This window comes from Phaethon aethereus, assembly GCF_964289735.1.
Source record: "Phaethon aethereus genome assembly, chromosome: Z".
In the NCBI taxonomy this organism is placed as follows: Eukaryota; Metazoa; Chordata; class Aves; order Phaethontiformes; family Phaethontidae; genus Phaethon; species Phaethon aethereus.
The window spans coordinates 50,818,180-50,962,358 of record NC_138577.1 but is presented as its reverse complement, the minus strand read 5'-3'; the positions used below and the strand labels follow the sequence as shown (position 1 = coordinate 50,962,358).

Sequence of the window (144,179 nt, the reverse complement as noted above, 5' to 3'; positions counted from 1 at the left end):
GGAGGGCAAACTGATTTTCAGTGACAGCTTTTAGCTTTGTAGCTGCATGTTTTTTCAGACTCTATTTTCCCTCCTGTAAATGCTTAATGTATATTAATTGGGTTTTTTTGTAGTTTTGATTCATTGCTTACTGGTTTCTCCCCCTCTGATTCATAGCTGTTGTGTTACCTGCCTCTGTGTTTTCAGTTTCATACCTCATTTTATCTGTACCCTTATTTAGAAGCATTACATTTGAAAGTAAGAGAAATGCTGGTACTTGGGAGAATTACAGCTTGCATGTACTCTTCTAATTTCTTTTGGTTTAATTTTAAGACAGTGTTAAGGCACACCTTTATAAACTTTGGGTTATAAGAAGTAATGGATTTTAAGCCATTGTTTAAAGTCTTCACCTGTCAGTTCGTCACTTACAGGCACTTGACATCAGCCAACCCAGATCCATATGGCTAATTGAAACACATTTTTTTCCCCACATGAATTCCTAAATCATGTGGGCTCATTATATAACCTGACACTAACAGGCTGTGATAGAATAAATCACTACCATTAGAGGCTTTTTACTTGTTTTATCCTGTTACTTCTTTTGTACAAAGGGTTTCTTTCATTGCTCGTTTCTGAAGCTTTGGACATTCTTTCATCTGTTTTGCTCTTCTCGGGGAAAACCGGGCTGAAAGTATTTTGCTCTTTTGAGTTGACCCTCACATTATGGTAGCTGTGATTGCTATTTGTAGTTAGTGTGGTTGATAAAACATCACCATTCAGAAACAATGTTGATCTGAATATAAATCGATTTCAGTTTTTAAATGTGTTGCACAAATTCATGGAATGCCACCACAAGTTCAACCTCCCTCACCATATGTTCCTTTGTGCAAGGAACCTTCTCCTTCTGGTAAGTGTTTTGCAACTTACTGTTATGTCTATTTTTTATTAGGGAAGAGCTCTGTGGTATCACAAATGTCTTGGAAGAAGTGGATTATCTCATTTTTTGAGACCTTTGTCTCATATTCAAATGTCAAGTTTTCAAGCATATGAATAAAAGACCACTAAATGTGACAACTTGGGAGGAGGGGAGTGAACTGTCCTTCCTTGGGAGACATTTTGTGCTACCTCAAGTGGTGTAATGTTGAACTTAAACTGATGGCATGTGTGAAAGAGTGCTATTCAGTGGAAAATTGTAATGGAAAGCTTTTAGTTTGTTGGGTTTTTTTTACGAAGGTTTTCACCTCTTCTTTCAGTGCAAGATCTTTTTTTGCTGTTAAGTTTGCTGTTGAGAAGCAGTGCTACCTGCAGAAGTTCAAGTCCTTGTTGACTGTACAACTATCACCTTTTGTTCTGCAGTTGAATATGTAAAGAAAAGACTAACAATGGTTTCATTATGTGATGGCTCCTGAATGTGCTGTTGCCTGATGGGCAAAGAAGCGTCAGCTTTAATTATGGACAGTCTGTTAGTACAGTTCGTTCATTTGAACTGTGCTGGCAGGCCCATTGCTCAGTGATACACTAACCTACAGGAATGTTTAGTGCTCTGCCTTGGAAACTTTTCAGACTGGTGTACGAATTGCAACATCAGAAATCCGCTGGTAGGCAGAAAAGTTAGTAACTGATTTATCTACTCTGAAGATCCACTTTTGAGTGACACGCTTAGTACCCACCTCAATCAATGTAGTGACTGTAATGCTTTCTTTATGGGAACCCCTGGTGGTGTACGTTTATAGTGGGGTAGACATATCTTTTGAAGCAAAATATCACATATCCCTTACTCAGGGGTGCATAGCGTGAAAAGCAAAGGTTAATGAACTGCCCGTGTGTGAAGGTCTTAGTTGTACGTTAACTTATTCATTGGCAGCTCTAAGCTTTCCTGACTCATATCTTTGATAGAAAGCAACACTTTCTGTCTGCTGCAGCTGTCATGGCTATACCGCGTGTCTTGGTCAGTCCGTCACTGTTCATTGATCTGGAGAGTGCAGCCATTAAGTACTCATTTCACTACCTGTTACTCTAGCAATTTTGCATTTAGGATCTTCTGATGAGAATACCAGTCTAACTTTGATAGAGTGAGATAAACTAATGTTTAATCAAATATTTGTAGTTCAAATTAGTTTATTTAAAATTGTTTCTTCAAAGCACCGTGTCTTTCAGATTGATTTTTTTTGTTTGTTTGTTTTGTTTTGTTCTTGCAGTCTTCACTTGCTCCTTCAAATTGCATCAAGGTGAGGGCTGTGAGACATGCATAACTATAATGCAGATAGTATGTGTTTGCCATAGCAATTGCTTTGCTTCTGTAAATGATCCTTTAAGATACATTCTTAGCCTTCAACATGTGGCAAGGAAAGTTAAAATATGTGAACAGTGCTTGTTCATAATTATTTTGTGATATCCAAGTAGTGAAACCAACCTGTGGTAGAAATTGTACTTACTAAGCTTGTGGTTCAGGGGTTTATCTACTTCATCTCACAGCACTCAAACGGCTTTTGGCATTCTGAAGTCAGTGAAGTTGGAAGACAAAAGTAAACAAACAGGCTTCTGCACAGGTGACTTGTCCTTCTCTCTTTCTCCTCCTTTTTGGGTCCTGCTGCTGTCCATTTTGAAGCATTCTGTCCCAGCCACAGGCTGCTAGCTTTCAACAGCATGGGAACTGAAGAGTGCTGTGGGAGAGCTGCCGTTGCGTGATTTTTGTAATCCTCTGTGAGCAGCTCATGTCGAGCCTGGGGGTGGGAGTGAAGTAACAGAGGCTGGGCATCCGCCTGCGCTGCTGCAGATACAGGCTTTGGAGGCAGCAGAAGCCCACACTGTCTGCCCACTTAAGGGACTGAAACAAGGTCTGAGATGCGAATAGAGCACAGGCAGTGTGATCTGCATTAAGTTCTGCTGTTCTGAACTTCAGATTTTCCACTTTTTAGTGCATCTGTGTTACAGGCTTTCCCATATTGTTGGTTCTGTTGCAGATCAGAAGCCTTTAGCTGTGGGTGGTGAGTGTGTTTCAGCGATGCTCAGGTTGGTGTTTTTGAAGTGCACTCCTACCCGTGTGTCACAGAAGCACAGCTCGTGCATTTGCACTTGTGTTTATTCAGACCTCTGGCGTGGTCCAGCCTTTCTGCATGCTTCTCACCTTCACTGGAGCTCAAACACAAGTTTACACAGAGTTCAAATAAAGTAGGTTAGTGTTTGGCAGCGCTTTCTCACTAGGTTAGCAGGAGTGCCCTAGGAACTGATTAACCCCGTGTGTGCTGTGAGTCAAAGAGGCGTGCTTCAGAGTTCATGTCAAGTCTCTGGTGCAAGTGCCAGAAGGAAAATTACATGCAAGAGACTCAAAAGATACCCTCATGCAAGTACAAATTAAGGAGACAGGTGGATCAGTGGAAACCTCAACTTGTGAGGAACGCATTAAAGATGCTTTCTTCCATGGCAGCAACTGGTCTGGTAGCTTCCAGTCTATTTTCCCTGGTTGGCAGAATGTCAGTCAAAAACTTAATCCTTTCTGAAACTGCAGTTCTGTGCAGTGAGAGAGATGGAGTATATTCTTTTTGAAAACCTTGCTTTTACTTGTTTCCCTTCACTAGTATTAAAACTTGTCTGGCTGTAGAATGAGCTACATTCAGAAACTGATCTGGCTGAAAAGTGACATGTCACAACCTCCCTTTCTCCCCATAAAAGCAAATGGCTTAGTTTTCAGCTGGATAAGTTTCTTGAACTAACATAAGCTTTAAATTTAATATTTTTCTAAGTACAAGGGAAAAAAAACCTGTGCACATGTAGCTTTCTGCATATATCGTACTAGCATGTAAGTTAAGTGTTTTCTGCTGTTGAAGTGTTATTCCAGGTGCTGTCAGCTTGGTGGTTGTATAAAGTCTCCTGTGATATTTTTTTTGTGCTGGTGTGCCTGGTCCTGTTCTTCTGGTCCACTGGGTGATGACATTCTGTCCTTGGCTGTGGAGGTGGAGAGGAGATCGTGTCTGCTGCTGGCAAGTCTCTGCATCTCCATTAATGCTCTGCTAATATTTGTTCAAATTCTCTTCCCTCCTGCTCGACACACTTCAAACAAGAGAGCTCTGGGGCTTTTATGACTGAGCAAACTTCAAGCAGTTGGTAGTTTACAGTCTCTTTAATCCTTGATAAATAACACTGATCAGACACCAGACAACAAGGGGGAGAAAGTTTGCAGGTGCAGCTGTGATTCTAGCACTAGCCTGGAAAATATGTTTTTGCTTAACTTGTTTTTATATATCCCAGAAGGATATTCTGGAGAATGTCAGGTCTGAGAAGTACTAAAACAAGTAGCAGTACGGGTACCTGCCTTAATCCTTTTAGCTAGGATCTCTGGTTAAAACGGAGGTGTGTTTGGGGGAGCACTCTTTCTCTTTTTGCTGTTTTGGTGGAGAAAGCCAGCTTTCTCCCCATGTAGCCTAGGCTGGTACAGTATGCGCCACCAGATGATGCTGGGAATTTCCCTTGCATGCGAGAAGAAGAAAAAGCGTTGGATGAAGGCACTGCTTGAGCAGTAATTTGTGAAGTAGCCACTGACTACCAAGCACAGGCTCCGGTGCCACCTTTGTTGGGAAGATCTTCTGCTTCCCTTTTGCACAGTGATGGGAGAGGTGGTTTTGACTGTCTTTTTTCTGGCCTGAAACCAGGAGTGTTGGGAGACTTTCACAGAAGTGGAGGGCACAGTGTGCTGGATGCATTCACAGTGCTGGTGTCCAGATGATTTGCAGCAAGGCCCACCCTGCCATCAGTCTGCCAGATGTGCCTTACCGCACAGAGAGCGAGGCTGAAGTAGGTCAGTTAGTAAAGCTTTTGCCATCAGGACACAATTTCTCAGGCCAGTGCAGAGGAGAAGAGGTGTGTGTTTCCGTGTTTTAAACCAGTGGGTGTAGCAAACACCCTGCTTAGACCATTTCCATCTGAATTACGGGGTGGTTTTGCTTCCTAGAACAGGAAATGCTGTGTGTCTTCAACACCTGTGGCACCCTGTTGGGGCTTCTGCTTTGGTTTTCATGAACCTCATGTTTCAGTCACTTAACACATGCAGAATGAGGAAATGGCACCGTTTGCAATGGGACAACTGGCTTCTCATAGAAGTTGAGTTTTGGGCTTATAAAGTCACTTTGGTAGCTTTGGCCTAGATGGGGAGCTGTCCCTATCAGCCACATAGTATTGCAGATGAGTTAGCTATGCCCATGACAGTAGCAGCATGCTGGTTTAGGAGAATCGGGGGCGGGGGGCAGAACCTATGTCTTTGTCACTGCAGTACCATTTCTACTTCTGCTTCTCCCTGCTTTAAAATCCAAAAATGACAGCCTTGCATTCCTTGTTCCATGAATGTGAAAAGGCCAAATTTGAAGGCACACTTTTTAATGAATACAAGTCAAGGACTGATTTTTATTAGAGAGAAATCTGTGAGGTAAAAATGTAAATCTAGATAACTTTTTGTTTTTCTTCATGCTACAAGAGGCGCGGCTCTGTGAAGAAGCAGCTATTTGACAAAATGTTCTGAAGTGCGAGCACAGAACTGGGATTTTGTCCTCAGTGCTGCAAGAGCAGAGCAACTATTCACGCTCAAGTTTTGGTGTGGAATTTTGCTGAATTTTTTTATAGCAGCTTTACTCTGATTTTTGCCTGTCCTGTGCTATGGCCATAACTCTCTGGGGCACCAGATGATTACTGAAATTTGAATATGTAGTCTTAGTATGTTGGATGTGACTCCTACTGAGAAACTACGCCTTCTGAAAACTGCCATAAAAAACATTTGGAAGTGAGATTCTTCTCCCTTTCTTGTCCCTTGCTCCCCAAAAAGTCTTTTCGTACAAAGAATGAAACCCAAAACATGCATGTTCTATATTCAAGGTCTTGATCTTGATTGGTGTCTGTAGGCTCTGCTCCCCTACATTTAAAGTAATGTGCTTTTTATTATACCCCTGATATTTTTTTGGGATGTTTAGGGGTTTTTTTTTGGTGGGGTTTTTTTTTGTGGTGATGTTTTGTTTGTAACTGAAGACAATGACTAATTGTGCGTGCTCTAGAAGCACCAGGCAGTAAGGCAGTATTGAAGACTCAGTTGTGCCATGATAAATGTATTTTCTGTTCCTAGATGACTTGCAGCACTATTAATTTTGGAGTCATCTTGGAAACACAATGAAACGGGTTTTTACCTTTTTAAATTTGCATTGTGAGTAAAGGGTGTATTTTTCAATTGGAAAAGCACACTTACTTATACTTCCAGGTGCAGCAGGAGTTAATCCTGTGCTGCAACGTATCTCCTTGAAAAATCATGTTTTAAGTCTGCGGCGGGAGGGGTGCTAACGGATGGGAAATGGGAGAAACGTACCTCTAAGTAAGGAAGTGTTAAAAGTCAGTACATACTGTATACCTCTGTCCGGTGTAAAAGCAGCAACTTCATGTAGGAGACCTACCTGTGCTCAGGGTTCCTTCTTACCTGGGTGGGCCTCTTCCAGTCCTCTTATCCCGTGTATCCCTGAAGGATAGACAATATCCCCGACAGCTGAAACTGGCCACTGCAGGTGTGTGGCCGTTCAGTTGAACAAGAGCCCTTTCTCATTATCTGTACAGCAGTTGTTTTAAACCTGTATCTCCTGGTTGGTATTTTACATATTGGTTGGATAGAGTTTTTGGAAGCTAAATGAACAGAAGTTCTTTATTTTCTTGATTATGCTTATATGAGGCTGTAGCACTAAGATCAGTGAGCTAGCTTCCTTGATTTGACATTTGTTTACTTTACCAAATAACATATTCAAATACTTAAAAACAAGCATTGCAAGATTCAATTTTATATGCATGTTGCATTTTACTATTCTATTGCCTTTAAGATGCAAATGTCACCAAAAATAATGTCAATAATATGATATCTGCATATTATAGATGCAGATACTGAAGTATTTTCATGAACATATGAGCAAAATGTTTTTAGTAATGTTTCTTTTTGCTTCTTGCTTTGCTTTTTTGCAAAGGTTGTAGCCTTTGGGATGCTAGCCAGGCTTTGAACTGTAAAAGGGAGCATAAGGAATGCAGGATGTTTTTAGAATAGTCTCAACTGCGAGCAGATGGCTTCATTAAATTCTCTTTAGGAGCAAGGAGAGCAGTAGCTGCTTTTGGAAGAAAATTGGCTAGAGCAACTGCTTTTACATTTCCATCCCAAATGTGTGGCAGGTAGCAAGAATATTTGTGCAACAATTTTATGTAAAGCAATTGGTCCATGTACCTTCAAAAAATAGGTACAGGAGAGTGGTGCCTCTGTTTTGTGAACTGATAGGCACAAATTAGAAGAGAAAGAGTGAATACTTCACTATTGAACTTCCTGTGTATGTTTTAAATCTTGGGCAGGGGAAGCACTGCTAGTTGATTTGTTTTTTGCTCCTCAACCCCAAACATTTCATATAGTTTTGTTTTTTGCCACTAAATCTTCTAGTTTGTTTTGCTTTTTTGCCACCTTTTCTGGAGAACACTGAGGAAAACTACATTTATAACTAAATGTAGTTATAAATGACTTGTGAAGGGGAGTGGTATACAAAAGGTAGTTTTCTTCCTGTAGAATACAAAGACTTCTGGCAGAAGCGAATCAAGAGTCTGGTTGCTCAGGGTTTCACTGTTTTTGTGTGAATCAAAGTTAAGCACGGAGAGTGTGAGCAAATTTTTCCTTTTCTTGGACTTAAGCTGTAATTAGATAGTTTATGCTTGATTTCTTCCCTACCCTTCCACCCCTGAAGTTTGCTTTTAAACTTCTGAGGTTTGGGTCAAGGCAAATACTCTTAAGTTACGATTTGTTTTTTTGAGGCCAAATAGCCTGTTAAAAGCAGAAAAAATGTCTGTTGAACATTAAAGATGGGGATGGATTTAAGGAGGAGAATTTGAAGCTGGCTTTGCTGGTAGATGAGAAGTCAGAGATGTGGAAGAATGTTGTACCTGTTAAGCACTTTCAGAGTTGTCTGTTTCCTTTAATTTGTTGTTGTTAAAATTAAATTTGGAGGCATTAGGCCTGGTGGCAGGGAGGATGGTGTCCTGTTGTAATGGTAGAATTTCTTGGTCTTGATTATTGCATATTCATTCTTTTGCCTGTGAAATGTCTTTTTATTACAAATTAGGTATTAGCCTGTCTTAGTAGCAGAGGAGGACTGGTGGGTCTGCTACTGGTAGGTCTTGAACTCCTGAGGCTTGTCTGTTGGTGTATGGTATGTCCTGGGGAAGACTTGGGCTCTAGCCAAGCTGCTTGGCTGGTTTCAGCTCTATAGTCTGTTAAGGTGCCTCCAGCAGGTTATCTGGGACAGTGACATGAAGATGCATTTGTTATTTGAGATCACCGAGTGAGGGGAATGCCTTTAGGAAAACGATTGTAGGTCACTTTATTTCACCATACTGAATGAAATACTTCTGTGTAATAGTTGTGCAGAAATTTGTACATGTATGTTTACACATGTTTTCATGTTGCATTTTAAGGATAAATTTGTAGTGTACACATGGGTTGCAGAAACAGTCTGAACCAGACATCATATTAACCACTATTGCTGCAGGAAAATTTGTGCTTAATTAGAATCAATACATTCCACTATGTATGAGAGACAAAAATGACCTTGTATTTGGAAGGATGAATTACTGGCATGTTGGCCTTGTTGTGAGGTTTTCCCTGCATTATTCTCACCCCAACTTCTTCTGTTAAGTTTTGCATGTCTGTGATACCTACTTTTAAAACATTATCTTTTGTGTGTGTTCTCCAGGACCATGTGGTATTTGAAGGAGCTGGACGGTACTATTGTTTTGATAGAATTATGTCAGCAGACCCACTGTAAATTCAATTCTGGCCTTAGTTACCTCATCCCTGCCACTGTCTTTTGGACTTATCCTGGTACACCTTTATTACATCTGAGGGTCTCTATCAAGGCTGTTAAATGGAACAATTTCCCCCACCCTGTGGTGCGTCAGATGTTTTCCAAGACGCTCAGGATGGGCAGCATTTTTCATATCTTATTTCTCTGCTCCATCTCCTTGTTGCTGACAGGTGCAGCAATCCTGCATGGCGGCGAGGGGACCCTAAAGCGCAGGTCTTTTACAGCACAGATTGTATCCCATCTTCACCTTTCCTTTGAACAAGAACTGGATGTTGTGTAACTAGGGTTGTGGTACCTCAATGAGTTTTAGCAATACGTGCCAAAAATAGTCTTGTTAAACTCCAGGCCTTGCACGTCCGCTGGACAGGAACTCAGTCATGTATTTGTGGCTGTCATTCTTTTTTGATGTTTTGCAAACATCTCGCAACAAAGACTGCTAAGCCATTCGGACATCTGGGCTGAATCACATTTAACCAGCTTATGTGAGCAAATGTTTCTACCCATTCACATAACAAAATGTTAGCTGCAAAGCCTGGTACATTCTGCCACAGAGATGAATGGCTTAATGTGGTTATGATTAACTAAATTCACTCAGTTTATTCTGACTCTGGCTTTTTCCAATGAAGGTGGAAATGATTGCCACTTTGCAGTCTAGGTTTTTTTGATTTTTAAACATGTGAAAATGCTCTACCTTTGTACTTGCTCTGTTTAGCTTCTGCCAAATGTAGAACCTGTATAAGCAGAAGAAAAAGAAAGACTGTCTGCAGACATACCACAAATCAGGTGCCTGTCGTGTCCGGCCAGCCTTGGTTTGGACCAAATAATACGGGATGTCTGCAAACAACTTTTGTTGGTCATGACAATGTTTTTCTGTGCTGGTGGAGTAAATTAACAGCTTCCTTGAAACTGGATCTGTAACACTGGCCTGTATTTAAAAAAGATAAAACGTCCACTAAGATTGGAGTATAAATAATCCTCAGTTGGAGTTACAGTCTGCCTTGTTTCCAGAGCTTTCCTAATGTGCATCAAAGGAAAACGGACTGGCATTCTCTTACTCACTCCTGCAGCTCAGAGCTGGTTGTCAGCGCTGGAGCTCATAGGTGGGAACAGCTTCATGCTGCTCTGAGCCACTGCAGGGAGCAGCCCAGGAGTGGGGCAGGAAGAAGGCCAGTCCTTCAAGGATGCAGCCTTAAGTCGTGGCTTCAGGTTATTTTTAATTCAGTAACTGCAATTGGCTATTCCTTGTCTTGTTCCTCCCTTCCTCAACCTGTACTGCTGCTGCTTCCCTTGAATGAGATCTTAATAATGATGGGACTGTAGGGTGTCCTGGTTAAAAGTGTATTCTTTGTCTTGTTCCCCTGAAATTAGCTTTCCACTGAAATAGTTTGCTAATTTTTTTTTTTTAATTTTTACATTTTATCCCCAGCATACTCTGTGGCCGTGGCTGTATGGTGGATTACTTGCCCAAGCAAGCTGTGCTTATTCCGTTCTTGTATTGCAGTGTCCTCTTTAGTGCTGAATGCAAATCCTGCCAATCAGCAAGGACTTGTTTACTGTCTGCGTAAAAAAATGGAGGCAGTTGTACACTAGCTTCCTCAAATCCTAGTTGATGGGCAGCATCCACTGTGTATGTTGAAAGTCTGAACTGAGGCCTGTGCTGCCTGTCCTGGATGCTGTCTAAACCCTGGCCTGACTATAGTCTTGTCTGCAAGAGTTGACTAATGCTTGACTTTCCAGTCTGTAGACTTGCCTTATCCTCCCTCTGCTGGTGATCAGCCTTCTGCAGTTTTGTGGATATAATTGTCACAGCCAGGCTTTTCTGAAAGTGATGTGGCACCCTTATTAATCCAATAGAGTTTAATCTTTTGGACTACGAACGATTGACATTATTGAAATGACGTTTGACAATAATATACATTCTCTAAGCATTTTTATTTGCTATTTTCAATTTAAATTTGGCAAACCAACAGCAGAACCAACCCCATGCTCTTCTGCAGTACTCTGCAGCTCTGAAGACCTTGGTTTGGGAAACAGGAGTTGTGGTTTGGTCATGTCTTCTACCTTGCTGCAGCAACATTGAAGTGTTTGCTTCATCTGCTTTGATAGATCACTTTAAGATCTTGTAATCTTATTTGTTTCAGTTTCACAGCTACTGAGGGCAAGGAATGGAGGACTACAGGGTTTTTATTTTGTGAGCCTTTCACCTGAGAAATGTTGTTCAGCTCTAGATTTTGTAGTGCTTTTGTCCTGCCTGGGACAAATGATCATGTGTGTAATTATTGAAATCGTGTCTCTTTGCCTGTTGATGACAGCAGGTGTCCCAGAATAGGCCATGTGCTTTGCTGTCTGAGAGATGATCCATCTTGTTGCTGCTTGTACATTATCACCCATCCAGGAGTCAAAATGGTGAAACAGGATCCTGTGTAGCAGTGGGAGAGAGTTGCCAACCTGGCCCTTGGCTCTTCTGGCAGCATGGGAGGCAGCGGAGGGGCTGGTGTGGGGCCCTTACTTGCACCTGCGTCGCTCACTTACCAGAAGTGTGTGGAGATAGGTTTATTTAGGGCACAGGGGAAGTCTGAGGATGCCATTTTAGCTGCACTTCTTGTCACCTGCCACTTTAGTTGTGTCTCTTAATGTGTGTTATACTGATGAGTTGAGAAGGTAGATGATACCTGCTTTTGTAAGGTGGTGGCAGAATTCGATCATTGCTGCTACTGCTGTGATATTTTTGTGTGTGGTGCACTCTTTGCTTGATTTTTGCATGCAAGCTGTTAAAGACCAGAAAGGGTGATACTGTGAGAACAAGCCTGTATTCATATGCATAAGACTAAGACTGTAATGTCTCTGCTGATGGTGTTTTCTAACCTTGCTTGTAAATAGTGAAAGTACGGTGAACACAGTCCCATGGCAGGCGTGAGTCACTGGGTGCAGTTGGAAGAGCCCTGTGGTGGCAAAGGAGTGGCCACTAGGATGAGACAGTTCCAGGAGGCATAGAGGAGGATGGTGAGTGTCTGGGAGATCCTCAAAAAGGAGGATGGTGAGTGGTGAGAGATCCTTGAGGGTTGTGCCGCTGACTTCTCAGCCTGTTAAAGAGCCAGAGAAATAAGGTTTATTAAACTTGTTTTCTCTTCTGAAAACTTAGGAGGTGGCATAGATGTAAGAGAAAACTATGTGGTGAGTGATGTAAGCATTAAGATTTTTAAGCTGCAAGTGGTGCAATCTGTGTGTGGTGCAGACTTTCACTGAAAGGTGCACATTGTAATTTTTACAAATGACACAAAAATCCTTATCACAGTGCTGGATCTCAGTATGCAGTCCTCTCACCTTCTTTCTGCTGGAGTTGCTGAAGACTTTTCAAGTCTTGGTAACTAAAATTTTTTGTGTTTTGAACTGTTGTTCCTGTGCTCTAGCAAGACGAGCCTTTCCTTGAGTCCATCGTGACGCTTCTTTTGGCTTCCTGAGCCCGGCTTCCATCAGGCACGTGTCAGGGAAGGTTAAACCTAACATATATCTGTCAGAGCTGGAAACGCACCACAGCATTGGACAAGAGATAAATACCATTGAGAATTTCTGGGCCTTGGATGCAAAGACCCATCACCCACAGGGCAGTCTGAAAGACAGTCAGCAGCTCATCTTGGCCAGGATCTGACTAGATTAGCTTTAGCACATGCTTTCTCGGAAACTGTCCAGTGAAACCTCACTCATGTCGGACAGGAAGGACTCCTGTAGGAAATCCTGCAAAAAAATCCTGTGTAGGGAGAATGAAGCAAACCATATTCATCCCCTGAGAAGCAGCAGGGCGTAGGAGCTATTTGTTCCCTGTGCATCAGGAGTAGTGTGGTGAACCTAGGTGAATGTCAACAAGATGAAGCATCCCAAGTATGTTACAGCAGTGATAAAAATAAACCTAACTTTTTAGCTTTCCACTGGTTTCCTATTGTCTTGCAGAAGGTTAATTTTGAGCAGCCCTTTCAAAAGTTAACAACTGAATTCCTTGTTTCATGCGAACAACAAGATATGTATGCAAGGGCTTTTTTCCTGCTGAAGAGTGATGTCAGCTCCTATCATCTGAGGCAACCAGCAGTGTGACAGTGTTTTGCTAGAAGTCTTGAGGCGGGGGGTTCAGCTGTAGTGAAATTGCATAACCGTTTGCTGTCACTTAAATGTTGGATGTGCCACCAGTCTTTCAAAGCATGTTAGAATTTAAAAAACTTCAACTTATTCAGATATTTTTAAAATGCCATGGCTCAAAAGAGCTAACAATAAAGTGCATGATACCCGCCATGTTAGAAAGATAGAGAATCTGTTTGAGCATAGATACTGGGGTACCTATATTTTTTTTCTGCAGAATGACTATTAGTTTTGGGCTTTCTCAGAGGGGAGTTGTGGAAGTTTTGGGGTCAATAAGGAGCAGCTTGTGTTGTGCTTTGAGGTGTGCAGTTGGCTGACCTTGCCGGAGGGCTTTTCAGACCGTTGCATGCAAACTGTAGCACAGTTTCTTGTGTGTCACTGAACAGTGAATATGTTGTTGGAGATAAGCATTTTTGCCAAGCAGAAATACATCTTACAGCCTTTACAAACAAGGAAGCTTAAATGAAACATGCTATTTAAAATCTGCTGTAGTAAATGAGGACCATCAGCAAACAGTCTGACAGGAGATAGGTTTCTTAGCAACAAAAATAATGAAAACCATCATTCAGTCTTTAATTGTAGAAGAGCAGTAGCAGAACAGTTTATAAATGGTTGCTAATCTGAGTACTTTAGTCTATATACTCTGGGTACCATGAATGACTTCTAAGAGATCTGCAAGAGCTACTTAAGAAAAGCAAGCTGATTGGTAGTAGACTTAAATTCTCAGTGAATGTCTGCACATCCTCTAGGAAACTTTCTTAGAAATTGAAAAACAGTAATCTTCAATTTTTCCTAATGTAATAATATAATAGAAATATAATACAATAGAAATATAATATAATTAGAAATAATAATGCCCTTATTAAAACCCAAAGTGAAACAGCAAACTTTTAGCAAATGAGCTGCATAACAATTGGAATTTAAATTTAGGAAATTAACATATCCACAGAGAACTCTGAACTTAAAAGTTTAATTGATTTCAATTAACATGGAATTATGATCTTTTTTTAATAGAAATGGCCCATTTATTTTACAGGCTATATGGGGACTTAGGTTTGTTTCTTGCTCTATCAAGAGCACTTTGGAAGAGAAGGGTATTTTGCGTGCAGAATGACACTTGGAGTATAGACAATGATGGTTTCTTCTTGAGTCCTGTCTCTGCCGGTTCTGAGTCATGCAGCAGGAAAGAGGTCTCATTTGTATATCTTGCCAATGTGATACCTGTAGCTGTCGACCTCAGAAGGTTATAAAAGGGATACAGGAAAGCAGCTAACAGCTCCAGCACCTCTACAGACTCTGGTTCACAAGTAACGTTAATTGTCATTGAATTCTCTGACATAGACCTCTAGGCTGGGATTAATTTCTGCACATGGCTGAGCTTAACCTAATTTTTCCACTGAGACATCTGAAATGTGAAAGCTGTGAGGAGTCTGGGGGGGATCTCTAGTTTGAGGATGGCTGCTGTTGCATTTGGAGGTCAGCTTTGCCAGGGAAGGCTTTGTGTTTCACTGTTGAGCACGTAAATCTTGTCTCGCCTCCAATATTTTCATAGAATTTTACAGTTCTGCTTTTCTGTAATGCTAAACCCCTCAAATTTAGCATTCGAGGACTGGAAACTTGCAGTTATCTATTTTGTCAGGAAACTTTGAGGCTGAACCTCTGTAGTGTGCAGCTCTCACATCTATCTTTTCCTTTCATAATGTCCTTAATGATAGTGCAGACAAGATTCTTGAAGGTTAATCATCAAGTGTAATATTGACTCTCTCTGCTACATAAGAAAAAGCTAATTTTAGGCTTGGCAGGAGTTAAAATCCCAGTAATGCTCATGAGAATGTTCTGCAAGCAAAGCTGCTGTTAATCCTGTTCCTGACATGCTCACACATCATTTGATGTGAAATCTGAAGCACTTACACTGAAAGATCTGCACCTGTGTTTTCTAATGTACAGAAAGTGGTGATATGGGAACAAACCGATATCCAGTTACTAGCTAAAGGTCAAAATGACCTTTGCATTGCTAATATCAACACAAGGGTTGTATTGAGGCAGGAGCAGGTATAACTGATGCTCTACAACCTCATAGGGTGGATTTAGCAACACGTGATAAATCACTGCATTTGTGTAAGTTCTCCCGAAGTCTGAGTTGTTTTTTCAGACTCCAGAGTTAGTCATTGCTAACTGAGTTGTTGCTAACCAAATTCTGCAGCAAAACACCTATGTTTAAGAAGTTTTGTTCTGCACAAACTTTCTTGTCGTTGGTGGTTTGTATAATTTCTTCGTATATCTCGCAGAAGAGTGCGGACTTCCAGGCTGTACACAGTTAGTTTAAAAAATAGTGAAGGTTAGTGAGTGACAGTATAATAATCTAACAATGATTAGTAAAATCCGTGCCTGTGCTATCTGTGAAAAGCACTAGCAGCTTTTTGCAAAAGTATGGTTGTGTTACTTTTCCGCATAGAAAATGCCAGGGTTGCTGTTAGAGGCTTTAACATGGGGAAAAAAAAGGGGCAGCTCTTTTCTCAGCTAGCTTAGCCTTTAACACAGCAAAACCCTAAACCTTTTCAAATGCTTGCCACTGAAGCTGTTTGCATTAGGCATTTTTGTTATGGTGAAATGATGATTTTCTTAAATTTCAAAGATATTTTACTGGATTTCCATGGTGCTTGCCAAGAAACCATGAGATGCGGTCTGCTATTGGAGATTAATCTCCTGTTGAGATCTCAGGTATTTAAAATAACTTTTGCAGTGTGGTGTGAATTCTGGATTTTGACCCTGAACCTGGTATATCCTGATTTGCGTGGAGTTGGCTGAGACATGCAGTTGTCCCACAGTACGTGCTCTTTGCCAGTCCTTCAGAGGCAGCTCAGTAACTTGAATATGCAAGTAACTGTTAGGGTAACACCCTTGTGGCCAGGGTTTAGCTGATGAGAAGGAACTGTAGTTTGTTACTCACCACTGGCAGAATAAAGTAAATTGTTTTCATAATGATGCTGCAGCAGGAAGAGAGCAACATTTACCACTGGGGACATAGCCCTACCCTCGGGTGGTTCTAACTTTTGTCTCTTCAAGATTTTTTCCAGTGAGCAGTCCTGCAGAAAGCTCAGTCCCCTGGTGGGTGCTGTGCAGCAATCAGAGGGGAGAACTGCATCGTGTCCATCCCAGGCCTAATCCCAGACAGCCCTTAGTCCTTCAGGGTTTTCTTTTTCAGGCCAGAATCCCTCAACTCTTCCTTGCTTTCTCTTCTTTTGGCCCTGAGGTGAGGCTGGGAGGACTAAGTTGAGCGTGATGCTTATTGGGCTTCCCACTCCATTTTTCTCCCAAGGAGGGCTCCAATGTCTCCAATGGTGTTGCACATACATTTCATCCAATGCAAGCTAGTGCTGCTACTGAAAGAGGCATTGTGGATGGATTTAAACTACCCTGACTCTTCCCCTCCCCAAAGTAGGTTTGAACATGTGAAAGTTGATCGGTCGACTTCTCTAACTGGTTGCACAGTGGCGCAAGTTTGGTCTGGAAGGCGGGGCTGGATGGAGACTGGGGACCCAGAAGCGGCTGGAGGTAGCAAGTAGGCAGGACAACTTAAGTAAGAGTATGGATAGAAGAGTGGGTTATTACATGCTAAAAGTGGAATACTGCAGGGGAAAGAGGAAAACAGCAGTGACCTGGTGACAGGCCAGGTGTGAGAGCCAAGCATGTCAGACTCTGCTCATGTCAGTACAGGGAAAACTGTGTTGCTGCTTGGTGCTATTGATGCTGTACCTGAAAATAAAACTTGACATTTGCTGTCTGAGAGTCAGATAACAAAAAATGGGGATGGAACGTAAAAATAAGATGTTTCTACATTTTTTCCATTAATATAGGGAACAGCAGACCTGAGGGAAATTACCAGTTTTAGTGGGGGGTTTTTTTGCTTACCAATCTTTAACCAGTAGCAGTGGAAATAAATTTGGAAACTTGACTGGTTTTACTTTGAGAAGGTTCCCTGTGCAACTTCCATCCCATGACTGGTTGATGATGTTCTGTGTAACTCAAAATGCCTCTGTCTCTTGTACAGAAACGTGAGTGTTGAAAGTTGCTGTAGAAAAAAACAGCTTACAAAAACAATAGCACCTGCATGGAGGCACAGCTCAGCACTCACGAAACAGAACTGACAGCACTTGACGGTGACTTCAAGTAGTAGCCATACAAATACAAATATATTTTTCTTAATCGAGAAAAAAAATGGTGTCTTGAAAGAGGGCTTTACTGCCCCACCTTCAACATGTATACATGCCTGATGTAGGAAAAACTGCATGTTTAGCCAGTGTGATTGATGTGAAATGCAAAGCTGGCTGTGTGTAGTGGACAGCAGAAGCAGCTCTGTGGAGTGGCAGGTGAAGTGCTGGGAGCAGTGATGCTGCCATCTCCTCACTGCCTCCAAAACTGAAAACTCATAATTATTATTGCAGATCCATTTGCCAATTGGATGTTGTAGTTCTTTGTCCTAAATGAAACTGGAATGTGATACAGGAAGATTCAGGAATGTATGAATTCCCTGTGGGTCTGTCCAGGTTGTTTTGCTATAGAGTAGGCATGTTTTTAACATGATATGAAGTATCACTCTAACCAGTCTAATGACATTCTCGTTATGTTTTGACTTTGTGCAATTGGACATGAGAGAGAGGAAGATAGTTTTAAAGCGGTGTGTGTGATAAGGGAGTTGTAATGCATGATCAGTAAGATAAGGATATTCAGAAGCACAACAGATTTTACCTGTGTTCCTAAGTCAGAGATGTCCTTACATAACTTGTAAAGCTTGAGGAAATCCCGTTTTATAGCTTTTTTGTTTTTTTTGGACATGAACAGTTCTGTTTTCACAAAAAATGGGTAAATTCCACCTGTGAATTTGAATTGTTTGTTAATAGTAAATACTGCTGCAAGGTTCAGCTTCTGAATTTCATAAAGCAAACACACTGATGCTTTGTTTTTGTTATTTCTCCACTGTTTTGAATAACTTGGTTCAAATCCCCTACTTCAGCAATCTCGTGCAGCTCCCTCAGGGAGGCTGTGCTGTGACTTACACAACCAGGGAGCTGACTCTCTGGCTGCTTGAACTGAAGTCACCTGTCTTCTCAGAACAGAAGCTTTTACTCAGGACGGACAGGTAACCTCTACCAACGCTTCTCAAAATGTTTTGCTGTGCCGGTTGGAGAAATGCTGTTTCTTAATCTTGTGTGCTGAGATGGAAATTACTCTTCCTCCTCCTCCACCTAATGCCAATTCATTTTAGGGGAGGAAAGAAAAAAAAGAAAAAGGAAGGCAGTGTTTCGAACATGCTGTTAAGGTTTTTTTAAAAGCTGTCTGCATTTTGCCTTCTTGATGTTGGTGCCCTTGAGCAGTGCATGCTGTTCACAGTGCGTAGGGGTATGTACAACTTAAGTTGGGTGTTTTCAGTGGGCAAACTGGCTGGGGTTGTTTTGTACTGAGAACCTCTGCTGTGTGGACAAGGTGGCTTTTGTATTTGCCTCCTCTGAGAGTCAAGGAGCTTCGGGGTCTGGCACCTGTCAGCAACTGGCATAATTTGTTAAACTGTCTTGAAAGCCTGAAAAGGCTGAATCTGTTACTGAGTAACAGGGGGTTTCTACACTACCATGATGGTAAAATACTTTGTTCTTTATGCATTAAAGACTCACATCCGTATCTTTTCATTGCCTGTGTTTTTTGGAAGAGGTCATTCATTTCTCAAGGCGAGAGAGAAAGAAAAATGTCAATACAGCATTGAAAGATGCTAACTAGGGGACACTGGAATACATGGGCGTTTTGCAATCTCAGTGTTCAGATAACTGTCGAGTATATTTAGATGATCACCTGTAAACGGTGGTAAGTGCAGTTTATGTAAAGAATCAGAGAAAGTCAGAAAATGCTGGAGTAATATTTGAAAAGTGACAAAAGGTGTTATCTGAAAGTGACAAGATACAATCTAAGCTTTTAAGAAGTTAGGTGGGATAATGCAGCATGGTTGATTTTAACTTTAGTTTTTCTAGGTTGCTGTATTGTCATAGTGAATATGGAAATACATGACATTCATTTCTCCTTAATATTATGAGGTGTTTCCACATAATTGGCAGCTGATAGTCTTTTGGTTAAGACATGTCTGTGAAGCAAAGCTTGTACTACAGACTTCCTGGTGGTTTGGTTGGTTTTTTTTGTTTGTTTGTTTTTAGAAATCTTGATTTTCTTATGTACTTCATTCATTCTGTTAAAGAACATCAACCAAAAATACAGGCAGAATTTAAACTTTGTTTTCTGTTATTCTTTTATTGAATACGTACGGGAGGATTTGGAGGTTTATCTGCTGTTTCTTCTTGTTCAGGTTATAGTGCCAATAAATAATTTTATGGATTGCTCCTTTTATGATAGAAGAAGGAGACCTTGTGGGGTAATAATGAATGATGCTTGTATGGTGAGAGGAGACTAATTCTTTCCTCCATACTGACCTTGTCAAAGTAAAAATGTGTTGAATATGGGGGTGCTCCCAATGACCTCTGGTCTTCAAAGACTATGTTGTTTATTGACCAAAACATTCTAATGCTGCCTCTAAAATAACATTTGCTTCCCTAAGCAAATGCACCATGTTGCAAGTACGTATGCATTTTACATGTCCCTAAAGTGGTGCTTTAAAAAGTTTAATCTGAAGCCAAACTGCTGGTATTTGCTATTTTCTTTGTGTAGTTATGCATCCTCCTTTCCTTTCTCTAGTGTTCTGTGGCTCTTGGTCTCACACAGTTGCAGTGCTTGTGCCTTCTTCCTTTATCGGAATTTGATTCAGAGTCACTATCATGTTTTTGATTAAAATTCTATTACAATAATCTTGTGCTGATATTTGTACAATATTGTAACTGTAGGGAAGTTAGAATTTTGAAATAGCACTCAAATCCTTTCCTGAAGAAGGGTAGAGATGTATAGATCATATCATGAATGCTCCCATCCAGTTTTGTAGAAGTTAGGTTGCTTAATTAGTTTCTTTTAACATCCTTAAAAATGGAGGAACTCCCACTCTCAGCAATAACTGGCGCAACCTTGGTATTTTTATTTTGTCATTGGGACACAGGAGGGATTCGTATGAGTCCGGGGATTCTGCCTTCATGGTAGTCTTTGTGTTCTTGGCTTTTTTGAGGGTCCTTGTGCTATCTGAGGAGTGTCAGGGTGACAGGGGAGTTGAAAGCTGAAGATCCCAGTCCAGTTTGGGCTAAATTAAAATGATTGTTTGAGACATAAGAGGATTTTTCTTCTGTGCTGTTCCAAAACCTGGTTTAGCACAGGGCTCTGCTGCAGCTACAGGAAGTCAGGCCCAAGGCACACGTATCTTTTAACATAAAATTTGAAAACTTTGGGGGATGTTGATAGGCCAGTAAATGGTTCTGTGAAATAAAGATGTTTGTATGAAAAGTGAAGCTTCACAAGTGGGAAAGGGGAAAAATATTTGAGGCTTTGCTCTGTAAATCCTGTAGTGTGTTTGTTTCTTGACTTTTTTCCTCCTCATGTATTGCACAGGCAATTAGGTATCATCACAAGTCTGGTTGAGAGAGGGTAGGAGCTATGGAAATTGCTGCAATTGGCAACAGTTATTTTTATATGTCAAATACCCAATTATTAAAATAAAGTGCTGATTATACACACAGTTCTTGAATTTTGTAGTCTAGCCTACCTTTTTGTGTAATTACTTTGTTTTAAAACTTGAAAACTACACATAGCATTCACAAGAATGTTTTTAGTGCTGTCTGTGGGCAGCATATGCAGCCTTAGGTATTCATAGCTGTAAGTCTGCTTCACCTGTGGCTTCCATAAGAGCATTTAAAATAATTTTTCTAAGATATCTAGCACATACAGGTTGTGGCTGACTTGAGATAAGGGTACCAAATATGCCTCTATTTGCAGTCATCAAGGTATTGATCTGGAAATTGTTAATTCTGTAAGGTCAGTGAATAGTGCTGCAATACTGCAAACATTCCCAAACTTAACATTTACCCCCATAGTCTCCCAAAGAGTAACTGAAATTTGCTTGTAAGCTAGTTTTTTTTTTTTTAATCTCCTTTTTCCTTCTCATTTAGAATGCCTAGGACCTGGTTACAGCAGGCATATGCTTGAATAGAGGATTAAAGAAATGCTTCTGATCTGGATGGTAACTGATATGCAGAAGGAAGTAGTACAAGTTATGTGTGGGTTTGGGTTTTGGTTTTTTTTTTAATGCAAGTAGGCTGTGACAGACAGAAGTACCTTGTAATAGATTAATCTGTAAAATTCTAAAGCACATTAGAAGAAAGTCCTCAAATAAATAAATAAAATAGATGCAAACATATATATGAAGGATTGTGGCTCTTTTATGAAAAATTCCCTTAAGGTGACTATCATGATGTTCTACATAATGTATTCCAGGCTGTCTTTCATTTATAATCCGGTAAGTGTTTTCTTTAATCTTTGAGAACTTAGTCACAGTTGTCAAAATAATGAGCTTTTCGTGGTGTAATTTTTCTTGTCCCTGCACCTTCCCCCAAGTTTAGAAGAAACAGGATTTTTTTCCCTTAAATTTACACTGAATATGGTTTTCACTCTTAAAACCCAACAGCATTTAAAGTTTGCTAGGGAGGTCCTGCAGTGCCTGCTTTAAAGGATCACCAGTGAGGCTTGAGTCAAACAAGAGGACCTGCAGTGCTTACATGGATGATAATTTAATACTCAAGTCCTGGTTGGATTAAAGGATTTAATTATGTCATAGCTTTTGGCAAGCTGTGAGTAGTTACTCATGTGCGTAGCGTGACTACAGGTGTTGTCCAGACAGGCAGCCAGCGGCGGTGTGATCAAAGGAGAAGAATCAGCCCTTGCTTGCAAACCACCCTTCATCTGAGACCAGCCACCCTCACACCCAGCCCTGCATCTGTGGGCGTGTCTGCCAGAAACCCCGATGGTTAGTGGCCCCTTCCCGAGGGGCAGACTGAGGAGGGATGCACTGCTCTTGGAGCTGAGTTCTTGAGCGAGGTGCCACAACTTTTAAGTCCTTCCGGCTCTTCTGCCTCTCCCCACCGCCATGGAGATCCAGGGGCTGGCTGAGAGCTGGCCTGGGCTCCAGCTGCCTGCTCACCTGGCTTTCGGGTGCCTAATGGCCTCAGACCCTAGCTCAGAAGCCTGAAGCCACTTGTGGAGATGAGGAGATCTCCATGACGGGATGTTTCCAGAGCTAGTGAAGTCTGCAGGTCAGCTAATTGGCTGCAAGGGTTTTCGTGAGCAGTTTGACACCTACTGTAGCTATTCATTTAAATGCAAGTGCTTTGTTACAGTGAAAGTGCTTGTACAAGCCACAGGCTGCTGGAAGTCCTTCCTCAGCAAAGGCAAAAGAGGATTTTCTTTCCCCCTTAAGGTACCTACAGCAAAAATGAATGATTATACCTTTGTTAGGTCTGCAAGCAGCTAAACCATAAGGAAGCATGCTGGGATCTGAAAATTCCAGTTAGCGATAGTGACTGTGGCAATCGATGGCCTCTTATAGGAAGCAGCAATTTTTGTAACTTTTAACACTCCACTTAAATATTGAGTAGCTACAGCCATAGAGATGATTCAGTGTAACCTGATTCATGGAGAGCTTCGTAACTGGTCGGATGATTCACAGCTTCCCTGCTCCGCTTTCTCCAGCAGAATTAAAGGTAGATGGTTGTTTTTGCAGCAAAAATAAGTCAGTTATATCCTCCAAGTGCTTGTGAAAAATATTCAGTGAGTAATAGCATGGATGGGCAACAGATTTCCATGGCGTGTCTTGTTGAAAAAACATTGTGGGGAGAGTCAGACTAGATCCGCCTGTCTAAAGGCAAAAGATCCAAAAGATTTTGAAAATACTTTTTTGTAAGCAAAAGTGCATTTGATGTACCAGTTTGATACCTGCTTCCATACTGGCAGCCACAAAATATGCACTGTTGAAGGACAAGGCAGACACTGTGCCTTTGAAAAGACCCCATATAGGGTCCCTCTTTCCTTAGGGACATGCAATATTGCACTTGTTTCTCATAATTTTGTCTGGCCTGTCTCTTTTGGGGCCTTTTGTCTTTGTTGTAATCTACCTTTCATTATAATCTTCTGGATCAAGAATGAGGCCTTCAGATGTGCAATTGAAGTGTTTGTTTAGGTGCATCCTCTTCCCATATGGATCTGTGGGAACACTCTTACTGTTGACTTCAGTGAAATCCAGATCAGACCTGTGGTGACATGCATTTAAAAAACACTATCCCTTCAGGTAGCCTGCACCCTTCCAAAAGAAGTTGGGTGAACAGTAGGAAGTGTATATGCTAAACACAAGCTGATTTAACAGTATTATAAGTCTGCATATTTAGAAGTATGTTACCTAGAATAGGGTGGGATAAATGCAGTCCTGTTGTGTGTCCTGTTGTGATTGCTTCAGAGTGGACCACTGTTCTCCTTTGATTACCCCCAAAAAAATATGAACGTGTGAGGTTTCATCGTAAATATCCAGATATTCTTGTTCTAAGCTTGTGCATAATGCAGTCATTCACTAGTGCAGGGGAGTGCTTGAACTGCTTTCTATGGATTTCGTAAAGGTAATTGTGGGGCTGGCTGGTGTCTAACCTTTCTGAGATTTCTTTTTATGTCCCTTTCCACTGTAAGAGGGGTCCCAGACTCTCACCAGGATCAATAGTTGCTACTGCAGTACAAATGCTGGATAACTTTTGTACTGAGTAGTTACTGACCAGCTTGGGATAGAGGAAACAAATTGAGTTTGAAAAACACTGATGTGCATGCTCCTTATCGGGAGTGCTTAATAGTTGTTGGTTTTTTTTTTTTTGTGTGTTAAGTGCCGCATCAGGATCTTGGCTCATTGGACGCAAATGTATCGGTTCTGGTTTCTGTCAGACACAGTCTGCCTTGGTTATCTGGGAAATAAAAGCCAAACTTTCGGGGGAGGATTTATTACAATTCCCATATCAAAATTTGCCCTTTGGGTTTATGTGGTAATGATGTCAAGCCCCATTTCTTATCTCTTTGCAGAAAGGACACGTTTCTGACAGCTGCCCAGCTACAGGGGTGTGCAGGAGGCTCCAAGGCACGGCAGGTACGTACAGTGAAACGAAGAGTAACCCCCTACAGCAAGGGGGGCTGTGGTGGATTCATGGTGGCTGTGTTACAAATGTCTTGTTAGTAAAACAAATAAATACACTGCAAGAACTCTTAGGGACTTAATTCATACAGAAAAACAGGAATAAGGATTTAATAAGCTCGTTTTATTACGTTGTTTTGTTTCAAGGCCAGAATACTTCTCAAGAAACTTGGAAGAAAAGGGACTTATTTCCTCTTGAGAACATACTGTATGTTTACATGTGCTTTAGTTACCACTGACAGGTCCTGTTCAGGGTTGCAGCTCCCCGGTATTACACAGTTTATGTGTGCGAGGGGGTACTGGGCTTGCTTTCAGAGACATTTATATCTTTGAAATTGTTGAGGTACACCTAGGATAGTTTTTTTTAAAAGCACGTGTCCCTGTTAATTTAGACAAGCAGGTACTTTTGCAAGTGCCATTAGTTGCCAGTACGCATCTTCAGATGACTTTGGATGACTGAGTCAGTCCTTATGAGAGGAGAAGAAATGAGGAAGAAGCTGAGCAATATTTTTTTTATTGTGAGAGTATGTTTAAGTGGTAGGGGAAGATGAATGTGGAATTTCAGGGACTTTCTTTCTTGGTCATTTGAACAGTTTTCACTGCGGCACTGACAGAGTCATAGCCCACATTCAATATCTGGCAGAACCCAGTAAGGCAGAAAAGGATCCTAAAACACATCTCTCACTAGGGCAGCTCTTGAATTCTAGATTTGGGGTAGCTCAGCATCCAAGTTAGCAGAAGGTACTGGCACTGCAGCTGTGGTTCGGTCCCACTGATCATCTGTGTAGTTTTACATGAATAATTTCTGTTTGCTTCTATGCAGCCAGGCTGAGGACCCACAGCAGCACCTACAACTCTGATAGTTCAGAGGTCGACTTTTCCAAGGCCAGAGTTAGCTTTCCCTTTTTTAAAGAAAGACAAAACAAGCAGAAGCAAACACATTTGCTCTTTCCTGTTACTCCAAAGGAATTGAAGACTAACATGGTATTTCTAACGATCCACACATAATAATCTGAAAGATAAGAGTTTTAATCTCCTGTTTGCCTTCTTGTAATCTTTGGTCTTTTTTTTGGTTCCCTGCCCCCCCCCCCTTTTTTTTTTGCATAATACTTTGTCGTCTTGTAATCTTTGCCCCAAAAGAAAAGCATGGTAGTAAAGAACAGAACAGGAATGTGAGTTAAATAAAAAAAGGATCTCTTTGAGTGTTCCACTGAGGATTATAAATGTTCTCTGCTTTAAGCTCAAACATTAGTTTCCTGAGTGCTGCTTGATAGCATATTTATCATGCAGAATCAGGAAAATATTAAATTAGTGTCTTCACAGAAGATATCAGCCTAAAACTGAGAATTTCAGTTCCTCAGAATTTTTATCTTTTTTTAGCACTAGGGCACCTCCTCCAGCAAGCTTTGTGGTGAAGGTAAAGACCACATCAAATTATCATTAAAAGCTTAATGTAATTTTTAAGTACCTAGTAACTACAAGGTATCTTGGTTACAGTTTGAAATGTAAACAGTCCCATGCTTTACATGTATGTTAGTCATAAAGGGCTACTGGTCTGCTAGTTCTGCTAGTCTGCTGGTTTTAACTTACCTCAGCAGGAAATGGTTCCATATGTATTGTATAATAAGAAAAGATTGTAAAAATTATGTTTTTCATGAGACAATCTGAAAATGGCACCGTGCTTGAGATTTTGAAAGTGTGAGAACTAAAGCAAGGGACATACCCAGCCTGTCCTTACTGGTCTAAAATAAATGGACTATGTAAATAAAACTCAGCTGTCAAAGGTAAATTGTACACTTCTTACTGTGTAATTTTTACTTAAAATACAAGCATTGCTAACTTTTTCTTCTATTTTTGGAAACAAAACTTTGGGCAAACTGGGAAAATCAGGCTTAAGCAAAATCTCGCAGTGGGAGTTCTTTTTCATGTGGTTTGTTTTTTCATGTATGAAGCCTTAAAATCTTTGTTAATCAAATAGGTATCAGTAAACATTGAAACGGGTCTGTATTCTGTTAAAGCTTTCAAAAGCCTTTGAAGAAAGTTATTTTGGGAGAACTGGCAATTTATGCCCCCTGGCAGACGAATCCTTTAACTCCCCGACTTTCTACTGGAGGAAGCAATTCGCTCATATATTTGCCTGTCTCCACATATCGAGCTTCCTATCCCTCATCATAGTAACTTACACGTTTTACAAACGCACGATTTATTTGTTTATTTATTTAAAATCTAAAAATAGCAGGGTAGGCTGGCTGGGAAACCTGCCCTGTTTTTTTGCTCCCGGTGGTGGGAAGGGAGGGTGCCTTGCAGTCAGCTGTCTCCCACTGCGAGGCGCTCCTTTGCTGTGCCTGGACAGAGAGTGGTGCAAAAGTGATTTCATGGAGAGGTGGGGAATATATATGATAGAAGGTCTTCCTTCTAGCCCAAAGGAAGGTGGTCTTTTGTCTGGCGGCCTCAAAACGGGGCTTGCATCACCCTGTGGTCAGGTAGTTGTGCACTGCTTGTGCTGGGGAGGAGGAGGCGGCAGCAGCCCACACAGGGTGGGTGAGGGATTGCAAGAAGAGATAACCCCGGGGAGGGGAAGAAAGTACAAAATGGGGAGAAAACGATGTGGACGGTTGGTGTGCCTGGGGAGTCATGAAAAGTGTGACAGGGTTAGGCCAGGAAGGCCGGTGCCCATTTGGCTTTCTGCAGGGAGAGGCTGGATACTCTGTGGTGCTAACGATCCTTGGGAATCGGGAGGATACCAGCTATAATGCTGACTGCTGCGGGCGTGTCAGTAAATTCTCCTCTGGTTTTAATGCTCATACAGACGATAAAGATAGATCCATTAAGTAAGTTGTGTAATACTGAGCAGCATTCAGAAGTTGCACAATGCAACTAAGTATTTATTAGAAGAAAAAAAAGATTTCAAAACCAGGGTTGCAGTTGGGCACTTCCTAACTTTGAAATTCCAGAATTTAGATAGCTTGTGCAAGTGTAGAACGTACAAGGTGCACCCTTAAATACAGCTTTACCATGCTGACTGGGGAAGTAGGCACTGGCCGCTGGGTTTTTGATGTTGTGTTTTATTACTTTTCAAAAAATGAATTTGGTACCGATAAGGTTTGCTGATTGACATCTGTGAAAAGTGAAATTTTATGTTCACAAATACCTCCTTGGGCTTAATTTGCCTCTGTGTCCTGGAGGATGGGAAAGATGGCAGTCTTATTCCCATTGTTGGTTTTTCAGCTTCTCACACTGCACGGCTGGCCTTTTGCATTTTTCTAGAAGGTTGTCCAGAGCACTGTTTCTTTGAAGCCCACTGACACAGGCAATGTGAGTGCCAGATGTTTCTCGATCTTGGTAGCAGTCAAGATATGCTATCACAACTCATTGCTTTCATAATTTGTGCTAGTATTTCCTATATTTGCCTGAAATTTTTCTTTCTAATCGTTTTGATTTTCTGTCTTTTGAGAGGGCAGAAACGTGTCTCTTTCCCTGTGTCTGCCTGTGCACTAAAATTATGCGTGTCAACGGGAATGTTCACAGCTCTGAATTTCCAGCTGTGCTCTGCCAAACTGACCGGAGCACTGTTGATTGTTTCTTCTTCTGTGGTTGCCCTGTTTTTAATCACCACAAAGACAAGCATTATGGACCACTCATGCAAGCGGTGTACATATTATTTTGCTCCAGTTTGTCATTATACATTAATTTAAAATCATCAGCAGCAGAGTGCCTAAATTAAAACTACTGGTTTAAATTTACCTCAAAATTTTCATCAGTTTTACAGGAAACAGCAAGGTAGTCCTGCAGTCACTTTTAAGTAGAGTTTATGTAAGTAAACATTTCATGTTTCTTTCTGCTTTACTTCTTAAATGTTCTTGTTTTCAAGCAAATTGTGGCTCATTTTTAGGAATAAAACCTAAACCATTATGAGACCTAACTTTTCAGAAATGCAAGACACTCTAATCAAAGCCAGTGAACAGTGATGGAGCTGAGCTAATCTGAAAATCAGGCCATTGTCTGGGCCTTTTTTTTTTTCTTCCTTCTACCCCTTGTGTTATATAAAAACAGGTTCATATTAGATTATGGATGACTTCCCAGTGGATGTCAGTGAAGGAATTATTCCAGATAATTTTTCATCACAAGGAACGGAGTGAGGGAGAGAGTAATTAAATTGAAGGATAAATTAAAGGACAAGGTCTTGAGTGCATTTTAATCTCTATTTAAACTAAGGAATGAGAACAAAGTGGATCTTGCATGATTGGGCAAATAACGTCCACTGTTGTCTGTCTCACCCCCTTTTTTAACATGCAGAATTTTACCTTAGATTGATAAAGAATATCCCACAGGTCAAACTTACTGATGTGAAAAAGGGTTTATCTTGCAAACCTATACAGTGGGAATGAAATGACAGATTTCTGTTTTGTGTGGCCAGGGCAATTCTCTGGCCACACAGCACAGTAGGCACTAACTAACCCAACCAGACTTTTTGTCATCTTCCGAAGGTGATGTAATTTGTTTCAGATTTTCTTGTCAGTTTGCATTTTCTGAGGTAGGTGAGGGAGGGTAGGAGTGTAACTGTGGCTGTAGGAGGCTCAGGATTTTCCTTTACGAGTGCATAGGTTTGCTAATCCCATTTTAAAGTCCAGAAAATTTACAGAACTTGAGATGTCTCCAGAGGAGACTTCTGTACTGTATGGTATTGTACGTAAATGATTGCTTATCCTGGGGACTGGTACTGAATAATGATATTCTGGCTGTTTCTTTTTTTTAAAAAAATCAAGAGTTAATGGGGACTTGATTATTACACAGAGTCTTTTCAGTAACAAAAGGTGGTATGAAAAAAAGAATTAGCAATGTGTAGAAATGATGGCTTAAAAGGTCTTTCTTCGAACTGCTGTTTTCTCCCTTACTTTTCCATTAAAATAAACTTGCTAAACTGCCTTGAACTTATTCATTGAACTACTGTTCACTCTTTACTTAGCTGTACAGCTGTTTGCTTTAGAATACATTTGTGTGATACCTTGCAACTCTGAGTGGGCACTTTTTAATGTGTTCAAGAGTAAAACATGGAATTGCTTATGTGTGATGATAAACAGGAAAGGTGCAAGACAAACAAGCCTAGTCAGCTTAACTGAAAATATGATGCCTTAAAAACCAAAATGATTTATATGATCTGTTACAAACAGTTGGATCTGATCCAAAGTGCTTACCAAAACTTTTTTTTTCTTTTTTTTCTTAATTTAAATCACAGGTTCAGCTTGAGCCAGTTGTGGTTTTGTGTGGGTTTTTCCTTAGTAGACAAAAGATTTTAATTTTTTTTAACCGTGCCAGCGGTCAGTTAGTAAAGCAGGTGTAAAAGCTTCTAACATATTTGTCCATCTTCTACTCAGCCGTGTTGCTTCTGTGTTTGTAGCAGTTCCGCTGGCTGCACTTCCCAGAGGTTCCTTGCCTTTGCCTGCTTAAACCTGGGGCCTCTCCCTCCCGAAGAGGCTGTCAGTGTCATGCTTGTCTTTTAGCTTGTTCCTGCTGCAGCTTCGCCTTAGTTTTTTTTACTTCTGTCCTCCCTAAGTGCTGCCCCTTTCCTCTTGAATGCTATGAAGGATTTTGCAACCCTCCCTTGCTCTCATGCTGGACAACCTCTAGGTATTGCAGCTATCTTGCATTGTGGTGTGTCTCTGACTAGTGTCACAGTAGTCTCTCAGGCTGTGGCATGGTGTGCCCTGCTGCAAAGGACAATGTGCTTTTCTCACACGCATACCTCCCTCCACCCCCAAGTGTAGAGCCCCCAGAATTTATCCATATGCAGTAGTCTAGTCATTGATGAATGCACTTGCTTCTCCTGGGAACTACTTGCATGAATGAGTCTTGACCTAGGAGTGGTCGTAGAAAGCCAGGAGCAGAAGAGACTTGTGGAAGATGGTGTAGAAAGCAGTGAATGCTGTGTTGATCACTGAGGACAGAGACCTTTCTGGGCTTGAGAGTAACAGGTGGCTCAGAGACATAGTGACCAGTAGTTTTAGTATTTAAGCATTTTCTCTCTTTATTTTTCTGTGCATTACATTAGCTCTTCGTTTCTATAGCTGTATTTCTTTCTACCCCCGCACAGCTTGAGTGCATTAATAGCATGAAAAGACTTTGCTAAAAATGACACCTATGTTCATAAGATCCCAAGGGTGGGAGGTGCAGCAGGTTTGTATAACTGATTCTTAAGCTTAATGCCGCACTTCTCATGTCCTCTGCTCTCTGAACTTAGCCATAGTGATTTTTGTTGTCTTTGTTTATCATTTATCAGAGCAGTGGTATTTTCTTCCATTCACTATTAAAAGTAAGAAGATACATAAACTAGAGTAAATTTTTTGTGCATTAGACATAAGTGACAGCTCAAAATATTTATATTTGGCCTTCAAGATTGAAATGGTTGCTTTCAGTTGTTGCCTATTTGCCATGTAATGTGTAGCTTGGTTTTAGGAATTGTATTTGCACCAATAATGTACTCTTTATCCAAATTAAGCTATGCAAACAGCTGTAGAAGTATTGCAAGATCAGTGCATACAACGTGCTATTTTTGGCAGTACTCGGTTTGCTTTTTCTTCTACTTCTTGCTCCCTTCCTCTCTCCACAGCATCATTTATTTCTGCAACGAAACAGAAGAATGCGCTCAGTTGCACTTAGCAGCGCTGCAGCCTGTGGAGAGTGTGGGCAGTCTCTGTATGCAGCATCCTGGAAAATGTGCGTTCCCTTGAAGAAGTGATCTGCTGAAAAGCACATACTTGTACAATTGTTCCAGCCTGCCTTGTTGCACTGTTCTCAAGGTCTGAAATGCCTGTTCTCTAATACTCCTTGGGATTTGCATTTCTTCTGACAAAGAAGCGCTACCTGCTGCAGTTATCCTGAAAAGCCCTGAAAAGCAAGGACGCTGAAGATGGCTCTGCATGCTTTTTATACAGTTTGGAGTTTGCTACTGGAAGTGGCAGTAGCATTTGGCCCAGTACCGAGGATCACTTGGGAACACAGAGGTAAGAAGAGGAACTTCAGTAGTGTAATATGGGACATTGCCACAGCCTCAGGGTTTCTGTGGGATCTGAAACTCACTGAGGCTGTATGTTCTTCCAGCCTGCTTGTGGTGAGTTTGGTCAGGTGTTGCTGGCTTTGCTCAGCTTATGAAGTGTTTAGGACCAGAATATCCAAAAGTGACTCAGGCAGTGGGTTAACTGATTTCAGATCCTTCAAGCAGTTTGAAAACAAGGCTTTTTAGAGGAGGAGTTTTGACTTTGTCTTTCTCAGCTGAAGCGTCTTGTAGCTGAAGCTTGCTTCAAGAGAAAAACTCAGTAATAGTTGTAAAATAGATATATTTTGTTTTAATCAAGTTATTTTTACTTTGAGGATGAACATACTAGCAAAATGCACCTCTCCATCTGATGATGGGGTATTTATGCTTTTTTCAGACTGAGATGTATTTTGACACTAAGTCATCCAATGCACTAAATAAATTACCAGGTGAAGGAAAGATAAGCATTTGGCTCTCTTCTGACACCATTATATGGTGCCTAGAGTTGAAACAATCTTTTTTCACAGAGCACCACTTTCACTGTATTTGAAGTTGCAGCAAATATTCATAACGTCCCAATATAATTAGCAGGAGTCAGCAAATGTGGCACAAAGAAGCCATAGGGATTGGTTTATCTTTGGGTTTAATAATTTAGCTTGGCTCTGAAGAGAACTCTAGAGCAAGGACTATAAGGTCGTTACTTGCTGCTGTTTGTGACTGTACTTCCCCCTACCCTGCATCTCCATGTGGCATAGATGCTTTAGGTTTTACAAAGTTTTGTGTTTGGATCCTCCTTTAGTACTAATTAGTTAGCAACAATTTCTTATCCAAGTGTGCTGTAACTGAACAAAACGAAACAAGTATATGGGCAGTATGAAGAAGCAGCCTTAAATAACTATGTTAAATACTAGGCAGTGGTAGTGTAGGAAAAGGCAGATGAAGATTAAGAATGTTATAACAACAAGCTGGTTTATAAGATGACTTTAGGAAGTGTTTTTCATATTTGTTGGTATAGCAATTAGTGAGTTGCTGATGCAGCTTTTCAGAAAGAATGGTCTAGACAAGGCTTGTAGTTCCTGCTTAGGCTCCTTGATGCTCCTACCTTGTATAATAGTTAAAATTTGGCAAGTTACTGTTTAATGGTATTACAGTAATGCACTGCAGACCCACATCCAAATTACTCAAAATAAATGGAATTTATTTTCATTCCTGCTATTTCTCCCTGTCTCTGTCTGCTGAAGATTGTTGCATTTAAATATGGAAAGCTGACTTTGAGTAGGAGGGGGAATTTAGTTCAGTGGAGGAATGAACATGTGGAGTTCTATGAACCAGTTCATCCATTGGGGGAAAATTTTCCTGCCACATAAAAGACTTTAAAATGACGTGCTTGAGAATCTAGTTTAAAATGAATGTTACTGGACTATTAGAGTTGAAAACGTGCTATTTCTAGTGTTAGAATTGGGAGAAACAATACATTGTTTTCTGCCCATATCTTAAAAGCCACGTTTAATTAACCTTGTGGTAGTCTCTTGCACAAAATACGGTCTCCCAAGCTTTCAGTCATTTTTCCATTGTGGTTGTACATGCAGAAAAAATATTCTTGTATATTAGTCATTTTGTGTCACCTTTCTCCAAGCCATTCTGTTTCAGTCTGCATGCTTCCTCATTCCACTGCCTGTTTTCCTCTGTCTCCCTCTTTCCCTCATCTTCCTTTTATCTTGATCTTCCCTGATGTTATTTCTATCATGTGCATTTCATTTCTAGTCTCTACTTCAAAATCAGCTTATTGACTGTCTGTAAGTGGTTCCTTACTAGCTTCTGTGTCATCTTTATGCTATGGTAATATGTTGAAGTGTTGTTGTTTAAGGTGAAGGGTTTTTTGTGAGGTTTGCACCAGTTGCAAGGCATATGGTGACTGATCTGATTTTCCACAGTAGGTAGGTACGTGGAAGGAAGAAAGTGAGGAAGGACCTGACAGTGAATGTGTGAAATGGAAGGTTAGAAAAAATGGAATTAACAGGTAGAAAAAAAATGAAGATGTGTGTTGTAGGGTTCACTACAACAGGAAATACGTAGGCATTTGAACTTGAATGAGAAAGCGGGGAGCAGTGATTTTGATGTTGATGATGGGAGCTGATTTTTTTTTTTTTTGCTGAACCAGGCTTCTGAGGGGTCTCTCGTCTGTTACATGGGTTGTCCGAACTAACCTTTGTTGTTTTCAAGATACCCAACAGCTGTTAGACAACTTAGAAGAATGACCCATAAACTTGACCCGAAGTGATCGTATTTCTTCATATGGTGCTGTTTTTCTTTCATTTCAACAGAGGTCCAACTAATACATTTTCATGAATCAGAAGTGTCAAACTATTCAACCTTGCTGTTAAGTGAAGATAAAGATGTTCTATATGTAGGAGCCAGAGAAGTGATCTTTGCATTAAACACAGTGAATATTGCTGAAAAGCAGCATGAGGTATGCATTTTAATACATTATCCTGCTTGTAAAAATCATACTCCAAATTTGACTTCATTTTCTGATATCAGTAGCACTGCACTTTAGGGGGTAGGTACCTAAAAGAGAAAATACTCTGTATGGGCTACTCCTATGTTATTTCTGGAAGACACTATAGAGTAAAACCTGCCATCAGATGAGAGAAAGAAATGAGAAGTTGGATATAAACAAGTAATTGGAGGTCTCCTTAGGTATTTTCTTCTTGGGGGCAGGAAGCTGGACTCTAGGGACTTTGGGTATCATCTGTAGTGTTGATTCTTAAACATATTTTTATTCTCAGAAGTGGGCCATCTCCTGTTAAGCTGGATCGGAAGGTAATCTAATCCGAAACAGAAGCAAAATTGGAGCTTGCTCAGGAGTAGCAGCGTGCAGACTTGCCTCAAGTGGAATGAGGGCCCTATTTTTTCGGTTTCAGCTTCTGTTTTGTGTGTCTAGGTGTGTCCGCACAGGAAGTGGTGGTGTAGACAGGTCTGATCCAGCTTGCTCAGAGAAGTACTCTGGATGTGCTGACGCTGCCTTCTCAGAGTAGATTAGCCCATACAGAAGTCTGCTAACGTTTGTCTTCCAGCCCTTCCCAGGCTTCAGCTTCTCATCCCATCAGCAGCCAGAGTCCCACCCAGGATGTTTTGGGAGATGCTCATATGATTTTTAATCTGAACAAAATGTTCACAAGATGGTGGTGGGCAATTCCACCAGCATATAAAACTTGTTTTGTGAGTGTGTGTAACTGTCAAAGTTGTACTTCTGTTTAGTGTAAATTGGTCCAATAAGTTTTCTTTGACACCCTCCCCCAGTGTTTTTCATTCCAGCGTGAATAACATTGAGAAGTAATTAAAATTGGGAAATACTTAAAACAATTAAAGTTGCATTTCTCTAATGCGTATGGCAACTCCATTAGCAATTTGAGGGGAAACATGATGATGAACCCAAGAGATAATAGCAGTGGTTTAGGCCCGCTTAAGGCACATGCATTTGGAAGTGTCACCTCCCCAAGAAAGAATGGCTTTGAACCTTTGAAAGCTACTTGCAAAATGGCTTGTATTTGCTGCAAATAGTCTTAGGATTGCCCTGTTTTTGTGTGGTTTTGCAAGATTTTTAGACCTTCTATTGAACTTAAGTGCTTTGAATGTGCCTTTTTGTTGCTTGCTTTTTCACTTAGTTACACTGGAAGGTCACTGAAGATAAGAGGACTAAATGTGCAGTCAAGGGCAAATCAGAACAGGTATGTACTTTTACTGAACTTAGAGAAAGATGATACACACCTCACTTCAAGAGGAGTGATGTTAAAAGAAGAAAGGCTTCAATTGTTTGATATTAAAATTTTCAAATAATCACCTAAAATCTTTAATTAACTTGAGCTTTAGAAACTGCAGCATGCTTAGTCTTATTTTTTTTAATTCTTAGTTCATTATTTCTTGCTGGTAAATATTACATGAATGTTTGAAAATCTGAACACAGCCTGATGTGTGCTTAATGTTACAAGTTTTTTCCATTAAAATGATAAACGAGTATGACTTTCGCTGAGGTAATTCATAGCAACTGTTTTGTTTTGTTATTGCAATAATTCCTCCCCAGCATTTGATTTTGCAAAGTGACTGATAATGTTGTTTTCTTTGCTTTAAGGCATAGGGTTTATTTATTAGGCCAGTGCTGTTGGGCCAGTGTGGTTTTTCACTTAACATATATCCTTATCGTGGCGCTGACCGCAGCATGCGGCAGCATCTCTCTGGTGTGACTGCTCAGACAGCTCTCTGGAACCGGAGCAGCCTGGTCTCCTGCCAGCTCAGACCCTGTGGTCCCTTCGTGTTTCTGGGAGCCACGGACTCCTCGTGACTGCTAGCGCGCAGGCTGGCTTGCTTATCTTGCCATTCTGTGGAGATGGTTTACGTGAGGTGGTTGGCCATATGTGGATGTACCTTTACCCTTCCGTAGCGCCGCTTTGTTTAGTGATATGGTAAGACGAGGGTTTGCCGGGCAAGGCTGATAGTCAGGCTTTCAGCACAAGTTTGAAAGTGGAAGTCTGTAAACCCTTTGAATACAAAAAGCAGTCCTGCTCTACACTTGCAGGAATTTGACATCGGCACCCACAAACCTGCAGCCTCTGTGGTTCACACTGTTATAAAACCCCAGGTGCTGCATCTAGGCCTGATAGACATCCTGCATTCATGGGTCTTCTCGAGGTGGGAGTGGGCTCTCTGCCTTCGCTCAGCTTACTGCCTTTCCTTCGACTGACAGCTATCAATACGTTATCCTAACACGAGTTGTGGCAGCTATTGAAGGGCCATTTACTTCTTGTCCTTCTCTTCACCATGCACTCAAGAGTGTTATTGGTGTTCTCCAGGTACTCTTGAGGTTACTAAGAATAATATTCACATACAGCCACGATGAGTAAGAGATGGGACTTTCTCTCTGAATACGGGATGTGAATTTCTCTCATGTGCATCCAGTTCAGTGTATGGTGTGTGCATCTCCACCAGTCCTCCACAGAGATTGTTGGTATTAGTTAGAAGGGATGTTAAATGCTGTGAATAGGTACTTTGCCAGAGCTGCAAACTTCTCTTGCTGTTTTTATTTCCTGCCCCCAGTTTAGCAAGTCACGCTTAACAGCCAGCTGTGCTTTTTTGTCACTTGGAACCTTTTACTAGCTACATTTGTGTTGTAGCCCTGATGTTTTGCATAGTGCAGTAGTTTCACAAGTTTCAAGGTATTAAGCCACTACTGCTATTTCTTACACTAAAATGGCCAGTCCTATCCCCAACCCATCACCACGATGCTTGTTTAGTGCCAGAAAAAAAGCATTTATGCAGTTGTTCAGGGACCTCATCTGGCAGAAAACTGGTTTTGCTCATCCCTCCCGCCCAGTTTTCTGCCATACTGAACCCACCATACGGTCAGAGAAATCCCTGGTTTGGCTCATAAGAAGAGTAAGGACATAACTACTTGCTTAAGTAGTTCATGGAGTTACACTACAGTGGCTGTGTACCAGCAAGAATTAAAGGGTGTTGTTGATAATGGGTTTTTTTCCCTCTCTCACAGTGGTGGTTTAGAGTTGTTTTTCTTGGTTTCTATTCTGAAACTTTACGGTATGCTTTATTGAAGGCTTTGCTCAAACTCCTTGTTCTGCTTCAGAGCCAAAGGAATTAAGAAACTTCCTTGGATGAAAAAGCAATTAATATCATGGATGGAAAAAAAGGACAATTATACGTGACAAAGCTTTGTAGCTAGTTTAATGGTATTATAGGTTTCTCTCTTAAGAAACAACCTTGACTATCACTTGCTGTTTCATCTAGGCTTACAAGAGATGACAAAGTCTAAAACTTACTCCATGTTTAACTAGCCATTCCCATGGATTGGAGGTGTCTTTAAAGCCTGTGCTTTCATGGAACAACTTGAGATGCATCCTGCTGAGCGTACGGTACTTGGTCATGCTACCCTGATAGGTATACTGAGGCAGCTGCCCACTGCTGGCTGTAGGAAGCCAGGTGCTGCAGGACTAGAGCTCCTGGAGGAGATTGTAGGGAGGTGGTGTCCCAGTTGTCCCAGTGGTGATTGTATCACCTGGCCTTACTGGTGTGGTGTGGCATAAGTAGCGGCAACAGGCGAGCTGACAGCCCAATGTTAATTGTTTATTTATGTTGGAATGTGGAAAATGTGTTTTATCAGACTGGTCCTTTTCTCATCCTGTATTACAGACTGAGTGTCGTAATTACGTGCGTGTCTTGCAACAGCTGAATGATACTTTTCTCTACGTGTGTGGAACTAATGCATTTCAGCCAACATGTGATTACCTGGTAAGAATGTACATACATTTTGACCCAATAATAACTGTAACTTAGAAGCAGCTCATTTAACCAATGAGTTAATCTCTGCTCCCAAACACACACACAGTTTCAGTGTAGATCCTAACATTTTGGAGCATTTATTACACTGTTCCACAGAAATGATGGAGTATGGAAATAAACCATACTGACCCTTTTTCAGAATGCTTACTGAATTATTGATTCATCTTGTTTAACTGTGGTTTTACTTTTTCTTAGCTTTCATAATTCTTTATGTATTGTGCGTTAGCATAAAAACAATTTCTAAAACTGAAATTACATTCTTTGTGACTTCCATCCATTAGTGAATCTCCCTGAAATTTCTCAGATTCCTGTTTCTACTTGTCTTTTCTCTGCTGCTGGCTATGCCACAGCTTCATAGTGCTGAATGCTTCAGAGTGAAGTCTTGGCACAAAATCAAAACTCCCTTTTCTTGCTGCTGACTTTTGTATCGTTCTCCTTACTGCAGCTCTTAACAATTCTGAAATGAGAAATCTTGTAATTGTTTGTTCTTTTTTGTGTCCTCTGCCTGCAAGTCTGCCTGCCATCATCTCTGGAATATTGCCCAAAGTTATTGCCCTTAGCCTCCAATGTCTTCATTACACAGTGTAACTGATCACTTCCCAAGTACTGTGGCTACTACTCTCTGTCATCTTGCTGGTCCTCATTCCCTTGGTTTTTAAGGTATTTATAAAGTAGCAGTCACAGTACTTGGTTGTTTTTTAAAATTTGGTTGGATTATGCCCCATTTCACAAATTTTACATTATCTCAGAAATTGCTAAATCAACTTCAGAAAACCTTCTTGATTTTTAAAACTCTCTGGGTTTGTGCAAGCTAATTCAGTAATTGCCAGCTCTTTCCATGCATCAGTTAACTCCTCTGCCTTTCCTGCTGTCTGGCTTTTTTGGGTGCTTTTTCTTGAGATCTGTCTGGGTTTAACTTTTTGTCTTCTGTTCTTCTCTGCTCCCACCCTCACAAATCATAGGGTCACATTTCCTCTCTGTCTCCTGGACTCAGTAAGATTTTCTGAAAATGTATATGACTTGTAATCTTTTTAAAAAGTGCCTTTGATGCTGGAAGTTGATGATATAGTCCATTATTTAGTGTTGATTTTTCAGTTACTTTTGCACGAGTCAAGTGGCTGAAACAAAAAATGCTAATAGTTGTTTTGTGGTTTTCAACTTAATTTTTTGCAGAATTTAATTTCATTTGAACTTGGAGGTAAAAATGAAGATGGTAAGGGCAGGTGTCCATTTGATCCTGCTCAAAGTTACACATCTGTTATGGTTGGTAAGTTCAGACTTTGCATAGCTCATTATTATGTATAAATATGTTCGCTCTTTTCCACTGTCATTCTCCGGTCTCTTTATATCAGAGGTAGTTTGTGTCGGTATTTTTACATCTTTACTGTGTATCTGGATAAACATTAAAATACATAGTCAACCTTGGCATGTTTCTTAAAAGGAGAACTTAAAACTGTAGGTAGCTTTGGAAGCAACTTTTAAAATACTAATTTGTAAACTGTATTTTCAGGTGTTTAACATATTTAGTCCACGTAGTCTAAATGCACTTTGTTTGCCTCTGTAGTATCAATTACTGTAATTTCAGTTAGGTGTCCTGAAGACATATCTATGAGACAGAATAGGGAAGTGAGATATGTATTGTGAGTATGTTACTGCATGGGTAGACGCCACTGGATCTTGATTTGGTGACATCAAAGTTCATGGCTGTACCCTGATGTCATAAAAGAGAAGCCGAAAGTAACACGAAACGGGAAATGAGAAAGAAAAGAACACACTCCCTGCATTGTTGCCTAAATTCTTAAAAGCTGAGTTTGAATAATGGTGACATAGAAAGAGAGTGAAATAATTACTTCCAAAACTTCTGTGGCATTTCTTAAGTAAATTTGCATGTTTGTACATAAACTGTAGGTTTACATATTAAATGTTAAAGTACCACAAATACAGTGCTGACTTTTGCCAGTTGCTTGTGTTAGAGCGATAGTAAACCCAAGTGTAGAAGTGTTAGCTTTGAGAATGGTCAGCAGAAATGTAAACACAGAAGACATGTCTGGGGCAATTTAGAGGAAATACTTATTTATCTTTTCTTGTGGGAAGTTTAAGTTTGCATAGTCTCCCAAAATACTTTTGTACCCTTTTTGGTATCCAGTGCGTAAGAAAATCTAAAATATTTGTTTTTGTGTTAAAGATGAGGAGCTTTATTCTGGGACTTCTTACAATTTCTTGGGAAGTGAACCTATCATTTCACGTCACTCTCATCAGAGCCCTCTGAGAACAGAGTATGCTATACCTTGGCTTAATGGTAAGTGGGCATGAGAACTGGCCTGACCAAATTGTTTTTCCTTCTTTGATGACACACTTACACAAAGAGTTTTAAGTGTCTTACCTGGGGTAAGGGGCTATTATCTAATATCTCAGAGAATGGGTTTTGTTATACTGACGTGTGAGTGTGTGCCATCAAGAAATTTTATTTTGAAGTTTCAGGATTTTTATCAGCACTGATAATGAAAACAACTTCAAGACAGACAGGCTTTAACTTGATGTTAAAGGGCTACAGTTTATTTTATATCTACGTGTTCATCCTTGCAGTAATGAAGCATAGTTATGATATAGTAAGGAAGAGAATGGTTTTGGTCTCTAATAGGGTTTTCAAATTGAGCTGATCATGGTTCTAGATTATTTCAGTTCCTGAATTTCAAAATTCACACAGTTTTGTGACTGCTCAGAGTTTTGTGGCTTTCTGCCAAAAAAGATAAAAATAATGAAGTTAGCGTATTCCAAAAGATGCGTTATGTCCAAAAACTACAGGATGCTGAATTTGTAATACATGTTGTAATGATGCTGTCATTTTTAGTGTTTCAGCTAATAGCTGAAATAAAGGAGAGGCAGGCAAGGGAGGCTGCCTCCCCATGCCCACTAGAAAACCAGGCTTGAGTGTGGACTGAAGTATGTTGGCATAACAAGATACCAGACTGTAAAAATCTCTCAGATATCCTAGTGCTTTCATATAGGGTTTGTGTTTTTGTGTTTTTCTCTATTTTTTTAGAAATGCTGTTCATACTATGAACAGCAAACAGTGTAGTCAAGTCAGTGACTGGCGAGCAGGTAAATACAGTGTGAGATCTGTGCAAAAGAGGACTCCTAGAGGGTCTTTGAGGGAATCAAGTTAGTATTCTCATATATAATATAAAATTCTTCTCTTTGTAGAGCCCAGTTTTGTTTTTGCTGATGTGATAAGAGCAGATCAAAACAGCACAGATGGAGAAGATGACAAGATATACTTCTTTTTCACTGAGGTGTCTGTGGAGTATGAATTTGTCGGAAAACTGATGATTCCAAGAATAGCTAGAGTGTGCAAGGTGGGACATAGTTCGATTTACTAATTTGACTGGAATTTTATGTGCGTGTTAAAAAGCATTTATTATTGTGGACTTATTGCCAGTTAAATGGAAGTGAATCTTAGTGAACTGGCATTAGAACTGAGAAAGCCTAATTGTTGCTTTGGGAACAAATGCTTGATTTAATTTTGCACATTGGTGAAATTTCAATACATATAAGGGTTCTGCCCACCTCGGGATAAAAAAAAAATAATTAAGTCAACCACCACAAAACTCTGCAACAGAAGCAATGTGTCCCCGGGCTTTCCTTTTTATATTTTTAAACAACTCTCTTAAGTTTAAGTACAGCTCCCTCGGAAGAATTGACTTGGTTAGAGCTGAACAGGTAGGATATTTGTCAAGTTACTTTCAAGGAGCTGTATACAAACAAAACATAGCTGTGTCTGCAGAAGAAGACCTCTTGACTGTGGTCTAGCAGATGGCACTTCCATGAAGCTATTAGAGCTGCCAGAGCCTCCAGGAAAATGGTCACCAGCAGCCTGATTCTGTCACACTTGTTGTTGAAATCTCAGTGTTAGGCTGATTCAAGTATGTACTCAAGAGTGTTGGTTAAAACTCTTGCTGATGAGAGAGGTTTTTTCCAGTAGAAAATGTTGATTTAACAAAAACCTTTTCAATGGAATGTATCAATTTCCTCAGGATTTTTTTTCCCAACAGGAAATTTATCTAGTTGTTTCATTTTGAGGTTGAAATGGTTTATTTTGACTTTACTGTTTTATATTTAAACATGGAAGTCAAAACATCAATAACAAGTTAGTGCCCTTGAGATTTCCATTAAACAAGCAGCTGAAGGCAGGTTTACATGGGGCTTATTATTATGGCCTTCTGCCCACTGACAGCTTGTGCACGCTTTAAAAGGGGGGTATTGTGGAATAGGGGAGCTTTATTGCTGCTGTTTGTTTGAAATAGGAATCAATGGCAAATCGCAAATCTATAAGCATTTGTACATAATTGTTTTCATAAATCTTGCCAATTTCCTTTAATACTTTGCATAACAGCATTGGTTAATGAATGGGAAATATGAGTAACTCTAATATGCCTGCTTTTTGAAAAGAAGTAACAGAGCTACAGCTCAAGTATCAAATATTTTGAAACCTTTCCAGTCAATATATCTTTACTTCTTCAAGTCTTGGTACTGCAAGTCCCTAATAAAGGTGGTAACTGCTTGCAGGACGAAGCTATTGCTGCATTTCTTCTAATGAAATTATTAATGTCAGGCAAGTTTAAGTGTATATCGCAACATTATCGCAACCCAGCCAGCATGGGTTCATGACAGGCAGGTCCTGCTTGACCAACCTGATCTCCTATGACCAGGGGACCCACCTAGTGGATAAGGGAAAGACTGTTGATGTTGTCTACCTGGACTTCAATAAAGCCTTTGACAGTGTCTTCCACAGCATTCTCCTGGAGAAACTGTCGGCTCGTGGCTTAGACAGGTTTACTCTTTGCTGGGTAAAGAACTGGCTGGACGGCCGAGCTCAGAGAGTTGTGGTGAATGGTGTTAAATCTGGCTGGTGGCTGGTCACAAGCGGTGTTCCCCAGGGCTCGGTTCTGGGGCCGGTCTTGTTCAATATCTTTATTGATGATCTGGATGAGGGGATCGAGTGCTCCCTCAGTAAGTTTGCAGATGACACCAAGCTGGGTGGGAGTGTTGATCTGCTGGAGGGTAGGAGGGCTCTGGAGAGGGATCTGGACAGGCTGGATCAATGGGCAGAGGTCAATTGTATGAGGTTTAATAAGGCCAAGTGCCGGGTCCTGCACTTTGGTCACAACAACCTCATGCAATGCTACAGGCTTGGGGAGGAGTGGCTGGAGAGCTGCCTGGCGGAAGGGGACCTGGGGGTGCTGGTTGACAGCTGTCTGAATATGAGCCAGCAGTGTGCCCAGGTGGCCAAGAAGGCCAACGGCATCCTGGCCTGTATCAGAAATGGTGTGGCCATCAGGAGTAGGGAAGTGATTGTGCCCCTGTCCTGGGCGCTGGTGAGGCCGCACCTTGAATCCTGTGTTCAGTTTTGGGCGCCTCACTACAGGAAGGATGTTGAGGAGCTCGAGCAATGTCCAGAGAAGGGCAACGAAGCTGGTGAGGGATCTGGAGCACAAGTCTTATGAGAAGCAGCTGAGGGAACTGGGGTTATTTAGTGTGGAGAAGAGGAGGCTGAGGGGAGACCTTATCGCTCTCTCCAACTACCTGAAAGGGGATTGTGGTGAGGTGGGTGTTGGTTTCTTCTCCCAAGTAACTAGTGATAGGACGAGAGGAAATGGCCTCAGGTTGCACCAGGACAGGTTTAGACTAGATATTAGGAAGAATTTCTTCGCTGAGAGAGTGATCAAGCATTGGAACAGGCTGCCCAGGGAGGTGGTGGAGTCACCGTCACTGAAAGTGTTCAAAAATCGTGTGGATGTGGTGCTTCGGGACATGTGTTAGGGGACGTGGTGGTATTGGGTTGATGGTTGGACTTGATCTTGAAGGTCGTTTCCAATTTCAATGATTCTGTGATTCTGTGTGATTAGAATTTAAATCACAGTTCAGATGTTACAGAACAAATGCCATGTTCCTTACTTCTATTAAGGGACAGTATAATACTTCCATGCTTATTTTACTTGTTCTAATAAGCAGGTTTTTTTCCGTAAGGGTACATTGCTCATCTGAATTTTTCAAGTGTTGCTTAAGTAATGGTTCTTTTATAAGTCTCATATCTCATCTTACCTCTATATGTTGATAGGAACCATTCAGCATTATTTTTGTTGAATCAACTAATTTTCCTTTGGCTTCCTTACTTTTTTGTTTATTAATGTGTTAACATTTATTGATGTTGCTATAGGTGAAATATTAGAAAATAACAAGGCTCAGTAATTTCATGCTGTATAGCAGTGGTTCTTAAACGCAAAAATGCTGTTAATTCTCCTTACACCTTTTTATTTTTTCACTATCAAAAGAGGGACCAAGGAGGATTAAGGACGTTGCAGAAAAAATGGACTTCATTTCTCAAGGCCAGATTGATTTGTACCATACCTGATAAGAATTTAATTTTCAATATTATCAATGATGTTTTTATTCTCAAGTCTCCAACTTTGAAGGAACCAGTGATATATGGAGTCTTCACCCCACAACTGTAAGTGTCATATAGCCTTTTCTTGGATATGTACTTTTAATCTCGGTTGGTTACTACAACAGGTAATAATTACACCTATGATTTTTTTTCTTTCTTCCTGAACTTTTAGGAATAATGTAGGGCTGTCAGCAGTGTGTGCGTACAATCTGTCTACTGTAGAAGAGGTGTTCTCTAAAGGAAAATATATGCAGAGTGCTACAGTAGAACAGTCTCATACAAAATGGGTACGATACAATGGGGAAATTCCTAATCCTCGACCTGGTGCGGTAAGTTTCTATAATCTTGGATCTGATGACTATGGGTTTTTTTTAATGCTCAGGAGTAAAGAAACTGAAAAATATTAGGTAACCTGCTGAAGCTTAATTTTAGTTTGCCCTAATCTGGATACTTTTGTTGTAAATACTTTGTAGAAAAAAACCTCAAGTGATTTATTCTGAACCTTGTGTCTGGTAACCAAAGTGGTTTTTTAATTTATAATTGAGTTAGTTGCTGGGTTTGTATTTTCATGATTTTGTTACTAATTTTCTAGTGGTGAAATAGATGTCAATATATACTAGCCAACATCAAATACTTATTTCAGATGAACAGAAGTATAGCAATTGTTGCATTATCTCAGTAGGTTCAGCAGGCTTATCCAATGCAATACATGGCTGTGCAAACTAAAATGTTCATAGTGTTGGGTCTCTTTCACACTTTTCTTACTTTCGAGTGTTCCCTGCAGTCATCTTGCTGCTACTGCTGAATGAGGTGACAGTTAAAAGTACTCAAGAAGCATGAGAGTGCAGAAAGAATATTTTCCTAAAGGGTATTTTGGGCCCAAACAAAAATGTAGTCTGAAGCTCAGGGATTAGTACATCACAGAAGCCAAAGTGCTGCAAGACCTGAGGACCTTCCTCAGTAGAATGAGTATAATGTAAAGGTGTGCTTACTGGCCAAAATAATGCAGAGAAGAAAATGCATGTAGCTGCTGTTAATTGTCTCTATTTTTGTACAAGTAAGTGATATAATTTGGTCGTATCTTTTCTTTTTTTTTTTTTTTTTTTTTGGTTCCACTCCCCTCGCCCTGGCTAGTGTATAAACAATGAAGCCAGAGCATCAAACTACATGAGTTCTCTGAATTTACCGGACAAAACACTGCAGTTTGTTAAAGATCATCCTCTAATGGATGACTCAGTGACTCCAATGGGAGACAGACCTCGACTAGTAAAACGAGATGTGAAGTATACTCAGATCGTAGTAGACAGAGTCAGAGTGCTCAATGGCAGCATATATGATGTTATGTTCATCAGTACAGGTGAGTTCTGTAAAACGCTTTTTTTTTTTTTAATGCACTGATTCTTTAGGCTGAAGTACGTTCTAAGAAACTCCTGGGATTTCTGTATTTACAGTGCTTTTACACCAGCTAGTGTTTTCATTAAAAAGTAAGGGGCCATGGTGAGTAAGTGGAGCATCTTAGGTGCTTTGAAAAAGTATTGTGGGAAAAGAATTGCAAAACTGCAATGAGTGCAGCAAAAACACACATAAGATAATCCGTAAGTGGTCATTCTTTGTCGCAAAATGTTATTTCTTGCTCAGAGCGCCTTATAATGGCAGGTTTAATGGTTGCCACTGGCACAAGAGTTATGTGAAGTTGTCAGCTGAACAGCAAGCAGATTATTGAGACAGCTTATAGCAGATGTGCAATTTTTTCCTGCTTTTTTATTTTTAGGATCTTACTTCAATATATTGCTTTGTTGTTTCAGATCGCGGCGCCCTGCATAAAGCTATCAGCTATGAAAATGGAATGCATATTATTGAAGAAACACAGCTTTTCCCAAACTTTGAGCCAGTCCAAACTCTCTTGCTTTCATCCAAAAAAGTAAGTGCTATAAGCATCACAGCATTAACACCTTTTACTTGTCCAACAAGTACCTTTGTACTTTAGTACCACCTTGTAAGCTTGTCATGATGAAAGAAGACCATCACCGTGCACAGCCCCAAAGGCTGCATCTGCAACTCCTCGCAATGCAGCAATGTCACATATTGCGCACTGCATTTCGGTGTGTTTGGTAGGTGGCAAGCTTCTGAAGACCTGTAGATACGGGGAAAGTGGGTGACGAGGGCACAGGTGTACAGGTCTTCACTCGGACTCCATGTGCAGAAGCTGTAATGTGTTTCAAGGTACCAGTTTTCAGGTTAGGAGTAATGTAAAAATCCTGACCCCTTGTGGCCATTGCAAAGTGAGGAAAAATTGCCGGGGGTTTAGCAGAGGAGCAGTGTATCTTTCTGAGGACATAGACCTAAGCAGAGAGAACAGTTGTCTAGCAGAGGGACTCATTGTTATGTAATTGATTGGTTTCTGCTGTCCCAAACCTCGCTGGCTCCTGCATGGTAGATGTATCGTGAGAGCAGTCATGTTGGTGCGGCTAGGGGTGAGGACCTCCGATGAGGTCCTGTCTGTCTGGCAGGGCACCAGCTGCAGCTCCAGCTGGGGGCCACAGGCCTTGCTGCAGGCTCCAAACCCAGCGGTCGTTCTGCGCTATTAATCAGTCACTGGGTTAGATCCTGGAGTGGTTTTGTGACAGTGGGAGGATAATCACTCTGTGTACTTTGTACGCTAGTTAGGCTTCTGACCGTAGTTACTCAGACCTGCAGATCTGTGAATGTCTATGAAATTGTTACCCTAATCAGCGGCTTGTAGCATCAAACCCGTCAACTGGAAACATTTCAGAGTTTCTTAAGGAAAGAATGACTCTTTTGAAGTAACACTGGCATTCAGTAGCTAGCCAGTGATCAATAAATACCCTGCAGCTAGCGATACAGGAATACTGCCGGAGTATCTTAGAAACAGCTTTTATTTTTGTGTGATATTTAATAAAATTTTGCATGCCAAAATGATCAACTCGGTGGAAGAGAGCTTTATGCCATCATTTTTTCAAACCTGTCTTGCACTCTTATTTGTCTTTTCATGCTTATAATACAATGAAGTCTTGAGGACAGAGTATGCTTTTGACAGAAAAATTAAAATCCATGATTAAAAACTTCTGTGACCATAGATTTCAGTAAAGATGTTTGTATCATTTTTATATAATGCATCACACTAGCAAATTACAATATATATTTGTGTATATATTCTGTGTGTGTGTGTGTGTGTGTATATATATATATATATAACACGTTTGCTGTTTTATTCTGCTTTATGTGCAACAAAAGCTTCAAATGCCTTGCTTTGGCAGGAGGTTTCAGTATTTGCCCTGTAACAGAAGATAGTGAGAGATGGGTCTACTAATAAATATGCTAATGCCCATTCTTCTAATTGTGGGTAAATTGCAGGATCATTCATAGACTGGCATATTTATGATTCCCCCGTTTCTGGGGAGTGGAACAGAAGGGATAGGCATTACAACCTGATACCAAAGACACATGATCTAGCAGTTTCAGAATACAATTGGTAGCCAAGGTTAGTGTAGAAATGATGGCACTGAATTTATGCACTCTGAATCCAGGTGCCACATTCTCAGTTCCTCAAGAATATCCTGGAACGAGGCAGTGTGAGACGTGGCAAGGGGCTCCGTAGGGAACGCACTGTCTTGTCACAAAGAAACTTCTCTCAAAGCTTAGGACTGAAACAAACACTGCTTCCTGCATGGCACTGTGGAGACTTAACAGCTTGTACCCTCTGCAAGGGAAGACTTCCATGTTGCTAGAATAACTTTTGACACATAAAACTAACATGCACAACTGAAGCAGGGCTGCCAGTACATTCCCATAAAAGCAGCTGCCCTTTTCGGTGATGAAGAGTTGGAGATTGGGTCAGGTGCTAGAGTCGTGAAAGCTGTATAGTTGGCCATACTACCCAAGCAGGGATTACTTCTACTCCCCAGTGTGAAAACACAAATTTCTACCTCCTTGGACATCACAGTATCAATCTTAGTCAGTTGCTGCTGAAGTCCTTCATAGAGCTGATCCTGTGATACATGTAGTGGCACCCCATAGTAATGGATTAACCACAAGAGGGTAACAGTTGTTACCCTGATGGTGGGCTTCAGACTGCTCTGGAGTCAGAGTCCTTCCAGAACACATTATTGCAGTAGTCTCCAGGCCCTTCCCATATACCTTCACCTTGTTTAGAGGGTAGTGGGCAGAGTCAGATGAGCCTACAGTAGATCCTTATAACAGCTGCTTGACTGAAAGATGTGTCTGTAATTTTTTTTAAATGGTCTGCTCAGCTTGCTGTATGTTCTCTGAACTCACGGATTTACCATCTGGGAACCATGCCGAGACACTACAACGTATACGCAGTGTTGTTTGCTTGAATGTTAGCTAGCAGAGCACTAGAGAGATGAGCAGTACTCGGTGCATTAGGGGAGCTTTCCAGTAGAGTGGGAAGCTTTTCCTAGAAAGCTGTACGCCTGCAATGCTGCAGACTTCTTTCTGTGGGCATTCCAGCATAGTCTAACACTAACTTAAGTTAAACTTCAGGATGAAAGACTGCATTTGAATGTATGTCTCTGAAGTTTAATTCTCTCTCAAAGTCCATCTTCCAGCAGTGCCAACAGATTCTTTTTTGATCCAGTTTTGTCTTTCATCTTCCAATGTCAAGAGTTTCCTTGAAAGCTGTCTGCACACTACATATATGAGACAGATCCAAACTGATTTGTGCTTGGTCTTGTAGCGTCCTCTAGAGATTGCTGCTAGTCAGAATGCATCATTTATTAGCTTAATTGTAAGACAGATTTCTCATGATCGTTGCATTAAAGAGACTAACCTGTTTGGAGTTCTCATGGCAAAACTTCCTTACATGCTTAGTGAAAGAGTGATGATGAGCCCTGAAACCTAAATTCAGCCCTAAGATGCCCTGTTAGTTGTTTTCTTGAGAGTGTTTCTGATGTCAATACCAAAAGTCTGCACCATGAACATGAGGTTTTTGAAGAATGTTTCTCTACCAGAAATCTTTGATGTCTGCCCATGACTTTGTGACCATATTCATTCTGCTGGAGTCAAGCAGTTTCACTGCAGACACAACCCCTGAGTACATTTCTACATACTGAGGTCTGTTTGGCTGCAGTACAGGAAAAGCCACTCTGTGGTTGGATCTGGCTCATTTGCCATGACAACTGCAGTGGGGTGTTGATAAATCCACTCGGTATTCTGCTCAGGAAGAAGCCAACCCACTGCCAAGGTGGGGTGTGCTGTTTGGCTTTGTATGCATAGCTTCTTGAGGACTAGAGGATTGGTCACTGGTGGGTTTGGGTTGCAGTGCAGGCCCCTTTCTCGAGGCTTTGCATAATAATATGTAAACTCATGGTTTACCTTTAGCCATCGGTTTCCCTGAGCTTTGAATGAAATGAGGCAGCTGCCTGCCTTTTATGTGAAGGATATTTAGGATGAGTATGGTCTTTTCCTGCCATGCTTAATGTGAGACTTTTTTGGGATTCCCAGCAACAGTGGGTCAAACAGCCATTCTGTTTATATCCTCCTCTTCCTAGGTGTTGTGACAGTGCTGTTTCCTTTGAATACTATCCAGTGTTTCACCTTGAGTAGCAAGTAGGCAGCTGCATTTGACTCTTATAAGGCTGATGTTGATGTGGCTGTAGAGACTGGCTGGTAGAAGAGCTGAAGGCGGTAGGGTTGCTTTGGGTTAACAGGAGTGGGTCCCACATACAGCAAGCCTTGCCTGTTCAGGCTTGCGTGTGCCTACTGCAGCCTTGTCATGAGTGCAGACTTGCCTTGCTTCATACGAGGGTTGTCGGTGCATTCGTATTTGTGGAAAAACTGTGTGATAAAGCCACGGTTAGATGTGGTTACTTTCCATTCTCCATACATTGCCTCTATTTCAAATTCTTGTTCTTTTGTCTTTCTGCACTTCCAGCATCGCTGAATATTTTTCAAGGTAGGTTTCCTTTCCTCTCTAGAAATAAAAGCTAAACAAATGCTTATTCCCTTTAACGCTCCAGTTTTTACAACCATGGCTGTATGTATGCAACTCTTTACTTTCAATAACTTTCAAATTGTTTCATGAATTGGATTGTTTGGCTTTGAGAAAGTGATTTGCTGTGGTTTTTTTGTTGTGCTTTGGTTCTTTTTAGGGCAGAAGATATCTCTATGCTGGTTCAAATTCTGGTGTGGTTCAGTCTCCAGTGGCATTCTGTGACAAGTACACCACTTGTGTTGACTGTGTTTTAGCAAGGGATCCTTACTGTGCTTGGAAACCCCTTGAAGCTTCCTGCACTGATACTTTTAAAGAAAATGAAATTGAAAGGTAATGGTAGCCTTTGATTACCTTACAGTTGCAATCAATATTGCATCAGCCTTGCCCCTTACCGATAACTGGCATTTTTTTTAATGGAATGTTTTCAAATACAGACTTTTTCCTATCCATCTATGTCTGCTTGTGCTATTTAGATAAGATGAATCTTTCTTAGTATGAGGGTGGGCATGCTGTAGGAAGCAAAATGTGAAGTTGTAATGCTTGAACTTCCTTTTACAGGAATTGGATTCAGAACATAGGTGGAGATGCATCGTCTTGTTCTGGTGAGTTAGTCTTTGAAAACCTGTTTTACAGTATATCTGGAGTAGTGAAAGAGTTGCGTTTAGTTTGGCTTGGTTTTTGTGATTATTTGGACATTTATTTATATTTTAATAGGTATGAGATTCTGCTTTTGAATACTTGAGCATCTGTACAGCCTGCATGTTGTCTTAAAATGTCTGTGTTTGTATACATTTCAGTGTGCAGTGCACAAACCTCTGAAATGAATGGGGGCACCTCAACAGCGACTTGTGAATGAAAGCAATATTTACCATAAGTACTTCTAGTGCAGAGACCTCTGTCTCTGTGATACAGCATTTGACATTCTACTGTGAGCCTTGATAAGTGCTTGGTTATTGCTGCTGGATCAGATGAAATGATCCTGAAAAAAGCTGTTTTTATGGTGAGAGGGGAGGGGGACTCAGAACATCATACAGAGCAGCTGAAGCACCCTCCATAGTGCTTTAAGGCAAGTAACCACAGGTCCTTTCTTTATAGTGTGTGCTGCTGCCACCAGATCACGGAGATCTTAAAGAAGAGTAGTGTTACAGGATATTTGTACTGCAGTAAACAAAGCTCTTAAGAGTTTGATTTACTCCATTTTTGTTTCTAATCCAAGCAAAGCATGGACCGCCATGGGAGTTTTGCTTGTTAGTTTTTTCGTTAATTTATGGTGTTGCATTGTGGGTGTGTCATAATTGCTGGGTTTGGGTTTGTTTTTTTTTTTAAAGAGAGTTTAAGTTGAGTAACAGCACTTTGTTCAATTTCTTCTTGGAAATTTTGTAGTTGCTGATTTACTTAAAATGCATTAATTGCGTATAAAGTGATCTCAAGTTCAACATCTTGTCTCAAACACTGACTCGTCTCAGATGCACGCTCAGTGCGGATCAAAAAGGTCTCATCTTTATCTAGAAGTGGAGGCTGTCTTAGAGCTTGAGGTGTCCTATCTCTTAGTCTGTCTTGATGTCTCGCACGCAGCTATAGCTTGGTATTTCACTGAGATTCTTGCATGCTGTCGTCTTGGTCTTGTGAGGTAATCTGAATGCTCTAATCTTTACATTGCTGTTAAGACCGTAGCACAGTCTCGTGAAACTGTACAGATTAGAGCAAATGGGAATCATTGCTGATACTCTGCACATTTATTTTGATGTTCCAGATAAAGTAAGAGAGAATTCCCTACAGCATACATTCAAGCATGGGAGCACAGCAGAACTCAAGTGTTCTCAAAAGTCCAATCTGGCACAGGTAGTCTGGAAGTTCAAAGACGATGTGCTGAGAGTGGAGAGCCCCAAGTACCGTCTGCTGGAAAAAGCGTTGCTCATCTTCAATTTATCAGAAGGAGACAGTGGTGTTTACCAGTGTTTGTCAGAAGAAAAAGTGAAGAATAAGAAGTTTTCTCAAGTGCTGGCTAAGCATGTTTTGGAACTGAAAAAGATCCAGCATACCACAGTGGGCCCCACTGCGGCAGCTGCACCAACAGAAGGTAATAGCGATGTGCCAAAAGTGTCAGCTGTATCAACCGAGGGGTCTACCGCTCACACCTCGACCACTCAGATGGTGCCGGTAACGACAGCAAGGGTAGTAACAAAGCCCATTGGCCCTGTCCTAACAAGTGCAGCCTCCAACACAGAGCTCTTCAATTCAATTCCTGACGCAGTCCCGGAAAAGACGATGTTCCTCAAGTCAAATGATAACTTCCTGTTGATGTTCCTCTTCCTCTTCTTTTTTATTCTCTTCTTGTGCCTGCTCTCCTACAACTGTTACAAAGGGTACTTGCCAGGGCAGTGCTTGAAATTTCGCGCTCTCATCCTGCTTGGTAAGAAGAAAACAAAGTCGGATTTTTCTGATTGTGAGCAAAGTGTGAAGGAGACACTGGTGGAGCAAGGCAGCGTCAGCCACCAGAGTGGGGAGCAGCCGAAGCCGGCACACGACACTGGCTACGAGACTGAGCCTGACTGCGGGAATGGCCACCTGCAGCCTGGGGATTCGCAGGCTTCCCGAGAGGCCAAGGACAAGCCCTTCGATGTCAAGTGTGAGCTCAAGTATGCTGACTCGGACGCAGAGGGAGACTGAAGGACCCAATCATCCACTTCAGTGGTGGAAATCAGCTGTGGTCCTGCGGCTAGCTATTTCAGCACGGAGAGCGTGGGTGTGACAGCTGAGCCATAGTGGGGTTTACATGCTTACGCTGTACAGCAAGCCAATTTGTGTTCAGATCTCGCCAGATTAGAGAAGCGGTGTTCTTGTCTGCAGACCATAGCATCTTGTATTGTACTGTCTCTTTTTTTTTTTTTCAAATGGCCAGTTTCAGATCACCATTTGTTTGTTCTTGGTTTTTCCCCCACTGAGCACTTTGCTCTGGTGAACAGTTATGTGCTTGTTCTTGAGCCCTATTCTTCCATAGGATAAAAGTAACTTTCTAATTCAGTTGGCTTTAAAAAGTACTTCAGTCTACACATATTTAGCTGCCATTAAAAAAAGACCTAGTCTCATTTTAATTCCAAATTGGAAATTAAGTTTAGTTTATCAGATTGGTAAATTGCAGACTTTTGTCCAGATTGGGACATTTTTTTTCTTTGCTTCTAGTGATTATTTTTAGTTTCATGCTTTGTGTTTTGGCACACTAGGTCTTTTTAGTTGGTTAAAGTTAATTTTTTTAACTGCTTTTTAAGTATCTTAGATTTTAAGGTATAATGGGGATATAGCGTTGGCTTGATTTGTGTAAGACTCTCAGGGATAATCTTGTTTAAAGGCTTTTTTCTCTGCTGCTTTCTAGAAAATTAGGTACAACAGTATCAGTACAAAACATGGAGTAAGTGGGGCAGGGAGGGAGGAAATAGTAGATTTAGCACTGCTGTTCCTTTTTTCTTCCACACCCACCCCCTAGCCAGCAAGCTGGAGATAGTCACATTCTATTTTCTATACAAAACTGGATTTTTTTTTTTTTTTTAATGAAACAGTACAGGCAAGCAGCTGTCAGTTAGCAGTGGCACGGAGAGAGGTTTTCTGCACTGTGGAAGTGAAAGAGGAATCGAGAAGAATTAACTACAATAATTCAGCTAGTGACTCACTGGAATGGACTGTTAGGATACAGCCTGATGAGAAAACATTGCCGATTTTTTTTCTTTTTTTCAGATTCAGCAATAACTCAGCTTCTTTTTGTGACAAATCTTTGCAGCGTCACCCTTTCTGGATGACACCTTCCAATCTCCTATGCAACTGGAGACTGAAACTGGAGCTGCTCAAACAATCAGCCATTTGAACTGTTTATGTGAATCATGCCTGCAAACGTGAAAGTGTGCATTTGTTCTCAGCCTGGTTCACAGCAGCACTGTTTGTCTGTAAAAGCATTTTGTGCGGTACAGTCCTGAAGAGTTGTTCCTCTCACTGCATCCTTCTGTAAATATTGCTAGAAGTAGAATACATTTTAGCAGTAAATAGCAGTATGCCTGGGCTGCTTTTCTATGTTGAATTTCCATGCAAACATAATTTAGACCATCTTAGTGTAAACAGTTTATATTTTATAAGATTCAGTTTGGTTTTATTTTTCTATTTTTAATTATGTACATATAACAGAATAAATATTAAAATAAATTGTATTACATCTTGCCTTTTATGAAACTTGACACAATGACACTGCTTTCCATATTGCAAGTACTAATGTTCCTTGTAGTTTCTTTTAAGGGGGAAAAGTGAAAACTTCTGTAATCAATTTGAAGCAGATTCTCTTCTCGCCTTTAGCTGAACGGGTTATAACCCAGGGGAGGGAGGCTGAAAGGATGGAAAAAGAAACATGGGTGAAGGAGGAAGGCACTCTTCTCTAAGGGCCTAGGGACACTTCCTCTTATTACCCTTCTAAAATTCATTTGTATTTTTGCATTATTTCTTCAGTGTGTGTGATGTATTTCTCACAACTTTTTTCCTTAGTACCCTCTGTTTTTTTTCTTTTCTATCCTCTTCTGTCACACAGCCTCATCTCCTATACCTTTCCCTCCTACTGGTACCTCCTTTTTGTCCTGTGTGGGAAGTGATTCACCTCCTTCACCCACCAGTACCCAGCCTGATGTTTGGTCTAGCACAGACCCTGTAAAGGTCATGTTGTTGCCACCTTTCCTAAGTGACCAGGCACAGCATGTTAGTGTCCGGGGACCCTTTCATCTCTTCTGCCAAGCCACAGGTAAGTTGGAGGACCCCTGTAATAAACCAGCATTTTCTGCATTAAGGGTTTAGATATGTCACCATGTACTGTATGTGTTTTACTTTTGTGATGTTTAAAAAAAAAAAAAGAAAGAAAGAAAAAGTAAGACCACTGCAGGATGTGTTGTCAACATGCTGTTACCAAGAATCTGGCACTGCAACTACTGTACTGTAAAATGCAGGCTCTGATTTCGCAGCCTACTTTAGTATATTAATGGTCAATTGATTTTAGTAGGCTCACTTGCATGCTGAAGGCGTTCACTGAATCATGATTGCGGGTGTTTAGCAGGTATTATTTTCATGGTCAGTATGTATGCCATTTAAAAAAATACACTTCTGTTGGATTTGAATTTAGTGTATTTTTCTGGACCAGGTCAGTTAGTTCCTTTTTAGTCTTATTTCAAATAGTAAAGTACTTACAGTAATGGCAGCTTCCGTTTTATGAAGAATATATTATCTGATGTAGAAGAACAAAACTATCTTTTCTACAGAAATTCAACATTTGTCTTTCGCCTTTAGTTTGGATAGTAATTGTTTAAGCTAAGTGAGATTTAATGAATCTAAATAGGTCTTAAAATGTAACCCTATTCTTTAGAAGAAGGGATTATAGATACAAGTTAATTTTTAAAAGTACCATTGTTTCATATTGGCCTGTCTGTTAGTCAGTGTGTGTTAGTGTTACATGGAATCGGATCAAAACGCATAATTCTTTACTAGAGTAGGTCTTAACAAAGGCATGATTTGTATTTCCGTGGCTAAAACAACAACAGTGGTGTCAGGATTCTTTCCTAGCATAGAATGATAGAATCATTTTGGTTGGAAAAGACCTTTCAGCAGTAGTTTGTTCACTGTTGCTATAGACAATTCAGAAACTTTTGTGGGCCACCATGAAAAAAACTGTTGTAACAGCATAAGTAGCACATAAGATTTAGACAGTTTGATAATCATGCTACAGATCTGGAATTTATTTTAAAATTACTTTTTTCATCCAGCAATGTCTGTTTTAACATGATCCTCACGTGCTGCTTTTTAAAAATTGTCAGTAATTGTAATTGCCTTGGCCGTGAACTTAAGAAAGAAGCAGCAGTGTCCTAAATTCAGCCTGTGGAATTCAGTGCTGAGGAGGTAGGGATGAATAGCAGAAGAAGCTGTAGCAAGAATCGGACATCCAAGAGGTGCAGTGGTGGCACAGGCAGGGGCAAGACGAGCCAGCTGCGGATGCATTTCCGACCTCTCGGAAAGCAGTGGAAGGACTGGACTTTGTGTCCGGTGATGGGGGGTTTTTACTCCCTTCTGGAAGTAAGACGTGGCTGGTGCATCACACCCTTCTGTTACCCAGAATTACAACTTTATTCCATGGATTTTAAACAAACAAACAAAAAAAAACCACACCACCAAAACCAAACCACAACACAACAAAGGCAAACCAGCATATCAAAATGGTGTGGATCTTTTGCACCTTTCTGGGGCCTGCATGTGAGGATGTATAAATTTATTCTAGGTGGGGGCTGGCTAAGCAAATGCTTTTACTAGGAAGCTCTCTGCTTGGATTTGTTCACATTCCTCCAGTGCCTGCGGATATTTCTTTATATAAATGTAGCTGTAATGGAATTTTTATTTCCCTCAGCTATGAATACGGGGTAAGATGTGTTTGCAAGGAGCCAGAATGGTTAAATGAGACTGGCAGAGCACTGTATGTCATACCCGGTCTTCTGCGTAAAGGGTAGGGTATTGGCAAATGTGTGATGCAAATGCATAGGTCGCCACATCATCCAGTCAAAAACCTGAAGCTTATTTTTAATGAAGTTTCTAACGTTATTTTTATGAGAATTACTGAATCTTTTCCTTTTTTTTAATTGTAAATGTCTGCTTCAAGCTATCTGGGAACTCGGCAGGAGTTGGTGAGTTCTCTTACTCATCTCTTACTCACCCCACATGTTTTAACCTGAAATCTTGCCTAAGGAAAATACTTTTACAGCCTTGTAACTGACTTATTTCAACAACATTAAGTTAAAGTGAATACGGTACAAACAGCCACTTGTCACATATTGGGTTTTTTTAATGGAAAATTAGTTTTTCAAGCATGGAGTACTCCTGCCCTTCCTGAAAAGGAATACATCTCCCATCATGAATTGCCTCCCAGTTTCTCTCTCTACTCCCCTGGAGAGTCTCGCATCTTCACACTTCTCTAAAAACCTGTCTGCTAGGCATGCACTGGCAAATGTCAGGTTTCCTGTATGTTTCCTCTAATAGAAGTTTTCTCTCCCACTAAAGAATTTTTAAACTCTTCAAAAACATTTGAGACAGGCTTCAAATAAATTGAACAAACTACTACACTGTCTGGTGCAGGGGAGAGGCAGTGACATGATGATGTATGCACCTGCTTTATAACTTCTCTGGTGTGTGCTCTGTTGAATTTAGGTATAGTAGAAACAGGCTTTTTCTAGCAGTTTTGATTCTGCTTAAAGATGTTACTACTGACACCTCCTCCCCTAGCTGTAGGGTAGTATATCCTTGACCTTAACTTCACAGACAAATGACATACTAGAATATCCTGAGTGTGCTAGGCAACAATTTAAATGCATTTATAATCAGAAACAGTGCAAAATACTATGCCTTATTTGTATTTCTGGCCTGCAGATTCAGACTGACTCAGTGTCCATGGTGTCACGAAGTCTTGCCTCCTCCCTGAGTTTGTCTGAAGCGTGGAGTTTTTCTGTAACTGTTTCTTAACTTTTCAGTCTCATTAAAACAACCCCGGGAGTGCGAACACAAAAATTCTGCAGACTCGTCAATATGCTTTAAAGGAGCTATTCTTTCCCGGAGATACTGAGATGGGTGTCTGATAACGCCCACGTACAATGCCAGTTCCCTGTGGTTATCCTATGTTAAAGGCAGCGCAAGGAAGCTTCCCAGATCATGCGGGGAAAAGAGCTGTAACTTGCCAGAATGAGAATGGCAAGTGATTTCTATGTTTTTTCTCTCCTTGGCAAAGCTCAAGGTCACGCTGAAAGGCGTGCGGGAGGGTGGGGAAAATGCGATGCGCCGCGCTTCGCCGCGCACCGCTGCGGGTCGAGCGAGTCTGTAGACAAAGCTCCTGCAGAGTGAGTCCGAAGCGGACCGTGCCCAAGGCTGCGTCCGGATGTCCGAGGGCTGGCTGTGCCGCTGCCGCCACGTGCTCGTGCAGCGCGCGTCTCGGCGGTGGCGCTCGGGGCTCCCAGCGCCCCGAGCTGTGCCCGATTTGCCCCTGGGAAGAGGAGCTCATCCGTCGGGGATTGACTTGCCCATGGAAATCAGTAAGCTTCCTCTCTGGAAGTGGCTTTGTCAGTCATTCCTGGGTGAGGTTGTTTTAGATTAATTGCTTTAGTCGCCCCGTGATGCCCTGGTTGGCTGACGGGGCGCGATGCGCGGAGGCGCGCGGCACCCAGAGCAGGGTGAGCCCACCTTGGGGGGTGCTGTGTGCAAGACCCCACGCTGTTTGTCTAGGACGAGCGATTAAACAGCATTTAAATGGCAGCGTGTCAGTGTCTTAAAATGGAGTTCACTTCTGTTGTTACTTTATTCTACTCGTCCAAGAACACAAATGTCAAATACCAGTTCTCCAAGGACATACACTTGTGTTTTGTAACCAGTTGCAGTTTTCCAGCTTTTTTTTTTTCTTTTTTGTGAACTGTTGTATAAAAATAATCCCCAGAACATCTCCTCTTCCTGCCTTTGTTAGTGTTTCTTAATAATTATGCCTGTGGACAGATAATATCTTTAGTTTTTGGAACCTGACAACGGTTTAACTGGTAGCCTAGAAAGGAAAAGTTCTGCATCTCCCAGGACAATTCAATCAACTGCACAAATATTTTAAAACTTTCTAAAGTAATTTTTTTTTTTTCATTTTTATGCAGTTTATTTTGAGATTCAGATGGTGATACTATGTTGAAGCGGTACCCTTGACTTTAATCTGTCTGCTTGCTTAGTAATCCGTGGTTGGTTTATCTTTATCCTCATAGGGGAATGCTAAGTTTGTACCTTGTTAAACAGCTCCGTATCCTGCTTTATGAATTCGCTTCTCCACAGACCATTGGTGTTTTATCTCATGCTCTCTGCCTACGACTCAGTTTCAGCATCTTCGGCCACAGTAGTCTGATAGTGGCTATTAATTTGTGATTTTGTAGTATTGTATCACTTCTTTCATTGATTTCTGCACTGACTGAACATTCATCACTTAAAGGCATCCTGGTACCAAAAAACCATACCTTCGTGCGGATCTCTGACCGGCCACCTGTTTTTTTTATTGATTGAGATGCATCTAGAAGATAAGTTGAAAAATTAAGATTGTTCCTTTACTATATTAACAGAAAAGAACTTGGAAGTCCTTAAGGATAGGACTAGTACCAAGTAAATATTGCAGACCTGCTTTGCATAAAAATCACAGGCGTTGAAAAGTGTCCTTGTTGCTTTCGACTGCAAAATCTGAGGGCTGCGGTTGTCTCACTAGAGTGTTGGCACTTCTTTTTTCAGACATGAGGGCCTGCCTGGCCCTCTTACATCTAACTCTGCATGCAAAACCAGCAGCATTAAACACTTTTGTTAAGTGCTGGTGTTGTGCTGGCTCTGATGGCTTCCTCCATAGGACAATTGAAAATTAATTTCTGCAAGGACTATGACTTGGATGATGCATTCTTCTGGCATCAACAGCAGACTTTGAAAAATTCCTGTAGAAAATTTGTGCTGCTGTGCACTTTTACATGTAAAGGTTATGAAAAGCCAAGAATCTGTGGAAAAGGCATGCAACGTTCTTCCTTTTTTTTTTTTTTAGTATATTACTTTCTTATAATGACTAGAATAAGCTCAGTGTAAACATCATTTGAGCATAAGGCACATAAAGTTAAAAAAGGGGAGAGTGGGAAGAAGTAGAACCAAGAATGTCTTTTTAGTTCTTCCTCGAAAGGTTTCCTTAATTTTTTTTTTTCTGCTGAACAGAATCTTACCTTGCACAGTGTGCAGCTGACTGCATTCATAACAGTTTTTTCCTGTGCAATGAATGAGAAGGTGCAGTTGGGAAACCTTCCTGTGTGTCTTTTGGTAAGTTGTAAACACGTAAAACATAAGAAGAGACACTAAAATATCTTTCTTCCCATGAGGAATTCAGTCCAGTTAGGACTAGTCGTTGTCACCTGCAAACAATTATTACTGTTGTAATGTGCATAAAACACCTCCAGCTGCATGCGTGTTGCAGTGTATCCCATACATACCAGTAAGTAAGTGATCAGAGGGCTTAGGTAAATTAAGCCTGTTGCATGGTTTTAAAAGCTTTCGGTCGGTATCTGCAGAGTTGGAATAAGCCATCCCGTTGAGAACATTGTCAAGAAGTCTCCTGAGGGTATTGAAAGCAGCCGGTGCCTCTGCGAAGGAGCACCTCTGTGAAGCAGCAGCTTTGCTACCTAGTCGTCCAGTTCAGCCCTTCCGCTGACTTCTGGAGGTGGGTCCTGCACGGGCCCTTTCCAGAGGCGAACTGATTTGGTCACAAAACGGGCAGTATACATGCTGTCACGGGGAGGCTACAAGGGTGCAAGAAAAAGAGGTATTGCAGAATCCATGGCAGCTTTTACACTATGACTAGATGTGTATAAAAGGAGAAGCTTGCTTCACGTTGGGGTCTTCAAGATACAAATGTACTTTCTAAATTACTTCAGGCATGTGTCTTCTCCCAGGAGAGAGATTCACTTTGGTCTATATTTGCTTCATATTTGCTTCTAGGTACCACTCGCTCGCAAGGTTTTACTTGACCTCCCAGCTTAGCCTTTTTTTTTTCTTTTTTTTTTTTCCCTTCAATTCAACATAAACATGTAAACTGTTGTTCTCCTCGCTAATACATGAGACTGATTTAGTAATGTCTCGGCTTGGAGTGGTGTGCCAGTACTAACTCTTAATCTCTGGCCATGGTTGGGAAGCTGGATTTCCCAGTCCTGCCTAGCGAGATGTGGTGGGTTTGGACAGGTGTCGGAGTCTCTGGAGCATAACCACAACTTGATGCTCTTTTCCTCAGAACATCTTGTTACCTCCAGCATCCCAGTTTGCAAACTGACTATATGTACACGTATTTTTCTTCCCCACGAGAACTACAACCTGTAAACTTGTAGTAATTAATCCCTCAGTGTGATGGTTGGTTAACTGGGTACTGATTTGGACCATAGCTCTCAGCCTTTTTTAAACTATTTCGGCAGAAATTGCTTACCAGAGCTGCTTCAACATGTTCTGTGCGTTGTCCCCTCAGTGGAGATGAAAATCTCATTTTGATCTCTTCCAGTCACCTTCCTGCTAGATCTATCTGGCAAACAAAGGAGCAAAAGCAGTAGCTTTCTATCTTTTACTATGCAGAAATCACAGGAGTGATTTCTGGAGAGCATGTTAATCCCTAAGATATGTTCTCCAATTTTCTTCACATTATTTTAAAACTTAACACAGTAGACTTCTTAGCTGATAGGAGGGCCAAAAATAAGTCAGCAAACTCAAACTGGAAACTTTTTTTTTTGTGACAATCCCTAGTTCTAGCTCGCTAGTGCTTCATTTAATTATTCTTCACAGGCAATTATCTGGGTTCCAATTGCAAAACCTTTCTTTGGACACTCAGGAGATTTCCCTAAATAAATGCTCTTTATGCTGGGAAGCATGGACAGTTACAAATTACATTTTCATCTCATCGGTGAGTCAGCCATTTTCCCAATTGTCTTTTAAATTCCTTTCTGAGAGGGCAGATGCCGTGTCCTACTTTCATCTGCATGGGCTGTGCGTCGCCTGCTCAGGTGACTGGCTACTTCTTCCAGCTTTTATGTGGTTCACTGTCCACCGGAACCGCTTCCCGCTTTTCATCTGCCGTGGTGAGGCTGCATCAACTTGTGGTGTTGATGTTACACAAATGGGCTAGTAATTTAACAAAGGCACCAGGCTTTTGAAGGAGTGTGTCATGTGTTCTTCACCATGAATTATTCAGTGTTTGAAGTAATATTCTTTGCTGGCATTTCAGAGAGGTCTGCTTTTCTTGTCTTTTTAAGTGGGTTGGGCTTTTTTTTTTTTTTTCATTGCTGTCAAGCTATTTCCAGTTTGTTTTCTAGAATGTTTTACCCCTACTTACAACAAACCAAAAACCCCCAAAAACCAAACAACAACCAAAATCAACCACCAGAAAAAAAACCTACCCCCCTCAGTCATCCAAGATACAGGTTACCTACCTTGTACACTATTTTCAGAAAACTGAAAAGATGCTTGTCTCGATTTAAAGATTCTTTCTTTCATCACTTTTCTAATCTGTTACCTTCCTGATTGCTTCATTTACTGTTTGCTTATTATTTTGCTGATTTGTTGGCAACAGTGACTCAGACTCCTACAACTCAAGAAACTGACCAGCCTTAAATCTAACTTCCATTCGTGTACTGGGTAGTGCTGGTGGTTGTTTTCCCCTGTGCTAACTTTGATCTCTGATTTAAAAAAATCTTCCTGCACCCGGATTATAGTGTCATTTTAAAGCTTAATCCATGCTCTGGATGAGAGCTTCCTATATAATCTCAATTTTTCTGAAATCTGGGATGCTTAGTTTAGTAGCATTCAGTACAAACCAAAGCTTCAAGCTAGATAGCAAGCATTAAATCCAGATGCCACTCTTTTTTTTTTTTTTTTTAAGATTAACTGGTTTTGTTTTGGTTTGGTTTTTTAATCTGCTGCGTGTTGTGAGTTTTAGAAGAGGTTTTGGTGTGTATTGGGAAATACAGGGGAGTTTTTTCCCAAACCTAAACTTCCTGTCACTGAGGATAGCCTCTGGTAGCAGTTCTGTGTCTAGATTACAGGAATTTGAGAAAAAGACTCTTTGTTACCCTGCTAGAATTTCTCTGTGGGATACCTCTCGGTCCTCTTCACTGGATTTCAATTTGCTGCCAGCTTTCAGAGGTTAGTTTAGCTGTGGAAAGCTTTAGGCGGTTTAGGCTCGCTGCTGGCTCCTGCTTTGTTTTACCCAACTCACCTCCCTCTATCTTGGAAGTGTTTCTCTGGGTAATTTATAGGGAAGACTTTGTTTTAATGTTACCCTTCAAGGACCGTGTTAAAAATGAGGGAAGACAGCATGCTAAGCCCAGAGCGAAGGGGTAGGGCTTCCGAGTGTTTCGCTACTCAGCCTCACCGGGTGCCTTTCGAACTGTCCGCGCGCTTCCCAAGTTGCAGCGCTTGGCGAAAAGGAGCCAGTGTGGCCAGTGCTCGTGCTGGCTCCCCCACCCCAGCCTTCTGTCAGCGAGCTCTACTTAATCCATAATCTCTTGCTTTTAAATTAATATCTCCAGGCTTTTCTGAAAGCTGTATGTCTATCAGTATTTGATGCGTGAAAGGCAAATGCTTAATTTGGTACAGTTCAGCAGGGCACATCAGCATGCTGCTCTGAATCTGTAGCTGTCTATACTTCCCTTCTTTAATTTCAGATTTATTTATTTATTGGCTTATTTTAATCTGAGATCAGATTTACACCAATAATTCAGTGACTACAGTTAGGCTGTGGGTAGAAGTTTACAAGCAGCTGCAGTGGTTTAAGTTTTTAAGGCTGGCTGCGGCTGCTGAAATTTTTCCTTGTGGCAAACCTTGAGGCAAAATAATCTGGCTATTAAATACATGGTTTGTGCAAACCTGCCTGACTTGACGTAGGTCGGAGAACCCATTTTGCCAGCAGAAACTACCTGGACAGTACCTGGGCTGTTACTACCTGGGCAGGACCATTTCACTCAAAGTGCTGAAAACAGAGGTATAGAAAATGAAATCTATATGGGAAAGTAGCAAACACTTCCACAGACACCGGAAAGTAGGAAGGGCTTACGCAGAGAAAAGGGGTAGTTCAGACAGTGCTTTTTAAATTTTAATAATTATTAACCTTTCCCCTTCTAAAATCGTTAAGATGTGAAGTTGATGATTAATGATACATTTACCGAGAGGGAAGCAATGTTTTCCAAGTTAACTGCTTGAAATATCTTTCTTTGTTGCTCGTAGCTACTTACATATCTAGATTGACGTGCTGCTTAATTCTCTGTCTGAATATTATGTTTTAATAAGATGACTTTTTCTAAATCTTTCAAGCTTTCTTAAAGTGGATGGCAAAGTAAGTAGATTGTGTAAGTAATATTTTAAAGTTTGCACTAGACATGTAATTAATTTGTATTATAGAGACAGTAGTAAATATGTTCACATTAATTTATCTTCAAAAAATACTTCTTTAACCATTATGTCAGAGCCTGAATTTATCTCACTCTAGAGCTGTAGAAAATTTGCATTTAACAAATGTGATTCAGAGTTTTTGCAGGTGAAACTGTTTCACCGTGTATTTTTTTTTCTGTTGCTGAATCCTGAAAAGGAAATCAAAGTAGAGAAAGTAATAGCACAGTGCCTGAAAATCAGGAATAAACTGCAGTGAAACACAAAGACCAGTAAAAACCCTGACTCGTGCTTGAAACCTGGACTTCTTTGTCAACCAACTTGTGTGCATGGCGATGAGTGTATCTCTGTGGGGATTTCCAGTGCTTCTTGAGGGCACAGAAAACAAAAGTAGGGTAAAATTGCCCAGTTGCAACTTCTTAAGGGGTCGTCCTGAAACAACACGCAGCTTGCAAAATCTCCCATCTAAGGAAATTGTTGGTGAAATGAGTGTCTGAACTGAGCTTTTGGCAGATTTCCTGAACAATTGCGATCGTTAGCACCAGAAAATAGAGCAGGTTCTGTGGTGTGAATAGTAACATCTGAAGGTGCCACTTCCCTGCATGGCCCTAAAATGGCACCTTTCAAGCAGGGTTTTAGGTAATGGCCCTATTGCTATGGGTTAGGGCTCGAACTACTGCCAATAAAACTTGTGGGCGCATGGCTTTGCTTGAGCACCTGGCTTTTCGCTTTACAATGCTAGGGTAATAACTCTTCTACGCGTGGGGAAGTCCGTCCTGAGGCTTTGTGCCACAGCATTCCCGCGTCTTGCTGATCTCCGCTGTGGTCAAGATGGTCTTAACTCCTCCGAGTCAGCTTGACCTCTGTGAACACTATTCCTTAATTTCGTTTCTATATTAATGCCGAGTCAGATTTATTGCGGCATCTGCTAGAAATTATAATCCAGAGTGTTTTTGAAGGTAAGTTTCTACTCTTCAAAGCTTTTTTTTTTCCTACTTGAAGATTTGTATCTTTCTGCTGTGCTTGTATTTACTTACTAATCCTCCCATTTGTCTACATTCCAACTTCAGCATTAGTTTACTGAAATAATTTATCCCTGGTTCAACTTCCCATGATTTTAGCAGCATGGAACCTATCTACTGTTAAAGGCAGAATGAGCACAATCATCCATAAAACACTATTTTATTTTTTAAATGAGTGTGTGCTACGCTAGCGTTTTCAGCTCAGCGTATGCTTGCCCTCTCCGCTTTGTCAGAGCTGTTGTCAGTCCTTCTTCAGAGATTGTGCCGTATCCCTCCCTCTTTTCCTTACAGATAAACTCTTCCAGGCTTTAACTAGATCATGTTCTCTATCATTCACCCTTAACCTCACTATTAATTTATGTCTCTATTTGTAGTCTATTAGCTTTATTTCCAAACAGGAAGTTAACAAGATATGCTGGGGAAGTGCACAGACGTAAAGACTACCTTTTTTTTTTTTGTCTGTGCCTGCATGATTATCTAAAGTGTAATTACTTTTCAGGACACTGACCTAGAACAACTATTTTTCTAGAGAAAAAGGCCACATTGATTTGCAATTTGAAATGCTCATAGTAAGAGCGGACTTCTGTAGTTGGTTACCTGTTCTCCCAAGACATACTAACAAAAATAGTTTATTTTTCTTTTTACCCCAGATTTCTCAGTATGTCTCCTCTTGCTAAGGCTATCTGGGTCCTAGGCCCAGAGGGAGAAATAGGCATGCTTTAAACATCAGAATTACTGCAAAGTTCTTAGCTTGGCCCAGATGCCTTTCTTTTAAATGAAAAGACTCTGATACTGCCAAGTACATTTCAGCCAACCTTGCTAATTTTCTGGGAACAGCTGTTCTGTCCTCTGGGCTACTGTCAATCTCTGATTTATTCAAATTCTGTCCTCGCAGGTTAAGACGAATAATAGCAACAAGGCTAAGAGATTAGATTGCTCTTTGTTGTTGATCCAAGCTTCTTCCAAGTTCTGTCTTGCCTAATTGCCTGCTGTGACTAATGGTTCTGCACTTTTTCCAATTCTGCTTCTTTCATTATTAGTTCCAGCATCTTTGACACATTGAGTTCTTGAACTTTTCCCCTTCCTGGCCTTTATTTCAGATTTTGCAGGGCATGTCTCAGATGGTTTCAGCTTTGTACCAGAAGCTCACTTGATCAGCAGTAGGTGATGTGACCTGGCTCTACAGGAAATCGTATAGGCAGATAGTGCTGATGTGCATCACCAGCTCTATCACATTTGTGGCGTAAGTTCCCCCTTGTGAGACGCCAGACAGAACTCCTTTATACATACAAACTTGTTTACAATTTTGGCTTGAGCCAAAAAAAAATCACCAGGGCTAGCTCCTTTTTATCCCAGGTTTTTGGTACCCAGAGTTTCAGCTGAAGAAACCTAACAAACAGTACAATCAACCATTTATGCTTTTGAGTCTAATCTTGAAGTCTTAAGCTTTTATTTTATTTTCCAAGACTCATCTTGTATTTTCTTACAAAATAAGCTGACTGACATTTTTACAGGTCCGGATGACTCCTCTTTTGTCTGGAAGAAGAACGGACAGAAGATGAAGGCGTGCATCACTGAGCAATCTCATATGCTGTTTGATGGCAGAGTGCATGTTCTGAGTTGGGTGAAAGATTCAGTGTCAGAAAATACAGAATATAAATGTTCGTTCATCTCAAAAGTTGGGAACATGACGTCCCAAGTGCTCATCACAGTGGAAGATGAAGGTAGGCTGGTTTCGAATGTATGCCATGTTGGGCCTAACCCCAATATTGAGTAAATCTCTGTAATCTTCACCCATAAAATGTGCATATACGAAGATGGTAACTCTTGTTTACTGTGTTGGTACCCACTTGTTTATGAAAAGGTTTCAGAACCATAAAAATTCCTTCCTTCACCCCCTCCCAAAAAGGCCACAAAGGACTAACCTGCAAATTGGCCATTATGATCTAGAAATGAAATAAAGTGCTAAGCTAATGGACACAAATTGGAAGTCAGAGAGTTAAAAACAGGTCAGAAGTCTACAGAGTAATGTAGAAGAACTCCTTAATGCCAAGGAAGTTGGATGGTAAGAGAAACTCCCACCACCCAGGATTCTTAAAAATCAAATTATTTGTAAACCACCTGTAGTTGGGAGAGGTCAGTTCCTGCCTCTTCATGTGGAGACTCACTGGGCAGGAGGTCAGTTAGCTAACTTCAGCAGCTGTGCAAGATCTTCGGGTGCCCACAACTGACTGATGCAACTTCAGCACCATTTGCAACTAGCTTTTGAGAACTTATCCAGGCCGAGAGAAGGTCTGAATAGTCTTTAAAAAGAGGGCAGGAGCAATGATGATACAGTATGGATTTTCGTGGCAGGGTGTAGTAATTAACCAGGTAATTAATTAGCTGGTTGATAACAAACATGAATTTGTCAAGAACAGTTCTACCCTTCTTTTTTCAGTGACAGAGAAAAGCATTAGGAGCTACACAAGTTGTCTTGCCATCACTCCAGTTACTTTGAAGTCTGTCTCAGAAACAGAATGAAGAGCATTTCAGTGAAACTACTGTAAATGTAGAACAGAGGGAGGCTTTCACTGTGCTACAGAAACATTATATATTGTAGCTAGTGTCCTGAAGGATAACTAGAAAACATTACATCTGTGTATGTCCCCACCAGTGTTACATTCTGCAAGAAAAACTGCCAGACAGAACTAGAATTTTATCAAAAAGTGCAGTAAAATAGTCCTTCTTAAGTTCTCAGTGGAATGAAGAGTAACTGACTACATAACATTACCAGAAAACGGGGAAATTACAAACTGGACATAGTCAGCTGTATCATATCATTCTTCTTTCCAGGCTTGGTATGATCTAACTAACTAACTAGAGCATTCCTGTGCTTCTTAAATGGGTTTGAACTCTAACTTGTAGGGTTTGTTTTCTAGACCTTGAATCATAGATAAACGCACTGAATCTGTTTACTTTGGAGGCTATAAAGTTTGCTGCAGAGGGGAAGAGACATAACCATTTGAGTAGAACTTATTTCCAAATAACATGAGAGCAGGCAGAGCAAAATGAAGGACAAGATGGTGGCTTTTGTTCCTTCTAGCCTGATCCCCCCCAAGAAGTACTGCAACTGAACAGAAGCCAACTTACTTCATCATTATGCAGTTATGTAATCATCCCCATATACAATTCTCAGATCGTGCTGGTCAGGATGGATGGACCAAGGAATTTGATACCTGGAGAAGTGCCATCAGTGAACATGACAAGATGATGCAAAACTGGAGGAAAACATGGGTAAGAATTTTTTGGTAAAAGGTATCTCCTACAGTCCTTTCTATGTGCCACACTACAGTCCCGATTTTATAAATAGCCTATGATGCTTCTGCAACCAAATGTATTTATACAACAAAGTGATCAGCATTTCTGTACATGTCATTCTTGACCCTCTCAGCAGTAAAATCTGCTTGACCTGTGACACAGACTACAGCTATGTCAGCTTGCTCCTTCAGTCCACTAACCAAGTCCTAATCAGTCAGTAGTTGTCATCCTGCCTGAAACAGTAAGTCTGTGTATACTAAATATAGTAGATTTAAATTCATCCCCTCTACAGACTTAATTGGATTGCAGAGACTACTGGACTTCCTAAATGGTGCTGTCCATCACAGCTGGTCTTCCTTTAAAAGAAACAGTCCATACATAGCTTTTAATGTTTTTCTTCAACAGAACAAAGATTACTGCTGATAACTTCTGGATATGACACACACTTGTTGTATGTGAAGCAGTTAATATAGGCAACCTTTAAAGCCCATTTTAATTTTTTAAGCTGTATTAACACATCATTCTGAACTTCTTCAGGAGAGCTGCAACAAGAAAAACAGCCTTTAATGGACAAAGGAATGAATAGTCTAGAAGAAATGTATGCAAGTTAGAGTACCCAGTACTCTTAACAGCATTCAAAGAGGTATTTGTGAGTGCTAGTGCTGGCATTAAAATCAATATTTGGGAGAGTCACCTGAAGCTTGAGGTGGAAGAGGATATCCTTACTGCACCAAAGAGTAACTAAGTTACATGCTACAAGAGAGGCCATCCAACCCTTGCGGGTTTTCTGGTGCCAGTTATTTCAGCTTAATGAAGAACAAAAAGGGGTCTCGGTAAGATTTGTGCTGCTCAAACAATAGAATATGATGTATGGCTTCAGTTTTGAGTTCATTAAGCAAACCAGTTAATTTTAGGCTTGAGGATCTTGGCCTACGATTTAGAGATTAATAATAATACGTGGATCACATTTATTTAAAGGCACTTCAACTCGCCATTTATTTTCTTTTAATGTGTTTACCCTTACACTCTGTTCCCAGTGTTTTGAAGAGCATTCCTTTCTGGTGTCAGCAAGTTCATTTGTTCAAACACATTTCCTTTGGTAATAAAGTTTCTGTACCAAATAAAAAACTTCTGGTTCATGCTCAAACTACAGACAGATTACAAAGCACCCAAGTTAAAGCAGACTCTTCAGCTTTTGCAAATTATTCTTCTATATTTGAGATAACTGGGGTAGCTTTAAAAAATTCTGTGCTGAATGAATTCAAAGACTATTCCTATTGAACAACTACAGACTGAAAAGGTGAGCATCTATGTAATCCACAGTGAAACTGTTTTACTGCATTGCTGTTCAGAGTTTTGTCCTTCTGCATCTAATAAACAGAAGTCCGAGGCATAATTCCAAGTTTTCTGTCTTCTCTTCTTAATGGTTTTCAACCATCTGGAAGCAAGTAAGATGCCACCTTGGAACCACTATAGCTTGAGTCCATGAGGACAGCTGCTCCTAGCAATAGCAGAAACCTTCATACTTATCCCCTGGTTATCCCCCAACTGGCAAGATTAAATTGTTTCCCACATTGAAGAAAACATTGTCCTCACTCTAAGACTTTCCTAAATTAGCCTTTTTTTCTTTTTTTTCCCCCCCCCCAATACCAGCCCTCCTTGTGCTCACATGCAGGGTGAAAATTCTCATACATAAACCATTTTCCCTATTTGCCACAGTGGCAATCATTAATGCTGATGCAGACTTCTGACACCAACAGTCAGAGGGAATTTTTTGCCCATTGTATTGCTCTTGTGACATCTGTAGGACACCTATGAAAAGACTTTTTTTTTTTTAATTGTCCCTTCCTTAGAGTGAGTTGTTCAATAGATTTGGAGCAGACTTAAGCTTAGTTCGGTGCTGCTGAGTGGGAAGGTAAGGCTTTGTAAGACTGAGGTCTGAGTTTTAGATGAGCATTACTGAGTTTTGCCTTGTCTCTGCAGTGAAGTACTGCAAGTAGTAAAAGAAGATTGGCCAGATTTTTTGTTTAGCTCAACTTTGTGAAAAAACATCTCTGATTTAGTGAATCCAGCTGTGATCCTTTATAGTGATTTTTTTTTTTTTTGCTACATTCTAAGAACAGGAAATAACTGCCTAAGATTTTTGAACAACCTATCATGTTTTCAAAGTAACTTTTCATGCTGTTCTACAGTAAGACAAAATAGAAAACATGGCCAAAAAAAAAAGTTAATATGATCTTAACCAACTGGTCCCCATGCCATGCAGTGACTAGGCTTAGCAGTTTCAGAATTTTAGATGTGCATCGAAGTGGCACAAGTATGAATAAATCACACTTACCTGCACATGGAGGAAGGGGAGGGGATTTGAGCCAGCCAGCATGGCTTCACCAAGGGCAAGTCCTGCCTGACCAACTTAGGGGCCTTCTATGGTGGAGTGACCACATCAGCAGACAAGGGAAGATAAGTTGTCTATCTGGACTTTCGTAAGGCCTTTGACACGGTCCCCTGCAACATCCTTCTCTCTAAATTGGAGAGCTATGGATTTCAGGGGTGGACTGTTCAGTGCATGAGGAATTGGTTAGATGGTTGCATCCAGAGAGGTGAGTGGTCAACTGCTTGATGTCCAGATGGAGATTGGTAACGAGTGGTGTCCCTCAGGGGTCTGCAGCAGGACCAGTCCTCTTTCTTTAATATACTCATCCATGACATAGACAGTGGGATCGAGTGCACCCTTAGCAAGTTTCCAGATGACATCAAGCTGAGTGGTGCAGTTGACACAACTGGGGCCTGGAATGCCTTACAGAGGGACCTGGAGAAGCTTGAGGCATGGGCCTGTGTGAACCTCATGAGTTCAGGCCAAGTGTAGGGTCCTGCACCTCGATCAGGGCACTCCCTGATATCAGTACAGGCTGGGGGATTGAAAGCAGTCCTGCTGGGGGGTACTGGTGGATTAAAGGCTGGAGTACTGCATCCACCAATGCAGCCCTCAGCACAGGAAAGACATGGACCTCTTGGAGCAGGTCCAGAGGAGGGCCACCGAAGTGATCAGAGGCTGGAACACCTCTCCGATGAAGAAAGGCTGAGAGGGTTGGGGTAGAGAAGAGAAGGCTCCAGGGAGACCTTCTTGCAGCCTTCCAGTACTTAAAGGGGGCTTATAAGAAAGATGGGCACAGCCTGTAGCAACAGGACAAGGGGTACAGGTTTTAAATGAAAAGAGGGTAGATTTAGACTAGAGCTAAGGAAGAAAATTTTCACAATGAGGATGGTGAAACACTGGCACAGGTTTCCCAGAGAGGTGGTAGATGCCCCATCCCTGGACACATTCAAGGTCAGGTTGGACAGGGCTCTGAGCAACCCAGTCTAGTTGAAGATGTCCCTGCTCACTGCAAGGGGTTGGACTAGGTGACCTTTAAAGGTCCCTTCCAACCCAAACATTCTATGATTGGAATAAACTAATCCAAAAGGTGATCATCATAACTAATGACCAACTGTGTATTTCAGCTTAATGCTGGCTTTTCTTACCAACATTATTCCTCAAACCTGACACCTCAAATATCATTAAAGGCCCACCAGAAGAGTTTACTTAAGTCAGAACAATCTTTATAGAATCAATATATTGTAACAGATTTTATACAATTTACATTCTACAAACTTGTTTGAATTTAAAAATTATTTAAAGTTGTTATATCACTTCTAACTTCACAAGGCAGCTACTTTCCAAAGTATTGCACTAAAAACATTTAATGCGGTGACGCACTCACAGACACACTTCAGAGATGCTGGCAGCAGCACATGGTATCTGTCATCTTTCAGAATAGCTGACAGAAGTTACATGTGCATCCTCCAATTACCTTCTTTAGGCTTGCTTATGTCTGCAACTTGTAAGCAATGGTATTCATACAAGGCACTGCCACTAAGGTACTCCACCACCATTATAAGCACATTTTGTTGTTTGAAATTTTATTTTCTAACAGATAAAAATTTTATTTTCTGTAAGATAGAAAATTTCCCTACCTTAGATACAAGCTGAGATTGATAAAAAACTCTTACATACATACACCAACACAACCCCAAACTGAAGGAATGAGGAGTCTGTCAGCATGGAGAAGGTACAGATAGGATAGCAAGCTGGCACATTTGCTGTCCTTCAATATCATCTAACTTCAAAGCAGGACCTATGATAAACTAGTCTCAGTAGCAGCAGAAAGATCATCGTTGTACACTTAATCAACTTTATAAAATTTCTAAACAGAGCACTTTCACTTCAGGAATTTCAGACCTTTGTAGTCCATGCTCTCTCCTTTACAGGTGCTGTATGATCCCAGAACAAAATATCACACAGGAGAGCTAACTGGGAAATCTGTCATCATGGCCTTCTGAATTAGTTCCAGTCAAGCTGCCTGCCCTGAATTAATTTCTTACTGACTGGAAGAAAGTGACATTGATGCCAGCCTGCCCACATGAGCAGGTTTATTTAGAAGAAAAAAAAAACAAAAAGAAAAAAAAAGAAACTCAGAATCACATAACAGTTGAAGTTCTTTAACAAGAGTTAAAATAAAGCAACTCCACACAAGCCCCAACCTTCTGGCTCATAGAATCTCTTCACAAATAAAATTATTCTTCTAGCAAGTTCTTTTGGTATATTGTACTACTAACAAATCAGTGCTACTCTATAAAACCATTAAAGTATCCCCAGCTAGTTAACTGCTGCAGGGCTAAAACAATTTGCTGTTGTCATCTGCTATAGTGATTAGACAAATACATAAAATGTAAAAGCATTAGCCAGTGCCTTGTGTCCTCCAGTGTGTATTTTGCTTAAAGGGATTCAGAACAGTTTACTTGGCTGACTTCAGATATTTCTTAAATTATCTTATATTGCTACTCTCTTCCTAAGGGTCTAAGAGGAAAAAAAAAACAAACCAAAAAACAACAGAATTGGACCTGGATTTACTGATGCTCTTCTGAATTCACTATGACCATGTCAGCAGTTGCACTCTTTTCCAGTTCCAGTGCATATGGGTTATACTCTTCTTCAAGTTTTTTCTTCCAGATTTTAACTAGAGAATATTAGAATAAACAAACAAACAAACCACACAAAGCAACAAACAGGTTATTCTATAATACTTGAGGAAAAACTTAAAATGAGAAGTCACACTGATTCTTTACTTCCTTCTCAAAGTAACATGGGTATGTTGGCCTGTACACCAGGTGACACAGACGATGCATGAAAGAATACTTTAGGAGTGACGGGATCCATTGAGGTGTTTGTGTGCAGACCCTACTCGTGCAAAGCTAACTCTGAAGGTGGGTCCAATTTTAAAAACACTCAGAAGTTTTCAAAACTTTCAAAGAAGTTTTAAGTTGCCTAGTATCTGTGATAACTGTCGTTGCCTGTTGACTCTGTGAGCAGAGCTTGGAGAATGCGTTTCTGCAAGTGGAAGGTCTTTACAAAACATGCATACTTCTGGACAGGAAGATGCATCTCAAACATGCTTCAATATAAAGCTTAAGTCCACCATAGTTACAGAGTATGTACGTCTAGAAAAAAAAACTTAGAGGATTTTTTAACAAATCAAAATAAGAAGGAGCTCTGTTAAACCTCCCTGGACAAAGCAATGAGTACCGCATGCCATCAGTGGATTTCAGAATGGAATTTTCTCTAAGACTTTCTCAGCAAGAGCTGACCTCAGGTTTATAAAATTAGGGGAGTAGGGGAAAAAAATAATAAAAAAAAAAATTACAGAAAAGCAGAATTTCCCCCCTTACTAAACACTAAAGTGTCAGGTGTCATTTGCTTCAGTGAAAATAGTAGAATTTCAGAACACTTTGAATGAAAACTGAACCAAAACCAAGTCAGTAAATACTCACTATAATTTGGTACATCCTTTTCAGAGTCCTTGGAAGATGTTTTACCAGTCTCTGGTAAGCCACTTTTTTCATATTCAGTTGTTAAGATGCTGGGTTGGGTTTTTCTTAGTCCTCCTTCAGCGTCTTCCTCTAAAGCCGCTATCATATCTTTGTAGGCCTTCCTGGCCTCTGTTGTCAGTTGTACCATTCTATGAAAATGGTCCTATGGAAATAGAAAATATTAGTAAAGCTTAAATCACACAGTAAGTTTTAACACCTCCATGAAAATCAGTAATAAATATTCCTTACTCAGAACGCATATGTTCATATATAAAAGTTGAGCAGCTAAGTACATATAAAGACATGAAAAACAAACCATTTATAAGCATTTATACAACACCAATTGTCTTGAAAAATAAAGATTTTGGAAGGAGATCTAGATGGAGAGGATGTCAGGAAGAGATGGCCAAACTACTTTTTTGAACAGTGCTGAGTGGCTGTACTTCTAAAATCAATTTTTTTTATAAGCCACTGACCTGGTATATAAAGAGTGTAAGCGTAAGTGTGCAAAAGCAAAACAAACAAACAAAATCTTAAAGTCACAGTCGTGGTTTTTTCCCCCTTACAGGTAAAAAGTAAAGCTAAACAAAAACTTGAACCTACATATTTCAGCTTACCTGAGCCCCATCATAGCTAAAAATTCCCACCACACTCACAGGCACTGCTTTGTTCACACAGCGGCCCAGGGCCTTGCGATTAAGGGCAAAAACAAATGGGACATTCTGTTCAGAGGCACAGTCGATAATATTGTGCAGAGTATCATCCAACCCACCTGGAGCAGACAATAGAATTAGCAAAGAATGACACTATTCAAGCTGGTTGTAACTAAAGGACAGTACTGTTAAAAGATGGCAAAAAATACCCTAAGATTATGGGGGCATTTTGAAATTACAAGGGTTTATAGGGAAAAAAAAAAAAAGGATGTCAACAACAGTGTTAGATCTCAATTTTTAAAGGAGAACTTGCCTTTTTTTCCTTAATTCTTACTTAGCAGTATCGTTAGACTCCTACTATTCCCTACTATGTGTAGTATACACTGTATGTGTAGTATACACTATATGTGTAGTATACACTATATGTGTAGTATACACTATATGTGTAGTATACACTATATGTGTAGTATACACTATATGTGTAGTATACACTATATGTGTAGTATACACTATATGTGTAGTATACACTATATGTGTAGTATACACTATATGTGTAGTATACACTATATGTGTAGTATACACTATATGTGTAGTATATATAGTCTAATCTAGTATTAAAAAAGACCCAGCTGCTAATAAATTATTTAAAAGTTGACAGAAAGTAATGACAATAATTACAACAAATTTTAAACAAACTATCACTGACAACTTACTGTCAATCTGTGGCCTAAAAGAGACTGATAGAGCAGGACGTCTTGTGGTGGCACAGCTGGCATCAGTAACCTTTGTCCCTCCTCAGCTGTGCCAGTGCCATCTTTTGTGCAGCTGCACTGCAAATCTATAACTAAACAGATCCTAGTTTCAGATAACTTCCCCCAGACCAGATAGTCTTGACTCAGCTCACACTTCATTTGCAGAGCAGTAAACAATCTGGAGAAGGAAGGAATCTTTATACGACTGGATTTCAAAGCCTATTCAAGTAAGTTCCTCCAATAGCAATACTGCTGCCAAGTATACTGAGTGTGCTTTTTTACATTTCTTTTATTAAACGGACATATTTTTTTAAAACTTACTTACCCTTTGACTGAATCTTTTCACAGTTAGGAGAGATAATGACACACTTCAGTTTTTTCAGCTTCAGATGTTTCAAAACTTCTCTAAGACCCATAACAAGCCTGCGTTTTATCTTGGCCTTTACTGGGTCTTTCTGATACAAGCGATCTTGGAAACGAACCAGTTCTTTTAAGAGATCTGCCACACATCTGTCAACTTCTTTACTAAGTAACTGGCTGCAATAACTAGAAGAAAGAATCAACTATATGTTAAAAAAACTAAAATTACAAATATGTAACACATAAATATGTAATATATAAAATAGGTAAATTATAAACAGTTTACCTTCTATGGTATCTCTCTGGTTTCTTTTTCTATTTGCACTCCAAACACACTTGTTATATACATGAAAACAAAAATTTACTTAAGATTTTTTTTCAGTGGCTGAGAACTTACACAAAGTTTTGTTACTTGTAATATCTGGCTCCCAATCAAACTATACTAAAACTACATATACACACATGTACAATAAACCTATATATATATATTTTATACCAATAAACCTGTATGTACATACGTTTTTCTATTGAAGCATTTTTCTGAGGGTGTGCATTTTGACCTATATAAATCAAAGTACAGCAGCCAATGTATAAAATTCTAATTTATTTCTATAAATACAAGGCTACTTAAAAAAAAGATGGAAATCTGGATTAAATTCCTCCTCCCCAAGTTCGTATTTTTTGTCTGTCATCCTATTTCACTTATCAGACTACAGCCTTGTGGTGTTCATAAAGAAAGGGTAAAAACAGATGTACTTCATCCTTCTGGTGTTCCCTGAGAAAGATCAGAGCTCCAAATTATTTTTTCACCCATCTTTTACACACAGAATTGTTCAGTAAAGAAGGGTCTCAAAGAAAAAAAATTGAAGATATCTCAGCGGCTCAGTCAACTGAATGATGCCAAGTGGCAAATTCACATAAGATTATGAGGAGATCGCAAGATCTATCCTGATCTTAGAGATACAGTTGTCTCAAAATTTTATTTAAGTTACAGGAGTTTTTATTACTATTACAGTTCAGTTCACTAAGTCTCAAAGACAAGCCTACTAAAACACTGAAAATCTAATCTAAAGACACAAAATATTCTAAGCTTTGCTGAAGGGTCTACATCCTACAATAGGTAGGACTAAGTTGCCCTGTACATATTCAGCCCAAACTGTGCTGTCAGTCAAACAGTGTTGCATAGACAAAAATTAAATCATTTTTAATACAATTAAAAGTTAAATTAGAGCTAATAAATGGCATCAGGAAGATAAGGAATGGCTGTATCAATACACCTTTACTATAACATGAACTGCAAAAAGGCCCATGGTGCCTTTACGGGAAGAAAACTAGAAGTTAAAACACTGCTTACCTAAAGTAACTGTTTTAAGCTGTCATGAGTGGATCTCTCACCTCTTCCCATATAGTACTGAGTATTTCTTCTTTTATAATGAAATATGTATAAACATCTGTTTAAACAAAACTAAAAGTGTTTGCGCATAACCACCCATAAATCCTGTATTTCTCTGCCTGGCCACAGCATGAAAATGCCATTGGCTAGTCACATTCTTTACATTTTTGCCATTTGGTATGGCAGCAGAAAATGAAACCACACACTAAAAATAAGAAAGGTGTCCTACTTTTCTGAAATATTTTGCTGGGACTCACACACCAAGGTTAGAAGGACAGGATGCTAGTGAGGGCACTTGGCCTGTTGCTCTCAGATGTGCTGGCTACACAGAGATGAGACAGGGGTCCCAAGGTAATAGCAGCCAACAGGGAAACACGGGCAAAAGACCTCAAAGGAACTAAGGCGTGTTCCTCTAAAGAGGGTGACACGACCAACAGCCCAGCTGAAGTGCCTCTACACCAATGCACGCAGACATGGGCAACAAACAGGAGTTGGAAGCCGCCATGCTGTTAGAAAGGTATAACCCGGTTGCCATTACTGAAACTTGGTGGGACAAATTCCACAACTGCACTGTGGCTGATGGCTACAGGCTGTTCAGAAGGGACAGTCAAGGAAGGACGAAAGGGCAGAAGTGTTACCCTCTACATCAAGAAATGGAGAGAGTGTGAAGAGCTGTCTCTGAAGAATGGTCACTGAAAGGTTGAAACGTCATGGGTAAAAATCAGAGACCAAGGCAACAAAGGGAACCTTGTGGTTGGTGTCTACTACAGGCTGCCCAATCAAGGGGAGTCTATTGATGAAGCCTTCTCACTCCAGCTATAGGAGGCATTGCGCTTGCAGGCTGTTATCCTGCTGGGGGACTTCAACCACCCTGACATCTGCTGGAAAAGTAGCATGGCGATCTGTAGGCAATCCAAGAGACTCCTGGAGGGCATGGAGGATAAAAACTTAAGCCAAGTTATAGGCTGGCTAGACTATTTCCTACTATAGGGAATGCGATACTGAATCTGTTGGTGACCAATGGAAGTGAGCTAACTGGTGATGTCAAGAGTGGAGGCAGCCTGCACTGCAGTGATCATGCTCTGGGGGAGTTTGCAGTCCTAAGGGATGTGGGGCAGGTGAAGAGTAATGTCAGGACTTTGAATTTTAGGAAAGCAAACTTTGAGCTCTTCATGGAGTTAGTCAACAGGATGCCCTGGGAAACTGCCCTCAGGGACAAGGGAGCAGAACAGAACTGGCAGATCTTTAAGGACACTTTCCAGAGAGTTCAACAGCTCTTGATCCCCAGCTATAAGAAATCAGGGAAAGAAGGCAAGAGACCGGCATGAATGAGTTGAGACCTGCTGGTCAAACTAAAGGGCAGGAAGGAAATGCACAGGCAGTGGAAGCAGGGACAGGTATCCTGGGATGAGTACAGGGATGCTGCCCGGTTGTGTAAGGATGGGGTCAGGAGGGCCAAGGCGCGGCTGGAGCTGAACTTGGCAAGGGACGCAAAGAATAATAAGAAGGGCTTCTACAGGTATTTCAGCCAGAAAAGGAAGGTCAAAGAAAGAGTACCCCCTTGATGAGCAAGACTGACAGATTGGTAACAAAAGACGAGGAGAAGGCTGAGGTACTCAATGACTTCTTTCCCTCAGTATTCACTGGCAGTCTCTCTTCCCACACCTCTCAAGGCGATGGACTGCAAAACAGGGACTGGAAAAGCAAAGTCCCTCCCACTGTAAGAGAAGATCAGGTTTGAGACCACCAGAGGAACCTGAACACACACAAGTCTATGGAACCTGATGAGATGCATCCCAGAGTCCTGAGGGAACTGGCTGATGTAGTTGCCAAGCCACCTGCCGTGACAACTGAAAAGTCAGGGCAGCCCTGCACTTGTCCTTGTTGAACCTCATGAGGTTCACACAGGCCCATTGCTCGAGCTTGTCCAGGCCCCTCTGGATGGCATCCTGTCCCTCAGGCATGTCAACTGCACCACTCAGCTTGGCATCATCTGCAAACTTGCTGAGGGTGCACTCAATCCCACTGTCTATATCATTGATGAAGATATTAAAGAATACTGGTCCCAGTATGGACCCCCAAGGGACACCACTCATCACTGATTTCCATCTGGACATTGAGCCATTGACCACTAACTTCTGACCATCCAACCAATTCCACATCCACCCATGAAATCCATCTCTCTCCAATTTAGAGAGAAGGATGTTGTGGACGACCATGTCAAAGGCCTTGCAAAAAGTCCAGATAGATGACATCCTTAGCTATTCCCTTGTCCACTGATGTAATCACTCCATCATACAAGGCCACTAGTTTGGTCAGACAGGACTTGCCCTTGGTGAAGCCATGCTGGCTGTCTTGAATAACCTCCCTACCCTCCATATGCCTTAGCATAGTTTCTGGGACAATCTCTTCCATGACCTTCCCAGGCAAAGAGATGAGGCTGACAGGTCAGTAGTTCCCAAGGTCCTCCTTTCAGCCCTTTTTAAAAATGGGTGCAATATTTCCCTTTTTCCAGTCTCCAGGGACTTCACCTGACTGCCAGGACTTTTCAACCATCATGGAGAGTGGCTTGGCAACTACATCAGCCAATTCCCTCAGGACTCTGGGATGCTTCTCATCAGGTCCCACAGACTTGTGTATTTTCACATTCCTCAGTACCAAATCAGTATCAATCCTCGATATCAATCCTCAATATCAATATAGACTGGAGGATGAAGGGGTTGCGAGCAGCGCTGCCAAGAAGGACTTTGGGATACATGAAAAGCTGGACATGAGCCGGCAATGTGAGCTTGCAGCCCAGAAGGCCAACCATCTCCTGGGCTGCATCAAAAGAAAAGCAACGTGGCCAGCAGGTTGAAGGGAAGGGATTCTGCCCCTCTACTCCACTCTGATGAGACCCCATCTGGAGTCCAGCATCCAGCTCTGGAGCTCTCAGCACAGGAAGGACATGGACCTGTTGAAGAGGGTCCAGAGGAGGGCCACAAAAATGATTCGAGGGATGGAACACTTCCCCTGTGAGGAAAGGCTGAGAGAGCTGGCATTGTTCAGCATGGAGAAGGCTCCGGGGAGACCTTCTTGCAGCCTTCCAGTACTTACAGAGACAGACTTTTTAGCAGGGCCTGTAGCGATAGGACAAGGGGTAAAGTTTTTAAATAAAAGGAGGGTAGATTTAGACTAGACATAAGGAACCAATTTTCACAACGAGGGTGGTGAAACACTGGCACAGGTTGCCCAAAGAGGTGGTCAATGCCCCATCCCTGGACACATTCAAGGTCAGGTTGGAGGGGGCTCTGAGCAACCTGATCTAGTTGAAGATGTCCCTGCTCACTGCAGGGGGCTGGACTAGGTGAGCTCTAAAGGTCCCTTTCAAGCCAAACTATTCTATGAATCGACTCCATTTATTCAAAATGAGCTATTCTACTGTAAGGGCAGCTCCTTTTCCTTCCTTAGCCTTTAATGAATTTCTGATCTTTTTTTCTCCTTCAAGGGACATGCATTTTGAAGTGAGAATTACTATAATATACAGACTATCTCTCTAGATAGAATTTGTTTGTGTGTCAGCTTACAGAAAAATGGGAAAAAAAATATTTAGAACCTTCAGTCCGAACTCCAATCAGTATTGCACAGATTGCAATTGAAGTACCTTGTTTAAAAAATGACCTATCGGTGGTACTGTGGAGAAACAGACATCAATACAATCAATACTTACTCTCTAAAATTCCTGCTATGGATTTTTGGAAGATTGGAGGTTAGCGGCTTTGAAGTCATAGAACCTTCTGTAGATTCCTTGATCCCTGTTTCCTCCAGAAACACTTCATCATCTTGCGTTACAGGAACAGCTATCATGTAAATAAAGATATTTCAATGAAAAAGACAGACCAAAAAGCTTTGTGAAGAGACTAACTTGTGAAGTATCTCTTGAAGAGTCACTACTTCAGTATTGCAACAGTCTGAGGTAGTAGGGGAATAGGTCATACTTTTTTTTAATCTTTTAGTTTTTATTACTGTACCTCTTTTTAAACATATTGCCAGAGAGATGCAGGGCCTGTCATTACGACATATAATAACTCCAACAGGCATAAAGGTGTGGAAAATAATCAGAATCCCAATTACTCAATGACATTGACTATCAGCTTTGGCACACTTTAAACTCTAGATAAGCCCAAGCTGAATCTTAGAAAATTCTGAAGTTAGAGTTTTCATTTGTCAGTATTTGGTACACATTTTTGAAAGTACTAAGTGTGTGCACTCTCAAATCTCCATCTACGTACTGCATTATAGCCTTCTCTTGAAAGATACCTGCTTGATTATCCTGTGGAAGTGTTTCACCTTCAGCAATATTTTCTGCAGACTGACAAGTATTATCTTCATCTTTTGGTACGGCCGTCTGTTCTAACAGGTGTTGCTGTTTTCGTTGCTCTCTTTCTTTCAGAATAATCTAAAAAAAAAAAAATTATAAAACACCCAAATGAATCCAATGTCACATAAGTAACAAAGCAGTTTCTTTTACCAAGTTTACATACAGACCTTTCATAAAGAAGTTTGCCACTACCATTCAAAGTTTACATTTGGGTTTTTTTTGAATTTGCACATAAAAAGAAGATACTCCCTAAATCTACACAGAAAAGGACTTTTTCCTTGATTACTAGTGTCTGAGTGGAGAAAATAATTACTAGGAATCAACTACAAGGGCAGAAAGTGACAAATTGCTTCAGTGCAGAGAGGCAGGTGAAAAAGTCTCTCTCTACCTTTCTTCTTCAGACTGTCAATTTATAGCAATTCAGCCAAACACTCAAGTACATATACATATATATGCGCACAGTTACTCTTCCTCCTTAATTCCCCTGTTAAAAATCTTGAGTCAGTCTAATAGATAGCTGTCTCTGAATTTGCTGGTTGAAGAAAAAGAAGAGAAATGACCATGGATAGCTAAGTCGTATGGTACACGGAAGGAAGGAAAGTAAGACATATGCTGGATTCAAACATGCTACCATAGGTGAAAGCAATAATCAGTTTTCTGAAACTCATCTTCCTTCTCTGCTTTCATAACTGCTAAGCAGCAGTTACTCTATATATGACCACTAACTCAGCTAATCTACTCCAAATTTGTAATTAATTACATGACAGAATCTAATTGCAAAAGTAAATTTCTCCATTTCCATTTGTCAAAGAAGAACAAAAATAAGCTCCCTATCATACTCAGAACACAGATATTACACAGACAAAGCAATCTTTGTCTTCTCAAACATACTTTGGAAAATAGATGGCATGAAGATAGAACAGCCAAAACACATAGTAATTAGTATCACACCCCCCCCATCTCGAGTTTGTTATATGTTGTTTATATTGTACAGTTCTCAAATTCAATTAAGCAGCACAGAATGATCACTAAACTACCTTCACTAGCTCCATAAGAATTATTCTAGACCAAGAAGTGACTTAGCAATGGAGTGGTATCTCAAAATCCTCTGTATAGAAGACGTCACAGGAATCAACGTGAATGGGCAAAGAGTGAAAATACAAAAGAAATCACCAGGTCGATCTAACACTAGTTGCTGCAGAATCAACTAAAGTTCTGGCTTGGAAGAGCACAGAAATATTAAATACCACCTTTGTTTGATCCATTCTCCCCAGTCCTGCAAATAAACATGTCTTGTCCAAACCAAATAAGATTTCTTTGGATGTTCCCCTGTACCAATGATGTCTGGACACTTTTGTAGTGGCACTTCTTCAGCTATCAAGTGATTTAAATGAGAAAATGTATTTTGGGGGAACTTGTATATGCTACTTAGCAAAACTCCCCTCTTCTCCACCTTCCCCATCCCTTTTTTTTTAAGCCAAGGAAAGCTAAAATTGAATTTAGACAACTGTACGCTAAGATGCAGATCTCAGAAGTTTTAACAGACTCACAGAGTAATACTGAAATTACATTAGCCTATATTATACTATTTAAGGTAAAAATATGAGCACCTTTTTAAGAGGTGTTGGTCTCTTTGCTTTAGGGACTTCTCTCTGTTTCCCTTTCTTTACCAAAGGAGCGCTGGAATCCAAAGGGTTATGAGGCATCTTTCCCTGGTTTAACCGGTGACTTTTTGTGGATGTAGCAGGTTCTTTAGAAAGCAATGGTATGGCACCACCAACTGAGATTAAAAAAAAAAAAAAAAGTCTGCATCAGACAACTATAACAAATACCTAAACTAGAATCCAATGCAAGTTTAATGACTGGATTAGGACTAGTATACACATATTAAATTTGTGGTGTATTGCTATTAAGAATATTGATAGGCAATCCTGTGTCATTAAACAATGTTACTTAAGATACTTCTCCCAAGACTGACATGTCCTCTACTTTTGCTATACAACTAGAATCACAAGCTCTGTCCCTGAACTCTCAAACACAGGATTTGGCAAAACACTGCACTCCAAACTACCTTCAACATCATGCTATACTGGGTTGGTAAAACCTTCAGAAATCTCCATGTTTCATGGTAATGGCATTTCCTCCTCCACAGATTTTGTACTGTCTTAAGATAAATACTGAGTTGCAGTATCACAGATTTCAGATTTAATTGCTGTAAATAATCTGGAGCACTTACTCCTACCATTTGTTACACCTTAATGAAGTTGGATGATGTTCATTTGCAGATGGGCAATGGGTAATGCAAAGCTACAGCTAAGTCTCTTTTGCTTAATAAGCACAGTTCTCAGATGTTGTCTACTTTACTTGCATTTTTCAGATGGTTTAGAGCATATAAGCTTTAAATGACCAGCCAAGTCACTGAACCTAGACCTTCCAAATCATGACCTCGCACCCTAAAAACTACCTCCCCCTTTCAACTCAGTATCAATACGAATTGCTGTATCCTGTGAGAGCACTGTGTCCAACTTGTTACCTGCAGTATAAACCAGGTTACATTAGCAAGTCAACGAAGAGGATGACATAAGTATCAGTGGAATGAGCTTGACACCTTTGTGCCTCAGGCAAACTCCCTCTCCCCTAAAAAAATACCCAAAGCTTCTGGCAGCTTGTCTTATGCCAAAGTATTTATATACTGATCCTCCAACACCACATACAGTGCTATTAGCATAAACAGTTTACTTCGTGAAAGTGCTACACTGCAACATCTCTTTTTTGGCTCTGTGTAACAAAGGCAAATTGTGAATACTGCCAAGAACACTGTGCAGTATGTTAGCACAGGTGGCTACAAGAATTGAAGCTGAATTGGAAGGAATATATAAGTATACATTCTGCAGATACACGACATATCCTTCACTGTGTTCATTTCAAATTCACAGAGTTCACATGTTCCTGAACCTGATGGCTTTAAGAGTTTGTGCCATTTTGCATGAACACTGTAATTTCCAAAACGTAATTTAAATGCAAATAATTATTGCTTTACTATGCTCTGCCATCCATACATTACTTACCAAATGAAATTGTAAGTGGAATAAAATAGTTTTGTCTACAGTGACACTCCTTGCCCTTCTTGTTCACTGTGCTTCCCTTCTGGTTACAGAGGTCAGCACAATGCCACATCACAAACTAAAGTTACATTTTGGTACACACCGATTTACTGGGTGCACTGAATGTAAAAAAAGAAACGGTATAATGCTGAGGTAACATCTGCCTTATACTTCCAGGATACGAACATGACACATCAATTTCTCTTCTGCAGCAAATTCAGACACAGGCAATTTATTATTAAAAAACAGGTATTGTGACCCATATCTTCATGCTCCACCATCTACTTGCCAATCCATGCACAGTATAATTTTACAGAAACAAAACTGGTTATTAGCACTTCTGCAGCATTGAGTTTGACTGACTCAACTAAAAAAAAAAAAAAAAAAAAAAGAGATCAGTTGCAAAAAAAAAAATTTTAAAAAGCATCTTACAAGTTCTCTCAGTGACGGATAATCTCATTGATGCTTGGTATTTTAACCTTTTTATTTAGAAGCTCAGCTATCATATTAAACATTGTGGGATTAATTCTCTCATGATTAGCTCTCCTTCTGAAATAATTTTTTAAAAAATTCGTTACTGGAACAAGGAGAAAAATTTTATCATCATTAATTCTAGCCAATCATGCTTCGTTTTGCAAAATATACTGCACTAACATAGCCAAGACTAAATTTTGACCTACAATGAAAAAGACACTACACTATTTTTTCCTGCTTCCTGATTATGCATCCACAAGCTCTGATTCTCTCCATCACCAAAACCTAGCATTTTGTCAACAGCAACTATTTCACAATTCTCAGGCATGGCAGAACTCATCCTTTGTCTTGGGCTGATTCATTAACTCCTGTGTTTGCAAAGGGTCTTTTTCACTCAGGTTACAGCTCTAGGACTTCTAGCATCAGAGGAACTTAAGAAAGCCTTTGTTACTGTGTAGCCCTTTCCTGCAGGTTTAGATCACAACAGTAACTCATGTATTTATGACAAAGCAAAAACCTCAACAAACATTGGTCTTTTCATCAAAGCTAAATTTCAATCACCCCAAGCCTTCCTCTAAACAATTCAAATTGCCATGGTTTGTAAGTTTTTTTAAAAAGAATATTAATTTTCTCTTGTATCTTGTGAACTGTGCTTCTGCCTGCATATCCAGAGATCCCTACAGATCAGAAATTGGGCTACATTTAACATTTGAATACTTAAAAGCAGCTCAAGTTGAAAGAATGGAAATTTCATCATAAGCAATACCTGAAAACACCACAGGTTTCGAAGATTGTTTCGACTTCTCTGTTTGCTGCTTCTGCTCCAAGACTGCCAGCATGCCACCCAAATCCAACTGCACAGGAATTTGACTCTTCTTACCACTGCTCCTGGATGTTTCCTGAACAAGTTCAGTACCGATTAGTAATGCTCCCCATTTCGGAATGTAAAGACTGTATTTTGTATGGTGTGCTATACCCTCTTAACAACTTCATCCATAGGACTTCTGATTTTTAACTTGATTCAATAAAAGTATTTTGATCTTTAAATACACATCAACCTTAATGTGAAATATAAAAAAAAATCAGAAACAGTTCAAATAACCTTTGAATAGCTACTGGAATAAAGCACGAAGTATAAAGTGCTTAATAAAGAAGGTGCTTTATGTCAGGCTCCCACTTTGGTCAGACTGCCACTTATCTTTGAAAAATAAAAAAGGCATACCAGAACTGCAAGTTTTAATAAAAGTACAGAAAAAAACCCCACTGTGACTCTTCCAGGGTAGATGACTGCAATACACATATATCATAAATGTTCAATGCCTTATTAAAAAAAGAAGTCATAATCTTTAAGCACCACCTCCTGACAAGCAGTAACCATTCTTGTCGTCTTTGAAGAGAAGGCAAAAGCGGTGTCCCACACTTGGCACCATATTTAATGATTTAGAATATGAAAAGATAACAAATTAATAGTCTAGCAAAGACTACAAAAGGGCAAACTACGACAGAAGAACATGACTCACAGAACTGGTACTTTAAAAGTCTTACCCTGGAAGATCAATTAATTATCACTGAATCATAGAATAGTTTGAGTTGGAAGGGACCTTTAAAGGTCATCTAATCCAACCCCCCTGCAATGAGCAGGGACATCTTCAACTAGACCAGGTTGCTCAGAGCCCCGTCCAACCTGACCTGGAATGTTTCAGGGGGATGGGGCATGTACCACCTCTCTGGGCACTGTGCCAGTGTTTCACCATCCTCATTGTGAAAATTTTCTTCTGCATATCTAGTCAAAATCCACCCTCTTTTAGTTTAAAAACATTACCCATTGTCCTATTTCAACAGGCCTTGCTAAAGTTTGTCCCATCTTTTGTGTAAGCCCCCTTTATGTACTGGAAGGTTGCAATAAGCCTTCTCTTCTCCAAGCTGAACAAAGAATCATTAAGGTTGGAAAAGACCTTCGAGATCATCAAGTCCAACCACCAACCCAACACCATGCCCATTAAACCATGTTCTGAAGTGCCACATCCACACATTTTCTGAATACTTCCATTGATGGTGACTCCACCACCTCCCTGGGCAGCCTGTTCCAATGCTTGACCACTCTCTCAGGAAAGAAATTTTTCCTAATAGCTAGGCTAAGCCTCCCCTGGTGCAACTTGAGACTATTTCCTCTTGTTCTGTTGCTAGTTACTTGGGAGAAGAGACCAACATCCATCTCACCACAACTCCCCTTTCAGGGAGTTGTAGAGAGCGATAAGGTCTCCCCTGTTCCCCAGACTAAACAACCCCAGTTCCCTCAGCTGCTCCTCATAAGACTTGTTCTCCAGACCCTTCATCAGCTTCGTTGCCCTTCTCTGGACATGCTCCAGCAACACAATGTCCTTCCTGTAGTGAGGGGCCCAAAACTGAACACAGTGTTCAACGTGTGACCTCACCAGTGCCAAGCACAGGGGCGCAATCACTTCCCCATTCCTGCTGGCCACATAATTTCTGATACAGGCCAGGATGCTGTTGGCTGCCTTGGCCATCAGGGCGCACTGCTGGCTCATGTCCAGCCACCTGGTGACCAGCACCCCTAGGTTCTTTTCTGCTGGGCAGCTCTCCAGTCAATCCTTCCCAAGCCTGTAGCATTGCATGGGGTTGTTGTGACCCAAGTGCAGGACCTGGCAGTTGGCCTTATTAAACCTCATACAGTTGACCTTGACCCATCGATCCAGCCTGTCCAGATCCCCCTCGAGCAGATCAACATTCCCACTCAACTTGGTGTTGTCTACCAACTTACTAAGGCAGCACTCGATCCCCTCATTCAGATCATCAATAAAGATACTAAACAAGACTGGCCCCAAAACTGAGCCCTGGTGAGCACCACTTGTATGTGGCCACCAACAAACCCAATAACAACCCCAACCCTCTCAGCCTGTCCTCACAGGAGAGGTGTTCCATCCCTCAGATCATTATTCTGGCCCTCCAACAGGTCCATGTCTGACTTGGGCTGAGGGCTCCAGAGCTGGATGCAGGACTCCAGGTGGTGCCTCACCAGAGAGGAGTATAGGGACAGAATCACCTCCCTTGACCTGCTGGCCACGCTGCTTTGGATGTAGCCCAGGATACGGTTGGCCTACTGGTCTGAAGGCACACGTTGCCAGCTCATGTCCAGCTTTTCATGCACCAGTACCCCCAAGTCCTTCTTGGCAGGACTGCTGCTCTCAATCCCTTCATCCCCCAGCCTGTATTCATATCAGGGATTGCCCTGACTGAGGGCAGGACCTGGACCTTGCTGAACATCACATGGGCCCATTCCTCGAGCTTATCCAGGTCCCTCTGGATGGCATCCAGAGCCATGTCAACTCGGGCATGTCAACTGCACCACTCAGCTTGGTGTCATCTGGAAACTTGCTAAGGGTGCACTAGATCCCACTGTCTATGTCATGGATGAGTATATTAAAGAAAGAGAACTGGTCCCGCTGCAGACCCCTGAGGGACACCACTCGTTACCAATCTCCATCTGGACATCAAGCAGTTGACCACTCACCTCTGGATGCAACCATCTAACCAATTCCTCATGCACTGAACAGTCCACCCCTGAAATCCATAGCTCTCCAATTTAGAGAGAAGGATGTTGCGGAGGATCGTGTCAAAGGCCTTATGAAAGTCCAGATAGACAACTTATCTTCCCTTGTCTGCTGATGTGGTCACTCCACCATAGAAGGCCCCTAAGTTGGTCAGGCAGGACTTGCCCTTGGTGAAGCCATGCTGGCTGGCTCAAATCCCCTCCCCTTCCTCCATGTGCAGGTAAGTGTGATTTATTCATACTTGTGCCACTTCGATGCACATCTAAAATTCTGAAACTGCTAAGCCTAGTCACTGCATGGCATGGGGACCAGTTGGTTAAGATCATATTAACTTTTTTTTTTGGCCATGTTTTCTATTTTGTCTTACTGTAGAACAGCATGAAAAGTTACTTTGAAAACATGATAGGTTGTTCAAAAATCTTAGGCAGTTATTTCCTGTTCTTAGAATGTAGTAAAAAAAAAAAAAAAATCACTATAAAGGATCACAGCTGGATTCACTAATTCAAAGATGTTTTTTCACAAAGTTGAGCTAAACAAAAAATCTGGCCAATCTTCTTTTACTACTTGCAGTACTTCACTGCAGAGACAAGGCAAAACTCAGTAATGCTCATCTAAAACTCAGACCTCAGTCTTACAAAGCCTTACCTTCCCACTCAGCAGCACCGAACTAAGCTTAAATTATTCAATTAGTTGTTCAAATTATTAGTTGTTCAAATCTATTGAACAACTCACTCTAAGGAAGGGACAATTAAAAAAAAAAAGCCTTTTTATAGGTGTCCTACAGATGTCACAAGAGCAATACAATGGGCAAAAAATTCCCTCTGACTGTTGGTGTCAGAAGTCTGCATCAGCATTAATGATTGCCACTGTGGCAAATAGGGAAAATGGTTTATGTATGAGAATTTTCACCCTGCATGTGAGCACAAGGAGGGCTGGTACGGGGGGGGGGGGGGGGGGGGGGGGAAGAAAAAAAGGCTAATTCAGGAAAGTCTTAGAGTGAGGACAATGTTTTCTTCAATGTGGGAAACAATCTAAATCTTGCCAGTTGAAGTATGAAGCTTTAGTCAGGCAGGACTTGCTCTTGGAGAAGCCATGCTGGCTGTCTCGACCCTGTTTCAAACCTCTTGGTCCTTCATGTGCCTTAGCATAGCTTCTAGGAGGATCTGCTCCGTGACCTTCCCAGGCACAGACATGAGGCTGACAGGTCAGTAGTTCCCAAGGTCCTCCTTTCAGCCCTTTTTAAAAATGGGTGCAATGCTTCCTTTTTTCCAGTCTCCAGGGGAATTCATCTGAGTGCCAGGACTTTTCAATATCATGGAGAGTGGCTTGGCAACTACATCAGCCAATTCCCTCAGGACTCTGGGGTGCATCTCATCAGGTCCCTTAGACTTGCTTATGTTCACGTTCCTCAATATCAATCAGTATCAATCCGCAATATCAATACAGACTGGGGAATGAGGGGATTGAGAGCAGCCCTGCCAAGAAGGACTTGGGAGTGCTGGTGGATGAAAAACTGAACACTACCCAGCAATGTGTACTCACAGCCCAGAAAGCCAATTCTACCCTGGGCTGCGTGAAAAGAAGTGTGGACGGCACATTGAGGGAGGTGATTCTGCCGCTCCATTGTGCTCTTGTGTCCCCCCACCTGGAGTCCTCTGTGCAACTGTGTGGTGTCACCAGCACAAGAAAGACATGCACCTGTTAGAGAAGGTCCAGAGGAAGCCCACAAAAATGGTCAGAGGAATGGAACACCTCTCCTAAAAGAAAAGGCAGAGAGAGTTGGGGTTGTTCATCCAGGAGAACAGAAGGCTCTGGGAAGACCTTATTGTGGCCTACTAAAAAGTGCAATCATTTATTGGTTGTCATACTGCTTAATCAGATTCATTATTTCCTTCTTTTTTTCACATTTGGGAAAAAAAAAAAACAGCAAGGCAGCTTCATCTTGAAATATTTTTTACAGAGGATTATGAGTGGCTTAATGAATACATGTCTCTATAACTTAACATAAGCTTTGAGAAGTTATATCCTACTTACACCTACAAAGCTAAAAGGTTTCTCTCATTTGAGGTGCAAGTCTGTATAGCACTTTATAACAAATCTGTTTTGTGCATTCCTTCCTTTCAATGCAATTTACTGCCTCAAAGCAAACAAGGGTTTTGTTTTTTGCGTTTTTGTTTTTTTAAAAACCTCTAATATTCACAGTGAAATAAAACCAAGGACAAAAATTTCTAGCAGCAAAACTAGTTTCAAAGAAAGAGAAACCTGGATTTTCACCTTTATTATTTATGTTATTTGTTTTGCAAGTGCAAACATATTTCCAATCGTGTGATTTATGACTGGGATTCACCCCCATATTGAATGAATTTCCAAATTAACCCTCGTGAAAAAAAAAACCAGCTTGGATTTATAATTGATGCTAGACTCAAATTCTTACCCTTGCCCGGCTTGAGAAAGAAGTGTTACATTGTTCAGATGCCCTTGAAATTTGATTATATGAACAAAGAGCAAAGGCAGAAATTGAAAGAGTCTTAGTATTATTTTTATGAAATGCAAAATTAAACTAGAACATTACCTGTAGGAAAATAAACGACATGAACACAATTCATCTTTAGTAACTTTGAGTGTCCGCAACAGAGGTGTCTGTATTGGAATTAGTAACCCAGAGTTTAGGCAGCAGTTCAGAGACCAAAAGGTGTCTTGTTTGGAATTATATTAATTTACTGAATACAGTGAGCAGGTCTTCACTGTCCACAGAGTACATAAGAGGACTGCCATGGGCAGAGCCCTACATCATGAGCACTTACATTTAGTCAGAAGAATTCCACCTTTCGTCTCATTTAAAACTTGCAGTCTTTTCCTGCTTGTTTTCTTAACATTCACATAATGTCGTAAGATTACTTACTTCAGACTGCTTTCTGACAGCAGGAGTAAATGATGATTTCTGAGATCCTAGCCTGTTTGTCCTATCAGAAGCAGCTGCCAGATCCGGAAACTCCTCAGCATCCTAAACAAATAAAACAGAGGATGATTTTATAAGAACTATCAAGTCATATTCTCAAAACTGATTTTCCTACATTTAAAGGATTTTCTCCCTGCTTACCAAACATTCTCATAATTTGTTTCACTGTACAAAAATTCAGAAGCCAAGTGCAGTGCCACCAACTATAACCAGCACTACAATGGTTAAGTCATCTATGCAGCAGCTAATTCAGGGCTGAAAGAGCTTCCAAAAGCAGCTTGTTATTGCTGTCAGCTGATACGAATAATTAGAGGTAAATGGCTACTAAAGGAGTGTTTTTCAGATCATTTAACAGGCTTGCAAACAATTTCACTCTTCTTCTAGCACAGTCTCCAGCTGTGCAATTCTGCCTTAAACATGTGAGTGGTGGAGAACAAGAAGGGCAGGCAAAAGGGTAGTAACTCTTGACTACAGTATGGAAATAAACAGACAAATCACTCAAATGATTATGCTGACTTAGACACAAACGTGAAAGAAATTTTATTAGCAGAGGACACATCATCCAGACTCTGGATTAACTAAGTGCAGACAGGCTGGAGCTTGCTCTACACTGGTCACCTTATATCCACTACCTCAATCATAACGATCCTGATCCACCAGCTTGGTTTTCATTCAAGTGCTTCTCCTCCCACTTTCTGAGAGGCCTTTTTAGCTGTGATACAATACTACTGAACATATCAACACTTCTTCTGCAGCCTGAAACACTTCATTTAAACAGCTCAAGCTAGGAAGCTCTAGCATAAGGACAGACACACCTCACTCAACTAACTATTTTTAAAGAAGCTTGGAAGTATGCCAGAAGACAACAGCAAGAAAGGGAAAAATGTTCCACAAACACGCACTTCCAGCTTAGAGACATCTTGAACCAGAGGTAGTACCTTTGCATTTAAAGAGCCCTCACTAGAATAAATTTTTATTTCAGTCTGTCCTATCACTTCTCGAATTCAAATAAATTTCTGGCATTTGCAACATCCTATAGCAAAATGAATAATTAAAATCTAGCACTCAGTGTGACGTATATTTGTTCTTAACTCATCACCTGTAAGAACCAGAGGACATCAAACAAAATTAGGAGAAAGATCAAATAATTTCCTTTTTATTTCCTTGTCACTTCTGATTCCCACTTAGCCATCTTTTTTGCAGACTGAGAAGTCCTAGCTTATTGAGTCTTTTCTCCCACAGAAATTACTTCATACCTTTGATTATTTTTGGAGCCTTTTGTCTACGTTTTTTAGTTCAAGTATGTATATTTTTTTAAGGAGTAGGAAAACTCAGGAAAACAAAATGCACACTATATTTAGATGGGACACACCCTAGATTTATGTATTGTCATAATCCATTTTCTTTTCTATTTCCCTAATAATTTCCAGCACTGTTTGCATGTTTGACCAGTACTACCAGCACTGACCTGATTATCAAGAGCAGCTTCAATTTCCACCCCTCCAGGGAAAAATACCTAGTTCGGGGCCCACCACTGTGTATGGACAAACAGGATTACTCTTCCTCAAATGCATCCATTTATGCTCATTAACAGTGTCTACAAATGAGTGACTCTCATAAAACTAGTAAGCAATACACTATATATCACTCCGGTGAGCTGCTGTACATAGCAGAACCTTCTCAAATCTCCTGGGAGCCCAGAAGTTCTGTGCATATGATCCTTTCATGCTCTTCTATTTCAAGAGTAACAACACAAGTGTCTCACCCATTTTTCAAACTGACGAACACACAAGCGTTCCCAGCAAACCAGGAAGGTCCGTAAGCTGTCCCCCACTGCCACAACAGATGCTGCATCCACATCACAGTTTTCAGTGCAATGCCTATGTCCTGTTCCATGATTCCATGCCTTTTCTTTTTCACCTCTGTCTTCAATAGTCCCATTGCCTTCCTACTATTTTCCATGACTCCTGCCATTCTCTTTCTGTTTAGATGGTAAGTCATTCACAGGTCAGACACTGTATGGTAGCATATAGTAAAAATGGGGATGTTCTCATGAGGGAAAGAAGCTGCAGATCTTTGATTCTACCCATAATTCTCAAACAAAGAGGTCTGTAAACAGTCATTTATTGTGCTGTTCTAGGACAAGGAACCACAGAACGAAAAGAAGGTGTAGCCACAGTTCTGCTCCATGTTCCACGTTAAAATGGACAGAACACAAGCCAGCCAGGAAGGCTTCTTTATGCTGTCATTTTGATGTCGGAAGGCTAGAGTTAAAAACAAACAGCCCGAAACTTACAGGTAAAAGCTTTTAGTCTGAATATAGCCTACAAGCATATAATGAACTGGTCTGAAACCAGCGTAACAAGAATGGAAGGCCCCCAAGACTACAGGACAGAAGGACCTTGGAGGTTAAGATAACCAAAAACATGACACAGTAATTAAGAGCAGTATCTAAAGACAGACTTGTAGATAATGCATTATAGCTTCTTTACATAAACCAGAGACAGATTTGGACAAAGATCAAAAATACAAGGTGTCTGCTACATGACCTATGGTGATTTTAATACTAAAAAACACACCTCTAGAAGGAGATTTTAAATGTAAATGTAGGACCACCTTAGTATAATGAATTAGGTAATAATATAATGAACTAGGTAACTGATGGAGCACGCATACAAAGATTTCTGTGATGTAAAGTCATGTAACCAACCATATATCGTTTCTTTATTATTTGTAATTTACATAAACCACTGCTGTTTGAGCTAACAGTGTGCTGGATTTGTGATTTATTACCTAGCACCCCGCTCTGCAGACTGGCAATAAAGACAAATATCTTGACTCTGTGTGTTGGTTGGTGTTTTGCACACCAAGTGAAAGAACCCTGATTTAGGGTTCTTTCACAGTCTGAACACTATATACACTAGATCAAACATATAAATCAACACAGGTACTTAGCACTGCACAGTATTGGGCTTTCAGTGAAGCACTGTTAAACCACAGACCATACAGCAATTCTCTAATGTGGGAGAGTCTAAAGTCTTCACACGACACCAATACACAAAAGTATCAAAATACTAATATGCATATTACAGCTATATGAATTTGAAAAAAGCCTGGAATTAGCAATCAAGAACATAAGCCGTGACAATTGTGTTACATAGAAATTGCTTCCAGATGTGAGATGGGTTGAATTCTAATACCAGTACCACACTCTTTAAATTGTAGCACACTACGGTACCCAGTATATTCCCCATCCCTTGTGCACTTTGCTTTCTGTAACAGTTACTACAGAATATTTTTAATTTAGGAAATTTGACTTTTATTGTTATCTGTTAACATCCAGACTCCCAGACGCACCACTACAAATTTGGTCCTAAGTCTCTTCTGCACTCCTCTGTGCTCTCACTATGTGATTAGTCAGAAGGCACAACTGTTCCCTACCAATACTTTCTGTCAAGTATCTCAACTGAAATGGGCCTGAACCAATATCCTCTACAAATGGGATTTGAACTTAAATTTGTACAAAGCTGTGTTAACATGTGATCTTCCAATACACTCACAACACTTAAAAGAACAACAACAAAAACCTCTTCACTGTACCTCAATCCTTGGTGGTTCCTGTATTGTAGTAGATACATTTTGAGGTTTCTCTACATCAGTGGGTGACTTTGTTTTTTTCTTCTTTTTCTTCTTTTTTTTCTTCTTTTCTGACCTTTCTTCAGGCTCAGTTTCACTAGCATCATTTTTTGTTTCTGACTGCTGAAAAAAATCATGAGGTGTGACCATTAGAAATTGATTTATTTCAATATCACCTACTAAAATTAAAGCAAGTGACCACACTTAAACTACGAAAGGGCATCTTAATCAGTCCAGGCTAGGACATAAAGCGGACAAGAAAAATTGAAGATATCTTAGAAATTCAGAGCTACTGCGAAAAATCCTCATTTGAAGCACACTGCACAGTTATCAGAATGTATTGGGACTACTGAGATTTCAACAGGAAATATCCACCCAAATAAGCAATGAGTTCCATGTTTCATGTCCCATTCTGACGGTCAGGAATCTGAAAAAAGTCCAGCCTAGAAATAATGTGTTCAAATCAGCTACTTTGGAAGTTTGTGTTGCTGGAGTAGCACTGTCTTTTTGACATCTTGTTATTCTCTTCCACTACAAGAGAAAAAAATTCTAATAAGGACAAGGTCACTTTATATTACTTCTTAAAAGCTACATTAGAAGTGGACACTGTACAGACCCTCGGAAAAAGATGGCAATTTTGTCTCACATCAAGAGACACAAACACATAGTGACAGAAAGTAGTTTAGAGTAGACTCAAGTACCTTTTCTTTGCTATCCTGCTTCCCTTTGCCTCTGGAAAGGCCTTCAGATGCTGGTGATGACACAATTTTCTTTGGAGGCTGTGAAAGTACCGTGGCCCAAGACACATGTGGCTGAGCAGAGCCATCTGCAGGTATGTCAGGAAATGCCGCTGGGGAAAAAAAGTGATATACAAAGATGTCTTAAAAATATTTCTCAAATATTCAAAAGGATCAGTAATGAGTTAATCAAGGACTAGCAAATACAGCAGAGTGCCTTATTTCTTTGAGGAAGGACTGAAATAAAACACTCACACATTTCATTTCTCCAGAAAGCTTTCTAGAATTGTAACTACTCCGCATATTGTCTAGCACTATGTACGCACATTTAAATTAAATTATAATTGGAAATCTATACTGTGTCATACTAACTGCATACAAATAATTCCATGCTCATTTTCTAAGCTACTTTTCTTTAAAATAATGAACTTCTGCTATACTTAGATACAAAATTCCTTTAATATTTATCCTACTCAGTCATACAGCTTTCACATACAAGGTGACATCAGTATTTTCTACTTTCTAAAAACTTCCCAGTTTTACAGACATGCATACCAGCTGACAGACTTCCTAATGTACAAGAATTTCACCCACTACTACTCAGAGGTATCAATGTTTTGAAAGAACTCAGTAACTTTGTAAATATTCCTAACACACAGCAAATAGAGAACAAAATCTGCATTTTCCTTTAAGAATGAGAAAACCCTTCAGTGAACAACTAAATAGCACAATGGGTTTACGTAGCAAGGTTTTGGTAGTGGGGGGTAGCTTCTGTGAGAAGATGGGACACTGCCAGCCCCAGCCTGGACCCGCCAGCAGACACAACCGAGCCCATCGGCGGCGCGGGTGGCGCCTGTGTGATAACATATTTAAGACAAGAGTAAGAAACACTGTTGTGAGAGGAGGAGGTAAGAAAAAAAAAGTGAAGGAAACAACCCTGCAGACACCAAGGTCACTGAAGAAGGAGGGGGAAGAGGCGCTCCGGGCGCTGGAGCAGACTCCCCGGCAGCCCCTGGAGAAGACCGCGGTGAGGCCGGCTGCGCCCCTGCGGAGGAAGAGGCTGCAGAGAGGAGCTGTTACGAACTGACCGCAATCCCTATCCCCCCCGTGCCGCTTGGGGCAGGGAGGAGGTCGAAGAGCTGGGAACAAAGGAGTGCAGATGAGCCTGGGAAGAACAGAGCGGGGGGGGGGGGGGGGGGGGGGAAGCGGTTTTATTTTTGGTTTTGTTTCTCACCATCCTACCCTATTTTTAATTGTCAACAAATTAATCTTCACCAAGTCGTGTCTTCTTTGCGTGTCTGTACATACAGAGAAATGGAGTGAGAGGCACTTAAACAATTCAATGCATCATGCATGTGACACCTGAAAGACAGCATCCTGCTGAACAGAATCCTTTTTTTCCACACAATTCTGGATTTCAGTATTTTAATTAAATTTAAATACTTACTTGAAACTAAGTACTTGATAGTTTGTGGCAATTTGGAAAAAAAAAAAACCCACAACAAAAAACCCCACAAACCTCAAAAGTTCTGCATCCCCACAGACAACAAGTAAACAGAACAAAACAAAGGGGGATATTTCAGCATCACAGCTCTCCACAGCTATCCTCCTTTATTTAACAGGCTTGACAGAAATAACATGCCACAGAATAATCTTTAGTTACATACTAGACTCTAAAGTGCCAGCTATTTAAAACAAATCTGCTTATCAAGACTAATCAAATATTTACCCCTTCTTTATTCTTGAAAAAAAAATCTGAAAATGACTCAACAAGAATTCCAAAAATCAGTATGCATTACTTTATCTCCTCTTAAACAACATGGGAGGCAGCTACAGCAACATTTGCCCTTACGCACCAATGAAACAGAGAAGAAAGATAACCCCACTTTTGATCTGCTGATGAAATCTGTAAGCAAGAATGAGCTATAAGTGGTCATCTCATTTTGACGAAACTGACACAGCTTTGTGTGTTTGTTTTTTTTCTTTTGTAATGAGCCTGCTGTTTAATTCTTTTTTTTACTTCACACATAAACAGCTCCTCAGAACCCTTCAGTTTTCAAAATTTATGAGATGTAAGCAGTTAAATTACAGGGAAATAGTTTGTGTCTGGAGCACTTACCTCTACCATGAAATGAAGAGGGAATTACACTGGCTGCTGTTTCATCTAAAGTTTTTGATGAAGCTTTGCTTTCCGCAGAAGTATCCTCCTGTAAAATAGACAGTATCATGAAAGTAGGATTAAAATCACTGACCTAAATGGAGCTAAACATAAAACCTCCATAAATTAAAAAATCCTCAACACATGCACAGATAAAGGTGTAGGAAATTTTGTAGCCTGACTTTTTTTGTTGCTCTCCTTAGTGGAACTATCATTTCGAGCCTATAGTATTAAAAAATATAAGGAGATGCCTCTCCACTGCTGTAAAAGCAAGATGATGATTTCTTACATTTTACAAAAGCATCCAAATAATGATTCTAAGAATGAAGAAGTAAAAAAGTTTTAATGTTCCAAGCATATTAAAAAAAAAGTCCATCATCAAACTCAACCTAGCAATGAAAAAGTAAACTCAAGTGACAGCAGAAAGGTCTTTTTTCCATCACAATAGTTTTCCACTCAGAGGCACTGGAAATACTTTGCTCTTTGGATACTTCAAAATTGTTCACCTTTAATTATTGTGTAATACTCAGGTTAGATATATGTGACATACTGCTGAATGTGTCAGTATTGTATTAACTAACAAATAGGGAACCAAGGAAATGAAGAGGAAGAATCAAGTTAAATGCTTAGGTCTTAACAATCTTTCTTCCTCCTTTTGGAGTTCAGTTTCTTGTTTCTATCCTTCAGCACAAAGCAATTAAGTACAATATTCCAGACTACTTTTTTTTTTTTTTAAATCTGTTAAAACTATTGGATAAGTAACTGCTTACCTATTATTTCCAGGTGAGAAAGAAAACAAGAAGCTGTTAAGAAACCTCAGGAACATATGTACTCGGTATAGGCAATCTAGAAGTCTACAGCATAGCAGCACCAGTCTAAATTTTAACAGTATGTGGCTTTCCCCTATCTACTGGCAGCACAGACGAGGAAAAAATAGTGAGAAAGGATAAAAGAGGAGGCAGCAAGCACTGACACTACCATCTACAAAGAGAACCGTAATTCCTCTGGCTCTGAAACTCCTTACTTGCAAGGTACTTAAACAGGTCTTAAGCTACATGCATTCAGAAATGCAAAGTTTTATTTTTATGAGCTCTGCAACATGAAAACATCAGCTAACCTCTGTGTTCGACTCTTGAGACATCTGTGGTTTTCTAAGGCACGTAATGTTACTTTCCCCTGAATATACTGGTCCACTTTTACGTTGTACTTTCAATGTCTCACTGCTTCCCAAACTCTCCGTCTTGTGAAAATCCAGAATGGTAGCTTCAAATGCGGGTACAGGAAAATATTCTGGTTTTGGAGTTTGAGTTGACTTCTTCTTTGTAGTTTTATTGAACCTGTCTGAATAAAGCATGTAAAGTCTGAATAAACTTGCTTGTGATGATTTCTAGGTATTTTTTATAATACACTAGTTGACATAGCTACAGTTATCTTCACAAGAACTATTGTTACACATAGCTCATATAAAAAAAAACCTAGCAATTATAACAAACATGTATGCACAACACTGACTCAACAAGCAACTGTAAATTCAGATGCTTGCTTAGAAAATTTTTCATTCAGTTTACATGAATTTGTTCAATCAGCAAAGAGACATTAAGTTGCCATTCCTTGTCAAAAAGTCACACAGGAAAGAAGTCCTGTTCCTTTATTATTCGAGATTTAGAAACATGGTCACAAACTGGAGGCTACAGCACAGTCAACCATTTTACATCTATTTAATGCATTTCTAACCAAACACATTTGTACCTGGCTTCATGGACTCTCTGCTGCTTGTGGAGGTCTGGAACGAAGTTCTGTTCACAATTCTGACAGAAGACTCATCTCCATTGTGCCTTTTCTTGTCTAATTTTTTCTCACCCTCTTTTGATCTCCTCTGCTGCAAGTATTTGTGACACATTTATTTGATTTTACTTGAACTTTGTAAAGTCATTAAGTTTGTCTTGAGTTACAGTTAACTACCTCTGGATCTGAAGCTTGGCCATCAAGTTAATAAAACATAAATAGTATAGCGTAACCACAAATAAACAATAAAACAGAAACAACCAGCTAGAGTTTTGTTATTTAATTTCATCTACCTTGTTAACTGTACCATTTTCGCACATACTAGAGCCCAGGCAAGAGGGATTATTCCGTATGTTTTTAGACAACTGTACTTTTAAGATCTCATTAATCAGAGCATTTTTGACAGTTTTAAATTGTTTGGTCTTAAATCATCCAGTCTGATTTCCTAAAACTGAGTTTCTTCTTCTTAAAATCACTCCAATTGTTTGACTAAACTACGTATGATGGTCAAAACTAGGCAAGACTTATGTCAAGATCCAAAACACTTGGCACAGACAGAAAATAATTAGAAAAGATACACCTATATGACCCCAGTAAAGGAAACACATTCACCTTTACTGTAAAGTCCTGAAAGCCTTGTGATTCTTGCAAGAAATATAGTTTAGCAGAGCTGGGCTCAGGAATCAGTATGGCAGGCAAGGAACAAGCACTAGGCTTGCATCTGTGCAAAGTATACTGTATCAACCTAGGCGAGTGGCTTAACTCTTTCTGATTACAGGATGCTGGACTAGATTTAAAGCACATCTGGCAGCAACATTATGTTCTCAGGTGGGAGGATGAGGCACTTCCTGACCTCCAAAGCTAAACTGTTAAAGCTTTAGGACATGTGACCAAATTAATGTAAAGCTGCGAAGATCAATCATTCCTCTTCAAGCTCACAAAAAAAAAAAAAAAAAAAAAGACAGGGAACAATGACAGAAAGACTGTCAAACAGTACAGAGCTGAGCCCAAGCCCCTACAAAGATCAGAGAACTCCTCCGGGAAGCTAAGCTAAGTTTCTCCATATTACAACACCTGTGCTAATGCTGAACTAAACATCTCCCCAGAGAGCTTCAGTGTTTAATTTTTCTCTCAGACAAGAAAACTACTAATTTTAGGTCTCTAGCCTTTGCATGCTTAGGACCTAATTTTACAACTTCCTCTACACAGGCTTGACCACAGTGAAGTTACCAGGTCTCTGCCTAGGGAGTAAGGTCCACCAGAAGGATGTGACTGGAGAACAGGTTACTTGAGCCTGTTGGAAACAACAACAGCCTTACAAATCCAAGAGGCACAATGTCTAACCACTGAGGGAAATGGATTAATAATACATTTGATTTTTTTTTCTTTATTTTTATATTTTGAGTTTGTCTATTTTTGGATGAAAGTATTATCCAACTTTCAGGAAATTTATCCCCAAACAGGCACAGATAAAAAAAAATGACAGAAGATGTTTACCAAGCATCTGTTTTACTTTTGATTGAAAGAGAGTATTTCTAAGATGAACCTTTCTTCCCTCTCGACACCAACACAAGCCCCTACTCTCTTGTGGATTGTTTTCTACCCGTAGATGATCTTGGAAACCCTTCAATGACAGATGTGGTCTAATCACGTATCAGCCACATAGCTGATTACAGCCACCAAGTCTTTCTTAACTCAGGTTCATAGAAGCTGCCACTGGGCTCAAAAAAAAAGACCTTCCTCTCTCCCCCAAAGACCAAACAGTGAACAAAGGAAAGCATAGTTCACACATGAATGGTCTCTTCTTTCTTCTTTCCCCAGATGTTGCTTTCTGAAGAAAAAGAATTAAATTCCCCTTATGTTCCAAAAATACTGCTCAAAAAACTGTATTAATTTGAACTGTAGAACTCCACGAACTTTTCTGAACTCTGAAGCTGGCCACATTACTACCATCTCTTTAAATGCCATTCGTTGTCACTACAAGAACAGAGAGTGCTTATTCACTTTAAAAATGAACCAAACATTTAGAAAGATTGATTTAAAATAAGAATTTAATTTTAATTTAAAAAAAACGGGTATTTGCTCACCTTTGAAAGGTTCTTACTTTCTTGTCTGATTGGATACGTTTGCTCAGCAGATTCACTGACTACTCCTGAACCATGTGTTGAGTCGTTAGAATGATATTGTGAGTCAGCTACTGGTACATTTGAAACAACAGGTGAGTGAGAGCAGCTGGAGTATTCATAGAAGGCAGGATCTCCCAGAACACTATGTGATGGACATTGAGACAGAGATTAGAAGTCATCCCAGGGCAAATTTTCAGCATATACTTGTTACCTAGATAAACGTATCATTCCTTGGCTGAAGAATTTGTTTAACAAGAAAGCTATATTTCAAAAGAAAACTATTCCATGTTACTTCAATTAAGTATTTACTCACTGCTCTAGTCTGCTTTAAAAAGAATGAATTTCAGTTTAGCAAATATTTTCAAACATGGATCTTATATGCTTCCAAGTTTCAAAGTTAGTCTACTTTGCAGTTACAGTACTCATTTCTGTTTAAGGTAATCAAGATTCCTTGTACTTATTTTTGGCAGGCTTTTTCTCATGAAACAAACCAAAAGCACCGCATAAATACATGACATGCATTACATACTTGACTGCAAAAATACAAACATTGAAGACTAAAACCTGTCTTAACATGCCATAATAACAAAGTAGGAGTATAGCATCTTATGCAGTATAAAACATGTATGAAATACAATACAGAATTATAAGATAATAATTAACTGACCTGCATTTAAAAACCTTCACAGTTTATGAAAATACATCATGTCTGGGGCACATCTTTTGCATTCAAATGTATACTGAAAGCCCCCTTCCAATTTCCTCCTACTCTTTGTAAAGAAACTATATGCTGAGATCAAAATTTTATAAGGAGTAAGGAAATCTCACAACTTAAGAAAGTTGCATTTAGCTTTAAAGCTGTTCACCATGAAGTGGCCAACGTCTGAATCTTGGGCAGATAATCAAAAACGGAGAAACCTTCCCATCAGAACAAGAGACTTCAGCTAACACATTCCTTACTGCCTGTTGCAATGCTGATAGACTGTAGTCAAAACAACTCTTACAATCACAGTTTACAAACAAAGAAGAGTAACAAATGAGAGTTAAAAAAAAGACAACTATGCCCCAGTCCCAACACGACAAAATATTCATCAGAATATTGCTGCTGTCTGATGGGGTTTTTTTAAATGCTAATTGATTTAATGCTAATGCTGTGTTTTTTCCAATGCATAGGCCAGCCCATACTCACCTCAATGTTAAATTTCTATTACAAATCAAAGTAGGTTGAAAATACTGAGATTTCCTGTAGGATAAAGTGAAGGCCTACAATAAATCTGTTCACTATGGCTCTAAATGAATTTGTTAGGATGCACCAATAACTTTGCAGTAATTGCAAAATTAATCCAATGATTTAGAGTTCTAAGAAGCAACTAGAGAACTATGTAACATCACAAGATTCTTACAAGATTTGATTATTTCCTATTTTACTATGTAGGCTTTTTTTCTAGCTTGCTCTGGGGTTAACAATACTTTTATAAGCCTACAAAGAATGCCTTTTTTTTCAGGCCTTATTAGAAGAAAACCTTTTAGAAACCTGTAGCATTCTTACTAAAATTGCCTTTCTGGGAATGCATGAATTGTGGAGAGGAGATCCAGGAGAAATCCATACATTATTTACATGTTTTATGACATGAGAAACCTTCTTGGAGGATCTTCCTCTTCCTTTTACATGACTGTATTTACCCCTGCTTTGTCATAACATAACCATTCTTTCACTCAGGAACTGGATTCAGCTCCTTACAAAGCACAAATGAGCCAGATTGACCATTACAAACCAGTAAGTCCTCCGTAATGCTCTGTAACAATACAGGCCCTTGGGAGCAAGAGACAAGGTACCAGATACATGCCCAAAGAACACAAATGCAAAAACCTAAATCATGAAGACAACGCACAAGCATTTCTACAGTTAGAATATTAATGTATCAGAGCTTTGACTTCGTATTCGATGTCTGAAACTGGAAGGTTAAAATCCCCCAAGAAATAAGATTCAGAAAATATGCATACTTATCCAAAGATGTCTCCTGAACAAATGGGTAGCATGTAGTTAAGTACCTAGGAAAGACACATGCTTCTGAGGGTTCTGACTGTGCCACAGTTACCGCCGCATGTTTTGGAACAAATGGTTTGACCTCTGCTGACAACTTGATGCCCTGAGAAACAAAATGTTTTTTGGCTACATGCATTTGGAGATTAATGTTATAAGTGAAAGTACTCATCCTTGTGAGTTTAACTGTCATAGGAAAGTGTTAGTTTGCTCTCTTCTAACAAAACATGCAAAACAAAGCTCACTGAAAGAAAATGCAGGAAAAGAGAAACAAAACTGAGGAATTCTACGAGAAATATAACTGCTCTGGAAAGTTACTCCCCTTAATACCCACATTTATCATGAAATACTCACAAAGGTCAGTTACGGAAAGGACAGAGGCTTCCTTAACACAAGATGCAGTAAATGCTAATATACGAATTCTTACTTTAAATTTGAACAATACAAGCTAAAACTCATAACATATACTAGCACTACTGTTAAAATCAAACTCTGGAAGTATATAACAATAATGCCTTTGTGTAAATCTGCATTTTAAGGGAGCCTGTCTGAAATTAATATTTAATTATGTAGCCTTCTCATTCTTGGCACAACACAAATCCAGTAAGATGAATTTTCCATTTCTTCTGATTTACCATGAACTTTAAGCTGGATATGTATATAGGGAAAGACATTGAAATGAGACTCAGAATTATTTATTGCCATTACAGTGTTGTACAGCTTTACTCACCCTAATACATGCCACAAGTCATTCGTATAATTGATTGTGTATTTTGGGGTAACTAACTACGTGAAAGCTGGGATTTTTTCACTTGTCAAAGCCAATTTCAAGAACTGTATAATACACAAAGCTTTTAAAAATATTTGAACGGAAATTTCAATGTTTGATCATATAAACTGGACTCCCTGCACGCTCCTAAGTGGCTCAGCAGTCACTCGTATCATAAACATTTAAAGAGCCATGACAGCATAAAGTAAATTGCAATTATCTGCAAACTCTTCTGTTTCTGAATTTACCAGGCAGATCCAAATACACAAGGAACATCCACTATAACAGTGACAAATAAAACGTGAGATTTGCAGAGTTAGGTACACTAATATATATGAAAAACATAAGCTGTGAGGTAATTAAAGCAAAGCATTACTGAGCAGCTCCCGAGAACACCTCATTCACTGAACACGCAGCGTATCACGGGAAGCGACCGTGACTGCAGGCTACCCGCTAACTTTAAAGACCGCGGAGCCTGACGAGGAAATACGCCCATGTGCAACGCTACGTCGCTGGTACCGGTTGGAATTTGTGCACCCATCTTTAAAGCCGCGTATACTGGGACGTGTACCCGTCCTTGCAGAAGACTCTCCGCTCTCCCAGTAAGAAGCCGTTTTCTGAAACTCCCTGGAAGTAATGCCTGGGGTTCCCCCCTCGCCAGCGGTGGGACGGGACTCGCCCTGCATCAACCCGAGCCCCCCGTTCGCCCTTCTAGAAGGGCCCTTCTCCCCTGTCCCGGGCCAAACGCTGGCCCCAGGCGCGCCGGCGGAGGCCCGCGGGCGGGCGGAGCGCTCGTCCCGGCGGGGCCGCACGCAGCCGCTCCTGCGCCGGCAGAGCCCGGCCGCCGGCTGAGGGAGAGGCGGCTCGCCGCGGGCCCCGCGGGGTCGAGACGGGCCGCCCGCGGCTGCGACGCCGGGCTCCGGCGGGGGCTCACTGAAGAGGGCTCCGCACCCCCGTTACGGAACGGGCCGGGAGGAGCCGCGATGCGAGCAGGGGGGCGGCTGCTGCTGCTGCTGCTTGCTGCTGCCGCCGCTGCCGCTGCTTGCTGCTGCCGCCGCCGCCGCCCTTACCTCGCCGCCTCGGCCCGAGTCCGGACGCTTCTCCGCAGACATGGCGTGACGGAGCCCAGGTCGCCGCTCCCCGGCCACCAGCGCTCGGCGCAGGGACGCGCCGCGATGACGTTACCGCCGAGGGAAAGGGGACGGGGCGGGGCGGTCGCGGCCCGGATGGCGTGAGGATGGGCGGTATGGCGTGGCGCGGCCGCAGCGCCCGCCGGGGGTAAGGCTTGGCGCCCTCAGGGGGCAGCTCAGCGGGGGGACTGGTAAGGCCCAGCGATGGCAGTGGGACGCCAAAAGACAACAGGCAAGACTCTGTGGCTAACGCCCTGCGGAAGGGCGTGGCTTAAGCGCGGCTCAGCAAGATTCTCACTGATGGTTCTGCTAGTTAGTCACTGCGTGGCGCTTGGAGAGCAAGGGCAAGAGTATAAAGTCGTGCACTTCAGCACTGAGAGCCTGGTTACAGACCGTTTGACCACCACCGAGGTAGGCATCTCTAGCAAATTCAGAGGCAAGGACACGAGGGTTATTTTTCTTGCTAGATGTGGCAGAACACCTATGCCTGTCATCATAATGACCTTAACTGCAAGCGCACATTGCACTGGGAGACCATGTACTTCATCAGCTAAGCTACATGCAGGTGCTCCAGGTTTTGCTGCCCTTCCAAATCTAGCTGCCTGCTAGCTTACATCATTTGAAATGAACCACACCCAGCCACTGGTGCTATACAGAGTTATCAAGCATATTTTTAAAAAATCTGACTGTATGGCTGGTACAGGTTCCCAAAATGGCACAGTGACCATTTTGATGCAATGTATTACTTGTCAGATTGAGGCCGTCTGGCAGCTCACCTTTGCTGTCACACAGCTTCCTAAAAAAGGACTGACCAGAGTTTCACTGTGTTACAGGAGTCACTTCCTCGTTCAAACAGGATCCACTGTATAGCATTAGCAGAAAGCCGTAGGCCACACGCTGTGATCTTTCACATAGATACTGATGAACTTACACTGAACTTTGACTTAGTCACATGAGGGAAGGCCCTGAAACATGTAAATTGGAATGGTAAGATAGTCACATCCATCAGCAGAAGTTGCCTCCTTGACAGTAGATAAAGGACAGCCCACCTGGAGACAGTGAAAGGATCCAGTGAGGAACAAGGAGACCCCAGGCCCCCAAACCACCTCATGAGGTGAGAGGAACTTAGACTGTAAGCGTGCAATTGCCCAGAGATTCTTTTGTTCAGGGACCCTCTCCAGAGGGTCTCCACCCGCTGCAAAGGGACTCAGGTCTGAGCAGTTAAAGCCTCAGGTGGTGTGTGTGCAGCTCCTTGGTTGGCATGTGAGTGCTCGGACAGTGGCTTCTCCCTTCACAGTTTAGCACCCCAGGTGGGACCCTAGGCTATCCCCTTCGGATCCTCTCGCCTCCAAACCTGCTGGCTGAATGCACTGGGACTTTTGGAGCAGGAGGCTCCAAAAGGTGAGTGTCAAAACTCCCTGAGCAGACTTGAGACTGGGGGCTTAGGTAGTGCATGGCCCGATCAGCATAAACTGCATGTAAATGAGACTCTGATACTAAGAAGAAGAAATAGGAAATGTACTTGGCATAGGAAAGGGGGTGCTCTTGGCCAAGGTATTACAGAATTGGAAGAAAATTTATGGTACAGCAGAATTATCTAAAAACATGCAGTTAAATTATGCCAAGATGAATGGCCATGTATTACAAGAATAGCAGGAGGGAGCCCGCTAGACTTATGGGCAAGCTGGGGAACCGTCGATCCACATAAATTAATGCATTTGAGACACTGGCTGGAAGATAGGTACCCATACACAGATGGATTACAGGTATGTATGTTATGCATACAAGTATGTATGTTATGCATAGTCTGGGGAGAGAAAACAGCCAGGACAAACCTGAAAAAGAAAAAGGGGGTAATTGTAGAAGTAGCCGAAACTATCGCATCGGAAAATCCTGATTCTCCTCCTCTTTTTACCTTGGTTTCCTATGACTAGGACTCACATTCCTAATCCTGTTGCTGTGCAGCCTGGGACCCCAGTGGAGACTCCACCAATATTAAACTTTTATAGGGACCAGCCTTGAACACCAAGTGACTGAGCATTGTGGGGAGGTGAGATGCCCCGCCTCAGAGAAGATGCCCATAAGTGCACCCAGCTATTCTGAAATATATGTATCGGGGTATAATCCAAATTGGAGTGACACTCAAATGCTATTAAGGGAGCTTTTTTGCTCTGATGAAATAGAGAAAATAATGACTAAGGATGCAGAAGTAGCATGACAGGCAGGGGAAGGTTGAACCCCGTGGCTGGCAAATGACCCAAAATTGGAATTACAATGTTGACGAAAATTGGGTGGCTTGTCAGACAGGACTGCAAAATCTGGTAGAAACCATAAGAACATGCACAGAGATGGGTGTAAACTGGATGGAGGTGCAAGAATGTAGACAGAGGGCAGATGAGCATCCCAGTGTTTTTTGGGGAAGATGAAGGCACACACTGTTGAAATATGGAGGAATGACTCCACAAAACTTTAATGATGCGCTTGCAGTTAGTGTCTTTGTGGACCAGGCGGCCCCAGATACATGGAAATATTTTAAGGACCACATGCCCAGGTGTCAAGGAGACAATCTACAGCAAATTTTGAATATTGCTGTATTTGTATATGATAGGCATGAAGGGAGATGGGAGGCTGAGCAGGTTAAGGGGAAGGAAAAAAGTGAAAGAACAAGAGGCAAACAAACAATGTGTTTTGAATGAGTAATTTAAGCCGCTTAAAGAATCACTGCCAAAGATGCCAGAAAGCAAATGATTTTAATATAAATTTGTAAAAAGCGTGACTTAACAGAATTTGATGGCAAGGGCCACTCTATAAATTATTCAGCATGGAAAAGGTATGCAAAGAGAAAGTTACAATTAAATTGGAATGATTTACTCGTGGATTGAATTGGGTTAATGTGTATATTGAAGAGAGGAAGTAGGGGAGACCCTCCTGTTGAGTCAGGAGGTTCAAAGTGGACCAAAATCCACCCCTAGTCCCAGACTTGGTCAACAGTTCATGTGTAAGGATTAGGAAAAAGGGAAAGAAAGTGCGGGAGACCCTCCTGTTGAGTCACGAGGTTCAGAGTGTACCAAAATCCACCCCTAGTCCCAGACTTGGTCAATGGTTCCTGATCTAAGGTGAGGTAAGGAAAGTAAAGGAATGCCCTCCCATTGAGTCATGAGGTTCAGAGTGGACCCCCTTGCTTTGTAAACTCCTTCTCAGACAGGAATCTACAGGCAGCTGAATCCACTCCTAATCCCAGACTTGGTCAATGGTTTGTGACTAAAGGGATAGGGTATCGGGGATTCTGGTGTAGTGCTATATTTTGTGCTTGGTGTAACTTTAGGATGGCAACAATCTAATACAAGATAACAGCAATTAAATTCACTAATGATATTGAGATAAATCACAGTATCAAATCATATAAAACTTAGCAGCATAATCAACTAACACTTACTAAGATTCCTTAATCACATACACCTATAGGTGTAGAGTCACATAAAGAGATGTAAAGAAAACAGATAGATATGTACAAAGGTACCTATTAAATATTGCCCTTGAATTTGGTCAAATACTCACATCAAGTGTTTTGCATTACTCCACAGGTGATCTGCCGAGCCTCTGAGTTGATTGTGAACTTGAGGGTTCAGAGGCGTCCCACTCAGAGGGAGGTGTTGGTCACAGCCTTCTGCAGTCCAGGAGAGCTCAAAGGGTCTTACTTGGAACCACTATTTATAGGACTGAGAGATGATTGACTTTAGGCACCAGTGAGTTTCCCACAATCAAGGCAGGTGATTTCTCAAGTTATAACAGTACCACTGCCTGGAGATAATTGATTAGTTCTGTTCTTGTTCTGTACCTTGTTTAGGCGATCGTGTTCCTGATACACTCAGTGCCATTCTCCTCCTTGGCTACACAAAAGTGCTTGGTACGGTTGAGGGGTTCTCAGTTGCCAAACCCTTTGTTTGGAGGCCAAGGCTTGTCAGGCAACTTAGGGTGGCCTAGGTACAAGGCAGGGTGGGGTAGGGGAATGCACCACCACAGTCCACCCCGTTCGGGTGGATTCGATTCCCCTATTTGATCCACAAGTAATTCTAATGTGGTTGTAATTTCTTTTCTCTTTGTATACCTTTTCCATGTTGATTAAGTAATCAAGTGGACCTTACCTTGCCATCGAATTCTGTTAAGTCGCACTTCTTACAAGTTTAATACTAAAATCATTTGCTTTGTTATCTTTGGCGGTGATTCTTTAAGCAGTCCAAATTACTCATTTGTGACACAGCGTTAGTGAGAAATTTGCAAGTGTGAGACAGAGGCCAATGGGAGAAGAGACAGGGGATAGGAAACAGGTGGAAACTAGGGAAAAGAGAAAGAGCATTGGGAAGGAATGATGGGAGAGAGTGCTCTTACGGTGGGAAGTTAGGACACATATACAATGGGAATGCCCTCTCTGGCCGCAGGAAAGGAGCTATCACCAAGAAGTTGGGAAGATATACAGTCACAGTGACTGGAGGAAGAGGTCCCTATGAACCTCGAGGGAGGGCTTGAGGACTGGAGATTTTTAATATGTGGGTAACCCAATTAGACCAAAGGAGACATATTTTTGGAAAGGTAGGAGGTTGAGAAGTTGAATTTTTGGTAGATACAGGAGCTGCATTACCACTTTTAACCTTTGTTCCAAAGAGGTCTAGGTCTGCACACAAAGTGGTAATACATGAGGTCATGGGGGAAGAGGAAAGAAATTTACGTAAACCTATGTTAGTAACAATAGGAAACAACAGCAGATGGGAACCGTTTGCCTTGGCAGAAGACTCCCCAGCCTGTTTGATAGGGAGAGATCTCTTAGAAGCCCTAGATGTAGAGATATATCTAACCCCAGAGCATGTAGATACGAGAGTGAGCATAATTAGTAGTGAATTTAAAATCAAATCACAAGTGACAAAGGTATTAGAACCTGTCCCAACCAAATTATGGAATAAAATAAGCACTGATGTGGGGTTGTTGGTCTCAGCACAACCAGTAAACATAAAAATACAGGGAAGGCCTCTGCCATCAATAAAACTATATCCCATCCCACAAGAAGCCAAAAAGAGTATCCATAAACAAATAGATCGATACTTGGCACAAGAAATCCTGAAACTCTGTGTGTCACCCTGTAATACCCTGATACTCCCAGTAAAAAAAAGGTTAGATAAAGATGGAGGCCCAGAATACTGGTTTGTGCAAGATCTGTAAGCAATAAACCAACATGTGGAAGTGCCCCATCTTGTAGTACCAGACCCCTCAACTATTATTTTACAAATACTACAAAATACTTTACTGTTATTGATCTTACAGCAGCCTTTTTTAGCACACCAATAGGTCAAAAAAGTTAGTTGTTATTCGTGTTTACGTGAAAAGGGCAACAGATGACCCAGACGTGTCTCCCCCAAGGGTTCGCAGGTTCCCCTACAATATTTTTGCAGATATTAAGGAATTCTTTTTAAAACATAAAATTGCTGTGAAAATCAGCACTTGTACAATAAGTAGCTGATTTATTATTAGCAAGCAAAAGCAAAAGTACTTGTATGATAGATGTTGTTCATTTATGTATAACCTTAGCTGAAAAGAGACATTGTGCATCTCCATCCAAGCTTCAACTGTGTCAGAAAGAGGTTAAATATTTAGGATTATTTATTTATTTATTTATTTATTCTAGAGAAAGGCCAGCAAGAAATAGATGCTGAAAGGATAGAAACCATAATTAAACTCCCAGGCCCTATCACAAAGGAGCAGATACGAAGATTCCTGCGAGCAGTAGGGTTCTGTCAACCATGGATCCCAGGATTAGGAGAATTGACCAAATCTTTATCAGAGGCTACAAAGGTTGACGAGGTAGAGCTGATTACATGGGGACCAGAAAGGGAACAGGCTTTTGAAGCAATAAAAGAAACACTAGTGTCTGCTGCATCCCTAGGACTCCCAGACTATACAAAACCCTTTAATTTGCACGTACATGAATGTAAAGGGGTAGCCAGTAGAGTAATAACGCAGAAACTGGGTCCACATCGCAGGCCAGTCACCTGTTACTCAAGTCAGCTTGATGCAGTGGCAGCAGGGGCACCAGCTTGTATTAAATCAGTCATGGCAGCAGCGGAAAAAGAGAAGATATCAAAGAGTCACTCCCTCATCCTAGGACATCCAGTGGCAGTTTATTTACACTACTTCGTGTGCGAAGTAGAAATACTACTGAAACAATATGCAACCCAAGCATTGACACCACAATGAGCACATAGGTATGAACTAATTCCCATAATGGCAGATAATGTTATTCTGAAGAGATGCAGTACCCTGAACCCTGCGACGTTGTTACCATTGCCTGATGAAGGGGAGGAACATCATCAGTGCAAACGGGTGATGCTCACTTCCAGCAAACCATGAACAGATTTAACTGATGTTTCTTTCCATAATCCAGGTTTAACTCTGTTTGTGGATGGCTCATCCTACTGTTTACAGGGATGATGACAGACTGGATATGCTGTGGTAAGCCAAGGCATGGTAAGACAAGTGATGGAAGCTGAACCACTTCCAACAAGGCTGAGTGCACGAGGGGCAGAATTGGTAGCCTTGACATGTGCAGCTTATCTAGGAAAGGGCAAACAAGTCTATATCTACACAGACTCTTGGTATGCCTTCAGGGTGTGCCATGCAATAGGAATGTTATGGGAAGAATGAGGATTTCTCACATCATCAGGGAAAAGGGTATCTAATGGAGAAGAAATATGTGATTTGCTGGAATCAGCTCAGCTACCCAAGGAAAATACTGTGATACACTGCCCAGGCCATGCTAAGGACACTACAGAAGTTAGTAAAGGGAATGCCTTAGCTGATGCAGCTGCAAAGGCAACCTCTGAGAGAGTGTCTGGTTGCAATCTCAATGGAAAATCAGAACAAATGGCCAAATTTAACAAACCCCAAGATCACGTATGAAGACTCTTCAGCAGACGAGAAAAAACAGTGGGAGAAGTGGGAAGCAAAACAACATGACAGTGGAACGTGGACAACTGAAAGAAAGCCAGTCTTGCCAAAGAAATATTTCATTACCGTGGCCAGGTGGTTTCACACGAAGGAGGAGTGAACCTCCACTCCTTCCTTCCACTCCAGGACCTTCACACTCCTCATGAAGGAGCAGAGGTGGTGGCTAGCCAGGTACAAAAAATATGGACAGCGCTGGGAATTCATGCCACCGTAAAAAGAATCACCAGCAGCTGCCCAACCTGCCAAAACTTTTCAAGTATCAAGCCAAGCTCCGAGTTAGGGGAACAACCGTGGCCTACCTCCCTTTTCAGTGATTACAAATAGATTATGCAGATATGCCATCCACCAGTGGATACAAACATTTACTAGGTATAGGAGATCAGTTGTCAGGTTGGGTAGAAGCTTTCCCACAAGAAAAGCTGACACAGGAGTGGTGAAAGCACTGTTAAACAAAATCATATCCAGATATGGAGTTCCTGAAACAACTGAATCAGACAGGGCTGCCCATTTCTCAGCTAATACAATCAGTCAACTATAGAAGTCACTAGGTATAGAGAGGAATTTGCACACTTCCTATCATCTGCAATCCTCAGGACAAGTAGAAAAAAAAATGAAGAAAACCTTAAAAGATAGCAAAAATGTCCACAAGTACTGGTTTAAAATGGCCAGACACATTGCATTTAGCCCTACGGGATGTGCTAAATGCCCCGTGACAACCCATGGGACTAACACCAGCAGAAATTCTCTTTGGAAGACATTTGGCCATACCAGGAACATATCCCAGCTTAGACCAACTTGTTGGATGAAGAGGAATGACTGACTCAGTATGTTGTAAGCATGCAGAAACAGTTTGCAAACCACAGAAAACATGCTCAATGGTACCAATCTACATAATCTGAAATACAGATACATGATATACAGCCTAGGGATGTAGTTCTAATAAAGATATTTTCTCATAAGTCTAAGTTAGAATGGAAACAGGAAGGGCCATATACTGTCTTATTATGTTCCTACTTTGCTGTTAAAAGTTTCAGGGAAAGAAAATTGGATACACCACTCATGTCAAGCAAGTGGTGGATAGCCAACCACCGATAAATAATTGATTACTGAAGAACCCTTGCAACAGTAACAATGATGTGAGACATCTCACTGCCCTTCATGATGACAACACAGACAACCGCAATAGCATGACTAAGTATAAAATAGATGGGTGATCCTGAATGGACAAAAGTTATTGACAATAACGGGAAGAGAGTTTATCCAAGTTATGGGGGAAAACCTGTTCCAGTCCCTTGAGAACAAGAAAAAAAACCAAAAAACCTTGTTTTCTGCTGTGAGACAGATACACCTCCCAATCTAATTCTGGTAAAACTAAATACTAGAAAGAAATCACAGTGTTTCAATAAAATCAGCTGCTGCTTAATGCTAGACTCCAGGTGCTGTGTGTGGGAGAGGCCTAGATTAAAAGTTCATAGGGTACACGTTAATGTAACTTGTGGAACTACCTGGCCACTATTGACAACTCTCCAACCACTACATTATCAACATCAGCTCCCTTGAGAATGGACAAGCTGACCCCACAAATATCTAAGATTGGGCCATATGCTATGAAAAACATGAGTTGACAACAAGTATTGTTTAATCCCTCATGGTCATTAAAATGAGTAGTTATTAATGCAGGTAAATATTTTGTCCATTACATCAGCTTGTGCACCATGCATAAGTACATCCTCCATGGGGTGGCTAGATTGGCTACATGTATGAACTCTGTCCCCTGCCAAACGAACAAAACGAAGCACGTCTATTGTCCTCCTGGGATTAGGAGCAGGACTTTAAATACCTAATGGTATAGATGCTAAAATACTTGTAAGCAAGCTCAATATGACATAGAATCATAGAATAGTTTGAGTTGGAAGGGATCTTTAAAGGTCACCTAGTCCAACCCCCCCCCACCACCAACAAGCAGGGACATCTTCAACTAGATGAGGGTGCTTGGAGCCCCATCCAGCCTGACCTTGAATGTATCCAGAGATGAGGCATCTACCACCTCTCTGGGAAACCGGTGCCAGTGTTTCACCATCCTCACTGTGAAAAATTTCTTCCTTATGTGTAGTCTAAATCTACCCTCTTTCAGTTTAAAACCATTACCCCTTGTCCTATTGCAACAGGCCCTGTAAAAAGTCTGTCCCCATCTTTCTTATAAGCCCCCTTTAAGTACCGGCAGGCTGCAAGGTCTCCCTGGAGCCTTTTCTTCTCCAGGCTGAACAACGCCAGCTCTCTGAGCCTTTCTTCATAGAGTTGTTCCATCCCTCTGATCATTTTGGTGGCCCTCCTCTGGACCTGCTCCAACAGGTCCTTGTCTTTCCTGTGCTGAGGGCTCCAGAGCTGGATGCAGGACTCCAGGTGGGGTCTCACCAGAGCGGAGCAGAGGAGCAGAATCACCTCCCTTGACCTGCTGGCCATGCTGCTTTGGATATGGTTGGCCTTGGCTGTGAGTGCATATTGCTGGCTCATGTCCAGCTTTTCACGCACCAGTACCCCCAAGTCCTTCTTGGCAGGGTGTGAAATGGACAAACTGGAACACCCCTTATGGTCCTTTCTATTAGCTTTAGGGAACAATCAATGACTTGTCTGTTATGTCCCAATGGGAGAGAATTAATGAAAAAGACCAGTTGATTGTAGATACTGTTTTGTTCTACTCCAAGTGTATGTCATTGCTCTTAGCTGTATACACAGGTGCAATTATGGATACAATCTACAAAAGCAATTATAAGAGAAGGTGAAGAAGGCATTTTACCCACTGAGATTTGACAAATAATTTGGGATAACACAACTGAATTTGAAAGAGAATTCCAGTTGTGGTGGTATTTAGTTAATTTCACTTTTCACCCTCTCACCCAAAAAGCCAGTTTTCATATTAACAATATGTAATGCATCTTACAATGCTTACTGTACATCCCATCATAACCTTAGGGTTGAATCACAGAGAAACTGTACATTATCCAATAGAACATAAAGTATGGGCTCAACAGAAAGGGGATAAATGTCAAACAATTGACGTAGGTGCAGGTATTGTGTGAGAACAAGAAGGGTCTGTCTGTGAAAATACTACCATTGAAGCTCAACATGTATGTTTAGATGCTGAGCAAAATGTCTGTCTGTCAGTGTGAAATGCATCCTGATGAAACCATAGAAACCAAACTTCTATATATCGGAAAAGGATGTGTCTGCATAAGAACGCTCTGTAATTTTATATTTGTAGATAGTAGTTTTGTGCAGACAAATAACTATTCAAATGTTTGTAACTTTACTATAATCACGGGATGCAACTTTAATTATTGAGCTCCCATTACATCCCATCAATTACTACACTCAGTTTATTCCTTATAGCGAAACTTGTCACCCACTTCTACTGGAACGAATCTGACAACAGTAAGAAAATTATTACACCAGAGGGAACTGAAGCAAATACCAGAAAAAGAAAATGGGAAAAAAAGCATTGCTCACCGTCTACCATGGTGATGAAGACATTCGGCATGTCCTTGAAAGAGTCAGAAGGGACAGTGACCACCATTAGTGGGAATCCCTTTTTGGATGGTCAGCCATGGCCACTGGAATATATAAGCTTATGTTGCATCCCAGGATAACAGTATTATGTTTAACCTTACTGTGTTTATTACTTACAATTATCTTTTATATAAGAACATGGAGGATAATTGTTAGTCTTGAAAGATTTCACAAACTTTGACATACTAAGAAGGAATGCTTGAAAAAAAACCAGAGAGGACTGTTACAGGAGTTGCTTCCTAGTTCAAACAGGATCCACTGTATAGCATTAGCAGAAAGCCGTAGGCCACACGCTGTGATCTTTCACATTGATACTGATGAACTTACACTGAACTCTGCCTTAGTCACATGAGGGAAGGCCCTGAAACGGGTGTAAATTGGAACGGTAAGATAGTCACATCTATCAGCAGAAGTTGCCTCCTTGACAGTAAAGGACAGCCCACCTGGAAACAGTGAAAGGATCCAGTGAGGAACAAGGAGACCCCAGGCCCCCAAACCACCTCATGAGGTGAGAGGAACTTAGACTGTAAGCGTGCAATTGCCCAGAGATTCTTTTGTTCAGGGACCCTCTCCAGAGGCACCCAGCTCGGTGTGTGCTACACCACTGTACCACCTGATAAATTCATGTGGCACACCTCATGTAGGAGATTCTTCTTCAGGAAACCTAGGGTCAAGCCTGAGGGAAGAGGAGGCACATGAGGGTGAGTGTGTGAGGAGTCAAAAGGGGCACCCATGGGCTCACTGGAGCCACCCACTGCAAAGGGACTCAGGCCTGAGCAGTTAAAGCCTCAGGTGGTGTGTGTGCAGCGCCTTGATTGGCATGTGAGTGCCAGCGCTTCTCCCTTAACAACTACACTAACCCTGACCTTTTACATAGTAAGAAAAGAGTTCATACTGTCCTACAACCAGCAGCTACTTTTGTCAGATGAAAAGCACTCACTTTGGTTTAGCAACACTTCTGAACCACTACTGCCTACACACAGAGTACAAGCTAGCTTCCCAGAAAAAAAACAGGATGCCAGACAAGGAGTGCAGTCTAAAAGCCCTGACTATAACTTTTGCAACAGAAAGATAAACTGGTACTACCAAAGTAAATAAAACAAGCATAAAAATATTCCTGTGAAATATTAAGTACTACTTAACACCTTATGACAAGTTTAAATCAAGTCATCATAGAATATCCTGAGTTGGAAGGGACCCACAGGGATGAAGTCCAACTCTTGACTGCACATAGGGCAACCTCAAAGTTAAACCATATCTCTAAATGTGTTGTCCAAACACTTCCTGAACACCAACATGGAGTGTTGGGGCCACGACCACTTCCCAGGCAGCTAGATCCAGTGCTTCACCACCCTCTCAGTGAATAACTTTCTTTATATCCAATCTGAACTTCCCCTGACACAGCATTAAACCATTCCCTTGCATCCCATCACCAGACACCTTATGAGAAGAAAGATGACAAGCAGTCAAGGTTAGGAACTTTGACCTGTAAGGCAAAATAATTCTTAGAGAAATAAAATAGGTTGACTAAGTTAACTTTTTTTCCTTAAGTAGATACTCTTAAGTTGTTGGACAATGAATATTTGTTTTGTCCTGTGAATCAAAACTCTAGACACTAGGTTTAAAAGCATTAAAAATAAAATTATTTCTTTATGCCAACTACTAAACAGGTAAGCTACTGGATTTGAACATGCTACACTTCAGCAGAGAAGCTGAGTGCAAAAGTTATCACTTGCTACCTGTGTTCAATAATCTAGTGAGAACATGCAACATGTCAACTTTAATAAAATTCACTGAAAATTCAGATAGGCACTTACATTAAAAGAAGATATATTCACTCTTTGAACACCATAGCAGCCTACTTGGAATTGCATTTGACTGAGCTTTGTTGCTGTGAATAATACAGCTCATGCACAGGTACAGTTGTAAGTTTTGTACATTTTAAAGTATTCACTGAATACTACCAACATATATACATTCATATACATAGTTCCAGAAGATTTAGGAGATTTCTAGATGATGGTTCATTTCTGCTCATCCTTTGGAAGAGGTCTTCTGAAGAGAAGAATATGTGGTTCTGTGGAAATAAAATTGAACAAAGTGTCAGTCTATCCCCTAAGTCTTGATTACAGGGATTTCTGCCATTTAAGAAGCCTTGAACAATAGTTGAAGTTTGCTGTCAAATAATAAAGAGATTAAGAAGTCAAATCCACAAATATGACCCCATGTGTAGTATTTACAGACCAACTTTGCAGTAACTTTACAACAAACAGGTGCTTTTGAAATACCAAATGTTGCCAGTATCATAAACTTAAGATACTTAAGGAAAGCGAGTACTGGAAAAAATAGAGTATTGGTACTAACCCTGTCTTTCTCTACACCAGGCTATTTGATGAGCTTTGTTGCTGTAACAGACTAACAAACTGCTGATGCTGTGCTTGTTAGGTACATAATGTCAAGCATCAACAAGAGACACTTTAAGAATGTAAGCTGGCTGTATTAACTATTGATATGACTTAATTCTAAACTCCTCCAAAAAAGCCCAAAGTATCAAAGGTGCCCAGGTAAGGGGAATGCTGGAAGGTTAACGCTAATTTCTTTACCTGGTTCTTCAGGAACTTGCAGCTGCAATTTGTCTATCACCAGTTACTTTTTAGTCAGGCTTGCCAATGGTAAGTTACGTTGAAAGGCAGTTTTCAGTACATCCTAGCTGGCAGAGTTTTAGGGCTTCACACACTGTTAATTCAACAACTAGTTTTGAGTGCTGCCTTTTAGTAGGCTGTACAGCTAGAGTTGAAACTATACTGTAGACTTTTCAGAGCATTAATACAGGATCTTTTTCCTGGTTTCAGCCAGGATAGAGCTGGTTTTCTTCACAGAAGCTAGTGTGAGACTGTGTTTTGGATTTGGGATGAGAAACTATTGATAATGTGCTGATGTTTTGGGTTGTTGCTGAGCAGTCAAGGACAGTCCAGCTTCTTGTGCTGGCCTGCCAGCAAGCAGGCTGGGAGTGCACACAGCCCCGACAGCTGACCCAGGCTGGCCAAAGAGATATTCCCTACCATACGACATCATGCCCAGTACATAAACTGGAGTTGGCCGGGGGGCAGAAATCGCTGCTTGGGGATGGGCTGTTGATCACTGGGTGGTGAGCAATCACTGTATTGGGCATCACTTGTTCTTGTACATTCCTTTGTTGGTATTATCATTGTTGTCTCCTTCTTTCTTTCTGTCCTATTAAACCGTGTTTATCTCAACCCACGAGGTTTTTTTTCCCAATTCTCTCCCCCGTCCCACTGCAGGAGGGGGAGTGAGTGAGCGGCTGCGTGGTGCTTAGTTGCCAGCTGAGGCTAAACCATGACAGTCCTTGTCTACCTGAGCATTTATTAAGTTTTTGTATGAAAAGTAAGTGTGTCAACTTTATGATAAAGATATGCTGCTACATAAAGTTTGGCTCTGTCACTGAAATACTAACTTTATTCAAGAGCTTACAAGAAGCCTATTTCTATAGGCAGAGGTAGGAACAGTGTCCAGCCTGGCATGCTTTGTCTACTGGTAGACCATGCATACCTAGGACAAGGCTAGCATTTTGCAGTTCTGGGAGCAAGATATGAAGGCTTAAAATAACAGTTATGTTGCCCTTGTTGCCAAGTGGCTGAAATAGCAAGGAAATACAGAGGAGTCTAAACATTCAGTAGTGACCTCCAGTTGGATTCCACAGCAGGAGCAACTATGCACTACATGCTTCAGTTCAGCACCGGGCAGTTGATACTTCAGACTTTTGTTTGTCTAATGCTGTTCAGATGTGCTTACCTGGCTCGTGGATCATATAGTGAACCCAGCCAAGACTTTGCTGAACACCAAGTCGTCTCCACTCCTCTTCGGACATTAGATGGGATTTCGGCACTTGTTTTGAAAGTTCTCTTGGCAGCATCACATGTCTGTAGAGGTTTAATAATTAAAAACACACATTACTGACAGTAATGCCTATGTCTACACTGAAAGGCAGTAGCAAGTTCAGTTACAAATACCAGCATTCCCTATAGAGAAGCCTAGATTGCCAGCTGATACCACAAATCTGATTGTGAAGCATTTGCCCCAGAATCCAGTTTTATATTCACTTGGTCTACTAAACATTACATCTGTAATGCAACTGTATATTGAAACAGTCAACCTACCTCCTAGAAGAGATTAATTCCCCTGCATGCTCTAGTCACACTACTGTACAGAAGTATGTGGTCCTAGCAATTTACTATCATATCAGCTATTTGAGAAAAAAAAAAAAAAGACCTTGGACTTTTCACAGAATAGTAGGGTTTGGAAGGGACCTCTGAAGATCATCTGGTCCAACCCCCTTGCCAAAGCAGGATCACCTATGGCAGGTTGCACAGGAACACATCCAGTTGGGTTTTGAAGGTCTCCAGAGAAGGAGACTCCACAAGCTGTCTGGGCAGCCTGTTCCAGTGCTCCATCACCCTCACAGTAAAGGAAGTTTTTCCTCATGTTGAGGTGGAACTTCCAGTGCTGCAGTTTATGCCCATTGCCCCATGTCCTATCACTGGGCACTACTGAAAAAAGACTGGCTCCATCCTCCTGACAGCCACCTTTCAGATAGAAGAATGATAAAGTCCCTCTTGTTTGTATTTTGCATTTTGTAACCAACAACATATTTTCCAGAGACTACAGTGCTAATTTAGAAAGACAGAACACCAACACCACTGAAGAGTCTAATCTGTCAGCTGAGAAGAAACATACAGCCTGTCCTCCACATTTGCAAGTTCCTTTATCAGTTAATAGAAAGCAAAGTATTCAATCTTGTTTTTGAGATCATAAGACTCACCTGCTAAGAGCGACACTTAGATCTTTAGAGATGGAAAAAACCCACCTGATCTGTAGTAGTGCTTTCAACTAAGCCTAGAGGACAGAACTTCGACAGCATCAGTTATAACCCAGAAGTGACTTGTGCTATAGCATATCTTTGGAAACTAGCAGATAGAGCACTGTCTCAAAGGCTTTACAAACTACACTTCTTAGCACTATGTTTTGATATGGCCTTATGAACAGCCTTCAAAACAGATGCATTAGTCAAAGTGCATGCTTCATCCACATTCGGAGCTCGACTTGAGACAAGCGTTCTGAACACAAGCGTTCTGTTTCAGCTCCTCATGGCACCTAAGCGAGGGAGGCAGCACGGCCGGAGGCCGCCCGGACGGCCCAGATCCCCTCCCGCAAGTAGCGCCAGCGCCTCCAGCGGGGCGGGCGGGGCTGGCCGCCCCCACGGGCTCCGCGGCGGTGGCCAGCCGACTCTCGTCAGAAGGGGCCGAGCGCTCCCCGCCGGCAGCGCTGCCCCAGCCGCCTCGCTGGGGAGGCTTCCCAGCGCTTCTTTCGGCGCCCTCCGGGTGGGGTTTGCGTCGCCCGGTCACCGAATGGTCGCTCCGGCAGGGCTGGCCAAGACCAGCACTCGAAGCACTCACTGGGCTAAAGCTATGGAAAAACCCACTGCTGAAGAGTCAAGACATAGCTTCCCCCCGCGGGCTTTTAAGCCCCTCTGGCCCCACAGAAGCCAGAACCACGCTCATTGCCACCACCGGCGGCGCTTGCTCCCTCAGGGCATCGCACAAGACCCGGGAGCGGCGCTCGCCTTAGACGCCCGCCTCCGAAAGGGCCGGCAAGGAGCCCCTTCCTAATCCCTGCAGCCGGCCCTCCCGCAGCCTCGTACCGGTACTCGTACTGCTCGTCAAAGTACTTGTCAGAATAATATATTTGCTTGTGGGCCATGTCGTGACGACGGCGGCGGCGGCAGCAGCAGCAGCGGTGGCGGCAGCGACAACAGCGACGACGACCGGACCAGCTTCCCCCACGGAACACCCCGATGACTAACCGCCAGCTTCCACGCCGCGCTCAGTTTGAATCTAACATCTCAACTCTTATTGGCGTTGCCGGGCCAGCCAATAGCGTGCCGCGCCGCCACGCCCCCCGAGCCGCCGCGTGACTCAAACGCTCGCCCTCCCACCAATCCCCGGAAGCTGCAGGTGAGCATTACGTAAGGGAGTGACGGTTAGGAGAGAGGCGGGGCGGGGTGGGGCCGGGCCGGGCAGGGCAGAGCTGAGGCACGTTGATGGTGGGCGGGCGTGAGCTGCAGGGGCGCGTAGATTGGCCCGCCGCGGCCGGCGCCGGGCGGTTCCAGCAGGTTCTAGACTGTACGGGGAGGGGAAGAGAGTGAGGCGGTTGGGGCCGTTAATGACCGGTGCGCTGCCCGTGTCGGGGTCTACTTGGCGCGGCTCTTGCGGCGCGGGCGGTGGCAGGCTCCTGCAGGCCCGGCTGTCTGGGGGGTTGCTCTTGGCAGGCCGCGGGCGGGAGCCGCCTCTGGCCTCTTAAAGGTTCAGGCTTAGGTTAAATGTATGCTGTGCCCTGGTGCTGCTTCTGCATTGCATACTCTGGGGCTGGGTAGGGTTTGTGAACTAGTGGTATGCTGGACTATGGCTATTTCACAAGCACGGCTGCTCCCCTGATTGGAAAGGCTTGTCGTATGTGTAGTACTTGACCTGCTACTTGCTCGGAGTGCAAACAGAAAAGAAAGGTGGGGTGCTGGTGTGTTCAGAGCTGCGTGGGGCCTGTGGACCAGACTTCAGCTTAGAAACATTCTTACCCAGCAAAACAGCACAGGAAGTACTTCAGTGGTAAAACATGAGTGGCAACTTGTCAGGACTTGATAAGAGGCACTGCAGTTCCTAAGATTTGAATGTCATTTTTGGCATCAGGCTTCCTCAATACATAAATGCTGAATTCTGCGCTTTCCTAAACTCTGGTTGCATTTCTTGGGTGTAGGTGCCCTGTGAGATGATGAGGTGCAATAAGCTTAGTGGGGACGTTGCCAGGGAGGGTGATCTTGCCCTTGCTTTCTCCATGTTCTGTGTCCCCTGCCTATGCCATGCTGCTGTCTCTTGTCCTTGTTAGGCCTCTGCAGTAAAAGAAGACTAGTTTAATTTTCTGCTTTCATGGTGTGTCCTGTAAACCACAACATGGGGCTACCAGAAATGCAGGTGTTGCATCTGATCGTGTAATAGATCTGTCTGAAAACTGTTATGGGGGGGAAAAAAAAAAATTGAAGTCATGTGATGCACAAGTTCTGACACACATGCATGGGTTAGGGATCATTGTTTTTAGCAGCATTGTTTTTACTGGTACTGTAGCCTGATGTCTTAAATGCTAAAGTTTAAGCTAGTTCATGCCTTGTAACTGTTAAAAGGAGTGCTTATCATAAACCAGCAGTAATATTTTTCTTTTAACTGGACTGAATCTTAGGCCATGTTGACACAGGTCATTTACAGGCAAAATGAAGTCAGTATTTTTGTACTAGTGTAGTTAAATGTGTGAAATTTCATTCGGTAACAAAGATCCTCAGCAGGAATACCAATTCCAGTATAACTGTACAAGTATAAACCACCTGCAAGCTTTCTAAGGTATCGGTTGGATTATTCAAAACAGAATATGTGGTTTTTTTAGTTTCGTTTCAGGCAGCACAACTGCTATTTTTGAATATTTAAGGCAGAGGGTATGTTTATTAAGGCAGAGTGTACACAATAATTTCTGTTAAGAATGGCATTGTGTAATAACGGAAAAAAAAGATCAAACCGCCATGACAAAGGGGTTCTGCTGGATGGAAGATGTTTCATCTATGTGCCTTCTTTATAACCTTTCAGCTTATCTCATGCATATTGAACATGAGAGAAAATTGATCTTTATGGAAGCCTCAACTCCTTTGAGTTCACTTGGAAGTGAAAGCCTGTAGGCCCTTTAAAACAACTTTTCCTTCTATTGCAAATACTTGTACCGAATCGTAACTTTGAAGAGGATTAAAAGGATTCTTAGGCAGATATGCATCCAGTTCTCTTTGAGATCCCTCAAATTATTTTGAAAATCTTGTTCCTCAGGATTGAACAACTGTATTTGTCAGGCAAATGGTAAAGCTAACAAAACTGACACACTGGTTTTAGTAATCTGGCGTTAGGAGGTCTTATTTAGTACCAGAGTGCACATTCAGCTTCTTTCATCATTTCTTTTACCTGACAAGACTTAAAACCATTGGTGAATGATAAATAATGCAACAGTACCAGGAATTTGTTAAGTTCGACTGTTAATTTGGTATCTCTTACCTAAGAAGAAAACCTTAAAGATGGGGATATAATTTGTAAAATTACTGAAATAAAGTAATGAGCTTGTTAAATGGTTAAGCTTGATAATCATTTCCAGGCACATGATTGACAAGAAGAGTATCAGATATAGTCAGTATGGATTCACCAAGGGGAAGTCATGCTTGACCAACTTTTTAAAACTGTTATGATGAAATGGCCTGGCAGAGCCAGGGAGAGAGTATTGGTTATTGTCTACCTAGAGTTCGGTAAGGCTTTTGACATTGCCTCCCATAACATCTTCACAGAGAAGCTGTTGGTGTATGGGCTGGATGTGCAGTGGGGTGAATAGCGGGGCCCAGAGAGTGGTGATCAGTGGCGCATAGTCTAGTCTGAGGGCATTAACTAGTGGTGTAACCCGGGGTTGATACTGGGTCTGATCCTCTTCAACATCTTCATCATTGATCTGCACAATGGGGCAGAGCATACCCTCAGCAAGTTTGCGGATGACACGTAACTGGGAGGAATGGCTGATAAAATGGAGGATTGTGCTGCCAGGTCAGGGGGCTGCAGAAATAGGCTGAGAGGAACCTCATGAAGTTGAACAAGGGGAAGTGCAAAGCCCTGCACCTGGGGAGGGACAACCGCAGGCACCAGCGCATGGTGGGAACCACCCAGCTGGAGATCAGCTTTGCAGAAAAGGACATGGGGGTCCTGGTGGACACCAAGTTGGATGTGAGCCAGCCATGTGTCCTTGCAGCAAAGAAGGCTAATGGTATCCTGGGCTGTATTATGAGGAGTTGCCTGCAGGTGAATGGAGGTGATCCTTCCCCTCCATTCAGCACTGGTGAGGCCACTGCTGGAGTACTGTGCCCTGTTTTGGGCTCCCCAGTACAAGAGAGAGATGGGCGTACAGGAAAGAGTGCAATGAAGGACCACAAAGGTGGTGAAGGGACTGGAGCATCTCTCCTATGAGGAAAGGCTGAGAGCTGTGACTGTTCAGCCTAGAGACGAGAGGGCTCTTGGGGGGACCTTTTCAATGTATGTAAAATCCTGAAGGCAGGGTACAAAGAAGATGGAGACAGACTTTTTCCAGTGGTGTCCAGTGACAGGACCAGCAGCAGTGGGCACAAACTGAAACATGGGATGTTCCTCCTGAACATCAGGAAACACTTGTCTACTGTGAAGGTGATGGGGCACTGGCGGAGGTTGCCCCAGAGAATCTCCATCCTTGGAGATCTTCCAAAGCTGTCTAGATATGGTCCTGGGCAACGGGCCCTAGGTGGCCCTGCTTGAGCAGGGATGTCAGACCAGATGACCTCCAGAGGTCCCTTCCAGTCTCAGCCACGCAGCATGATACTGTGTGAAACAGGGCTTTTCAGCATTTTCTTCAGAATATTATTCTACGCAAAGGCTGTGACAGCCACACGGCAAAGGAGGGAATAAACTGTTCTGTGTCCAGTGTGGAGAGAACAAAAATGCTTAAACTTTGTCAAGGCAGCTTTGGGGTAGGCCTTAGGAAACATTTCCCACGAGTACCTAATTTAATTATCTAAGGACTGGAATGAGAACATTTTGAAGAACGTTTTAGAAAATACATCATGCAGGAATGTTGTAGGTCCAACTGATCCTGTCTCTGATCAGTGATTTCTCTGAGGCCTGCTTTGTATGGCTGTGTCAGTTATGCCTTCCCATTGTAACTTTTGCCAGTATTGAGCTGTAGAACAAAAGCATTTTCTTTTTTTTTCTTTTTTTTTTCCCCCTCAGTGTTCTAGAATCACCTTTCAATTTGAATTCTAATACATTTTCATATTCAAAGAAGTTAGTTGCTGGAGTTCAGATTATTGGGTGGTGGATACAGATGCTGACTCTGAGGCTTCTGAACCAGGTCAGAAGTGAATGGAATCACAAATACTTACATTTACTGAATAGAAAAGCTGCCGAGAAGCTCTTAACCATACACTCATGCCTCAGCATGCTGAAGGCATATATCAAAGCATATATCGAAGAAGTTTGCCATAGTACAGACTGGAAAGGGTTCTGCATAGCCTCAGGGCCATAGGGCTCTTAGGAGAAATACGTGAGCTGCTCAGCTGGAAAGCATGCTCCTGCTCAAGCCCTGTACAATTAGCTCTTGCTGCTGAAACACAAGATACAATTTTAAAATGGCAAAAGCAAGAAGAGAATATTCTCAAGCTTCTCTATCTCTCTTCTCTAGCTGTTACACAGGCACGTATAATTTTGAGCAGCAGTAATCTGCATTCTGAATGAGAACAGCGTGACTGTAGTTGGCATAGAGCCTCTTCAGGTCTAAAGACAGACTATGAACATGGGGATTTTTGGATGATTTCCTGTATCTAGACAGGAGCACGTTTAAATCCTCTGTGTAACCTGTTGCTTGTGACCAAGGCCATCCACAGAGTTATGTGGGCTATGATAAATATAAATCTGTCATAATGAAAGGCCCATGTGCACCTTACTATTGCATATACAGAATCCAGGATGTAAGTTGTGGTGGATAAAAATATTTTCGGTGTTTTTTGACAGAAGGGGAAGATGCAAAGTTTCCCATCTGTGATGTGCATAGCAATTTCTGATTACAGTTCTCTCCATCTTTTTCTGTTCAGTTCTATGAGATATTTGAAAAATCAAAGTTAGATGTACTTTTACTGCAGTTCTGTTTTCAAACATGTCCTTATAAAACACTAATGTCAGATACTTGAATGTATTTTCCTGAATAGAACAGCAATATCACACAGTTAAGGAACCTTTTGTACTGTCTTCATGAGTCATAATCATATACATAGTTAATAATTTTTGAATAATTTGAGTGTGAATCACACTCATAACATACATAGGTGAACCATTATCTGTGCTTTTATATTTTTAGTGTTTCCTATGGAAACAAGGCTTACACAAGTGTACTCTCCATTGGTTTTGATCCTCAATTAGCTTTTGGTCTATTGACTGGTTTGGTCAAACTTAACAGAAAAGTTGATAAATTGTTTCAGGTTTCATGATAACAGGTGTCCAGACAGAGCAGAAGCACTCTGGTGGGGTATGACATTATAGTTAAACCTTACTAGACACCAAAGAATCTGCATGGGAAAAAAGACTTTAAATAAATGCCTCAGTGGTAAATATCCTTCAGCCTTGGGTCTGTGTACCTTCTGAGACAGTAATCTTTCACAAACCACAAGTCAGTAGAAAATCAGTCTCACTTCTGATATTCAGTAAACTAACTTTTTATTTGACTGTAATTTTATTTTCTGACTTCATATGGTATTTGCCTAGTATTTCACAACCCTAGTAATCTTCAAATTACCAATCCTACAGGATTAATCAGGCTACTCGTATGTGTAATATTGACAATATTTGTCTTTGCAAACTTGATCTTCAAAATTAGTTACCTCAATTTAAATACTTACTCAATTTGAAAAACATTTTCATAATCGTGGAGTTGTTTGTGTGCTAATTAACCTCCCCTCAGTTAATGAAGAAAATGGGTTATTTTTGTTTTGTTTTTCAGTTCACACAAAAATGTGAACCAGGTCGTGCAGAGACTAAAGGATGATGCTATGTTTTGATGGTTTAGTGGTCTGTAAATAAGCTAGTGTAAGTGTTGAAAATAATCTGTCTGAATTACTGAGGATTTCCATCTGAGAGAGGATAAATTGGCTTGAGAAATAGAGCCAATTACGATGCTTGCTCCTTCTAGTACCTGCGCTGGTTGAAGAACTGCTTTTTAAAGGTGTTCTTGAATAAATTACTCCCAAGTCATAGAAGAGCCCAGCTTGCAGAGTGGGAGTAGAGATACAGAATGTCTGCCATCCTTTCAGATCCTTGCAGAGCTTGGAGGCTAGCATTGCTCTGTGTTGTTTCATTGAGATTTAATTCTCTCATAACTCTCTTTCTATGGATTTTCTTGTGAAAGGAGTGATCAGAACCTTGTCTGAAGACTATAGCTCAGCTCTGAAAAGGAGACACACTGAAGTATTCCCACATTAAACAAAATCAATAATGCTGAATTTAGCAGATGATTTCCATAGCAACCAATGCTCATATAACAAATTCAGGATGATACCATATAATGACTGGAGAGTCAAGCACAAGAGGATGCTGTCAAATGAGGCACAATCCTGCTCACGTTTTTCCCATAGGCTGTGCAATGTGGCAGTATCTCAAAGTGGACCAATGGCAAAAAAATCTGCGGTGGAGTCTCAAGAGTTCTTCAGTTACTGTCTATTTTTGACACAGCGGTTAAATAGTTTCAGTAAAGGTTTTATTTAAACTTAAAAATGTCAGTGCTAGACCTGAGGAAAGGTCCTTTCAGCCAAACCTATTTCTGGAGCTTTCTATAATGGATGCCTTCTATGATGGAGGAGTGTAAGAGTTGGAGAAGTATGTGATCATACATTCCCAGATTACTTGCAGACTCTAGGGATTACTGATGAGGGATTTCTTTGCAAATAACAGGCCCACGTGGATTTTTGTTTCATTAGTTTTCCATTCATCTTTGGGCCAAATCTCTTGTCCCCACGGTATCTTGTTGCAAGGAATTCCATGGCTGAACAAGTTTCTTTATGAGAGTTTCTTTAAGCATCTTTTGTTTATGTTAAATCTGCCACATCCTGGGTTTTGTATTGAAAGAGCCTGTGAATGATTTATTCATTGTCCCAGTTGTTTGTAGTTTCCAGAGGTAGAATTTATATACTAGAGGATTATAGACTAGGATTTTGAGCCCAATGCATAGACTTTTTTTTCTACCCTCCTCCTAGGTAAATATTCCTCACTGATTTCTGTGAAGTTACTCAAATATTTAAAATTAATTATTTGTAAATTTTGCACATGCACAGGAGGGAGAGCAAATTTATGTGAGCTGAACATACATCTGTTTGCAAGTGTTATAAAGCCTTTTAATAGGTTGCTACAGAATTTTTTTTTTTAATTAAAGGAGTAGAAGATGACTGAATTCAAATGAAATTGAATGGCATCTGAATATACCACATATATACAAATAGTTTTTCTTATGCTTATTGTGACAATGTAAGGTTTAAAATAGCCACTGGAGGGCTCGCTGATTTCACATTAAATGACAAGCTGGTCTTTGAAAGCCAGGACTTGCAGATTTTGGCTAAGATGGTGTTAATTGGAGTGCTAGCCATTTGAATAAGACTGGATGATTAAAGAATTTTTGCAGGTAAGGGGCAGAGAGCACTTATATTTTCATCTCAAAGAATAACGCTTTTCTGATTAATGCCTGTGCCATGGTGTGGGATCATTTACAAAGGTTTTGAAGGTAGGAGGATGTAAAAGTCATAGAGTAAACATAAAGGACCAGATTTCCTGCCCTGTTACAAGAAAAATCTAAAAAGTTGTCCTGTTTGGCAGCAGGTTTTCCCTATTTTCAGGAGCCACTGACAAATTTGGTGTCACCTGCAGAACAGAGGAAGGAGGCGAAAATCTGTCAAAGCCCTGGCTATGAGTCAGGCCCAGGGCTGTGGCATTTTTGGACTACTTGGTAGAGCTGGGATCCAATGCAACGCATTTAATTGATGTCAGTTTCTCCTGGCATTTTGAATCAAGTCCTTTCATTGCAGTTAAACAGAACTTAATTTTGAAAAACTCTGAACAATGAATTCTGCTTATGTATTCTAATTATTTTGTATTTCCCTCAGTGTGAATTTTTCTTTGTCCTTGTTTTTTTTACAGTCTTTCTTGGATATGTAGATTATAATCATATCCCTGATACAATAAATCGTAGAATCACAGAATCATAGAATAGTTTGGGTTAGAAGGAACCTTTAAAGTTCATCTAGCTCCCCCCTTCCTGCCCCCCCTGCAATAAGCAGGGACATCTTCAACTAGATCAGGTCGCTCAGAGCCCTGTCCAACCTGACCGTGGATGTGTCCAGGGATGGGGCATATACCACCTCTCTGGGAAACCTGTGCCAGTGTTTCACCACTCTTACTGTGAAAAACTTCTTCCTTATATCTAGTCGCAATCTACTCTCTTTTAGTTCAAAAACACTGCAGCTTGTTCTATTTCAACAGGCCCTGCTAAAAAGTCTGTCCCCATCTTTCTTCTAAGCCCCCTTTAAGTACCGGCAGGCTGCAAGAAGGTCTCCCTGGAGCCTTCTCTTCTCCAGACTGAACAACCCCAACTCTCTCAGCCTTTCTTCATAGAGGAGTTGTTCCATCCCTCTGATCATTTTGGTGACCCTCCTCTGGACCCACTCCAACAGGTTCGTGTCTTTCCTGTGCTGGGGGTCCCACAGCTGGATGCAGGACTCCAGGTGGGCTCTCACCAGAGCAGAGTAGAGGGGCAGAATCACCTCCCTTAACCTGCTGGCCACGCTGCTTTGGATGCAGCCCAGGATACCATTGGCCTTCTGGGCTGCAAGCACACATTGCCAGCTCATGTACAGTTTTTCATCCACCAGTACCCCAAGTCCTTTTCAGCAGAGCTGCTGCTCTCAATCCCTTCATCCCCCAACCTGTATTGATACCGGGAGTTGCCCCAACCCAAATGCAGGACCCTGCACTTAGCCTTGTTGAACCTCGTGAGGTTGCCACAGGCCCACTTATTGAGCTTGCCCAGGTCCCTCTGAATGGCATCTCATCCCTTAGGCATGTAAACTGCTCCACTCAACTTGGTAAACTGTTTATATTCAATATTGCCATCTTGCTTGAGTTCACAGCACTATTTTCCACTGAACCTGTGGTAACAAAAATATGGGATAAACATATGTTGAACAAAAAACACTGTTTCTGGATTGATTTTGCCAATCATATGTGCGGTTTTACCATTTTTTTCTGCTCCTGTGAGTATCTATTATCCCAGAACTTTACCAAATCTGTTGCCTTATTTCATGGAAACTGAAATGATTTATTGTTCACCAGTGGTCATTTTCAGTTCTGCTTATTTCCAAATATCTCCTTTGTACTGAAGAGCTATTTGAATTCTTTCCCATGATTTTGAATCCTGCATTTTGCAAACTAATTCTGTCTTTTTTTAATCGCTGCTTGTATGTCTCAACTCTCAGTGTTCTAGTGATTCTTTCTTTGTTTTAGATACTGGAACAGTCATCTGTTCTGTTGCAGGGGATACACAGAACTTTGAATTTGTCTTGTCAGGTAAGCCTTTTTTAATTTACAATTAAGTATACACAATTTTAGTTTCTTGGTGCTTAACCCACATCTTGCTAACAATCAGCTTTTTAGCCATTCATCTAAACAAAAATATCCACCACTTAAACACTCCCATTATGCATTACCATGCAGCATCTATACAGAAAATAATTTTAACAGTTATAACATACGAAGAGGGTTCTACCTGGAAATAAATTTTGCCCCAGTCTGTCCTTCCTATTGCTCACACTTAAAAACATTCATCAAACTCACCTCTGCATTGCCTTTGCCCCAGCCTTGCTGTTCATGAGGCCATGTTGCAAATTTGATACAAAAAAGAACTTCTTCAGATGTCTTCACTTTTAAAACTGGCATATGTTGGAAATATGCACAATTTGAAACCCTGTCCTTTTTTTTTTTCCTTTTTTTAATCTAATCAAAGGGATTGCCTCTGCCCTGAACTATTCCAGTTACAAGAATGTAGAACATGCCTTTTTTCTGTTATCCTAAGAATATCCATGACTAAAGTCTTTCTTGGCTGTACTTGGATCATTACATACACATAAATACAGACTTACCTTTTCAAAAAAATTCAGCAAATTCATAGAAGAGGAACACAAGCAAACTGATTCAGCTGGCTTTATGGGTATTAAAACTTAATGCCTTTTCTTGTTTTTAGCAGCACAGCAGCAGTGTTGTCATGGATACTGAGACAGGTCTGTTTTGCCAGCCTGCAGATGTGCTAAAAATGGGATTTTCCCTTCCCACCTGTTAACCATTCTTAGGAACTTGATTGACTCCCTACTGAAATCAGTGAAAAGTCTTTGGTCATCTCAACAGATTTTGGGCTAGGATGTAAGTGAACAGTAGAATGCTAGCAAATGTTCTGTTTATAATAGTTGTTAGATATTTTTTACATCTGATTCCACTGTTGAAAATTAGATACATGTTGTGGGCTTTTTCTCATGCTGGAGCATGCCAAACTTCAAGCTTCTGCTGGCTTAGTCTGGTGGTGCAGCTCCTGCACCTTGTTATTCCTCCCATGGAAACCTATCATTGCTGCAAGAGAGGCATGCTGGCTCAAAGTGTTAGGTCTTGGGGCTACCTTTTTGGAAAATAATTTTTTTAAAGTTTTATATTGGGGCATAATCTTTGCATCTGATGTCCAAATTGTGGACTGACAGCAGACTTGGAAATAGTTCACTTATATTGCTGTACCTTTTGATACTTTCAGCTCAGTATAAGAGCCATGGGAGCATGGCTCCCTCTGTGGGTAGAGTGGGCTGTGGGGACCAGGACCAGCACAGAGCCAGAGCAGCCGAGGGCAGCTCCTTCCCACTGGTGACAGTGATGGGAAGAGGCTCTCAGGCAGTGCTATGGGGAGGCTGTGCCAGGGCTGACCCCAGTGGCTGCTTGCCCCTGGGTCCAGCCCGAGCTACGGTCCCCGCTGTGTCACAGGTATGCTTGTGCCTGGCCAGGGACCTCAGACCTGCTGACTGTGTTGTCACACTGGGCTCCTAGCAGCCCTTCCCTTAGGGAGCTGTTGGCCCTTGCTTTTCCCTGACACTAAATTTTTTCAGCTGTGTCTTAAGACTATCATGTTTGCAATACCTCCTTTTTTGTCTTTTACTGTAAATTCAAACTCTGCCAATTCTATGTGCCAGCTTACAGAGGGAGCTAGTGGGATTTCAGTTTCCCGTCTCCCCCAAACTCTTTTTCCAACTCACCCTCCCCACTCTGATGCTGGAGTCACCTGCCTTTGCAGCACAGCACTGGCGCTGCTGACTCACTGTCCTGTTCATCCTACCTGCTGTACAGCACAGAGCTAGAGTCATGGTCCTTCAGCCTGAGGCCAGAGGTTGTGTGGTGCACTGTGTCTCAAAATACTGCTGGTAGCTGGAATTTTATGAATTGTCACTTAATTTTTTGGGGGTGAAATTCCCTAAACTTACTGCTGGTCATGCTGATTTTAATCTTGGATGAAACAGTAAAGGCGATGGAAGTCACCAGCTTGATTCTATGTGAAGACAGAAAAATATTCTTAATTCACCTGTTTACATGTGTCCTGGAGTGGTGGTTTTGGTAACATAACCACTGCAGTGCCAGCATGTGGCAGGGCGAGGAGTGGGCATGTGTAAGCTTGATTCCCGTTTTTGCCTGAATCTGCACTGTGGCACTGTACATACATCTATGTCCAAGGGACATGCCTGCCAGAATACATCCTGGACTGTCCATCCCTGTACTGCACAGACCAAGGGCTGGCCCGCACCTTGAATACTGTGTTCAGTTTTGGTCCCCTCACTACAAGAAGGACGTTGAGGTGCTGGAGCGTGTCCAAAGAAGGACAGTGAAGCTGGTGAGGGGTCTGGAGCACAAGTCTTATGAGGAGCGGCTGAGGGAACTGGGGTTGCTCAGTCTGGAGAAGAGGAGGCTGAGGGTAGACCTTATCGCTCTCTCCAACTACCTGAAAGGGGGTTGTGGTGAGGTGGGTGTTGGTCTCTTCTCCCAAGTAACTAGTGATAGGATGAGAGGAAATGGCTTCAAGTTGCACCAGGGGAGGTTTAGACTTGATATTAGGAAAAATTTCTTCACCGAGAGAGTGGTCAAGCATTGGAACAGGCTGCCCAGGGAGCTGGTGGAATCACCATGACTGGAAGTGTTCAAAAAACTTGTAGATGTGGCGCTTCAGGACACGGTTTAGTGGGCATGGTGGTGTTGGGTTGATGGTTGGACTTGATGATCTTGAAGGTCTTTTCCAACCTTAATGATTCTGTGATTCTGTGAAAATGTGCCACAACGTATCTCCTGTGGAAACTGTGGTGCATGGTGGAAATGGCTTGCAGCCATGTCTTTACTGAACTGTAATCTGTGAGAGACAGTTGCCATACTCATCCAAACATGGTCAGAGCTACACCTTTCAGCCTCCTCAGCTTAGATAACTTGCCTTACAAATTTGTGTATTAAGATCATTGCTGGTATAGGTAGTGTTCCAATAGAGTATAACTTAAGTATCAAATCCCACACCTAACTTCAGAAAGGACTGGGATGAATATTGTCACTGCTCTTGGTTTGCAACTGCAGCATGGTAAGGATGTAAGTCTGGAACAGTAGCGTTTAAAAAAGCCATAAGATGCATAAAAATTTGAAAATGTACTTGCATTTTAGACTTACAAATCTGTTTTGGGAAGGTACCAGAAACAAAAGTGGTAGTAAGGAGGATGTGTTTCAGGATACCAGGTAAACTAATTGTTACCTGAGATTGTCTCTCAGTTTTTTTGGTTCAGCTTCACAAAAGCTGCTTACAAAAATTACTGTGTTTTGGGTAGATAATGTTATACTTGGAGTTTGGGTATGGACAGACAGAAACAATTTCACGCTGGAAAAAATGGATTTCAAAGACCTTGTGTTGTCAGGTCTAGCATTTTGTACATATGCATAATGGCAAAAACAAATCTCATCCTTTGGAAAAATTCAGGTGACACTAGTCCTTTATTACTATTATGTGTTATTTTATGTGGAGTGAGTTTGCAACAGAAAGAAGATTAAATAGTAAAGGGTGAATTCAGACTCGTTATCCAGCTTGAAAGGAGGAGGTGGAGTTCTTTCTCCATGGGCTCCAGTTGGCAGAAATATGCAAGCACAATATGGATGTACATGTGTGTTTTTTCTTGTGAGATAAAGGGCTGCATATGGGATGAATCATAGAATCATAGAATAGTTTGGGTTGGAAGGGACCTTTAAAGGTAATTTTGTCCAACCCCCTTGCAATGAGGACGGACATCATCAACTACACCAGGTTCCTCAGAGCCTCATCCAGCCTGACCTTGAATGTGTCCAGGGATGGGACATCTACCACCTCTCTGGGCAACCTGTGCCAGTGTTTCAACACTCTTATTGCGGAAAATTCCTTCCTTATATCTAGTCTAAATCTATCCTCTTTTAGTTTAAAAAAGTTTTGTCCCACAAAGTTAGTCCTTATGCCTTTTAATGACATTGATCATTGACACAATAGTTGGACTGTGAGCAGTGAAATTTAGACTTCAAAATTGCCAATTCACACTTTGAGAGCATTTGAACTGTATTTTAAACAGCAAAATGTGTTGCATCTGTGAAATACCAAAGTGCCTTTTATCAGGGACAGACATTCTTTCCACTGTCTGTGTATTATAATTTTTTAATGTAAAATATATAAAAATAACAAATCTATGAAATATCCTAAAATAGTATCTCTGGAGTGTTTCTCTGACATTATTGTGCATTTTTGTATTTCTTAGTTATGCCTGAGGAGTCTGAAAACTTTCTTCAATATGTCTTATAGCACAGCAAGCGTTACCATGGTACCTTGTAACATTTTTTTATTCAGCAGATGGAGCCACAAGGGGAAAAAAAGATTCAAGTGAAGAATTTTGGAATGGAATAATGCTGAAATAAACTTGCTATAAAAATGCTCCATATGATTGGTGATAAATTAAAGAAAACAGTCCTGTAATGTATCATCTGTTAGTTAAACGTGCTCTCATTTATCTGATCTGTACATAACCAAAGTCAATTACTATAAATTAGTAACAGCTAATGATAGCCTTTCCTTAACATGAAGCTGTATCCCCTTATTTAAAGTCTCACCCTAATACTTGAAAGAGTGGAAAAAATTATTTTTCAGAATGTTTCATATTGTACTTTCTCAAAAGGTGAAATTAAAACAGAGCCATCAGACTGAATGTGGGAATCGGCAATGTGGTGATTTAAGATTTTCATAGAGTTGGTTTGTCAATGCAATCAGCTCCTTTTTGGAGATGGAGCTGGGGTGCAAGAGGGAAAAGATCTTCCCAAAGGATATTAAGTGTTAGCAAGGCTCTTCACCAGTCCATTGAAGACTGGTAGAGATGCTTAAACAAATCCGTAGTTTACTCAAATTTTCCAATGCACATATTCCTCATGACTGCCAAAATACATCACTTGCCCTCTTTCAGATCGTCTTACCAAGTGTGGGTTTCATGATGTTTCCAGGAGATACGCTAGATAGTGAGGCTTTAAATATGTTTCAATATGTTGCTTTTTAAATATAGTCAATCATATGATTGAGCTTTTATAATTACAACATGCTTATTGAAGACATACTGCTTTATCGGTGTGGAATGTGTTATATGCACCAGTTTCAACTTGTCACAGGATAAAGATGTGTTTTGCTCCAACTGTTGTTCAAGATGAAAATTTTTTTAGATGAGAGTATATAAATTGCAATATGGATCGTACAATAATGTAACCAAGTGCTGAACTTACTCCACTCTGGCACTTCAAAGAACAAGAGAAGTTAGACAATAAGAGGATCAAATTACATTTGTCCTGTTTGCTTCACTTTTACGGTGACCAAAATAAAGACATGAGGGAAGAGCCTGAAGCTCAGTCTAAAATCAGCAGTTCTTCAACGTGTATTTTGGCTCCATCGAATTTTTCCTGCTGCATGAAGCAAATTAAAAGGAAGAAGGTGGGTATTTTGCAACGCTACTGCAAATGTAACTGCATAAGTGTACCTCAGATTTTAACTTGAAAAAACAGTAGCATGGACCTTACTTTCCTTGATGATTTGTCTTACATTAAGGTGTTGTTGCATTGGCTATCAATACTGTTTCTCTTCTGAATGAACAGAGAATTTCAGTATTCAGGGTGACATCTTTGGAAGCATTAAATGCATTTACAAGCGCTTTAAAATGGCAGAATGTAATTAGAGCCGTGAGTTTGACAGTAATTCCTACAAAATTACAGTATTTTTCACTGTGCAGAAGGCAAAAGTAAATGAAATGGATGTTGTTAGCATCTGCTAAGCATGATCACAGGTTTTTTTGAGAACATTTGATGTCATATTTATGACACTCTGAGTGAGATCTATAGCTCTGACTGACTGTGCCTTACCATTCAATTGTTGCATCTCGATTTGCCTCATTTATAATTGAGCATTATGGAGGATGCCTCCTACTGCAGCTTCAAAATATGGGGGATGGAGGAGGTCAGGTTCCCTTTAGTCATTCAACCTGGAGTGCTTCTGTGCAATGATACCTGCAACCACATGCTCAAGACCTGTTATTTGGGAAAGCAACTGTTTAGTATTTTCCCAGTGCAAATAATTGCCAGGGACAGAATAGGTTCCTTGAATTAAATTCTTCTCCTCAATTTAAGATTAGGAAAAATGTCCCTTCTGTTCCTTCAGATACTCTTGTCACCTTCTTGCTCCTGTTACACCCTGTACTGGGTATTAACTGCTGGCTTTGCTGCGTGCACGACACATCTGCACACGTGTTCCCTAGTGTTGAAAGAAGATTTATGATTTGAGGTGGCATAGGCACAGGTTATTTGCATAAATTCCTTGCATTCTTCTAGTTCCCCATGAATTTCTACCAGTGGTGCGCTGAAGAGTATGCACGCATCATAAGGATGAATAAGAATATGTTAGTTTCTCAGTCTATAGGCCAAAATGTGTATTTACTCACTTACTACTTTCCATACATCACGGGTATCCTTTCAGCCCCTGCTGTATGGGATTTTTTCAGGCTGCAAAGTTTCTATTGTTTGTTTTTCTGTTTTCATGCAGTGTTTTCTATAATGGTGTTATGGTCTATCACATATGTCACTGAAATATGAATAGTGAAGATGATGATAATAAGAAGAAAGATAATGGTAGCAGGGTCCCAGTTTGGTTTTAAATGATTCTAGAGATTCTGTTTTGATGAGTTTAAAACAAGCCTTCTGAAGCAAACAAGAAAGATTCCTGTAATCTTGCGGTCTGTGCATTGTTGTTAATTGATGGGCTTCACTGAACTTAACTGGCTGCTCAAAAACATTTTAAATGAGAGAAGTGTGTGTTTGCTTGCTTCTGATCTTTGTCTTAGATATTCTACAAGGAAAATCCTGTCCTACTGAATAGTGAGTAGTAAAAGATTTAATGGGAGAACTGAAAGATTCCATTTTACACTTGCATGAAGTGTATTTTTCTTCATTAATTTATTCATTTATATATTATGTCACCTCCAAAAGGTTTGTTATCTTCTCACAATGCAAGTAAGAAAATACAGTTCGTCTTCTGAAATGCTTATAATGTAGTATCTGTATACCTCTGCAATAAATTCCAATAAATGTTGTGGGGTCCCGAGCAGGTAGAAAGGTTTCCTGCAAGACTTACTGCGGAGTTGCCTGTCAGACTCTCATAGGATGTAATAAAGAAGGAGAAGTTGCATGACTTTTTTTTCCCCTCCCCAAATAAAAGCTAGTATACTGCATGTGTGACAGGTTGTTTAATATACAAAGTAAATACCTGGTGTCTCTTATGTATGATGTTCCTAGAATGAAGAAACTGGTAATGAGGAAGGCTCTGTAGGTAGATTTTCTGAGCAGCTATGATGGCATGTAGACCTGAAGCTGTAGAAGTATGGGTTTTGTCCCAGGACGTAAAGATTTTTTTCTGAAATATTTTTTTTTAAAGTAAGTATGTATTGTAACTTAGCAATCAGAAGATAATTATATCTAAAGATGTTTAAAATTCAGCTAGGTTTGGGTTTGTTGGTTGTTTTTTTTTCACATGTGCTTGGTTCTATTTTTTGCAGTTGCACTCCATGTTTTTGCCTTTATTTAGTCAACTATATTTGGCTGAGAAAATGTGTCATTACATTATATACACTGACTAGATAGCTTCCTGTATTCATACTTTTCAGTTTTAGATGGTTGAAATGGAAAAGGCAATAAATGCCCTTATTTTTCCTGTTACCATTTTCTCACACTTGCTGTATCATCTTGTAAAATTGTTTAACTGTAACTGTCAGCAAGTTCTTTGCCAGAGAGCTTGCTTTTGGAGTAATATTGATAAATGATGATACCTTCCTAGGCTTCCTAAATCGCATGTGGGACAGAGCAGAGGTTTTGACTGTGAGAATAGAAAATCCTTGAACACCATTGAAGTATTTGGGAGTTATGGGTATTTTTGAAGTATGCTAAGCCATTAGGTGGACAAGCTGCTCACCCACCTGTAGGTATCAAAAAACGCCAACTCTGTTTTGCTAGTCTCCTGGAGAATAGATTAGTACTTATTTGCCACCTGAGGAAACAGGAGGAGAAAGGAGGAGGAATTATCTCTTTAAAAAGATACTAAGTACAGAAGGAATGATGATTAAAAGGCCACCGAGTTGCTTTTCACAGAAACAGCTAATGAGAAGGTTGAATTAGGGTAAAGAAGTATACAGCTCATTTAAGGATTAGATAGCATTTGTTTTTTCTGAATGCTCTTCAAACATTTGAACTGCTAATATGCAGATAGCTTCAGTCTGAATTACTGAGCAGGCATTTGCTAAATGTAATTCAGCTGAGGTAAAGTCTAATCAGCCTTCTACAACTGACTATCTCTTTCCATAGCCTGTAGAGAGTTTAGGATGACTGGGTTTCTACCTTAAGCCCCTTCACTAAGTGGCTAAAATTAGGTGTGTTGAAAATGGACTTAGGGGACATGCCACTCAATGACAAGCTTTGAACCTGGAAACTCCCACCTGCAATCTGTGTATTAATGTGTCAGAAACATGTGCTGTATATGGGTGGGATAAAAACAGTTGTGCTGTTCATGGTCACGTTGCATTTCTGCTGAGATGCAGTAATTATACTTGAGATGGGTTTCTGGGGCTATTTTTGACACATTGAATTCTCATTAACATATCTGAACTTTCCAAGCAAACATTCATTGCTCTCATTCATCATCTTTATTTGTTGCTCTGAAAAGACTTGTTTGTGTTGGTCATCCTCTTACTATCTAGGAGTTAATTTTTCACAAATACCACAAAGAGCAAGCCTGAGTTATAAAAGCTACCTGATCTTAGCCAGCTTTTTAAAATTGAAAATCTTTATCTTCCTTTTTTCATCTATGCCACTAACATTGAGTGAATATCCTCTTCTCTATAAAATACACAGTCAAAAATCTGGCTTTCAGCAGTGCCTTTTTCCCAAGCCAGTAACTTCTTTTGGGCTAAGCCCTGAAGTGAATGTATCATGGATATGACTAGCATTCTATGACCTAGCCATGAGAAATGGAGAATTAGTCTTCTGTTACTCTTCCATTTTAGTTAATCATTTTGCATTTTGAAACAGTAGAGGAAGGTTAATATATTTCTTACTAACATTAGGAAAACTACTTTCTCCTGAGTAACGTCACACATTTATTAACATCACACAAATGTGACCTTACCTAGGAGCTTGGTAATCTTGGATCCCAACATAAGTAATGTTTAATTACATACTATGATTTATCACTGTGTTGATTAATTTCCTTCAAAATGTAGTGCAAATGTTTTACAACACTGGTAACCATTACTACTACATCATTGGGACATAGGACAATTTTATATGCTTTTGATTAATGTATCTCATGTTGTCCTTTGTACTAGGAATTCAGTGAAGAGGGTGACCAATGAAGAGCACAAAGGACAAACTTTGCTGTTTTCAGTTTGCTATTTCAGATTCTCTGCAATGCTCTCCCTAGCTTTAATGAAAGTGGAGGAGGAGTGACCTGTTATCCAAACTTTCATGCCGATTCCTAATTCTATACCTGATACCAGTGTTTTTGAAAAGACCACTCTCATCTATGAGAGCTTTTTCACACTGAGTATAGCAGTAGGATATTTACTTTGTTGTGTTTTATGAATTTTTCCAATAAATTGTTTAATGCTTTGTTGCAGTTTGCAAGCAGGCAACTATTCCTTTTTAAGCAACAAATATTAACTAGGAATATACTGTTTTTTTGGCAAACAATCTTTGAGAATATTTTCAAGCCTATGTTAAGAAACCTAGTTGCCCCATCCAGGGTAAAAAATGTGCCTTTCTTTGAGGACTTCGGTATTTTTAAGTTTACCAATTATTTCTAAATTAAACTTATCCTATTACATCCATTAATGTATTTCCAAATTTCTGCAGAGTCTCTTGCTAAATTTTTCTTCAGTTATTCTTCAGATACGTTTCTGGTCTGTTTTTTTCTTTCTGCTTTCATCATCTTCTTAGAATCATAGAATCATAGAATCATTTAGTTTGGAAAAGACCTTTAAGATCATCGAGTCCAATCATTAACCTAACACTGCCAAGTCTACCACTAAACCATGTCCACAAGTGCCACTGTATATGATCTTGACTGCCTGTATATGATTATTCTCTTTTTCTACTCTAATCTGTAAGCGAAGACCTATTTGTTTTCTAATGTGCATCCATTTTTTTCTGCAGATACAGCATTTCATTATCCTTCCAAGGATGGATATTTAAATAACAAGGTTTGTAGTGTTTAAACCTCCTGTGGTTCTTTTTCAGTTTATTTTTTGGTTTGTGAGAAGAAATTAATTCATTCCCCTCATTCCTGTATGCTTTAAATCTGTGGACAGTGTTTTTGGATGACTTTTGTCTTTCGTGTCAAAATAAAATGAGTTTTTATTCTGATAACATTTCAAACACCCAAATTTGTCATTAAGGAATTCTTCAGCTTTCAAGCCTTTCTACAGGATCATTATTTTCCATGATAAATGAGAGTTAAAATCTTCATCAGTTCTGCCTATGCTTGGATATAAAATATGAAGCTGTAACATCTGCTACTAAGAATGATTTAACTGATCCGGTATTTGAAAATGCCGGAGTGGTTATGTAGTTGTGTGAGATGATATGAACACTGTTAGCAGGTGCCTTGCTTTCCAGTAATCATGGAACTTAATACAGGATTATAGATACCTGACTTTTTTGCGTTTATTTGTTGTTTTTTTTGCTAGAGTCTTGTTTGAGTTTCACCTTTTGTATGTGGTATACAAATGTTCAGGCAAGTAAACAATTACACTTAACAGAGTAGTTAACAGGCATATGAGGTATCAAGCCAAAGATAGAATTTGCAGTGGGCAAACATAAGACAGAAATAGGAATGTGAAGGCGAAGGAATCTATTTCGGAGCAGGGAGTTGTTCTTGTGCTTTAAAAACCCTCAGGAACACACAATAGGTTTTTTTGAGCCTGACAGCTAGGATTGCTTTGCTGTATATTTTACACCTTTCAGTGTTCGCTTTATTGAAGTATTTTGTTTCAAAAGTTTTATACCACATATACTGAGATGCCTTGCATTTGTTTTGCTTTTCCAATTAATGAATACTTTTGCGTGTTGTTTGTTATGGGTTTGTTTTTTTCATCTGGAAGTGATCATTGACAACAAGTGGGAGAATCTACGCTGAAGAGAAAGTGAAAAAGTAATTTCACTTTAAGGCTAATATTTGCTACTTTTATTGCACCCAAAGAAAAAAAATCCATGAGAAACAGTATTTTTGTGTCGTTCAAGTGTTAGTTGTAAGAGCTATAGCGTTAAGCAAAGGCTGCATATACACCTACAGTGTAGTATTTTGCTCTTGTGTGCTGATAGCGTTAGAGTCCTCTCCTCGTCACCTCGAATGCAGTTCGATTCAGCACTGGATGCTGCAGTCGTCTATTGTGGTGCAGGTCACGTAGCAGTGAATGAACAAGATTGCATGAATAATGTGCTTTTTATTCAGCGATTGGATAAAAATGAATGCCCTCAACACCTACGTACATCCAATCTCCGCCACTTCCTGTGTGCTTATTCTTCCTGAAGCTTTAATTATTTATCCTTGGAGAGAATTTGACAGTTACAAGTAGTCACGACTCAGCAGGTTAACCCTGCAAACACCAGAACTGCTTTCCATGTCAAGTACCCTCGAATGTCTCATGGAATCAAATGTTGATTTTGAAGTGATATGACTCCCAATTAACAGAAGACAATTGGCATCCCTCAATACTACATATTTTTAAGTCTAACACTGTCTTTAATGAAATTAAAATTCATCTAATATTCTTGCTAATTTAAACAGTCTTTAAAAACTGAGAGTGTGATATGCTGTAAATACTGACATTGGCATTCTGCAGAGAAAATACATTTTCAGGAGAGAATGGTCAAATAATGGGGAAAGCAACATTAGTTAGCAAGCCAAAATACGTGCATAGTTGCCCATCTTATAGTATTGCATAGTGATGAGAAAAAAAATTGAATTATGTAAGATGTCTGCTCATTTTGCTACGTGGTCTTTATAAAATTTGCTCAAATTGTAGCAAAACTCTACGCATAACAGGAGTCAGTATATCAATATACAATAAGAGAAAAACAGCGTTAGAAATAAACTGCTCCTTTATAATGGTTATATACAGAGAAAGGGAGGGAGAGCATGCGTGTGT

At 40.9% G+C, this 144,179-nt stretch overlaps 3 protein-coding genes across 4 annotated transcripts; 1 reads left to right on the top strand and 2 right to left on the bottom strand.

The window, feature by feature from the left end:
- Positions 1–31,009: 31,009 nt before the first annotated feature.
- SEMA4D (semaphorin 4D) lies at positions 31,010–68,765 on the top strand (the record flags this gene model as incomplete). 2 transcript variants are annotated; one of them, XM_082013217.1, is made up of 17 exons in its annotated part: positions 31,010–31,103; positions 33,460–33,605; positions 34,804–34,866; positions 37,337–37,435; positions 38,660–38,753; positions 39,672–39,785; positions 40,691–40,842; positions 43,819–43,994; positions 44,104–44,260; positions 45,066–45,288; positions 45,737–45,852; positions 50,063–50,235; positions 50,464–50,507; positions 51,659–51,985; positions 66,413–66,622; positions 68,077–68,174; positions 68,736–68,765. In XM_082013217.1, the coding sequence occupies 17 exons, from the start codon at positions 31,010–31,012 to the stop codon at positions 68,763–68,765; spliced, it is 2,316 nt and encodes a 771-aa protein (XP_081869343.1). The 2 variants fall into 2 exon arrangements, with proteins under 2 accessions (XP_081869343.1, XP_081869342.1); XM_082013216.1 differs by lacking the exons at positions 66,413–66,622; positions 68,077–68,174; positions 68,736–68,765 and having other exon boundaries at positions 51,659–54,055.
- A 3,600-nt stretch (positions 68,766–72,365) lies between these two features.
- Positions 72,366–106,099, bottom strand: SECISBP2 (SECIS binding protein 2; the record flags this gene model as incomplete). The annotated part of the gene is made up of 17 exons (XM_082013702.1): positions 72,366–73,255; positions 74,067–74,268; positions 74,723–74,877; positions 75,836–76,056; positions 80,973–81,102; positions 81,563–81,701; positions 83,234–83,403; positions 85,968–86,171; positions 91,654–91,777; positions 95,333–95,491; positions 96,070–96,218; positions 98,225–98,312; positions 99,450–99,604; positions 100,013–100,142; positions 102,136–102,316; positions 104,179–104,324; positions 106,058–106,099. The coding sequence occupies 17 exons, from the start codon at positions 106,097–106,099 to the stop codon at positions 73,146–73,148; spliced, it is 2,505 nt and encodes an 834-aa protein (XP_081869828.1). The 3' UTR covers positions 72,366–73,145.
- Positions 106,100–118,704: 12,605 nt separating this feature from the next.
- Positions 118,705–122,458, bottom strand: CKS2 (CDC28 protein kinase regulatory subunit 2; the record flags this gene model as incomplete). Its single annotated transcript, XM_082013412.1, has 3 exons — positions 118,705–118,757; positions 120,494–120,621; positions 122,400–122,458. 3 exons carry the CDS (start codon positions 122,456–122,458, stop codon positions 118,705–118,707), a joined length of 240 nt encoding a protein of 79 aa, XP_081869538.1.
- Positions 122,459–144,179: the final 21,721 nt, after the last annotated feature.